Source organism: Onychomys torridus, chromosome 16, assembly GCF_903995425.1.
Source record: "Onychomys torridus chromosome 16, mOncTor1.1, whole genome shotgun sequence".
NCBI lineage: Eukaryota > Metazoa > Chordata > Mammalia > Rodentia > Cricetidae > Onychomys > Onychomys torridus.
In genome coordinates this window covers 38718215-38842461 of record NC_050458.1, presented here as the reverse complement: position 1 = coordinate 38842461, position 124247 = coordinate 38718215, and the positions used below count along the sequence as shown (strand labels likewise).

At 48.5% G+C, this 124247-nt stretch overlaps 3 protein-coding genes across 6 annotated transcripts in view; 2 read left to right on the top strand and 1 right to left on the bottom strand.

The window, feature by feature from the left end:
* Positions 1–5824: 5824 nt before the first annotated feature.
* Positions 5825–93053, top strand: Ago2 (argonaute RISC catalytic component 2). The gene is made up of 19 exons (XM_036207738.1): positions 5825–6023; positions 40903–41098; positions 48600–48720; positions 53426–53607; positions 54291–54427; positions 55819–55953; positions 56459–56546; positions 58203–58350; positions 59845–59964; positions 60118–60240; positions 67005–67138; positions 69663–69847; positions 71065–71224; positions 74259–74349; positions 76739–76933; positions 78998–79132; positions 81352–81453; positions 82750–82949; positions 83090–93053. The coding sequence occupies exons 1-19, from the start codon at positions 6002–6004 to the stop codon at positions 83196–83198; spliced, it is 2583 nt and encodes an 860-aa protein (XP_036063631.1). The 5' UTR covers positions 5825–6001; the 3' UTR covers positions 83199–93053.
* A 2375-nt stretch (positions 93054–95428) lies between these two features.
* Positions 95429–98888, bottom strand: Chrac1 (chromatin accessibility complex subunit 1). The gene is made up of 3 exons (XM_036208214.1): positions 98707–98888; positions 96857–96983; positions 95429–96285 (listed from the first exon to the last, which is right to left on the bottom strand). The coding sequence occupies exons 1-3, from the start codon at positions 98851–98853 to the stop codon at positions 96167–96169; spliced, it is 393 nt and encodes a 130-aa protein (XP_036064107.1). The 5' UTR covers positions 98854–98888; the 3' UTR covers positions 95429–96166.
* A 20572-nt stretch (positions 98889–119460) lies between these two features.
* The window catches only part of Trappc9 (trafficking protein particle complex 9), a 468984-nt gene continuing 464197 nt past the window's right edge, over positions 119461–124247 (top strand). For all 4 annotated transcript variants that reach the window (XM_036207929.1, XM_036207927.1, XM_036207928.1 and 1 more), the window contains exons 1-2: positions 119461–119558; positions 122531–123123. In XM_036207929.1, the coding sequence (XP_036063822.1) occupies positions 122540–123123 (584 nt within the window). In that variant the 5' untranslated portion in view covers positions 119461–119558; positions 122531–122539. The remainder of the gene's footprint in view (positions 119559–122530; positions 123124–124247) is intronic.

Here is a 124247-nt window from a genome sequence, read left to right as displayed (position 1 = left end):
TTTTGTTGAAACTAATGTAATACTTTAGGTGTCAATTTAATGTGTAGCAGTTTATGAATGAACTGAGTACATTCAGACCCAGACTCAGGAAGAGCCTGGAGACCAGCCAGGGGGTCTCTTGGGAGGATTGCCCCACCGAACCTCTGAGGACCTGCTGTGCTTTAGAGCAGGTAGCAGGGTTCAGAACCAGCAGTATGGCCCCTCTACCTCAGTTTCCCGCCTGCAGGATGAGGAGGCTTTTGATGAGTGTCAAGAGCAGGTAGCTGAGCTCCTAGCTCCCAAGGCCCATGAGGTGATTCTGTCACGGGCTATCCAGTTTGCTGGTCAAGAAACAGAGCAGGGCTCTTCTGATCTTTCTATTTAATTTAAGAGTCAATCTATTCTTAGTTATGGGGTCTTTTATTATCTCAGGCTAGCCTCGAACTTATTATATAGTTATAGATGACTCTGAACTCCTGATCCACGTGCCTCTACCTTTTCTGTGCTCAGATTTCAATAATGGGCCATCATGCCTGGTTCATGTGGTGTTAAGGATAGAGCCCTACCCGGGGCTTCTGTGCATGCTAGGCAAGCCCTCTCCCCACTGAGATACACTGCCAGCCCTAACCTCACTATAACAACCCACTGAAGTGTGGAAGTCCATGTTGACTTCTGTGACCGAATGCCATAGGCCATGGCTTAAAAACAACAGAAATTGGAGCTTCTGGCCATGGTGATACATGTATAGACCCACCTACTCAGGAGGCCGAGGCACCATAGTAATACAGAAAGGAGGATGGGATGGAGGAAGGAAGGGAAATGGTAAACCAGCAAGAGAGAGGAAAGAGAGCCAGGTGTGGCCATGAAGGCAGAAGCCAGAGGGTCAGAAATTCAAGGCCAGCTTCAGCTATTTCTTTGGTGAATCGAGGCCAAACTGAGCTACAGCAGACCTTGTCTCAAAACCAAAAGGCAAAGAAAGAGACCCTAGTGTCCGGTGATAACTATTTCATGGTCAGAGGTGGTACTTTATCACTGTGTCCTCATGTGGTTTAAAAGCCAAGGCAGCACTCTGGGGTCTTTGTTGAGATGGGATCTATGTAGCCCAGACTGCTTCACCCCCTATGTACTGGGATTGCAGGGGTGCACTTGTGGTCTTCTTGTATAAGGGTACCGACCCCCTTGAGGAAGGCTCCTCCCTCCCTTACCTCTGACTCACCCCCGTTGGGTGAGGACTTCAGCAGGAGTTGGAATACACAGTCAAGGGGTCTGAAGCTGTCACTTGCCCCACTAAATCACAGGGTGGGAAGCACAGGGATTGGAGATGGAACACAGCCGGGGGTGGGTCCCATAGAGTGTCTACCTACATTCCAGGTCCCTCAGCAAGAATGTCACCCCTGGCCTGTTTTGCATTCCCAACCCCAACAGTGTTCCCATCCCTCAGGCACACAGCATCAGAGCTCACAGTGGTGTGACCACGGGGGTGGGCAAGTCTCGCATACTGTCACCCTGGTAATAAACACAGGGCCCAAGCTTCTTACAGATGCTGCGACTCTTCTGTCCCCATCGGTTTCTTCTCTGAAGTGTCTCAAGTCTTCGCCAACATTCCTATTGTATTGTTACTTTTCGCTTCCTTTTTGAGACCCTCATATATTCTAGATGGTGGATTCTCTGTCATTGCAGAGATGTACATTATATATATGTAAAGGATAGATTGTTGAGCATCACATCTCTATAATATAGTACAAACATCTTCCACTCGGTGGCTTTGCTACTCCGGTTTCTTTTTTGTTTTGTTTTGTTTAGACAGGGTCCTTCTACTATGCAGCCCTGGCTGTCCTGGAACTCATTATATAGTCTAGGCCAGCAGAACTCACAGAGTGCTGGGTTTAAAGGCATTCACCACCACAGCCAGCTACAGCCAGCAACAAGCAACATTTTTTTTTTTTTTAAAGATAGGGTTTCTCTGTATAGCCCTGGCTGTCCTGTAACTCACTCTGTAGACCAGGCTGGCCTGGAACTCAGAGATCTGCCTGCCTCTGCCTCCCAAGGGCCGGGATGTACAGGCATGGGCCACCACCACCCTGACTACAAACAACACTTTTATGCTGAGAATCTTAGTATATGAAAGCTGGAGGGGGGCAGAGAAAGTTCTAGCGTGGCCCTGAGGACAAGAGGACTCTGTGAGCAAGTGTGTTGGGAACAGGCTGCATATTATCTGTTATAGCCCAGGTCTGGGTTCTCTCCATGTTGAGTGGATTCTGGGGCTGTATTCCACAACCCTGAGTTAAACCAACCTCCGGATCTTCCTGAATTACCCAGGCTATTGTGTTCAGTTATAGCACAGAAACTGGACTAAGGCACAATTCCTGTTTCTCTCCTAGAGGCAGGGTGCTTCACACATGCTGAAGACTCTGAGAAGGTCTGCAGTCAGAAAACATTAGGATTTGACTCATTACTTCCCAAATTGACTTTCTTCCCTTTTTCTTCCTAATATATATTAAAATGTTTTAATATAAAATACATATATTGAAACAAGGCCTTACTATGTAGCTCTGGCTGGCTTGGAACTCACTATGTAGACCAGGTTGGTCTTAAACACATATAGATCCACCTGCCGCTGCCTTCCAAGTGGTGGGATTAGAGGCATTCGCCACCACACCTGGTCTTGAGACGGTCTATCTGGCAACCCCCCTGCTTTAGTCTTAGTGCTAGGATTACAAATATGCATCACCTTGAGGGAACTCAGAGCCCCTAAGGTTGAATCATCAGGCCCAAGGCATTGGAGCATGTTTTGTGCAATTTTTCAGGCTCTCTTTTTCTCTTCCCTGGGGGTTATTAATCAAAACTGGGAGTGCACAGTGTGCTGAGCTATAGACTGGCCTGCTTCACTCTCTCAGCCTGTGTCTGAGCCTATGACTACATATGGCACCAGGAGTACCAACACAAGAGTGGGAATTGCATTGGGGGGTGGGGGGTGGGGGCGTGCGGGCACAGAAGGCAAGAGAGGCCTCCAGTGTTACATGCCTGGCCAGCCTGGGAACTTGAGAAAGTTCTAGGCATGAGTGGAGACGACACCATTGTAAATTGAGTCCTAGTTTGCAGAAAGGAGGCCCCGGGTGGAGAGGAAGAGAGCATTCCCAGCTTCGCTGGTCCCGTGGGGGAACAGGTGGCTTGGGGATTAAAAACGTCAGAGGGAGAGACGGTGGCCTTGGCGTGGGCTGTGGGTCGGCAGAGCTTTGGATGGTGCAACAGCAGAGGAGAGGGTTGCAGTACCCTGGAAAAGGGCACCCTGTACTGTAGTTGCTGGGTGGCTGGAAGTGAGCCCTGGATTTACCGGGGCACTGAGAGACAGGAAGCAATGGCGTCCTTCCACCAGCAGAGGGCAGTGTTGGGTCTCGGTAGAGACACAATCCAGCATTCCTGAGATTAAATCCTGCCTGGAAACAAAGTTCCCCAGCCTCCATCCTACTGCCGAGCCTGCAGCAATTTTTTTTTCCCTCCAGGCCCTAGTTGTGCAGTCAAGGTGGAGCTGTGGGCCTCCTAGTGAAACGTGGCTGCCTTCTGAAGGGCTTGCTGGAACCACAGGTACCCCAGGGCCCTGCTGCACACCAGCCCTGCTACCACCATCTTGCTGTCCTGAGGATAGTGGCCACTTACAAAGGCGTCTCTCTGGACTATAATTTTGCCTGTTTTGGACCTTTCCCTTCCTCCCTCCTCCCTTTTCCCTTCCCCCTCCCTTCCTTTCTTTTCCTTAGAGGCAGGGCCCCCTACATTGCCTCAGCCCCGGGAGGCACACCTGGATGCTTAGGAACTCTTACAAATGAAGTCAGGCTGGCTTGCTGGCTGACAGCCAGCCACACTGCTGTACTTAGCTGCATTGACTGGATCCCATCCACAGACACACTGGGCTCCATTCTCACGCCACTCTGGAGGGAGTGCCCATGGAGTCCATCTTCCCTGTAATGAGCAGCAATGCCCACTGCTACCCAGACTTCCTGGTGCTCAGAAACACAGCTCACTTTTTTTTTTTTTTTTTTTTTGAGACAGGTCTCACGTATAACCAGGCTGGCCTTGATCCCTATCTCCACCTCCTGAGTTCTGGGATTCTAAGCATGTGTAATCATGTCCAGTCTTTTTTTTTTTAATTTTAATATTTTTATTTTTGTGTGCATTGTTCTTTTGCTTGCATGTATGTTTGTGTGAGGATGCCTGATCCCTTGGACCTGAAGTCACAGACAGTTGTAAACAGCTGCCATATGGGTGTTGAGAATTGAACTCGGGTCCTCTGGAAGGGCAGCCAGTGATCTTAACGGCTGAGCTATCTCTCCAGCTCCTCAAGTCCAGTTTTTGTGGTGTTGAGGATCGAACCTGGAGTTTTTCTTTCTTCCTTTTTTTAAAAAAAATTTTTATTTTATTTTTTATTTTTATTTTTTGAGATAGGGTTTGTGTAACAGCCTTGGCTGTCCAGGAACTCACCTTATAGACCAGGCTGACCTCAAACTCACAGAGATCCATCTGCCTTTGCCTTGAGCGCTGGGAGTGTGTGCCACCGGGGTTTCTTGATGCTTGGAAAGCACTCTATCAACTGAGCTACTGTATGCCCCCCCCCCCCAACACTGGGAGGGAACACAAGGTCTTGAGTAGGTGTGTAATGCTCCACTGAGTCCCCAGCTCCCTTCCACTCAACCCCTCCCTCTCCTCTCCCCTCCCCCAGCCCCCATCAGTTCTGTGTTGCTGGGGCTGAGCAACAGTCTCTCCTGAGTTCAGGAAATCCTGTCTCCATCCCCAAAGCAGTGGTAACCACAGGGTCAGGGTTGTGTCAATCATTTGCAGGCTTTAAGCTCGCCATCCTCCTGCCTCAGCCTTCTGGGTAGCGCGGGGGGGGGGGGGGGGGGCAGCCCTGCAGTACCTCCTATTTCTCTCCTTCTCCTTTCGATGTGTATTGGAAGGAGAGCTGCTTTTCTCACTCCTGGGACTGACTTTGAGCACTGCACAGGACAAGGAACCTCCCCGATGCCTGGATCCTTGCGGTAGAACCATGTGCTCTTTGGCCTGGGCCCTCAGCATGGGCTTTGAAGACGCTGCACGTGTGCAGGGTGAGGCAGGACCTGACACTGCCGCTTCCACAGAAAAGGCTCCAGAGACAGTTGCACTGGGCCAGGAGCGCGTGCCAGCAACAAGTGGGGAAACATGTGCTCAGAGCATCGTGGTCCGGGAGGCCTCGGAGCAAAGCCTGGGGGCTCTGACCCCTGGAATGGGGGAGACCCGACTACATCTGCTCCCTGACAGCTGATAAAATTAATCTTGAACTGGCTGTGCTTCCTTGGTGCTTTATTAGGATTATCTAGGTTGTCGAGCCGCGCCGGGAGGTGGCGGTGTGGTCACGCGCACGGGCCTGGCCGCGTCCAAGTTCAAGCTCTGGGTGGGGAGCCAGCTTCCCGTCGCCGTTTCGTTAATAACTTAAAGAGCCAGGCCGAGGTGCAGGGGCGGGTGCGCGGCGGGACGCAGCCCGGGCTCTAGGCGCTCGGCGCGGGAGGACCCCGACTGGGTCGCAGTGCTGGGCTAGCCGCGCCCGGAAGCCAGACGTCGCCGCGCTCGGCTGCAGGAAAGGTCTCGGCCGGTGTGCCCTGGGTCGCCTCTGAGGTCCCGCGCTCGAGGGGCCGCCACCGCTCTCCCACCCCTCACCCATCCAGCTGCCCCGCGTGCGCGGGCCGCCTCCAGCCTCCTCCCCTGCCCCCTCCCCGCCTGCCACCTTCCCCCCTCCTTCTCTTTCCCCCCACCTCCCAGCCGTCCCCTCCCTCGTCGTCCCTCTCGCCCCTCCTCCTCCCCTCCCTCCTCCCGCTCCCCTCCCCCTTCTGCTCCCGCCGCCTCCGCCCGCCGCCCCGGCCGCGTCGGGTAAACCTGTTCTGCTAGGCAGCCGCGCCGGGGCGGATCGAGCGGCCCGCTGCTCCTGGCGGCTCGAGGCGTCGGGGCCCGTGGAGCGCGCGGCCGGCCCTCGGCCGCGGCCCTCGGCACCGCCACCATGTACTCGGGAGCCGGCCCCGGTGAGTCCGCGAGGCGCCCGGCGCTTGTGCCGCGGCGGTTAGCGGGGGGCGGGCGGGGCGGGCGGGGACGACGGGGCCTGTGGGGCCACGACGTGGCCTCGGGGTGGCCGGACAGGGCCTCGGGGAGGCCCGGCGCGCCCGAGCGGCGCAGCCGGGACGCGTGTGGGGGCCCAGGCCCGGCCTGCAGCGGGTCGTCGTCCTCCCTGCAGCGCTCCTCCCGCCGTGCCCGAGCGCATAGCAGCGGGGTCCAGCCCGCCGGCCCTGGGGCGGGGAGCTGGACGGGTCGGGAACCGAACCCCGGGGCCCCAGGACCGCGATCGGCTGCTCCGGCGCAGTTCCACGCCGGGCAGCCGCCCTCCCCATTCAAGTGCTAATCGCCCTGCGATTTCCTAGCGGAGCGGGTGGCCGCCGTGGCACCGCTTCCCACCAGCGTGCCCGTTTCCCTGGAAAAGTTCCAGAAAACTTAAAAACACGAACGCGTTTTCCCACACCCCGCTTCCCGAGCAGAGTGGAGGGCCGTTTACTCGCGGGGCTGAGAAAACAGTCAAGTGTTGGAACGCTTTTTCGCCTTCTCCCGCCAGGCACGTGGCTCCATTTCCCGGCTGCCCCGCCGCTTGCTCGGGCTCAGCCTGCCCCCCTTTGTCCGCCAGGCTGTACTTGGCGCCCGCGGGCCCTCCCTGCTGCCCACCTGACCTAGTGGTTCGGCCCCGGGGCCTCCCCAGATCTTCCCCACGGTGGGGTCTGGAAGCTTCCTAGATCTTCCCGGGTCCCCTGTGGTGCCTGCTCCGAGCCTCGTGCGCCTCCTCTCCTGATGTCATAGGGCTCCTCGAATGCCCACTGACCAACTTGTAAATGCATTTTAGGGCTTCCAGCAAATTGGAGACCCGTTTAACCTTGCGCCTGGGAGGTGGCCGGGTCCTGGGGGCAGATGTTGGGGGTCTGGAGGCTGCCTTCGAAGTGGCCAGGGCAGCCTCCTGCCAGAGTGTGGGAATCCCCCAGCTCAGCGCTGTGGAGGAACCCAGAAAACCTTAGCTCTGAGGCTGTACGGTTTTCCAGAGTGTCAGTTTCTAGTGACTTCCTTGGGTACGAGGCCAGGCTTTCCTCTGTTTTGTGTGTGATTCTTTCAGCCTGTCACAGTGGGTCTTCATTCTGAATAGAGGCAGAGGAGGCTCAGAGACGTTGAGGGCCCTGTTAACATCCGGGAGCCAGCAGGCATTAGGGCAACCTGTTTGAACACTCCTATAGAAGTGGCTCCCCAGTCTCTTTGACCTTGACCCACCGTTGGAACTACCTGTTTGGTGCGGATTAGACCAGTGGGCTCCCAGATAGGGTGGAAATAAGAACCTACTGTGTGTTCTGTGGAAAAGAATGCGGTAGCCCTCTGGATCAACCCGTTCGTTTTTGGTCACTGGCAGCTTTGAAGATGGCTGCTGCTGCGTGGGCCTCTGCATTGTGGCCTGAGGGAGAGACAGTCCCCTCCAACCAGAAAGCCTTGGGCGAGAAAAGAGATGCCTGTAGGATAATTCTTGGCTAATGGCAGGCTGGGAAGGAACCCAGGTTGCAGGTGGGGCCAGTGTGCTGTAATTGCAAGGCTGGAGTGCAGCTCCATTTTATTGTACATACCAAGGTTTTTAATTTTGCTTAAAAGGACCCCCCCCCCAATCTCTTCAATGAGACTCAACCATATTTACACATTTAGGAGAATGGAAGGCCATTGGATTTGAATTCTAGAAAACGTACGGAGTTTTGCTGCTCCTCAGCTTGATGGGAAGTAAATACTTATTAAATTAACTTTAAAAATACAATTCACCGTGGGTTTTTACCCCGCCTGTTACAAACAAATACTGTTACATGTGTGAAGTTCATAGCGTCAGGGGCCAAGGTTCAGAACTTGATAGGTTTGGGTTTTTTTTTGTTTGTTTGTTTTGTTTTTGTTTTTCTTCCTGAAGGATTAGTGGTTTAGGGTATGTAATTTCTCTACCCTCCCTACATCGTGGGTTGTAGGTGAGATTCCCCACCAAAGGTTCTTCAATTGCCTGGCGGGAGCTTCGCCTCCTGCTTTATAGCCCAGGAGAATCTGCTACAAAATAACCTCCGTGTTGGGAAAAACTGGGTTGGGAGTTGCCGGTGAGGACTGGGGCTTTGAGCACCGATGGTCTCCAACGCCAGCATTTGGCCCTGCTTTCCGGATTCTCCCCGACTCCCAGTTGTGTCCGAGGGTACCACTGCAGCTTGGCGGCTTCTGTGCTGTGCCGCAGGGAAAGCCAGGGAAAGTGCTGCCAACCCTGGAATGCCCAGCATGGTGCCTGAGCATTTGTGGGAAGTCTCCCCCCTCCCCCAGCCCAGTAGCCTGTGGGGGAATTTAAATAAGTGTGGGTGGGGAGGGGGCATGTAAAAGCTTTGGCTTATACATTCTTAGGAAGCAACATTTTGTAACTTTTGAGTTTCCCTGTTAACACGGTTGGGTTTATTCTTTACAGTTCAAGAGACTGAACTGCCAGTCTGATAAAAATGTTTCTTTTTCCTTTTTTTAACTTTATGAATTGTTATTGTAGAAAATGTAACACATGATTTTTAGAAAGTTTCTACTGTGAAGTAATTTTACAAACATGAATGCAGGGTGTCTAAAGATTGGGTCTCTGCCTATCCCCTCCCTCCCCAGCAGATGTCTGTGTTCCAGCCATGGTTTATCAGCTGCCTCTTCTCCCATTAACATCCTAAAGCAGATTCCAGTCCTGCCGTTTCACGCTGCCATGTTTGTGTGTACAGAGTACAGGGATTTCTTTTTCCTTCTCTTTCAGAGACAGGGTGGGCTGTGTAGCCTAGGGCTGTCTCAGACTTGTCCTCCTGCCTCCGCTTCCAGAGTCCCGGGATTGCAGCCTTATGTCACCACGAAGAGCTGGCACAGGTACATGTGGACGTGGTCCACTGCCATCGTTACACCGGGTGCTGCCACTTCTCTTGGCTTCAGAAACATGATTACAATTAGCTTGCTTTTTAAAAATTATTTTCCTCTATATGTATTAATGTTTGCCTGCTTGTGTGTATGTGTATCACATGTGTGCCTGGTGGCTCCAGAGGCCGGAAGAGGGCATCACAGAACTGGAATCGCAGACGGTTGTGAGCCTCCACGTGGATGCTGGAAACAGAACCTGGGTCCTGCAAGAGCAGCCGGTGCTCTTAACCGTTGAACCATCTCTCCAGCCCCTACAATTTGATAGTAGAATATGGAGTTAATGGAAGAACATGTAAATTTGGGTGTCTGTCTTCTAAATCTTTCTTGGTCGTATTTTGTTTTTTTTTGGAAACAGGGTCTTATTTTGTAGCCCAGGCTGGCTTTGAACTGGTTTATGGTCCCTTGTGAGAGCTCCTCAGATGTGTGCCACCATATCAGCTTTTTAGCAAAGCCTTGAAAACTGGGCCTCTACCCCCTTTGTCTGCATGTTCGACTTCTTTTTGACACTGAAGGTCTTACAAATCTCCAAGTAGGCGTGTCCCTTGCAGCCTGCCTCCCTTGGATCGGTACTTAAAACTATCTGCCTGGCCTTCAGAGTCCACCTGCCTGCTTTCCTGTTCTACGAGGGCTGAAGGAGACCCACCTGCTTGTGTCCACCGTGACTCCCTCATCCTGAGAGTGTTTTTGCACGGGTCACTTTGAGTTGCAAGGAGGGGGCGGGGCTCTTTCTCTACGGCCCACTTTCAACTCAGGTGATCCAGGCGTAGAGAATCAGGATGGCCTTTGTATAGCTCAGATCTTATAGCCTGGCCTGAGGTGGATTTCCCCTCCCCAGGTTTGGGCTCAGGTGTGGGGTGAGGAGTTACGCTCTGTCTTCTGCAACCCCTTATCTGCTCCAGTTATCCTGCGCACCCTGCGGCTTCACCCCTCCAGCGTCACCATCTCCTGGCAGTGAGGCTGTGCTGGCCCAGCCCTAGCCTGAGGCCTGTGTCATTCTTTTCACTGTGGCCATTGTGGTGGTGAAAAAGCATCCAAGCTCCTACTAATTTCCCACTTTCACCCCTAAAGCCAAAGAGCCTGAAATCCCTATTTATTTATTTATTTATTTATTTATTTATTTATTTTCTCTTTGAGACCAAACTGTGCCCTCCCGTGAGTTTTTCAGTAGAGCTGTGCAGGGTTCATTATCTAAACTGGGAGCTTTCTCCCGTCAAGTGAGGTATGGGGACATGGGGCAGACCTGGTGGGCCATAGCTAGGTCAGGAGCGTCAGACCCGTGTGTGTGCCCTTGCTTCACACCCAGCGCATCTGGAGTCCTCATGGTGTCCGAAGGTACACATGTGGTACCAAAATGTGCCGCTGTAGCCCCAAGCAGGGGCCCCACCAGGCTGTCTGCCAAGAACACAGTGCCTCTGGCTCTTGGATACTGGACCAACATCTGGGAAGTGTCAGCAGGTGCCGTGGACAGATGAACATGCTCGCCCACTTCAGTCCTGTTCTCCTAGTTTGACATCTGAGTGGGTCTTGGTTTCCATGTGAGATGTTACCCAGGTTGCTCACACCCTCTGGACCTTGTGACCTGGATTCTTTTTCTGCTGAAGGGGAGCCATGTGTATGTGTCCCCAGTCATCTTGAGAACATTCTGGTGGGATGATTGGTGGTTACCCAAGGTAGGCAGACAGGGTCCACCAGTGGGCAGAAACTGCTTCCCGATCACAGTGGTGCCAGGTGGTCAAACTCGTTCTAGAAAAACATCCAATAGCTCTTCATGTGTGTGTTTGAACAGAGCTGGAAGCTGTGTTAGGATGGGAGTGAAAAGAAAAAGTGAAGGTGGTTGGTTGGTTGGTTGGTCAGGGCCCAAGGTAAGACAGCTCTCTTCTGTGGAGGATGCTTTGGATGGAGTGACCCTTGCTTGGATCTCCTTTTTACACTTGTGGGATTATCAGACTTGGTGCTCTGTGGGGGAGGTGACAACCCCTGACAGCCCTGTCAGCCCTCCAGGCCTCCATTACCTCCTTTACCTGGGAGAAGGAGGTGGTGATGGGTTGTAGTAGATTCTTTTCCTTTGCTGCGATAATAAAGCACCATGACCAAGGCAACTTATAGGAGGAAGTTTATTTGGTGCTTTAGGTTCCAGGGGGTCAGAGTCCATCCTGGTGAGGAGGCGTGGCTACAGGAACAGGAAGCTGAGAGCTCACATTTTCAGACATTTACAAGCATGAAGCAGAGCAAAATGGAAATGACAAGAGTCTTTAAGCCTTCAAAGCCCACCTCTAGTGATGTGCTTCCTCCAAGGCCATACCTCCTAAACCAATTAGGGATCGACTGTTCAAATGCCCCAAACTAGGGGCATATCTCACTCAAACCACTACAGGGGTAAATGGAGTTGAGCCAGCACCTCATTTTCCTGGTGGGCTGTGAGTCTCTCAGGGAGACTGATCTGTGCACTTCATGAAATTTGAGTGTGAATGATCCAACTTGACAGGCATTGAGTCTGGCTGTACCTTCAGCCTGACACCCACTGTTCATGAAACATTGGGTAAGTAGTTTCATGGCCATGGCAGGAAGAGAGGCCAGATGTCACCGTGCTTTAGGGCTATTAGGTTTGGGCTGCTGAAGGGAGCAATCTGAAACAGGTGGGTGCCGGAGGTGGGCCTGGAAGAGCCAGATGAAGTGGGTAAGGCTTTGGGCCTGAGCAGTCTGGCATCCTCAGTTCACGCTCAGTCAGCCCTCTAGCCCTGAACTGGATGGGCCTGGAGGAGAGCCAGAATCACCTGCAGGCCTTGCCCCACCTTCCCCACAGGTGATTGCTGTTCCAAGGGGTATGGGACTCCCAGGTGCTTCCAGTAGGGCCTCTGAGAAGGGAGAAAACATTCCCAAGAAGGCCATGTCGGGCAAGATGGCAGGACAGGCAGGAAGCCGAGTCAGGAGTGGGGCTGGGCCAGAAACCTGGCTGGGATGGGCCTGAGAGAACTATCTCTGTCTTGGGCAATCTAGAGAATGGAAAATCAACCGACGACTTCCCAAGTGCACCCAAACAGTTAAGTTTATCTGCTTCTTGACTGTCTGCTTACCCCTCTTTTCTAAAAAAGCTTAAAGGTGTAATCCAGGACTGCCATGCCGGGGTGCTAGGATTATGGCTTGTCTGCTCCATCCTTGAGCCTTGGGGTGAAGTTACCATTAAGGAGTTCCAGAAATGCCATGGCAACTGTGCTCTGCATTTTTAAGCATCCGAAGCCACAAGGCTTGGGAACAGCTAGACAGAGGCTCCTGTACAGTAACAGGGGTCCTCGCTGGGGGTGTGACCTGGGGGGCTGAGCGTCTGTGGGTCTGGGAGTCCTCCAGCAGGAGAGTCTGGTTTTCCTGTGTCCTGCTGTGTGGTCACCATTCCTAAGGATGAAACTCCAGGGTTGAACGCCATGAAAAGACTTGGCGGTTGGCTGTTGGAAAACCGAGTACTGAAGTAAGCGGAGGACTCGCCGAGGAGTGTGTAACACATGTGTTACATGTGTGTGCATGGTGTCAAGCAAAGAGCAGAACGCTGTTGGCCTCTGAAGGGATTTGAATTTCATTCTGTTGGGTCACCCCTCCCGTAGAGAATCCTGGTTGCCTGGGGTAGCAAGGAGTTGTCTCAGTGCTCACAGGAGACTGAGCCCAGGGCCTGGCTTCTCAAGAGAGTGCCAGGACACTTATCATCGGCTGCCACAGGGCGGGTGGAGTGGTGATGCTGGGCCCCTGGGTGTGCAAGACACAGCCCTCCTAAGCTCATGGAGGTACCAAGTATCACGCCAGGGAACACTCATTTGAAATGTGGGTTTTGTTTGAATTTTTGCACATTTTTATTGAAACATGTTCAGATTCATATTGCAGAATGACTCGTGTGAAGAATCTTGCCAAGCTGGGTGTGGTGGCGCATGCCTTTAACCCCAGCACCGGGGAGGCAGAGGCAGGCGGATCTCTGTGAGTTCGAGGCCAGCCTGGTCTACGGAGTTCCAGAACAGGCTCCAAAGCTACATAGAGAAACCCTATCTCAAACCCCTCCCCCCCCAAAAAAAAGAATCTTGCCAAGTCATCCTTCCTGTGATCAAACCGTAGACGCTGCTGCAGGTGGCTCCTCCTTTCCTGCCACTCCAGCCCTGGCCTCTGGGATGGCACCTGGGGCTTCCACTGGCCCTATGGCGCCTCCTTCCTGGCCTCTACCCAGAGTCTGATCAGCAGGACTCTGCAGTGTGTATTGCTCTCATTATCTAGTCCAAGTGGGTCTGCTTTGTCAACAGAGGGGAAGAAAAATGATTGGCGTTTCAGAGCAGGGAAGGTCTTTCAAAATGTCAGCCTTTGAAAAAAAAAAAACACAAAAAACCAGCCAAGTTTACGTAACAGAAATTTAACCGTTTAAGAGGCCGGGGAGATGACTCAGTAGTTAAGAGCACAGGCTGCTCTTGCAGAGAACCTGAGTTCCATTCCCAGCACCCACACTGCCTGTATCCAGCTCCTAGGGATCTGATTGTCTGCCATCCACGCTCCTGTGCACACACATACAATTAAAATAATAGAAATCTTTAAAGAATTCAAAATGAACAGTCGAAGAGCTGGTGAGATGGCTTAGTGGTTCAGGGCGCTTGCTGTGCAAGCGTGAGCGGTGGCACGGTGAGCGGTGGCACGGTGAGCGGTGGCACGGTGGCGTTTGGATCCTTGCACAGAGGGGGGTGGAGGCAGGAGAATGGAGGGGACGTGCTGGGAGGGAAAAAACAAAACAGGACTTCCCAGGTTCAGGGAGAGGGAGAGGCAGAGGTGACAGAGGACGCCTGACACCCTCGTCTGGTCCTTTGTTAGTCTTTACACACACCTTCATCCATCAGTCACATTTCCAGTCTTTAGTGCAGTCACAGTACCAATGTCAGTACCTAGTTCTAACCCCCAACCCTGCCCAACTGACGTGCTATTGAATTGCCTATTTGGGACATTTCTTAGGGACAGAATCATGCAATGCCACCATGGCCTTTTGTGTCTGGGTGTTTTGCTTAGCAGTCTGTTCTCAAGATTTTTTTTTTTTTTTGAGATAGTATTTCTCGGTGTAGCCGTGGTTGGCCTACTCCAAGACCAGGCTGGCCTCAAATTCACACAGATTCACCTGCCTCTGCCTCCCAAGTGCTGAGATTATAAAGGCATATGCCATCACCACCACCACCTGGCTTTTCATTTTCTTTGTTGTTACCACCTAATCTATCTTATGAATATACCACCACTGTCCATCTCTCTGGGGTCCTGCCTTTCAGCTGTGGATAATATGCTCTTCTGAACATTTATGTCTAGGTTTTTGTGTGTTCACTGTGTTTTCATCGATATCATGCATGAGAGTTGATACACTGGAGAACTAGCTGTCTGAGGACCTGGTTTCTTCACTGCCACCCACAGTCACTGTCAGAGACACCACTGAGCACCTTGCCAGGATCACTGGCATTTCAGAGTTTTAGAAAGTGAAGTGGGTTTTTTGTTTGTTTGTTTGTTTGTTTTTGTTTCTCCAGAGCTGAGGACCAAACCCAGGGCCTTGGGCTTGCTAGGCAAGCGCTCTACCACTGAGCTAAATCCCCAACCCCTTGTTTTTTTAAGTGGGGAGGGGAGTTGAGACAGGTTCTTGTCTGAAGATGGCTTTTGAACTTGATATGTAGCAAGGCAGACTGAATCTTGATCCTCCCAAGAGCAGATGTGGAGCACCAGGCCAGGCTTAGAAAGTCAAGTTTTTGTTTTGTTTTTGTTTTTGTTTTTTGTTTTGTTTTTGAGCTGAGGATCGAACCCAGGGCCTTGCGCTTGCTAGGCAAGCACTCTACCACTGAGCTAAATCCCCAACCAGAAAGTAAAGTTCTTTGGTAATACTTTTCTATCATATTTTATTAGCCATCAACTTGATGGGAGAATGTGAAGTCTACATACTTTTTCCCAGTTGTACCTAAGAGATCTAAGATCTGTTTATCTTGTTAGAACACATTGGAGTTTGCAGCCCAGACACTGAGTAAATGGCGGAACCCTAGGAGTCCAGGATCCCTATCAGTCCTGGGGTCTGCGTATTAAGCTGCCAGCCTGGGCTGCCGAAGCAGGGAACACAAGCTCGGCCCTGCTCTGCCAGCTTAAAGCCAGGGGCACAAATGGGAACCAAGGGTCACTCCCACATGCATGGAAGCGGCCCTCACAGAGGGGATAAAATAGGTGGGAAACCAGGTACAGTTTTTTGGCTGAGGGGGAGACTGAGAGGGTCACAGGGAGGCCAGGCAGAACACAGGTTGCTGTGGGCTTGGCCCACTCCATCCAGAAGGATGGGGAGCCATCGCAAGATGTGTAGGTTCATGGGTGTGGTCACAGCAGGACCAGGAGGCTGCCCTGTGCCTAGAGATCGGTTATGTTGTTTATAGACTTGGAAAAACGTGGCTTCTAGTTGTGGGACATAATTCAAATATACAGAAAAGTAGAGGAGAAAATCGAAAGCCTGCCCATGCCTGATGTCCTGCTTCAGGCATGGACCAGCCCCTCTGGTCCCAGATCTGCATCCAAGAACATCCTTTTGTTCTTTCCTTTCCCTCCTGCTGGGAATGGAAACCAGCGTCTGGCTCATGCTAAGCACAGGCTCCTGCATCTCGGGAGTGACTGCAGCCTTCCAGAAGACAGGAGATGAGAGTCGTCTGTCAGCACCTGGGTTGTGCCCCTGGCAATCACAGGACCCGTTTTAGAAGCCAGGAAGTTCATGGGTGCGTTCTGTAGCCCCTTCCGGCATGCTCCCCATGCCGGGCTGTGGTGGTTCCCATCTGTCTTGACTCTTGTGACCCTGCCTGATAACTGTCGGCTCTCCCCCTGCCTGAGCCCATTTCTTCAGTGGAGTGAGGTTAGAAGCCATAAGCAGGGTGCTCACTGCTGCTGGGGTGTCCCGCAGTGGACATAGCCAGAAAACACTGTATTGATAGATTCACCCACACTCACCCTCCTATGTTAGTGGTAGAAGCCAGGAGTTCGGGACTGACTCCAGCCTCCCCCTGCTTCACTGTAGCTAGTCAGTGGGTGAAGTGCCTGGCCCTCATTACCCAGCATATTTGTTGATGTTGTATGCACACAAACGCTTGTGGCCAAGTGTGTCCTGTGACATCTCTTGCTCTCAGCCTGCCCTGGGTCTGGTTCTCCCCATCTCTGGCCCTGCAGTCCACTTTATTGCCCAGGCCTTCATCTTTCTCTGTCCCGTTAGGGCTGACACACACAGTCCTAGATGCTCTCTCTCATGGTTCATGGCTTTCACCTTTGCCGTCTTGGTGCCTCTTCAGTTTTCCCCCTCCAGCTGTCACTGGACTGTGCTTTGTATACTTACCTGTGCCCTGGGCCCCTGTGATCTCATGTCTCCCCTTGTGCAAGGCCCTCTCTGCACTGGGCTGAGAGCTCTGACTCAGGCAGTCCACCTTGGTGTTGCCCTCAGAGTATCAATTGCCACCAAGTTCATGCCCAAGCTGTGGTTGGCAACTTGGCAGCAGTGGCTGTTGAGGCCAGGGATGGCCACCTGCCACATGTCATTGCGCAGCTTGGCATGTGCTCCCCTGCTCTCTGTGTGGCCCTGATGAGGCCCATCAGCCAGCAGCAGCATCTTAAGAGGTGGCGCTTTGTCCCTTGGCCTCCTTGTTGAACTTGTCACAGTCTGAGTGTGTACAGTCACCACAACCATATGGCCTTCAATTTTGTTGTTTTTTCGGTTCTTCATGATCAAGGGGTATGTGTCCCCATTTCAGAGAACTTGGGAGATGAAGCTGGTGTCAGCTGCAGGGCCGAGGGAAGCTCTGTGAATCCTCTCTTCCCGGTGCTCCATCTCCCCAGTAGTGAGACCACAGAGGTCCTTTCCTGAGAGCTGAAGAGGCTCTCACATATCCATAGTGATGCGACAGTGACTTGTCTGGAGGGTGACTCACTGTTGCCGCCCTGGCTGCCGGCACAGTTACTACTGCAAGAAGAGCATCAGTGACTTGGGAGATCATTACGTATGGAGAGAAGCAGATTCCTCCCCGAAAACACAGGGCGCTTGAGCACAAAGACTCCACCTAAGACACATCTGCACCTTTTAAAGCGACTGCCTTCTGGGTGGGAATTGCGTCCAAGGTAATGTGGGGCAGATGCTTGGAGAGGGTCTGTGGAAATGCTTAGTGTCCATGGCTCACTCCCTGCTCCTTGGGTTTCTTCCTTGTCTGTGAAGTGGGAGTGGTAATCATGCTGTTACTCTTACTTTAAGGAGTTGCTGTGTGTTCATATGCAATTGCTTCCAGCATCAGAATAATTAGCACTATGCATCGTACTTTGTGGTGTTTAGTAATGTGTAGTTGTCAAGTCGTGGACCCATTGTTCTTACCATTGTGTTGGTCACGGGTCATGGTTAGTAAGTGTCCCAGTGTGTAAATGACTTTGTAGGGTCCTGTGTGGAGGTGTGCTGTGTGGTACCCATTTTTTTTTTTTCATTTTTATTTATTTTTATTTCACATACATTGGTGTTTTGCCATGGGTGTTGGGTCTCAGGAACTGGAATTACAGACAGTTGTGAACTGCCATGTGGGTGCTGGGAATTGAACCAGAGTCCTCTGGAAGAGTAGTCAGTGCTCTTAACCACTACACCATCTCTCCAGCTCCGCCCATTCTTAATTGTGATTCTGAGTTTAGAGTGGGAAGGGGTGCTGCGGCTGCTCTGAGGAGTGCCAGTGTGCTCTGGGTGCTGGTGAGGTAATGGCTGACTGGGCTATGGGGCATAGGAGCTAAAGGTGACTGTGTGAACCTTACCTTGTCCTCCCAAGAAAACCTGCTGAGCTTCTGTGTGGCGGGGCACCGTCAATCCCTAGCATTTTTCCCTCATGTCCTAAAAAAGGCTCAAAATTGCAGATTAAGGATTACCAGCTGGGGGACAGTGCCTGAGCCTCCCTCCCAAAACCTCCTTTGTGAATGGGAACAGGCATCTTTTGTTCTCACACGTGAGTTTCTAGGCCTGTAGTTGGACATTGTAGAATTGTTTCTAAACAAAACCCCGAGAGACAGCATAGGGAACTCTAATTCAATCCAGGTCTAGGACAGAGCCAACCTCAGGAGCAGCCTGGTTTCTCTTAGCACTGTGGAGAACACTTGAGCTAGACATACAGAAAGGTTGGCCTGGCTTAAAACCCAAGGTCTCCTGCAGGGAAGAGTACTTCTGGGCGGTCAGGGCCCACAGCACTGGACCCTAATTGGGAACTAGGCTAGGACCTTTGATTAAAGAGCAAATGGATATCTATCTATCTATCTTTTATTTTATTTTATTTTATTTTTTTATGCCTGTATGTGTGTCTGTGTGAGGGTGTCAATTCCTGGAGTGACAGACAGTTGTGAGCTGCCATGTGGGTGCTGGGAATTGAACCCGGGTCCTCTGGAAGAGCAATCGGTGTTCTTAACCACTGAGCTATCTCCAGCCCCCTATCATTTATTTTTAAACATTCTTACTGTGTAGCCCTAGCTGGCCTGGAACTCACTCTGTAGGCCAAGCTGACCCGGAACTCACAGACATCTGCCTGCCTCTGCCTCCCCCATGCTGGAATTAAAGGCGTGTGCCACCATGCACTTTGATGTTTTTTATTTTTTAAGGTTGGTGTTTTGAATTCTGAATGCTGACCTGGCTTGGTGGTGGTGGGCCTGTGGCCCCGTGAGTGCAGTAAGAACATTTTTTTGGTTTTTGTTTTTTTGTTTTTTGTCTGGATCCATTGGCTTGTTGCTACCTCCAAGCTCACCTTCACATTCTCTTGTGAAGGGTGAAAGCCCCTGGTGCTCAGTCATTTCCTGCCTTTCTGTCAGAAGAGAGGTGCTCATGGATTGGATGGGCCAGGAGCCATGCTTGAAGCATGTGTTTACTGGTTTGTTTGGGGGACTCCTGGCCCTGCTGTTGTGGGTCACTTGGGTCACTTTGGAGCATTCCTGACTTATACCCTTAGATGGTAGGATGGTGGCCCATGGGGCCATTGGCATCGAGTCCCTTTGTGTTCCTGGCCTCTGGGGCTCCACAGAGCTAGAGCAGGAAGATGCCAGTGTCTCCCCAGTTGGGACCCAAGTATAATCTCACACAAGCGGGGTAAGTGCTCTGCTACTAAGTAAGCTTCACACCCATCCTTGTTTTGTTTTACAAAATTAAACTGAAGGCCCATCCCCACCCCGAAAAGAAGGGAAGCAGTGGGTAACCTTGCTATGAGCAGTGGCTGCAGCCCTCAGCTCCCCTACTTTGCAGGTCCCGAGGCCAGGTGAGGTGATAGACCGTCCTTTAACCCTGGAGCTTGGCTGCCAGGCGGGGAGTGCTGTTTGCCCGTTCTGAGGGCAGAGGCACCCCTGTTTGCTCAGCGGCTTTTCCCTGGTGCAATTTTATGTATTTTGAAGTGAACAATGTTTACTGTCTCTTAAGCTGGGCACTCAATAAATAGCTGTTTAAACTGAAATAACCAGATAACTGTGGAGGACACAGCAATTTGCCAAGCTTCAGAAACCAAGGGCAGGTATGTGTCTGGCTTCTTAGATTTGGGGGTTCTGGAAATCCAGAGCTGGCACAGATGCCATGTGGGCCAAACTCCCTGCCCCCAATCCTGGATTGGCTTCCGCGGAAGATGGCTGGCTGAGTCTGAGAACAGTGCAAGTGCACCCGTGAAAGCCCCTGGGGCTGTGGCAATTGCTGACAATTACCATGACCTTCGGTTTCAGGTGGTGGCTGCCCCTCCCCCCGGACCTGGTGCAGTGTGCCACATTCTCACTTTCTAAGACCCAGCCCTTTGCCCCACACACTGGGTAGTCGGTTCGTTCAGCTCTGAGCCATCGGATTTCCATGGGTGGACAGAAGACAAGCTGGTGCCCACTGGCTGGGCTTGAGCTCCTGTGACCGGCTGGTGGCCAGCGCCCTTGAGAGGCCTCCGAGTGTGTCAGAGATCCCTTCCTCAGAGACATCTGAGGTGGGGCTGTGGGTGCTCTTGTGGTTTGTTGGTTTTTGAGATAAGGTCTCATCATGTCTCCCTAGCTGGCCTCCAAGTCAGATCCTCCTGCCTCTGCCTCTCTTAGGGCATGCAGCACCACACTCAGCCTGTGGCCTTGGTGCTTTGAGAAAACAAGCGGAGATGGCCATTCATATTCACATAATGACATTCCGAAGATGCCTGAAGTAGAGCACAGGGCTTTCATCTCTATTGTTGAGGATTCGGAATGCCTTTCTGCTGGGGGCGTTATAGATCATTCAGTGCTGTGTTAGCGCCATAGCCGAGGACTTAAAATGGTCGGGTGGTTTGTAGAGTGCCTGGCATGAAGCCCTGGCTTCGGTCCCCAGCACTCATCTGCTGGATGTATGTCCATGATCTCAGCACTTGGGAGGCTGAAGCAGGAAGAGCTCAATATAAACATTATATTTTTATGAAAGACAGTTTTTCTAAAGAAAAATATGTGCATTATTGTGTACCTTTTCTTTGGTGGGGAGGAGGGGGGCAGTGACCTCTTAAGGACTGGCTCCAGAGGGAGCTGTGGTTGACATTCATTCTGGAGGACACATAGAAAGAAGGAAGCAGCCTACCTCTCCCAGCCCTGCGGCCTTTGCAGACTGCAGATGATCTATTGCTAATGCGGAGACCAGAACCTGCAGCTTTCAACTCAGACCTTAGATGCCAGTGGAGAGAAATGCACACGTGACCTTGTAATAGGGCACAGGAAGATTCATCTGAGCAAAAAGTACTGAATATAAATGTTTTTTTTTTTTTGTTTGTTTTTTTTTTTGTTTGTTTTTTGTTTTTTGCATTTTGACCCCAAGATGGCTCCTTACATAGCCACAGATTTTTGAAAGTTGGAAACACTTCCCAGTTGGATAAGGGGTACTCAAGCTATAGCAATTTCCATCTTGCCCTGCCCTGCCCTCCCCAAACCAGCCCTGACCTACCCTTTCCCTCCCAAGGGTATGTGGTGTATGTGTGTTGGTTTCTTTTTGAGACAGGATCAGAGGCTGACCGTGAACTCCATCTCCCCAGTACAAGAATTACAGGCATGCATCACAGTGCTTATAAGGCCTTTGTGTGTGTTTGAGACACTGTCTGATTATGCCCAATTATTGATGCTCCTGCCTCAGCCTCCCCAGTTCTGAGAGGCCCTGCTTCCACACTGATTTCTTTTTTTTAAAAAAAGATTTATTTTTATTCTCATTTATTTATGCCTGTCTTTGTGAGTATATATGTGTGTGGGAGGTCAGAAAAGGCTGTCAATATCCCGGAATTATGGTTGGAATTACAGTTGTGAGCCTCCAGATGTTGGTGCTGGGAACTAGACTCACATCCTCGGCAAGAGTTGCAGACACTCTTTACTGATACATCATCTCTCTCCAACTCCACAGTGGCTTCTCAAAAGTTGATCACAGTGTAGAGAAAGCATGTATAGTTGTAGGTCGGCAGAGTCCTGTAGTTGGGTGTGATTTTTATAAGTCTTTTAATCATCCATTTTGGAACATAACTTCCTGAGTTCCTGGACCTTCCCAACATTGACAAATTTGATTCCATGAGATCTAAATATCCTATTCATGACCATCACTGCTGTCCCAGGAGCCTGAGCTTTGGAAGCCTGGAGCTCGTGGTGCAAATGGAGACTTCCTGATTTTCAAATTTTCGTTGTAATTTTTGTATTAAAGCTGGAATTTCATACTTGCCCTTTTCTCTGAAGTGGCCAGCCATTGATTGGCTCATCATTTTAAAGAAAATGTCAGCATGACTCGGTGATCTCAGCTGTGAACCGTGCTAACCACAACAGCGAGCCTAGCAAGATCTGCTCACTGGTGCAAAAGTGGGTACAAAAGTTATGGGAGTCACCAGTCACTTTCTGACTGGACCCTCCATAGATGGAGTCAATACTTGGCACTATTAAAAGGGATCAGTAGCCTCTTCTGGCCTTCCCACACATGGCACAAACTCACAAAGACACATGCACATCAATAAAAATAAATAGTCTTGTTTTGTTTTGTTTTTGAGACAGGGTTTCTCTTTGTAACAGCTCTGGTTGTCCTGGAACTCTATTTGTAGACAAATTGGCCTCAAACTCACAGAGATCCATCTGCCCCTCACCCCCAACCTGATGCTGGGATTAAGGGTGGGTACAACCACTGCCTGACTAAAAATAAATCTTTAAAAAAAATTAAGGTAAGAAAGGGGGGAAATCAGTATGGAAGCAGGGCCTCTCAGATCTGGAGACGCTGAGGCAGGAGCATCAATAATTATAGGGCATAATGAGAAGCAGCAATCAAACGCCAGAAGGTCCTTCCTATAGCAAAGAGCTGTGGTGGGCTCAATGCTCAAGGCTTGGTGCTTCCCTTGGGTCAGAGCAGCTGTTGTTTGGGGATTTGCACATTGCCCATCTTCTCAACGAATGTAGTAGACAAGTGAATGCCTTTGCTGCAGAGCATTTTTCTTGCAGTATTTTGTGTTAATTCTTTGAGAATTTCATACAATGTATTTTGAGCATATTCCCTCCACCTGACTCCACCACGTTTTCACTCCCCACCTCTTCCCACCTAGCTTTGAGGTTTCCTTTCTGTCCATCAAGTCCATGGGTTGCCTAGTTGACATGAGCGTGTTTAGCCTATCAGGGTCGAACCATTAAAGAAACCTCCCAGCCACCATCAAATTTCAATAGCTAGATTGAGGGTGGGGCTTAGTACCCGCCCTGCCCCCTTCCCTGCTGGGATTTTTGTCTGGCAGGAGTTTGTGCAGGTACTGTGTGTGCCATCTCAGTTCATATGAGCCCTGTCGTGTCCTGAGTCTGACTGTTGTGACGTCATACAGCATCTCTGGCTCTTAGGAGCTTTCTGCCCTCTCTGCCACAAAGATCCCTAAACCTTTCGGGGAGGAGGTTGTGATATGAATGATTGGTCTCTGCATATCAACCGTTTGTAGTTCTCTCTGTAAATTGCCATCTGATGAGGACCTTTGACCTAGCCGTTATCTAACCGTGGCCTCTTTATAGTACCACGATAGGTTCCATCTCGTGGAGTGGGCCTCTGCTCTAATAAGAAAATGGTTGGTAATTCCTGTGGCCTTGAGGTGGTTCCCCACGTCATGTTTATAAATATCTATCTGCATGTGTGTGCCGAGAGGCAGAATCTTTCTGAAAGTGGAACCCCAGTGAGTGCCGTGACCGTTGACGGGTCAGCAATTGCACACTGTATCCTTGAGAGTGCCTTTTACTCGGCTTGTTTAAATCAGTATTTGTACACACAATAAGCTGTTCAAGCCCCTCCCCTGCTGTTCCTAGGCATTTTGCCAATGTGATTTTAGGTTTCTCTTTTTTTTAATGTGTGGGGGTGTGGGTGGGTGCCCATGGCTGTCAGAAGAGGCCATCTGATCCCCCGAAGCTGGAGTTACAGGCAGGTGTGAACCATACGCGCTGGGAACGGAGCTCAGGTCCTCTGGAAAAGCAGCAAGTGTTCATAAGTGCTGAGTCATCTCTGCAGCCACTGTTTTCAAGTTCTTAGAGATGCCTTCCCGCTGGGAGAGAGCCTGCCCGAGAAGGCACCACTCTGCCTAAGAATGTGCCGTTTTTTCCAGTGTACCATCGCCATGGCGTAAAGCCGCATTCTCCACAGTGCCTGTGTTACTCAGGCATCTGGGCAGTAGCCAGCCAAGCGACTGGGCCACTTCAGTCCTCTCTCTGCCCCGTGCCTCAGCCCCAACAGTGGATGGAGTCAGTGCTCACCCTCCTTGAAGATGGGGTCCTAAGACAGTGGCCTGCAGCAGGCAAGCGCTTTCTTTCATGGGTCCCTAAGGGATGGGGAGCGATGGCCCTGTGCACCTCCCATTGGCCGAGGGAAGTCACTGGCAGAGCCTGAGTTTAGAAGGGGTGATGTCCAGAGGTGATGGCTCCCAAGTTTGAAGCCCCAGCATAGATGTACCATGGGTGGGGTCTCAAGTGTAGACTTAAGTGCCGTTGGAAACGGCACACCTGTGTGGTTCCCCTTACTGCAAGTGGCCAGGGCAGGCAGAGCCATGGCATAGAGTGGATGGAGAGGGATGGAATAGGGAGCAATGTAGACTACCCAGCGGGCCGTGAATGTGTCTGGAATTAAGGAGGTAAATGATTTACATGCAATAGTCTGAAGGTGTTAGCCACACACCGCACACACTCCAGTGGTTCAGGTGGTAAATTCTATGAATAGTGGGGAGAAGGCTGCCCTGACCACCCTGCCTACGGATCTATCAGCCCCGCCTCCGAATAGCCCTTCTCTGGTCTGGAGGGCACCAGGCTCTTGACTGAGAGGTGGCTTTGTAGCCAGCAGGCTCCTTGGTGACTTTTGGGTTCTGCCTTATGCTATAATACAGCCACCTGAGCATCAGTTACTCTCAGCTGGTCCAGGCCTGGGCGGAAGACCTTAGCCACCACTTCACAGACTGGCATTAGTAGATAGAAACTGTCAGTGTGGATAGGGAGAGAGCTCTCACAAGGCCACCATGAGATGAAGAACTATAAGCAACTCATGACTGCTGAGAGAGTCAGTCTTCAGAGACAGTCCCCACCTAGGGTATCCAAACCCAAGCTGTCGTTGCCCTAAACACATGTACATATAAGCACCGCTAAATGGGCTGGGGAGGTGTGTGTGATAATTGAAGAAGTAGTGAATTTTAGGAGTGGGGATGCAGGAATGGGGAGAGGGTGGCATAGAAATGATGTAAATACAGTACGCATGTATGAAATTGTGAAAATAAATACTTTTTTTAAAGGTGTGTCTCTGCTGGAGCCTATTGGGGACAACTCCATAATGGGGTCGTTTAAAAGACTGCAATCATGCCCTGCCTCTGGCGCAGCCCCGAACTGAAGCCGCCTGCATCTAGGACTGCTGTTCTTCAGTATTCTGAAGAATGAGGGAACAGTTTTAATTTATTTTAAATTGCAAGCCTGTCTATCCTCAGGAAGGAATCGATTGAAGGGGCCAAACAGCCCTGTGGATTGTATCTGCTTGATTTCAACAATTTACTCCCTAATTAATTATTCTGACTAGGGGAAAATTTTCCCCTCTATGGGATGCCAGTATTTAGAAGTGACATTTCAAATAGCTGGTAGGACAAATTGGAGACATTTTCTGGTTTCTGTCACTTGTTAAATTTGCTTTTAAGAAGCCCCTCTGGGAGCTATATTGGGTCCGAGCTGAGGAATTAAAATGAAGTTTGAGTTCTGTGGCACCCATGGAGGAGCTACAGGTGCCAGTGGGGTCCCGTGAGGGAAGTTTCAGTCCCCAGAACAAAGCTGAGGCTGATGTGACTTGGGACCTTCAATTTTTATTTCTTCATCTATTTTTGATAGGAAGAACATCCTGGGTGTTGTCTGGAAGGACCCTCATGGATTCTTGTCTTACTGTTCCGGGTGTACCCCCTCTTACGAGTGTGAAGGTGACATTTTTTGTTTGTTAGACTTGAGGACAGATGTGAGAATTTCTTGCAGTTAAGGAGCTCCTGAACCAAGACAGCGGGCGTGTAAGCGTTTCACTCACTGAGGGGGGTTTCCTCTCTGTACTGTGGCAGCCAGCCTGGCTCATAGGATCCTGGATGGTCCTGCTTGGGGCCCTGGTATGTGACAGGGGCCTCTTGTCACAAGCAGGAGCAGAGGCAGCACATTCTCTATACAATTCCAGCCTCAATTTTCCTCTAAGCAAAGATGCTGGAGGAGTCTCCTGTGTCCATGTCCTGATAGTAGCTAAGAAGGATGTACAGTACAGGCCAGGGTAGATGAAGCCACCACAACACAGACCAGCTGAGATGGCTGTGGTAGTCCACGCACAGCCTGTGGAGTCTCCTCTTGTTCTCTTTCAATCCTGGGGCTCGAACCCAGGGCCTTGTTTGTACATGTTAGGCAAGTGTTCTACTGACTGAGCTCCATCCTCCAGCCTCGGGCTGATTTCTCCTGCATGAAACGTGAAGGCTCCAGTGCTCTGCTCCTGCAGCTGCCCACAGATTTGACTGCAGCATCTGCAACCTGGAGGGGAAGCATTTGTGTGCGTCCATCCTGTCGCTCTGCACAGCTGGCCTCTGCCTACCTTGTTCTTAGCCACTAAGAGGGACTTGAATACATTCAACACATTCTAGACTCAGTTTGGTATAAATTGTGGTGGACAAAATGGAAGAGCCAGCGAAGATGCTCACATTTTGGCCTGAGTAGTGGCCCTATGACAGGTACGTGGTGGCTCAGGGATACAGATTCAGAGTCATGAAGCCTTGCTTGTTTGGAGAGGGGGTAGTGGGACTTGGAGCTAGGCAGTGTAGATGCCACTCAGACTTTGCCTAGGCACCTCAGAGGGAGCACAGAGCAGATCACTGAGAGATTGGAGGGACACCAGTCCAGAGTGGTCAGAATATGGGAAGGAACATGGGAGAAACCATGTGGCCAGACAAGGTCTCAGATATACTGGGGCAGAGCTCCCTGGTGGGACACAGCCCTGCAGATTCTGGGTTACAGGGATGGAGGCAGGAGAAGAAGCTGAATGGGACAGTGGGTCCTGGCTGTATCTTGAGGGGTAGGGGTTATACTGTGCAGGGCCATGCTGCAGGAGCAGCTGTTTTCGTCAGGGGTTGGGGAGGCAGGAGTGGAGGAGGAGACAGGGAGGCATGGACAGTGATGAACAGATAGATGGTTGAAACGAGATGAAATTCAAGGTTGTGTTCTTGGAGTGAATGTCTAGTGGCGGACCTACCTGCTGTTTAACTGAGACATCTTTTTCTTTCTTTTTGTTTTATGAGACAGGGTTTCTCTATGTAACAGTCCTGAACTTGCTCTGTAGCCCAGGCTGGCCTGAAATCACAGAGATCTGCCTGTCTCTGCCTCCCGAGTGCTGGGATTAAAGGGATGCGCCACCACGCCCGAGACATCTTAGGGAAAGTTCTGAGTGTATAACCAGGGGCCGAGCATTCTCTTCTCCTTGCTCTTGGACATATTTTGACTCTAGGGCAAGGCCATTCTCCTTGGGTGGCTAGCCCTGCTTTCCTAGTTGTTGGTCAGTGTCTGTTTCTCATGAACTGGTCTTGTTCACTTGAAGGGACAGCTTCAGCGTCTTTGTGTGCTGTTGAGAGTGACCCGGGCTTTTCTATCCTGGCACAAGCCTCCTGTCAGCGAGGGGGGACTTGGTAGTTGTTACTGTCAGTGGCTTATTGGACGTAGGGGTCACTCACACACACACACACACACACACACACACACCGCTGCCAGGTTCCACTCCTCCTCACCTCACCCTTCTGTGTGAGATCATATAGTGTGATGAGCTCTGAGGCGAACAGGTGACCCGAGGACAGTGAGCCCGGCAGTCTGGGCACTGGCTGGCGCTGCTGTCTGCCAAGAGGTCCCCATTAGAAGGGCCATTTGCCAGTTCTCCTGGGTGGCAGGTGATACCTTGGCTTGAGAAGGGACCTGTGTTTAGTAGGTTAGTAGAAGATGTTCATAGGTTCTGCTGCCTCAATGGAAAATCCGACATTCATTCTTTCCAAGACAGGCAGAGGGCCAAGGCTTGCTCGTAGTTCCATGGGGTGGAACTGAAATGTGGGGGAGGGGCCACCTTTGCTTTCTCCTTTTCTGAGCCTCCCACATGAGCTGCCCTAGGGTGCCCTGCCCTGGCCCCACATCTTCCCATTCCTGGTGTAACGTTTTCTTCCCGACTCTTTTTCTCTTAAAATGCATCTGGTCTCACAAACTGTAAGGATAACCTAGGCTTAAGCAGACTCCAGTTAGCGGATCTGCGAGATGATTTATTCATAGCCTGTTCGAGATTCAAGCTTAAGGTCCTGGTCTCCCCCCTCAGCTAAGGCTGGGAAGCTAGTGGTGACAGAGACCCTGGTCCAGGCCTAGCTGGCTACCCTGGTGTTGCACACACTTGTTCCAGAAAAAGAATTAGAGCAGAGGCACCAGGCCTGGCCTTGATGAACCGCCACATTATTGGTTGCTGTTGATGCTGGCATGTGTGCAGAAAGAGCACCCAAGTTGACAGGGCAGTACTCTCCTTAATGATGAAAATTGACATGGTGACACTTTTCTTAGCAGGAGGGATGTGGAAGCAAGATCACACTGCTGTTGCCCCTGTGGACTCTGTAATTGACGAGCCTGAGCGGTGCTGAGGAGACGGCCTCTCCCGCTATCTGATGAGTGTCAAAATGGGGCTGTTTTCTCCCGTCCTCACTGAGTGAGCACTGTGCAGATGGGGAGAAGCATGGGGGGAATCTTCCTATATGGGCGCTATGTGGAGGAGCTTGGGTGGACAGTGGACTCCTGGCTGGGCGGTCAGCATTGGTCAGAGCTGTATGGACATCACCGAAACTGATGGTTATTTTCAGTTGTGCAGGTCCATTGTGAACGCCCCTAACCATGATGTGAGCCCAGATCAGGGACTTAGACCTCTTTTGAATGGCAGGGACTGCTGGCTGTGGGGCAGAGAGCAGGACCCCTCGCTGGATGAGGTCTCAGGGTCCCCCAGGGCTGTGCCTCCACATGGGAATGTGCAGTTGGTCCAGGCCTCGAGTTGGGCAATATTTCTAGGTATGTCTGTTAAAGGGGGCAGTGGCTGCTCACAGTAGCTTTGACTGTCCAACTTTTGGAGCCACGAATCATTATCCTGGGTCTGCTCACGTTTGCTTTAGTGGATTTTTTTTTGTTTTTGTTTTCTTTCTCATGGTTTGTTGAGAATGAGGCTTGCTGGGTAGCCGAGGGTGACTTGCCCTTCCTGCCTCCACTTCTCAGGTGCTGGGGTTTCAGGGATGCGCCCCTCACCCAGCCTGCGCAGCCCCTTCCTGTAATTACAGCTTTCGTGTTGGGTCATTTTTTGTCAGCTGCCAAGGATGAGGACCCTTCTTTGTGTAGGGTGTTGTCTGCAGGTCTGCTCTGGGTATCCTTCATGACAGACAATCTGTGGAGGCTGTGCTCCTGGAAGTGGCCATATTTATTTGCTCTTAGCCACTTTTTATGTTTTAAAACATTAGCAGTTTATAGTTTTGTGGCCGGTCTGGGATTTTATTTATATTTAGATGTTCGTAATTGAAATAGGATGACGTCACTCCCTCCCCTCGCTCTCCTCCCTCCCCTTCCTCTGAGCTACCCCTCCTCGAATCCCTCCCGTGTCCCCCTCAAGTTGATGGCCTCTTTTATTATTGTTACATATGTGCATGAATGTGTGTGCGCACGTGCGCAAATACATATAAATACAAACTTCCAAGTCTGTTTTGGTGGTGTGTTTCTGGTTTCAAGGCTGACCCCTCTGGATTGGACAACCAATAAGGGTGCTCTTCTCAGGGAGAGAGGCTAATTCTCACTCTCCCAGCTGTCATTAGTTGCCTGCCTGTAGTTCTTTGTCTATAGGGTGAGTTTATTTTATGATAAGGGAAGGGGGTACATCTGGTTCCCTGCCTCAGTACTCAGTGGTCCCCATCCTGTTCTTTCTGGACTGAAGAGCCGCTTTGGCCCAGCTTGGTTCTGCTGACCATCAACGGGCTCCATCTGGAGGGGTTTGTACACTTGTTTTTGTCTGTCTCTTAAGGATGGATTTCTGGGAGCTGGCGCCTGCTGTGTTTCTGGAGCTGAAGGCTCTAGTCCCTGCAGCTGCCCTGTGTTTTCAAGGCTACCTGGGTGACTGGCTGAGGACAGACACATCCTTACAGAGCTCATTCATTCCATCGTGTTTTCTCAAAGTTCCAAACACACCTGCTTGCTCTGAAGGGTGCAAAGCCATAGGGCCTGTGCTGGCTATTAGTGTCTGGAAGTCCTTCCTGTCTGCCAGTGAGTTTACATCATCAAGATGATATGCAGCCAGATGTGGCACCTGGCATGGTAGAGGTAGCTTGACTTCTTAAGCGACTGGAGCTTAAAATTGGAAGGAAGGGTATGGTGGTAGTAGTGGTGGTGGGTGGTGGTGGTGGTGGTGGTGGTGGTGGTGGTGGTGGTGGTGGTGGGTGTGTATTCAATTGGAATATAGTTTCAGCATCTCAGATGTACCAGTTAAAGGAATCGATTCTTACTCCCCTTTATGCTTTGGGAGGAAAAAGATCTCGGGGAAAAGGAAGGAGGGATCTTCTGAGGCAGCTGATAACGGACACAGCTGACACACAGGAAGTTGGACAGCAGAGTCCTTGGTCTGTGCTCTGCTACTGGGAGTGGGTCTGGCACCTGGTCCAAGTGTCCTGGCCCCTCTCCCCCATGCCATTAGGCCTGTATAGGTGCAAGGGATGAATTTGAAAGTCGGTGTAGACATGCTGACACCTTGAACCTGCTGATAGGTGTCTGGTGTCCCTTGCCTGGGAAGATGCTGACTGTCTCTCAAGGGAGCTTGGGATTTCCCCTAAAGATAGGCAACATGGAATTATAAATGAGTAAAGCAATTTTACTGGTATGGCCATTGATAGCAGATACTCTTTCATTTACCTGTGCATTCAGCCAGACCACAGTTGAACATGAAGAAACCCAGCCGGCTCCTGTGGTCAGTATGCTTACATTCTAGCAAGAGGCCCCAGGACCATGAAGCGTGGGGAGGTTAGCTCCAAGAGACTCAGGGGACTGAGGGGGAGCCAGAGGAAGGCTTTGTGCTTAGCTTCCTAAGCTATGTCAAGGCATATATACTGTGGGTCATATATACTGTGGGGTTTTAAACAGGTGCTCAGAGCAGCTGGGCCACCTTGTGGAAGACCGGGTGCAGCCTTGGGAAGCAGGCTCCATAGCCAGATTTCTTGAGTAGTTCCTTGTGTTTAACGTGGTGTTTTGAATGTCGCAGGGGGAAGAGTTGCTGGACCTGAGGGTGTGCCTTTAACTTGAGGGAACACTCCAGAACTTACTGGACAGAAAAGATTTTTGAGATGGGTTCGTGGGCCATTTCTCAAAGGATGTCATGGTTGGAGTTTCACATTGAACCACAAAAAAAATCCATTAAAAACCCCACTGTCGATAAGCTGTTTCAGTTCGAGATGAAAGTGGGCGGTTGGACCTACGCATGGGGTGTTTCTGTCACAGTTCACCCTAAGCTGCTGAGGGCGTCCTGCACTCACATAGCACATTATATCACTTGCCAAAATAAGGTAAAACAGTTTTAGCAGATTACTCATTAAAGGGCCACACGAGAGACTGTAGTACTGCTTCCTGTGGGCCTGCTCAGGGAAGCCTTCATCTTCCTCGCCCAGCCCCTTCATGCCCCTGGAGTGTCTACCCCTTTTGTGTTTGCCATCCAGAGCCCCTTGCATCTTGTCTCACCAAACTACCTATGACCGGGGAAGATTTCCAGGGGGATTTGAATCAGGGTTATCAAATCAAAAGACTTGCAGGTACCATGGCAGCCTTCAGAGATGACAAGTCTCCAGAGAGCAGTCCACGCCTTCCTTCTTGTGGCAGAGGACTATCTTCCGGTCCTCACTACAAAGGAGTGACCTCACTGAAGTGCCTGGCGATGATCGGGACATTAGGTGATGGCCAACATTCCTGGTAATGTGTCTCTAAGCCTTGGGTACTCTGGGACATTTAAATTCTCTAGTGGCCCCAGACAACTCAGGCGATCGAGGCACACCCGTAACCTAATTCCCACTAAGTGTTGGTCAGTGTTCACTTCCTGTGCTGTTCAAGCCCAGGTTAGCACCGTTGGGGTGGTCACCCTTTCTGCTTGGGAGTTCCGTGTGCCCCCTTCCATCCACATTGCAGCAGTGACCCGGAAGGGCAAAGGCTCCTTCCCTTCCTGCGCGGGTTATGCTGTAGCTCCCTTGTGTCCTTGCACATTTGCTCAGCTTACAGTAGAGCCTGCCAAGCTCTGGGAGTCAGAGCCGGGGTGGGAGGTTTCTGACCACAGGCATCGTTCCCATCCAAGCTGTACTTGGCCGTGACTCTTGAGCCAGATGCGAGGAAGACGTGAGCGTGAGTGTTCCTGTGTTGGAAACCGCTCCTCCAAAGTACAGGCAGGGTTTGAGTTTGTGTTCTTTGTTGACAGTTGGTTAGTGGTTACTGGGGTCTGGCTTGACAGTGGTTTTGCACAGGTTTTGCTGAGAGTGCACAGTAGTTGTGTTCTCTCCCCAGCCATGGAGCAGACGGCCCAGACACCACTCTTGGTACACATGCAAGGCTTCCCTTTTTTGTCCAAAAAGACCCTATTTAATGCAGCTCTGTCAGCCTGGGTGGCATGTAGGTCACCTGCATGATAGCATCATGATGCCTCTGCCTCCCAATGCATGGATGTCAAACATGCATCCTAGTCTCCCGAAAGCACCAGTTTCCTAGGACCTGCTGTCAGTCTGCGCTTCCTGCAGGCTGTCATGTCCCGCCCTGTGCTGGGGCCTGCAGTGCTCAGCTCAGGCCTGGCCACCATCTCGCCAAGAAACCTGTCAAATCACTCAACCCTGAAGCGTCAGATGTTTCCCCTGCAGAGCTGACTGAGAGGCAGAGAGGCACCGGTGTCTATGCCTGGCATGGCCTGGGTGTGGCACGGGAGCTCAGGGTCCCTGGCTGTTTTTGTCACATTCTTTTCCTTGGTAATTTCTGGCCAGTGTTCAGCACAGCGCAGAGTTCTAGAAGCAAGATGAGGGATGTGTCTTCCACCATACTTGCTCTGAAGCCTTGGAAAGAACTCTGCAGTCACTGGGTCACTCGAGTGGCAGGGTTTGAAGTGTTCCCATCTCCCTCCACAGATGCCAGGGGCTACGCCTGTATTCTAGAGGAAGAGTTCTGGGCTCTGCTGTAGCCCTGTGAATGGAGTTCACCCTGGAGGTTGCTTGTCCTCAGAGCCAGGCCTTTAGTTTTTATCTTTTGCTGTGTTTGTTTGTTTGAGGCAGACTTGGGGTTTTTTGTTGTTGTTATGGCTTTTGGTTTTTCAAGACAGGGTTTCTTTGTGTTTCAGCTCTGGCTGTCCTAGAACTCACTCTGTAGACCAGGCAGGCCTCACCAAGATCCTCCTGCCTCTGCTTCCCAGGTGCTGGGATTCAGGGTGTGCACCACCACCCCCTGGCCGAGGTAGACTTACTCTTAATCTAGAATGGAACTTACTGTGGTACAGGTCACGCCATACAGCCATCCACCTGCTTCAGCTTTCTGAGTGTGGGTGTGCTTGTGTGGCGTGTGTATGTACATGTTGAGACCAGAGGCAGTTGCTCTCTGCCATAGATATACCTTTTTTTTCTGACAGTGCCCCTCTCTGGATCTGGAGCTTACCAGTTGGCTAGACTGGCAGAGCAGCCTAGGGGTCCTCCTCTCTTGGCCCGCCAAGTGGCTGTGCGCTCAGGTCCCCATGCTCTTATGGTAAGCGCTTCGCTGGCAGCCCCCCACCCCCTTTGTGAGGAACATTTAAGTCACCCAGGAGTGAAGTCATGCAACCTTTGTTCTGTTTAAAGGTCGTATAACTCATACTTAGATGTCACGGCAGGAATGCTTTTGGCAGGTGGGTGGTGACAGGAAGCAGCAGCCAGTCACCGCCCTTCTGGGAAGGCTGGTTATGGGTCGTGTCCTCCCCCCCCCCCCCCCCCCGTTCTTTTTCGCCCACTCACTGAGCCCCTCAGATCCTCCAGTGTGGTAGCCCCTTATGTCTTTGTAAACACAGAAATGGCTGATGATTCAGCAGGCTGCACAAGCAAGGGGTAGGAGAGTCTCCTCGTGGTTTCCAAGGTGACTTCCTGTTCCACGGTCTGTGACGTGTCACATGACCTGCGGTCAAGGACATGGTCTTTAGCTCATGTAGGCGAACCGTGGCACCACTGTGTGTGTTTGCTACACAGTAGGTCCCCAGTGAAAGCCTGGCCATGTGGGGTTGGGGTGCAGGACTTGTCTTCTGCATAACTGCACAGGTTGAATGTTAAAAGGTTTATTTTTATTCACACCTGTGTGTGCGTGCCGCTGAGTGCAGGTGCCCCTGGAGGCCAGAAGAAAGCATCAGATCCCCTGGAATTGGAACTACAGGTGGTTGTGAGCACCCATGTTGGTGCTGAGACTTGAACCTGGGTCCTCTGGAAGATCAAGATCAGCTATTGCTCTTAGCCACTAGGCTATCATGTCAGCCCCCGAAAAGTAGATTTTTTTGTTTGTTTGTTTTCCTAGTTACTTTCTATTTATTTGATTGTTGAGACAGTGTCTTCATGTGTAGCACAGGCTGGCCTCTTAACTCATAATCATCCTACCTAAGTCCCCTATGTGCTGGGATCGTGAGTATGCAGCCCCATTCCTATGGTTAATTCTATGGAAAAATCTCTGGACAGTCATACCCATCTGCTTGCACATTTCCCAGAGTGCTTTCCACGTGGACCCATAGTGCTTATATGTGGGGGCATTTTGTAACCCCCTTGCCCTGGATTGCCTAGTGTCAGGCCCCAGGGCTACATGCTGGCCCTGTGTGGAAATGCCAGGATGCACTGTGGAGGCACAGCTGTCCAGCCTCCTCAGGGCACCAGTCTCCTGATTTCGGACTTGATCCCACCCATGCTAGCAGCCTGCTTGATGAGCAGACGCAGGAGAGGCCCGTTGCCATGGCAGCGGTAAATGGTGAACTGACGCACATTATTGCAGCCATGGAGACAGCAGAGCCCTACCATGTCTGCAGGGTGCTGGCCTGACCTCCCAGCCGCTCCTGCCTCAGGAGGGTGGGTGCCACAGTTCCTGAATGGCCCCCAGAGAGGAACACTTGCCCTTCCCATCCCCCATAGACAGTGTAAGGGCAGGTTTGATGATTTCAGGAGCTCGGCACCAGCTTCTGCATTCAGAGATGAGGCCACTGGCCCCTGGGAAAGCTGGTTCTTACACGTTGAGGTCACGAGTTCCCTTGTCAGCCTGGTGACGCTTGTGTGGGAAAATTTTCTAGAATAATGGTTTTCATGGATGAAACAAAATATATAGGTTGATAGATCAAATTAGTCATACTGAATAAAAGCCATCAAAATGCCAGATCTGATATGTGATACAAAATGAGGACTTACTTCTTCATCACATGCAAGTGCAAAGACCCTTGGGTAATGGGAAGCACATTGCAGAGCCAGGGTGACTAAACATCCTCTCTGGCCTCAGTCAGCTAGGCCTCTTGCCACTGGGACAGACAGGGCTAAACTTTCCTGAGATGACTTGAGGTACCAGGTTTTAGATGTAGCATTCAACCCGAGGGAAAGATGACCAGAATCCAATGTCTTCTCAAAGGAGCAAGGAGATCAGAAGAATCCTGGGCTGGGATAGAACTCAGTTGGTAGCGTTGGTTTGTCATATAGAAGGCCCTGGGTTAAACCCCAGCACTGCATAAATGTAGTGGCATACACCTATAAGCTAGCACTGGAGAGATGGGGACAGAAGATCAGGAGTTCAAGGCCATCCCTTACACAGCAAGTTTGAGGCTAACCTGGGCTACATGAGACCACCTTGGGGAGGGGGGTGCGGCTCAGAATCTTGATATGGAGCTGCAGTGTAGAAATCTACAAGCTGGGTGTGGTGTGCATGCCTTTAATCCCAGCACTCAGGAGGCAGAGGTAGTTTCAGGATAGCCAGGGCTATACAGAGAAACCCTGTCAAGAAAAAAGAAAAAAAAAAAAAAAACCCACAACAAAAACGAAAGTGATGTGCTGGGGTGAGGGTGGGCTGAAGGGGACCCACGGAGTGCATGTAACCTCTGGCTCCTGTCAGGTCCTTGTGTCCATGGTACACTCTGGGTACCAGGAAGTGTCATCCATCCAGGAATGGTGGGCTTCTAAGCTGTGAGGTGCCAGGGCCACAGACAAGCTCAGTGAGGTGTCTTCCTTGGGGCTGAGAAGCTGTAGACTAGAGGCTATAGTCTGAAGAGGACACAGGTATGTCTGGAAGGCCAGCACTGAGGGAGGCTGCTGTGTGAGCCCCTGCTGTGGGTCTTAGCTCCTGTCCCAGGATAGAGATGGAGGCGTGTTCTCTCAGGGCATTGGCCCAGTCTCTGGGTGGTCTAGAGGCACTTTGGAAAGCACTGGGGTAGTTCAGAGACTGGGCTGTGGGCCTAGTGTGATGTTAAATGAAGGAAGAGGATGGAAAAATCATGTCAGGTCTAGCTGGTGTGTGCATCCCTAGAAGGCTCTTAACAGGGATTGTCTTATGTGGGGCCATTCTCTGCAGTTTCATTTTTATGTCTTTCTCTATCTTCTGTAACTTCTGATTATCAAGGTTGAAGAGAATAAAGTATATGATAGCAGTGACTCTGTTCCATCTCCACACGGGTAAAGAAACAAGGCCCTTTCACTCAGCCCCCCCACATGAAGAGTAGTGTGCAGGGTGGCCAGGTCCTCCTCTTCCTAGGCCTGTAAGGAGAGGGAGCATAGGTTTTTCCAGAAGGTACCATGACCTTCCTTGGTAGTGGTTTGTGGCCAGGCATAGCTCACCATCCTGCAGCAGGGCTCCCTGGGTAGGGACAGTGTGTCTCCAACCCACTTCCTGACTGCCCTGGGAGGAGTGGGCTGGGCATTCCACCCAGGGCTGCCCTACACCACACCCCTCAGGAAGCGAGTTCACCCAGGAACTGTTTACTAAACAGTGCTGCTCTGGGTTGTAGATGATGTTCCAGCAACATCCAGTGCCCCCGTCCCACTGCATGGAGTGGACGGTGTGGTGGTAATCTAGGCTGTCAGCACTAGGTAACCTGCTGGAGAGCAGGCAGGAAGATGGAACCAGCCTCTTCTGCTGATGCCACTCACTTGCTGTACACCCTGGGAATGGGGTCTGGACCTACTCCCCTTTGCTCTCCCCTTGTACCATCTGCTCAGCTTTTGCTATTGGTCAGTCATAATGTGGGAAACTGAGGCCCTTCTAGCACTGATGGCTTGGGCCAGATTTGTGCCAGGGACCCAGGGCATTCCAAGCCTCATGTAAGAGTCCTACAGGCTGCTTGCTGGACCCTCCTGTGACCTTGTATTCTCCAGCCCCCTAGTGTCCCAGTCCCCATCTGGGGTTGGTGTTTGTGCTTGAACTGAGCACACAGGCATAGCAATCACTACCAGACTGCAGTGCTGTCCCTTAGAGGAAGGCTGGGGATATGCATACCTATGCCCAGGGGGGTACTGTTGGCAGGTGTGTGTGTGTGTGTGTGTGTGTGTGTGTGTGTGTGTGTTAGCCTGGGGGCAGGAGTACCAGCATCCTCTGCCTTCCTGCGCAAAGCCTATGCTAGTGCAGATTCCCCGATTCTCTCGGGACTTTTGAGGCCAGCCTGTACTGCGGCAGGCTTGCTCACAGGCGCCTCTTTTGGCATCTGTCACAGACACCGAATCTCTTGGTCTTCTGGACCTGGTTGCTCATGCAGGAAGTGGATTACTCATGCTCTGTGTTTCCCTTTCGCTGTTTGTGATGTGGCTCTAAAATTGGAGCTCTAAAACAAATGTGCTAAGTGACCAGCGAGTCAGCAAACACTGGTGCCTGCCTGTCCCTGGTACCATGCTGTCTCCCTGCTGGGGAACCCGGTCCATTGAGCATTGTCTAACATGAGGGTATATCACTGAAGTGCTGAAGGGTGACGCTGCTCCTCCCTGGGTCCACCCAGGTCCCTTGTAACCATTGAGGATCCACAGACTCCTGGTGTAAGATGGAATTTTTCTTCCGGGTCCCAAGCATTTTCTGAGAGGACAGAACTGGAAACACATGTAGAGCAAGTCTAGGAGAATGACTGCCAGAATGGTGTGTGTGTGTGTGTGTGTGTGTGTGTGTGAGAGAGAGAGAGAGAGAGAGAGAGAGAGAGAGAGAGAGAGAGAGAGACAGACACCAGGGTTTGAAAGGAAGGGCAGCAGGTATCTGGGGACTGTGCCTGGAGGCTGGAGAGAGGGCAGGGCCAGGACAGCTGGGAGTCTTTGGTGCTCTCCCTTGCTTATCCTGAGATATCTCCTCAGGTTGTCAGTGTCAGACAATCGGTGAGGGTGTGTGGGTGTGCCTCCTTTTCGCCTCTTCCATCTTGGCTCATTACCTGTCAGGTCCAGCCCACAAGCTCAGCCATCCCCCTCCTGCTCTGCTCCTTTGCTCTGCTCCTTTCTCACGGGAGTTCTATGTTCTTGCAGACCCAGCTCCTCTCCAGAGCTTTGGGCCTGATTCTCCTGCTTGTTTGGCAGTGTGCACTTGGGACTCCCCAGGAGTGATAAAAATAGGCCTCTGGTGTCTCCCAGGGACCAGAGTCTCCGAAGAGGGATCCCAGTACTTGGGAAGACATCTAGGCCAGAGAACGTGTAAGGCCCAAATGTGATTTTTATATTCTGCATGCCTTTTCTATGAAATGGCTGCATTTTCGTTCTTTCCAGAAGTAATGGAAAAGTATCTTGTGGAATCATACTTTCTGTTTTTCCATTCCTTTGATTAAAATTCTGCCTGGAGCCCCAGCTGGTTGATGGTGCTCCTTGAGTTCCCATGGTGGTGTAATGGGAGGGACTTTCAGGTGATCTAAGAAGTAGACCTCTGTAAATATGCACTTTGATGAGGACGGACGCATCTGCTGTGACAGGGTGTGCCCTGGGCTCTTTGCTCCCAAGAACCTCCTTAGATTGCCTTTGTAAGCTGGGGTCTGCCCAACCAAGACTCCCTTGTAGTGAGTGTGTCTGAGCTTCCTGACTGGTTTAACTGATCCTGTGTCCTAAGCTCCCTCTGGACCAGTGGAGACCATCTGAATGCAGGGACCACACATCTGTTGACCGTTTTCGTTCAGTCCTTTGACCTGAAAGGAAGGGACAGGTTTGTTGAGCTCATCTGGATATTCTGTGTCCTGGTTAAGGTCTGCGGTAGGAAAGATGGTAGTGGGAAGGATGGCCGGGTCCTGCTGAGCTAATGAAAGCAAACTGACTTCCTCCTGCTGGGTGACGCTCTTCCAGAACAGCCCAGAGCAGTTTTTCTTGTGCCCCTGGTCCTCAGCCTGGCCCCAACATGTCAGGGCCATGAGGGGGCTGGTGGAGAGAGGTGCCTGTTTTCAAAGCTGTAAATATGCCACCTCTGAAGTCTCAGTAGTGTAGAGACCTGGCTGCTTCCAGATGGCACAGCTCAGCGGCACTTTAGCTTTCCTAAAACAAACAGAAAGAGAGCAGGCCCTGAGACAGTAAGAAAGGCTTGCTGCACTGTTTTTGGTGGTGTGTGTATTCCGTCGGTAGGAATTGGAGTTTTAAAAACATAGGCGGCTTATCTCTAGAAATAGGACATGGAATGAAAAAAAAAAGTAATCTTTTATAAGACAAATAATATAGTTGTATTTTTCCTAAATTTGTGATTTGACCTCTCCTGGGGTTAGAGTTGGTTTGACGTTTTGCCACGGCTACATCCAGAGTAGTTAGCTGTGTCCCAGTACATGTCTGTAACTGGCTAGTGTACTCTGGGGACAAAAGCAGAGCTGTGGGTTAGAGGCCAGCCTCTGCCATCTAGAACGTTCCAGGCCAGTCAGGACTGCACAGCAAGACCTGTCTTCAGAATCCAAAGCAGAGTAGACCAACGGATTTGAACAGCAGTGGGGACTCCTTTGCCTTGACAATTCTGACTTGTGTCACAGATAAGTCTTATCTGGTGGGTCTTGCATTCCTCACTGGTAATTCATTCTGCTCCATCTCTCCAGTTCCCCATAGGCAGCACAGAGAAATCTGAGTCACCGAAGCACACCTGATCCCACCCCACCTCCACTCACTGCACATCATCGGCCAGTAGTTAGACCGGGGCTCGCCCCTGCACACTCTAAGTTGGGGTTTGGGTTGGTGTTAAGACACCACCTCTGGGGGCTGGAGAGATGACTGGGCAGTTAAGAGCACTTCCAGAGGACCAGAGTTCAATTCCCAGCACCCACATGGCCACTCACAACTGCCTGTAACCCCAGTTTCAGGGGATCTAACACCCTCACACAGACATACATGCAGACAAAACACCAATACACATTAAAAAGCAAAAACAAGCAAGCAAGCAAACAAACAAACAAACCAAAAAAACCCACCACTTTTGGAAAAGTCGCGTGGTCCATTGCCGGAATGAGGTTCTAGTGGTTTCCAGGGCCAGAGAGAGCTAGTCCTTGAGTGCCTGTGTGAGTCGGTGCAGCCCATGGAAGTCAGAAAATGTCACAGGTGCTGTGAATGCTGATGGGACAGTTGGGCGTGGTGGCACGCACGTGCAGTGTGCGCTTGTGTGAGCCCCAGCTTCCTTGCGAGGGGCAGAGAGTCCATCAGGAGTATATGTGGGCTTCTGCTGTACCTCTCAGGCCATGGGATGGCAGCACAGCCTGCTGGCGTGGGAATGAAAGGAAGTGGAGTTTCAGGAGAGAGGGTGTTGGGTACCGTCCCCCTAGGTGATGGTTCCTGACCATTACGTGGGCTAGGTAGGACTGAAGTGTGAAAGGTCAAATTCTGGGGCACTGATACACACCTGGGCACACGGACTAGATGCTGGAGAGCCACAGAGGTGTTTGAGAGGAAGGGAACAGAGGAAGGTTATGTATGCTATGACGTTCAGGCCAGGTGTCTGGGAGAACGCCTGGAAACTAGGATGGGATGCCGCCCCAATCCCACCCAAGGCCCCTATGCTGGGACTGTGCATGATCAGCTGGGGAACACAGTAAGACGCACTGTGTAGCCTCTTGGCAGGGCTGGGTCCCAGGCACACCGATGGAATGGGAGCTTGCCGAAGGGAGTCTAGCTGTGGCCACAGTGTGAACTCTCTGAGCTTTGGGGGGAGATGGAAGTCCCCAGCAGAGAAAACCTGTCTTAGTGATTTGGAAGAACAAGGAGAGACCATGGTGGGGAAGGGTTTGGCACGGCCAATGACCAGCAAGCTGCCAGTGGCAGACACACTGCTGTGTCCCCTGCCCTGGTAGGTAGGGGCCTCTGGGATGAGGTGGGAAATCAAGATGGAGCATGTGGAGAGGTGTGGGCCTCAGGCGCCAAAGGTGTGGGAAGGTTAGGCTGTGCACTGTTATCCTGATGAACAAGTCCAAGTCGGCCATCCCTGATGTCTCCTTACTGTTTCCAGTTCTTGCTTCTCCTGCTCCGTCGACATCACCCATCCCAGGCTATGCCTTCAAGCCTCCACCTCGGCCGGACTTCGGCACCTCCGGGAGAACAATCAAACTACAGGCCAACTTCTTTGAAATGGACATCCCCAAAATTGACATCTATCACTATGAATTGGACATCAAACCAGAGAAATGCCCGCGGAGAGTGAACAGGTAATCCTGCCCATCTGTTTACCTGATTGACTTACACATGCTTGTCAGTCTTCAGTGTGTCTTGTGACGCTTTCCCATGAAGCTGCTATGATGCTTTTGGCATTGAGATGTAATTTGAGTACAATGAAGCCCCTGCATTGTTAATGTCCTGCTCCAGAAGTCTGAACAGGTGTTAACCTATCACCTTCTTCTAGTTAGTTTGCCTACCCTGCCCACAGAGGCCGTGCAACAAGGTATCTTACCCATTGGTCCTCACGTCTGTGGTCCAGCATTTTCTTGAGATTCACTCATGTTGTTCTGTTCATTATAGTAGTTATTTTTAGCATTAAGGAATATAGCATTGAATTGTGTCTGCGTGTGTGGGGGGCAGGTACATGTCCGTGTGTGTATACATATGTATGTGGATGCCTGAGGTTGACGTTGAACGGCTTCCTTGATCACTCTCCACCTTACTCAGGGAGCCAAGGAGTCATTTAAATCCAGAGCTCTCTGTTACAGCTAGTCTAACTTGTCCTGGAACCCCCATTTCTCCACCAGTGGCTGCCATGACTAGCGTTTGCATGGGTTTTAGAGACCTGAACTATAGTCCTCATGCTTGTGTGGCAAACAGTTTATCCACTGAGCCACCTCCTATCCCATGTTGAATATTTGATAATTTACCCCTTTGTCTTCCTGCAAATGCTTGAGTAGTTTAGGCTTAGACTGTTAAGAATGAAGCTCCCATGAAGGAGAGCCCTCTTCTTCCCTGTCTTCCTGTTGTGAATGGATATGAGCTTTCCTTCCTCACAATTGCCAGGGCGGGTCTGGGTTTCACTACCTGGTGTCTGCCAGGCTTGTCCTAGGCAGGTGCAATGTTCTGTTTCCATCAGCAAGTCAAGGAGAGCGGCCTGGCTTATGCACACCTTGTGAGCATTTGGGCCATTCCTGATTCTCTCCTGGATGTCCTGGCTGCTCCCATGTGTGGCTTTACCTCCCCGCACCCCACAGTCGATGAACATCTTTCTTTCCTCATGAGGAGTGTTGACACCTTCTGCCCTGATGGCTTGATTCATAGGGTGTCCTTTTGCCTCTGCATGATCTTGGGTCTCAGCTGGAAATATTCTCCTCCAGTCTGAAATCTGCTTTCTTTTCGTATTAGCTTTTCGTATTTGTTTTTTAAGATAGTGCCTTTTAATGAGTAAAACTTCCAAGTTGAAGTCCAGTTTATAAGCTTTCAGAAATGACAGGTGTCCTCTCTACAAAGTTTGTGTCAACAGAGGTCATAAAGATCCTGTTTTCTTTGGAAGAATTACAGTTTGGGCTTTTGTGTTCAGATCTATGCTTCATCCTGAACTGGTTTTGTGTGCAGCCTGAGGTGAGGTATTGAAGAGGCTTTTCTGTTCCTGTCTATTTATCACAGTGCCTTTGAAAGGGAGGGCCAGTCAGCCGTGCATACAATGGTTTCGGTACCTGCTTTGGTCTCTCTTTAGGCCAATAATTCATCAGCTTGTCTTGTTTACGGTGCACATGCTAGGCCAGCGCTCAGCCTAGGCTGGAATCTCACGCTGCTGACTCCTCTGAGTTTGTTTTTCCAAATCTAGATCTTTGCTTCAAACAACAAACAAAAACCCAAGAGAATAATAAGCAAAGGGAAGAAAAAAGCCAATTGATTTTTACCAGAAAGCCCTTTGGAATTCTAAATCACTACCATTTTGAATCTAAACTGTTCTATTCTTTGCTTTTGTAACTAGCATCTTAAAATGTCATTTTCCAGATGCAGAGTGACAGCCAAGGAGAACAGAGGCTTATTTGGGGATGATGGACATGCATCACACTTAAATGGTGGGATGAATGTCCAAATTCCAACTCACTGAATCATTGAATTTACACTTTTAGTGGTAAATTTTATGCGAATGTGAATGTTAATCATTTAACAATTTGTATGTATTTGTTTTGCCTACATGTATTTTATATGTACCATGTGCATGTGGTGCCCGTGAAGACCATAAGATCCCCTGGCACTTGAGTAATAGGTAGTTGGGAGTCATCATGTAGATGCTGAGAACCAAGCCTGGTCGGTCCTCTACAAGAACAAGTGTTCTTAACCACTGAGCATCTCTCCAGCCCCAGCTTTAACAATGCATCTTATTTCTTATAATGCGTCTTACTGCATCCTTAATGCAGTGTGAGGAAAGCTGGCTGGATATTGAGTGTGGGCAATACAGAGACCATCCTTGTTCTGTCTCTGATTTTAATTGAGAAACAGCTCTTCATCTTGAGGATGTGATATTAGATGTAGGATTTCACAGTGAGAGCTCTTATCATCGTCTGAGACTAGTCTCCAGCAATCAGCTGAATTTTCTCACTGCTGACTTGGTTGTTGGTTCTATCTTGTCATTTTTTCATGCTAACATGTGGTTTCTTAAATGAGCCGTGCATCTCTAAGAATCCTGGTGTATTCTTTCTATATAGGACTGGTTTGAATTCGTTTCTGTGGGTCGCAGATCTATGATTGTCTTTTGTTCTATTTCTTTTTTTTTTTCCTTTTGTTTTTGTTTTTTGTTTTTCGAGACAGGGTTTCTCTGTAGCTTTGGAGCCTGTCCTGGACTAGCTCTGTAGACCAGGCTGGCCTTGAACTCACAGAGATCCACCTGCCTCTGCCTCCTGAGTGCTGGGATTACAGGCATGTGCCACCACCGCCCAGCTCTTTTGTTCTATTTCTATGCCAGGGTTGTGTAGCATGTAATTGAGAAAGCTGCAAAAGGTTCCTTCTCTATACACTGTAAGAGCAAAGTGTAAGACTAAGGGATGGGGAGATGGATGGGTGAGGAGAGCGCTTGTTGAGCAGGGATAAGGGTTTGAGTTTGAAGCCCAGAGCCCCCGTGAAGCTGGACAGGTAGCTTGTGGCTGTAATCCCAGTGCTCCTAAGATGAGACGGGAGGAGGAGGAGACAGGAGAGGCTAGCCTGGCAAGCCTGTCTTAAGGTAGAAGGTGCCCTCTGACTCCATACACAACCTCATTCACATATAGACTAGGAGAAAAAAAATGTAAGATTTCTACCATTAAATACCTCCATTGCAATGGGCTAGTTTGGGCTAGTAACTGTGTTTGTAGGGATTGTTTCATATAGCTTGATTTTTTTTTTTTTTTTCCCCTTCAGCTATCAGGATACTCCCTTTTTTCTGTTTTATTTTGTATATACTTGGGTAGTTTGTGTTTTCAAAGAGTCTACAAATGTCATCAGAGTTACTGGGTTTTCCTGCAGAGAGATGTTCATAATATGAAGTGGTGGGTGGGTGGGTGGGTGGGTGGGGTATGTGTGTATGTAGTGTTTGTATATATATATATTTGTGCATACTTTTTTTTTTTCTTTTTAAACAGCCTCTTGTATAGGCAAGGCTGGCCTCAAACTCACACAGATCTGCCTGCCTCTGCCTCCCGAGTGCTGGGATCTCGAAGGCGTGCGTCACTGTGCCAGGTCCCATCTCATTCTTCAGTGTCTGTGGGCCCTGTATGGAGCCCCTTTCAGGCTGAGTATTTTCCACTTCTGCGTTTTCTTCTAACCAGGGGTTGCAGTTACTTCAGTTCTTTGCCCAGAACAAGCATTTTGCTTTGGTGACCACCCCACTTCAGTTTTCCTGATCCCCATTCTTCCTCTGCTCGCAGGGTCAGAGTTAACTGTTTGCTTCTGCAACTCTTTGCAGAGAGCCTTTTCCTCGAGTCGGCCTCACTTGTGATTTTCCTGTAGTTAGAGGAGTGCTGGTTCAAAGGCGTGCAGCCCAGCCATCTTGAGAAACATTCCCCGTGCTGGGGGCAGTGTGCTCTGGTCCTGGGCAGAGGTGCCTGACAGTTTTAGTCCAGTCCTTTACAGTCCTTTTTTTCTCATACAAATGTGATGTGGGCTTGCTTCTCTGCCAGTGGTCTTTTCGGCTTATGCTTCATGTATTCTGAAGCCCTGTTAATAGGTACTGTCTATAATTGTTGCACCTTTTTTGTGTGTGTGTGTGTGTGTGTGTGTGTGTGTGTGTGTGTGTCAGAGATCACCCTTGTGTGTCTTTCCTCATGTGTTGCCCTTGTTTTTGAGTCAGGGTCTGTCCCTTGGACCTGAAGCTTACAGATTAGACAGGGATGGCCAGCCTGTGAGCTCCCAGAATGCAGCTGTCTGCTTCTCCCAGCATAGGCAAACATGTCTCTGAAGGAGCCATCTCCCTGGCCCCTTGAAGATTGCTTTTGGTCTGTTGTGACAACCGAAAGCATTGCATTTGTGCTTATGGACTCCCGCTCACTCATCGTTGAGTTTCCTTTCCTTGAGATTTTGTTGTAGGATTTCTCTTACGCTGTACGCCATCTTTGTTGCTGAATTCCATACCCAGGATGTAATTTTGGCCCACTTACAGGATGCAGTATACACTGTGTTGAGGGAATCAATCCAGTTGTTACCTTTTCTGGCTTAGAAATCTCCACCTCTTCAGCTCTGGATTCTACCAATCTCCTTGGCTGTGGTTTAGAAACTGCTCCAGAGCCAGGATGCCCAAATGAATGAGAAGCCTACCTTACTTAGCCCACTCCCGTCCTTCAGTCACCCTAATCCTCAAACAGCTGCTTCCTGCCTCCTGTGCACATTTTAAGGCAAGAGACTAAATCCAAAGCCAAGTGCATCGTGAGAGAGCTGTAATCTGAGTTACTGACTGGTGTCCCTGGGGGTGCTGGTACCTTGTGAAGAAAGTACCCTTTGCTGGTGCACCTTCTCCTGTCACAGCTGTTGGGGAGAATGATTGTCTTAGGACTGTTATCTGACCTGCTGAACAATGTGCCTAGAATATGTTGAATATCAGATGAGATCCTGTTAATGTGCTCCTGTGGCAAGTATCTTTCTGCATAAAAGCCACAAGCCCAGCTGGGCTGAGCAGCTGTCAGTGCTGAGGGTCTTTCCAGGTCTTTTATTTTGTCTCAGTGAAGATTGATAAGTGGGTGTGTGGGCTTGCTTGCTAGCTTCTTGGGACAGAAACCTCTGGGTCTCAGTGCTGTAGCGTACACGCGCCAGCCTGAAATGCGAGTGGGAAAGGCAGTCGTGTTGTCTGGGCTTTGTGGTTCCCGCGAGGCTTCTGTCATGCCGTCCACAGCATGCAGGAAACCCTTTCTGAAAGGAGGCGTGGCTCAGGCTTGCACCAGGCACTGGCGTGTGGCTAGCGGTGGTCACGTGACCTGTCAGCGTCCTGGCTGGAAGAAGCCGAGGTTGCCATGGTTTGAACTGCGTCAGCTCGGTTGCTGAGCAACTGAGGGGGCTGGGAACGGCAGACTGAGGCCAGGGCCAGCCCACCAGGCTTGCAAATTATTGGGAGAGCTTCTGGCTGGTTAAATCTGGTTAAATATGCAAACCTGTAATGTTTTCCATTTTTGCTGTTAATTGTGGTATTCCTTAAATGGGTCCTGTCTCAAGATTATGATGGTCAAAGTGGTGTGATATTGGAAATAGTGTTTTGCCCAATTGTGGGATCTCCCCAGTATTTTGTGCTTGCCATGGTGATCCTGTGTCCCTAGGATGCTACTCCCATCCCTAGTGGAGAAGAGCGCAGCAGGACAGCTTGGCAGTGGACTCAGCAGGCAGGCAGCTGGGTGCTGATTTCACGCTTTTCCCATGACCTGGGCATACCTTTCCCTTGCTGCCCCCGCCCTGCCCCTGTCTCCACCCCTTTCTCACTGTTGGATGCACAGTGGTCTGTGTGAAAGCCAAGGTGGGCCCAGTTTTGAGGCTCTGTGTTGGCTCAAGGTATGTCACTGTTAGTGCTGCGACACCATGATGAGTCCTGTGCGCCTCAGTCTCCAGCAGTGCCATATGTCCCTCCAGCCCAGTACTATCTACCCTAATAAGAGTCCCATACGGCCAGCCCTCGGGAAAGAGCTAGGCCCCATGTTGTTGCATGAGGACAAGGCTAGACTAGCCCCAAATATAGTTACTTCAGGGGAGTATATACCTGCTGATCCATGTCCCTTTCCTCCTGTGGTATAGACTGCTTTCGAGGTTTTTAGAAGGTGGGCCATTGGGTACACATACTAAGGTAAAAACATCATATGCCTCCTGGCCTGGTATTTTAGTTTTAAGTGATTATCTCAAAGGGATAGAGAGTGCCAACCTTAACAGACACGGGGAGTGTGATCAGTGGCTCACCCACGTGTTATGGCTGGATGATATCTACATTAATAGGTGATGTGGTTTTGTTGGACATAGTAATAAGGACACATAATAAGGACATATTTCTTAAGGCACGTAGTAAGACAACCTCAGGCCCCAGATATCTAAGTGTGAAAACACAATGAGCGTGGGAGGCTACAGCAGGAGGATCGGTGAATTTCCCAACACCCACATCAAGTAACTGACAGCCACCTGTAGCTCCAGCCCCAGGGAATTCTCTGGCCTCTGTGGGCGCTGCACTTCCATGCACACACCCACACACAATACATGTAATTCAAAATAAAACAAAAATCTTTCTATCAAAAAACAAGATAAAATACAAGAACAATTTTCAAAATGTTGGTGGGTCTGTGTTTATGTAAAAGCTTGGATTGTTCATAGCCAGGCTCCTCCTGGGAAGGCTGGGCCAGGCAGCAGGCTGAGCAGACTTAGCTGTCACAGTGAGGATGCAGTCACATAAAACCTGCATAGTTAGAAATTAGCCAAAGTATGCGGGTTTGTGTTGGTTTGTTTGCTTGTTTTTGTAAAGAAACTTCTAGAGCTGTAACAAAAGTCAACAGCCAGCATGGTTACTGCCCAGCAGATCCTAGGGTTTAGGAAGTAGGATGCAGGGGAGAAAGGTCATCGTGGCCCTTACCACTGCCCCTTGCTCTCTGTGACTCTGTGCCTCGGTGTCCCTGCATATAAAACACCAATGGTAGTGTGACCTGTAGGTTCTCAAGAGGTGGAGTGAGTTCTTCCCCATCCGCAAGGAGAAGGCCCAGTAGCTGGCTGCTGGTATCCTTGTGTTCACTTTAACATCTTGGTGAGGTCAGGAACCTAGTGCGTGCCTGGTGTTCAGCCCAGGGTTTCCTCCTAGATGTCTCTGCTTGACTTGGGGAAGGGTAAGTGAGGGGTTTCATTTGGTAAGATGTTGGGTTGTCCTTAATGCCAGTGACTGCTGCAAGTGTGGTGCCTTGTTGTGTACCAGAAAATGTGGTCTATGGACTATGGGGAACACTCAGCCTCACAACAGAGGTATGGGTGTCCAGTCTACAACTTAAGGACAGAAATTCCAATGGCTACCCTTCAGTGTACCTGGTACTTTGAGGTTACAGTAACATCCACATCTGTCCTGTGTAACTCACTTGTGTGACCAGGAAGATGAGATAAACCCACTTCAGGTTCTTGGCTGATCCCCCACTACTCCCTGTCCCCTCCTCCCACAGGATGGAGAGCCACATGGAAGCAGAAACCCTAGTCTCCTAAAGTGGCTTCAAGCTAGTTTGTGTCAGGCAGATGCCAGCCCTGTGCCGCCGGCATTGACATTTATTGAATTCTCTGTTTCAGGGAAATAGTGGAGCACATGGTCCAGCACTTTAAGACCCAGATCTTCGGGGACCGGAAGCCAGTGTTTGATGGAAGGAAGAATCTGTACACTGCCATGCCCCTTCCAATCGGCAGGGACAAGGTGAGGCCACAAGCTAGTGCAGTGAGGTTCAGACATGTTCCAAGGGTACTTAGTTCTCTGAAGATGTACAAAATCTCTTTATCTGGGAGGCAAGGGCAGCGGCTGGCTGGGGGGCTTGGTCATGAGGTGTATGGTGTGTGCTGAGGTTTGCAGTGAGGCTGGTTAAATGCAAAACATACCCCCAAGTGCAACCCACAGACCACTAGACACATAGACACAGCCCCTCCGTGTGTGTGTGTGTGTGTGTGTGTGTGTGTGTGTGTGTGTGTGTGTCTTACTGGCAACATAACAAGGCAATGTACTATAGCAGCCTCCTCTGCAGTGAGGAGGAGGAGGAGGAGGGGGGTGAGTCAAGCTGGTGAGGTGGCCATAGAAAATGGTTACCTTCCCTTATTATTTTTATCTTTATCTTGGCTTTATTTAAAAAGTAATAAAGCTTCTACCCAGACTCTGATACGTCTGAGAATGAAGGAACAGGCACATTTTCTGTGGGGCTGAAAACAGTTGTGTTGCTAAGTGACCAAGTTCCTTGGCTCTTCTGTGCCTGTCTGCATCCCCAGTGGGGCCAGGCAGTCTCCGTACCTGGTGGCTCTGCTCCATGTCACCACACCGACAGGAACGTACTATGTGAGGGCAGGGAGAGGGCCAATGACTACACAGCTCTGTGTGTGTCATGTTCTGATCTTGCTTTTCCCAGTCACCAGTGGTACGTGGGTTGTCGCTGCCACTCCAGGGTAGGATGATGGGCGTAGGGTTCTGAGTTGGAGGGAATCCCAGGACTGAGTGTGAATGAGCTGAGCGGGCTCTCCCTGGCAAATTAACATGCTGTGAATTTGAGATTTATTGATCTTAAGGTTTTTGTGTTTAATTTGCACATTTGTTTTTGTTGAACGCTCTATAAGAAAGAAAAGCATAAGGAGTTTATTCACAGTTTTGTTGGTACAAATTTATAATTAGATGCTAGGAGGAGCATGAGGAGAGCCCTCCTGAAGGAGGGGTGTGGCGTCTCCGCTGCTCAGATGTAGACGCACAGTCACGGGAGTTAACAGCCCAGGCTGGGGTGGAAATTGGTGTGGGTATGCCTTTCTTAGTAATAGGACGTGACACAGGCCGCTTCCCCTTGCCAAGCCAACTACCTCTCCGGTGCAGATTGGTGCATCTTGGGGTCTCAGATGCAGTGTGGGTTTCATTACGGGTCTGTGGGCTTGGTGTGCTCCTCTAGTCCCACCACAGTGTAGTGTAAGGAGCAAGATTTGAAGAGCTCCAGCCCACTGCCCAAGACATGAGCACTGGGCAGGGATGGTAGATGCAGTTATTGTCTGTTTGCACTAGCTTGCTCAGAGAGCATCTGGAGTCCCAGAGAGCTTGGGAGCCTTTCAGCTAGCACAGGGGTTTCCCTTCTGTCTGAGCCAATGAAAACTAGTTTTTCTCTCTTTTCCTACCAGCAAAGCTTTGCCTTTGTGGCCTTTTTCTTTTTTGTCATCTGTAGGAAGAAAGGACTCTCTCCTTGAGTCCATTAGCTCAGCATCCACCTAGTGGCTCAGTGGGGACTGTAATACCTGGTGTGGGTACATACCAGTGTCTACATCACATCACCTACCTGATGAGCAGTCCTCTCCAGATCTCTTCTCACTCCTCTATTGATGTTCACCTCATGACAGCAACTCCTCAGGGCTGAGAAGACTTGTGTCCACCAAGCCCGAGGCCTCACTTTGAGATGGGACAAAACTGGGAGGTTACGTACCAGTTGCTCTAACTTTGGGACTGAAGTCCTCATTTCTGTTTACTTTGGTGCTGTGTCCAGCCAATGACTTCTTTTGCCAGCTGCCTTCATGTGTATAGCTTCTGAGTGCTACCTCCTAGGCCAGGGCGAGTTTAGTGTCCCCTTCCTAGATGGAAGTTATAGCTGAGATCCAGCTTGTGAGAGCCCCTCTCTGTGGCTGCTAAGCTGACCTGAAGGTGTCCAGTAGCCAGGAGCCTCTGGAGAGGGGAGGCACAGGAGACATCCCTAGGGACCCTGTGGTGTTTGGACTTGGGACATGCTGCTAAGAACTCAGTTAAGTCTGCGTATGGCCACTCTTGTCACCTGCCGGGGTGCGTCTGTGTCCCCAGCATCCTTCACATGTGTGCTGGGGACGCGGGTGTACAGGTGTTTGGAGGACCACTGTTCTGGTTGACTTTCTGTTGCTGCTGATAAACACCATGACCAAAAAAACTTGGAGGGGAAGGGTTTACTTGGCTCACGTGTCCTGATCATAACCCATCACCAGGAAAGGCAGGGGAAGAATGAAAGGCAGGAACAAAGACACAAACTGAAGCAGAGACCATGGAAAAATCATGTTTACTGACTTGCTCCCCATGGCTCGCTCAACTTACTTACTTTTTCGGTTTTCCAATATCGGGTTTCTCTGTGTAACAGTCCTGGCTGTCCTCTAGCTTTGTAGACCAGGCTGGCCTCTAACTCACTGAGATCTGCCTGCTTCTGCCTCCCGAGTGCTGGGATAAAAAGCATATGCTGCCGCCACCACTGCCTGACAGCTTATTTTCTTATACAACCCATGACTACCTACTTAATTGTGACACTGTCCACAGTATGCTGAACCCTCCCTTATCAATCATTAATCAAGAAAATCTCCCTACTAAGCACAGCTGGTTCTTCAGCTCCAGCAGACTAGCATCAGTTGTTTCGATGAAGCATAAAAAGTTTCACTGACACAGATTCTTAATTCAAACATGTCACACCGATGGCTCTGATAGTCTTTGTTTCTCCCTGAAACTTCCCAAGACAGGCTTCCCTTGTCTGCACTACTCTCAACATCCTTAGCCTCCAAGCTCCCATAACAAGAGCTCACTAGGCTCTGAGCACTTCCAACCACCTTCCAGAAGAACAACGTGGTCAGGTCTGTCACAGCAACACCCCACTTCTGATACCAGTTTCTTTCTTTTTTTTCTTTTTTTTTTTTTTTTGGTTTTTTGAGGCAGGCTTTCTCTGTATAGCCTTGGCTGTCCTGGAACTTGCTCTATAGACCAGGATGACCTCAACCTCACAGAGATCTGCCTAACTCTGTCTCCAAAGTGCTGGGATTAAAGGCATTCACTGCCACCGCCTGGCCTGACACCAGTTTCTATTCTTGTTCAATTTCTGTTGCTGGGATAAAAACAAAAGCAACCTGGGGGAGGGAGGTACTTGCCTTAAAGTTGAAATATCATTGAGAGAAGCCAAGGCAGGGGCCTTGTCTCTCAAACATTGTTGAGAATAGCCAAGTCAGGGGCTTGGAAGCAGAGACTGAAGTTGACACCACAAGAGAATGAATATGAATCACTGGCGTGCTCAGCTTGTTTTTTTTTTTTTTTTTATACAACCCAGGACGACATGCCCAGGGGCAGCACCACTCAAAGTGGGCGGGGCCCTCCTACATTAAGAAAATACTTACAGGACAATCTGTTAAAGGCAATTCCTCAACTGAGGTTCCCTATTCCCAAGTGATTCCGTTTGTGTCAAAATGACCAAAAACAAGACCAAAAAAACCTACCCAGCACAGGCTTTCCCAGAAAGCCTTTAGGCGGCAGCTCCCTGGGCACATCGAAACAGGATATGACCTGCACGTCCCCGTCAGGAAAGGATGCATGGCACCAAGCCCTGCAGCTGTCCCTCCAGCCTGGCCAGCACAGTGGTTGTGACACCAGACACCTGCTGGTGCTGTCACTCCTTCTGTGGGGATGGGGGTAGGTGGCCCCTGCAGCTGAGGACAGGGAAACCTTAAGACACAGCTGCTTCTGTGTGTTCACAACCTCCCCAAACACTACTTCTTTGTGTCAGGGTGCAGCTCTCTCCCCTCTTTGTTTCTTAGTGGTGTGCTATATCAAAATACACTTCTTTTTGTTCTCAATTGACTCCTCCTTGCAAGGATGTCCAAACAAGAGCTGCATGCATCAGTCAAAACCAGTGTTTTCAGAGGATGGGTCTATAACCAGCTCACCAGTCTTCCCTACCCAGGTTGGTACCATGTGATGTGCCAGCCATTCTTCTGAACACACATCTGGGTTGTGTTTCCCTCTGAGTAGTGGCAGCAGGCCAACCCAAAGCCCAGTCCCCTCTCTGCCCTTTCCTGGCCCCGGGGCCTTGGGCTGTTGGCCAGCCCAGTGTCTGGTGATGCATAGAAGATGTGTGAACCAGTCTCCTTGCTGGAAGTGTTGGGTACTAAAGGATAAATAAAGCATTCCAAGAACACAGGACATGTCAACAATAGATAACAAAGCCACTTTGCTCATGCCCCCAAGTTGTGGACCACTGTCACGATGCACTGCTGTAGGTATGGACCACACAGTGGTGGTCCAACAGTGGACATTAAGTTCCGGGTAGATTGAACAAGTGTTAGAGGAGAAAAGTGGCCATGTTGGGGATGTCATGAGTGTCCTGTGTGCTGAGAGGATTGATCTGAATGCGTTTTTGACCACTGTCCAGTATGCTGGCCACCAGCCTCACTCAGCTGTGTGATTGCACATTTGTTAAAAAGTGAATAAAATTGAGGCTGGGGAGGTAGCTCAGTTGGTAAAAAATGGAAAGTAGTCGAGGAAGACACCTAGTGTAGACCTCTGGCCGCCTCCACACATGCACATCCCTGCACCTACCCAAAAAAAATTTTAAAAATTTAACTTCTTGTGCGTTTTGGGAGGAAATGACCTTTGTGCTTTGGTCTGGCAGGTGGAACTGGAGGTCACACTGCCAGGAGAAGGCAAAGATCGTATCTTCAAGGTTTCCATCAAGTGGGTGTCATGCGTGAGCTTGCAGGCATTACACGATGCACTTTCGGGGCGGCTGCCCAGCGTCCCTTTTGAGACGATCCAGGCCCTGGACGTTGTCATGAGGCACTTGCCATCCATGAGGTGAGGACATCAGCTGGGAGGGGAGAAAGGGCCATGAGCTGAAGCTGAGTGTTCTCAGAAAGATTGAGATCTTGACCAAGCAAGGGAGGAGCCAGTGGAGCCAATGGTGATGGCCAGACATGCCATCTCTGGGGCACACAGTCTGAGATGGGAGAGGGTAGTGTTAGAAAGCTGCTCCTGACTCAACTTCCCTGGACTAGGAAGACTTGAAAGGGTCTGCCCAGCTATGTGCAGTGTAAGATGAAAATGAGGAGGAAAGAGCATGGAAATACCAGCTAGAGCCTGCATTCTGCATGAGTCTTAAGGCCGCAGCTGTAGGCAGAGCCTGTTCCCAGATTAGCTCTTGTCCCTTGGAGAGATTCATAAGGAAGGTACGTACCCTCGAAGTGTGGAACAGTGAGTCTGAGCTAGAACCACAGTGGGTCTTGTCTCACACTGACACTGAGCCTTGAGAGGGGTCCCCTTGCACCTCCATCAGCTAATGTGTTTAAACATCCGACGGTCTAAGTCTACAGGGCTACTGCTTACTCTGAGTAAACGCAGACTGCAACTCTGTCAACTGAGCACGAATGGTCTCAGAGTATAGGTGTGCCTGCAGGGATGACTGAAGGAGAGGCAGAGAGTCAGCCTGGCACTGCCTGCCTGACTCCATCTGATGAGGAGAGGGCTTGTCTCACTGGCAGGTACACCCCTGTTGGCCGTTCCTTCTTCACTGCGTCTGAAGGCTGTTCTAACCCCCTGGGTGGGGGCCGAGAAGTGTGGTTTGGCTTCCACCAGTCCGTCCGACCTTCTCTTTGGAAAATGATGCTGAATATTGATGGTAAGCCCAGAGCTTCACTGCAGGGTAAATGGGAGCCATGCAGCCTCCATTTCGTGGGGTGGAGACTTGAAAACATGCAGAGGAGGCCAGACCTTAGGAAGGATTCTCATAGCTACCTTTAGCCTCTGGTGGAGCCAGAGATGTGGTGTGTTACCAGCCTGTGTCAGTCATCTCTGATGTCTGAGGTGGTTCATAGTTGGGTATCAGAGCCTTCAGAGTATTCCATTCCCAGGGACTCTTGAGCCAGCCTGGAGAGCTGCCCCTGCCAGGCCCTTTGTACTACTAGAACACCCCAGGTGTGGGGGTGGGGCTATGCCCCTCACTTTCTCTCCATGTTTCCTGATTACTCAAGTTGTTGTTTACACTGAGAAGGGTACCATTAGGTGCTGATGGATGGCCACTGTCGATTGGTCCTCCAGCTTTGGCATTGTATTAGAACTGTCACCGCTGTGACAGGTACCTAGAAGAAACCATTTAAAGCAGTAAAGATTGGCTCAAGGTTTCAGAGGACTCAGTTCACAGTATGCTGGTGTTGCCCTTCTGAAGCTGACCACCATCGCAGAGAGTGTGACACAGCATAGCTGTTCATCTGTCTCATCTCACGGTGGCTGGGAAGGAGGTGGATAGAAAAGGGCCAGGGATAACTGCATTCCTGAAGGCACACCCCAGCGGTCTACTTCTCCAGTCAGGACCTCCATCTGAGATTTACAGCCTCCCAGAAATGCCATCTGATTGTGAGTCCATTAGTCCATTGGTTGGTTCAGAGCCCCCACGATCCAGTTAGCTTTCAGTGATGGGCTCCACCAGAGCCTTTTGGGGACATTGTAGCTCCCGTGCTTCCCCCCTTGCTTCAGGAGAGTCTGGGTCATGCTTTGTGCTTGACCCGCTTCTGTCTGCCAGAGACCTACAATCAGGAGGAATGCCACCTCCTCGCGTAGGAGATAAGTTCTGGCAGTAGCTCCAGGAAGGCCCCAGGTCACATCTTGCTCAGGTGCACACTGATGTCAAATGAATTGCATGAATGGAAAACCTCAGAAATGCCTCTTGCAGAAGGCAGAAGGAGGCCAGAAAAGCCTACTGGCTGTCCTCTGTCAGGCTAGACTTGTTCAAGACCACAGTAATTCTTTGGATGACTTCTTCAGACTCAGCCAATCTCTTCCCATTGCCTGTGGCTAGAGACAAGCATGGAATCTCCTTGGTCAGTCCCTACCTTGGGGTGTGGAGCTCTGAGCATAGTGGACATTGGTTTTCTCATCACAAAGGGCCAAGGGGAGCCCCAGAGAGGAGAAACTAAGACCAGTCCTCATGAGCTGCAACTAATTAGACATGTGTGTTATTCTAGATGCCTCCATCAAACGTTCTTGTCTGTCTCTTGCTTTTCCTGCACACAGTATCAGCAACAGCATTTTACAAGGCACAGCCAGTGATCGAATTTGTTTGTGAAGTTTTGGATTTTAAAAGTATTGAAGAACAACAAAAACCTCTGACAGATTCCCAAAGGGTAAAGTTTACCAAAGAAATTAAAGGTAAGGAACCACCCAGCAGACTGGCTCGGGGTGAGGGCCCCCTTGAGGTCCCTTCCCATGCATGGATGGTGTTCTTATTGTACTCTGACGAGGGAGGTGGGAGCTGTGGGAAGAGGGAGCCACAAGGCACACTGACTCTGAGATAGATAGTTGGAACTCATGCACAGAGGGGTCCATGACTCGAATGAGCACAACCACGCGGGTGGGAACAGTTAGGATGTCTGTCTGAGCCACAAATGTTTGGACTAGAATCACCCTTAAAGAGGGGTAGGGGTGACACCCAAGTCTTACTGTGCTGAATTTTGCTGGCAGAAGGCATCTCTGGACAAGATGGATCCAGCCATGGCATCCTGAGGATAGCCTGCATTTCTTACTCCTGAGCTCTAGAACCCCAAGGCTTCAGATGTAGCCAGAGCTGCCCTGTGTGGAAACTGATTCCGAGTGGGGCTTGCCCTGTAGGTGCATGACAAGAGCAGCTCTGACTCCTGCTGCTGTCTGTCACCAGGTCTAAAGGTGGAGATAACGCACTGTGGTCAGATGAAGAGGAAGTACCGTGTCTGCAATGTGACCCGTCGGCCTGCCAGTCACCAAACGTAAGGCAGCTAAAACAGCCGTCCCTCCTTCCAAACCCAGGCCTGGAAGTCATAGGACTGTCCTGCAAGGATTTTTCTGTGCTCCTAAGATGCTAGTAGCTACTTTTGTGGCTCATTTACTTACTCTCCACTCTACAGAGAGAACCCCAGGGGCTAGATGAATGCCTCAGTAGTTAAGAGCATGTCTTGCTCTTGCAGAGAACCCCAGTTCAGTTCGCAGCACCCATGCTGGGCAGCCCACAACCTCCTGTAGTTCCAGCTGCAGAGCCCTCTGGTACTGCCCTGGTACCGACATCCACACATGCACAAATCCACACACACACACACACACACACACACACACACACACACACACACACACACGATTTAAAATATAATAAGTTGGGATCTTTTGTTTTTAAATTTATATCTTCATTTTTATTGTATGGATGTTTTGCCTGCATGTATGTCTGTGCACCATGTGTGTACCTGGTCCCCGGTGCATACACCAGGCTGGCTTGGAGCCACTCGCCAAGATGACTCTGCTTACCGGGTGCTAGGATTTAAGGCATGTGCCACATGGCCAGCAAAACAATTTAGGAGAAAAAAAGGGGAGTGGGGGGAGACCATAGAGGGATGGATCAGTGGTTAAGAATACTGGCTGTTCTTCCAGCGGTCCTGGGTTCAATTCCTAACGCCATGTGGCAGCTCACAATCATCTATAATTGTAGTCCCATGGGAGCGCATACCTGATTCTGGTATGCAGACATATACATAAAAATGGATAAATAAGTCTTTTCAAAACAAGCATATGCATTCCAACATAGAAATCTTACATGTGCAGGGGAGTGGAGGATGTGACCTTAGGTCTTGGAGGAGCAGGGACACCTGTGGGCACCCATGGCACAGCTGTCTAGCTCTGCTGGCTGAGGCAGTTGTAAGGGCTAACACAGTGTCTCTCAACTAATGTCCAGTCATGCTGTCATTTGCCTAGTGGCATGCATACAACTGACTGTGTTTAGGAGACAAGTGACAAGTTTAGACACTGTACCCTGCTCTGGGTCTGTTGCTCCTAGTGAGAACTTGTTGGTCTTTTTCATTCCCAGAAAACAGACGGTTGCTAGGGTACCTGGTCCTCATGGAACAGCAGGGTCTGATGGACTAGATCTGTGTCCTGTCACCCGCCCATTGAACAAGAGGTGACAGATTACCTGGCAGTCTCCATGGAAGAGTCAGCTTAGGAAGGCCAGGCCACATGGCCTGTCCCACCTGGGAGCTGTTATCCCCCAGCATGTGACACATAGCTCACCTCCCCTATTTATGTCTTGGTCACCTCCTTTTGCCTCAGTCCTACAGGGAGGCCCTAGATCTGAGACCAGTGTTCTCTTATCATGGAAGGCTCCAATTTCTTCTAGCCATTGGGAACTATAGGGTGTAGGAGTTCCTTAGAGTCACCACGGTCTGCTGGGAAAGAGACTTTCTGGATTCATCTTCCTGTGTCCTGAACTGTTTAGTGGAAACTGTGATTGGTGTGTTTCTTAGCTGTGTGGCTGGTTGCTGTTTCCCAACAGGCATGGGCAGCCTGAGAGTTGCGGGACTTGGTCCTGGGGAGGTATGTTGGAGCTCCAGTGTCCAGGGAGCCTGGGAGGTTCGTACCTGAGTAATGTCTTTCCGCAGGTTCCCGCTGCAGCAGGAGAGTGGGCAGACAGTGGAATGTACAGTGGCCCAGTACTTCAAGGACAGGCACAAGCTGGTTCTGCGCTACCCCCACCTCCCATGTTTACAAGTTGGACAAGAGCAGAAACACACCTACCTTCCCTTGGAGGCAAGTCTCTGCACTACCCCCTCAGCTGGGGAGGAGAAGCCCCAATCCAGCCCTGCCTCACTGGTGTTCTAGGACTCAGCCAATTCATGGAATTGTTGAGATTTGTCCCTTTTGTGTATCCCTCCCCCCAAAATGCCATAAGATTAGCAGCTTGGCTGGGAATCCCTGCCACCCCACTCCAACCCCCCCCTTTTTTTTTTGGTTTATTTCGAGACAGAATTTCTCTGTGGTGTCTGTCCTGAATCTGGCTCTGTTGACCAGGCTGTCCTCAAACTCACAGAGATCTGACTGGCTCTGCCTTCCAAGTGCTGGGATTAAAGGCGTGCACCACCACCACCTGCCAGCCCCCTTCTTAGGCTCCTCACTGTGTAACCCTGGCTGGCCTGGAATTCTCAATGTAGACCAGGCTAGTCCCCACCTCAGAGATCCCACATGCCTCAGCCTTGTGAGCCCTGGGATGATGGGTGTCTTCCTTAGGCTTTCAGTTGCTGTTAGGGAACACCATGACCAAGAGCAACTTGGAGAGGAAGGGGTTAATTTCACACTCTTCCACTGTTAATCACTGTTAATCAGCTAAGAAGTCAGGGCAGACACTCAATCTGGGTAAGAATCTAGAGGTAGGAGCTGAGACAGAGGCCATGGAGGTGTGCTGCTAACTGGCTTATTCCCTCTGGCTTGTTCGGACTGCTTTCTTATGGAGCCCAGGACCACCAGCCCAGGGTGATATCAACCACAATCGGCTGGACCCTCCCACATCAACCACTAATTAAGAAAATACCCCCACAACCCGATCCTTCCCCCCCCTCAATATTTTTATTGATTATTTGGGAATTTCATACCATGTACCCAGATTGCAATCATTTCTTGGTCTTCTAGATCTGCCTCTCACCCTGTGCCCCTCCCCCAGAGAAAAAGAAAAAACAAAATACAAGTCCAATTTGTGTCGCCTGTCTACTTGTGGTCCAACTCCCAGTAATCAGCCCTTAGAGAAAACTTGAGTCCTTCCCCACCTGCACCCCACCAGAAGCCCTCAGGTGTGGAGAGCTGCATTTCAGCACCCTTAGCATGATTCTTAAGAGTTCTCTTTGATGGTTTCCTGTCTAGGCCGTTACTTTTGGGGGTGGGGGGGGGTTACAGGCTACAACCCCATCTTAGGGAAGCAGTTTCTCATTGAGGTTCCCATCCATCAGATGCCTATAGCTTGTGTCAAATTGACCTCAAATTAGCCCGCATAACAGATGTGAGGCACTCTCTTTGCCCAGCTCAAATCCAGATCTCTAGATTGGTACCAGTGTCCCCAGCCTCTGTGACTGGCAGTGCCACCCAAACTGAAGGGACACAGGGCTGTCGGGCCAGGTTTACTCAGAAGTTCTGTTGTGAGTGGTAGGCTATGCAGCAGCCCTACCACTGCCAGGGCTCTGGCTTGGATACTGAGCCCCTGAAAAGTCTCCCTACCACAGCTCATGTGTTGACATGTATGGGTCTTCTTTGTAGGTCTGTAACATAGTAGCTGGGCAGAGATGTATTAAAAAGTTAACAGACAATCAGACCTCAACCATGATCAGAGCAACAGCCAGGTCGGCACCAGATCGTCAAGAGGAGATCAGCAAATTGGTGAGCACTGGGTTCTCAGCTTCCTCCAGGATGGGGCACCATGGCAAGGGCACCTCTCAACTCACATTCCTGTGCTGTGAGCAGAGATGATGGCTCCTGGAAGGAGCACACAGGCCTCCACTGACTTGTCTTCCTCTGTTTTCCTTCCTCAAGATGCGTAGTGCAAGTTTCAATACGGACCCATATGTTCGTGAATTTGGAATTATGGTCAAAGATGAGATGACAGATGTCACAGGGCGGGTTCTGCAGCCACCCTCCATCCTCTATGGGGGCAGGGTAGGTACATATGGGTGGCATGGTGCGTGTATGTGTGCGTGCGTGTGTGTGTGTGTGTGTGTGTGTGTGTGTGTGTGTGTATGTGTGTGTGTGTGCTTGTGTGTGTGTGTGCATGTGTGTGTGCATATGTGTGTGTGTGTGCGCGCGTGCGCGTGCATGCAGGCGGGTGTACAGTGCAGGCAGAATAGCCGTGAGTTTTCTCAGGTTTGTAACCACCCTTACTTGTGGGGTAAACACTGGGCACTACAGGTGGTTGCTCTGAACTGTACCCATTGATCCCATGCATGACAAAGACTCTCATTTTTTTGTGTCCTTTTAACAAGTTTGCACATTGCTTTTAGTGTTTCTAAAAGTCTGTCTTATCTCATCAAAACCCCACCTCCTTCTTAAAGTTTTTCCAGATGCTGTCTGACTCTACTCACCTCCATCTCTTCATCTAACCATCCACTCATCTGACTCCACTCAGCCTCATCCATTTATGTTGTATATTGGGTGTAGGTGTTCACATGGGTCCTGTTGTATATTGGGTGTGGGTGTTCATGCAGGCCTGTGGAAACAAGACACAGGCACCTCAAGGGTAATTCTTATAGCCTTTCCCAACTGCCGGGTGGATTCCTCTCTGGACTGAACCATAGTCATTTAGCAAAGGGCTTTTTCATTGGTATACAATTCACACCTTTAGCAAGTCAATTCAATATACCAAAACCTCTTAAGTCCCCCAAAGGGACAATGCCAAATGCAGATTCTCAGTAAAGCAATACCAGTGTTCTGGGTTGTTCTAAACTAAGTTTTCATGGGCTTTGAACCCCTAGGAAACTCTCAGATAGGACTTCAAAGAGAAGGTACAGGAGACAGGAGGTAACAATCATAGAAGGCAGGTCAAAGCTAGGTGCTAACACTCCAGAGTCAAACCAGGTGTAGCTCTGTGGGAATTCTCCCAACATATCCCCCTTTTTATATGCAACAATCAATTTTTTTGGAGATTATGTAGATTTACAGTAAATACAGCCTTTTCTCTATTTTACAATCTCATGTAAGTAAGCCAAAACACCTTTTAAAGCCAATAAGGTTACTATAGCGCAAGAGTAACACTTGCTAAAACAAGAGATCTATTGAAGTGATTGAGTCCCAGGGTTGAATGAGGGTGTAGCATCTGCAAGGCTTTCCCTAACAGCCATTCCTGTCATAACAGGTCACCGTTTTGTAAAAGTTCCCTTAATTTCTTGCTATAAATCATAAATCATTTGAAAAGAATCAGGGTGACCCATCAAATGCATTTTAACTTTTCCCAGTCATACTTGCTTTCATTAAATTTTCAAGGTGTAATACAATAAGATGTAACATTCCAACCACATTTTAATTTTATTTGCTCCTTCAGTATTTCTAACTGATCTCCCAACAATATAACAGCTCGTCTCAAATCAGCTAACTCATTAACTATCTCATTATTTTATTTTGTTCAGTCCAAAGTTCTGTAGAATGCTTATGCCAGTCTCTAACGAACTCAGCAGTTTGAATTTCTTTATGAAGCGCCACTCCGGCTGTTGCAGCAGTAGCAGTCAATGCAATAGTTCCCATAATAACTGCAATAATCAGTCCAACCATTCGACGTGTTCTTCTTAATATTCTTTCAGCGAGCTTCTGTACAAGGACCATCAGAGGTGAGTCTTGCCATGGCCTCAACAACTTACTGGTATCCAGATTGCTGGCCTTGCTCTAAGAATGTATAGACTTTCAGAGGTTAAGTTTAAAGACATTAACACAGGTATGAAGGGTGCAGCGTTCACAAATGATGCTGTAATTATTAGGGTGCCATTGTATTTAGGCCCCTTTAGTAGCAAGTATGGTAATGGTACATATGCCATGAAAGGATGGCTTTGATTTGGTCTAAAGGACAAAGTATTCTTATTCTTAATGTTTAGCTTTCCTTCCCACACTTTAAGAGGGTGGAAGGTACTTGCTAATTTCCGTAAGTTAGTCTGAATGGAATTGCCAAATTGCAGGAGAGGACTTGACATTCCAACTCCATGTCATTGAATAGGTTCATTACCAGGAGAACTAATTTTTACAGTTTCATTCAAACTATAACACTTCCATCTTAACTCTGAGTGAGAATATTTTCCTTGAGGGAAGCCTTAAGGGCTCCAATCAATGACGTCTCCATGGAAGATATTAATTAGCACTGAAGATTTCTCAGTCTTACATGGTTGCCAATGCACCCAGTCAGATTCCTTGTTGGTAGCCCACATCTCACAGAACGGTAGATTTGTGGAACTAATGGCATTAATCTCCTGTCCTTGAAAACCATATACATGAAGCGTATAAAACTTGTTATGATAATAATGGGTAGTATTGACCATGGATAGCCATACTGGAAAGGTTATATTTAGACATTGAATTCCATTTCCCATACAAATAGGAACTCCTTGTACTCCTACAGTATAATTTTTAATCTCTTTACCCTCCTCCATTGGCTGAACAGGACCTCAATTGTTATAAGGACCAGGTAGCCAAGAAGATTCATTAACCACTACTCAAATACCCGTGTCTCCCCAGCTTACTGCTAAGTTAATTGGAGGATTAGGGGGGAAAGCTTAATAATTATGATAAGTTTCTTTTACCTGCACAGTTACCACCAGTAGCATACATAGCAAGGTATAAATTTGTAGCATTCTGAAGTTTCTGAGTCATCAGAATTATCGCCTCCCCTTTGTCACAAAAATTCTTAAACTGTCCCCAGGTGGGAGGATTAGCTGTCTGCTCCAAAGGCCTTTTGTGTTTTTTTTCTTCCCAGAGGCATCTCAGCAGCCTAAGCATCTAGAAAATTTCTCTTGCTCGTGTCTTAAGTTTTATTAACTTTGTTGGTGTCCACAACTTCTCATTTCTCCTGCAGAAACAGAAACATAACCTCGACCCTAACATGACACTTTTCCCTGGACTGTTTTGATGTTGAAACGTTGTGATACGCGGGCTGATGAGTTCTTCATCAGTTCTTTCCACAATCCAGTGTCTTTCAGCAGCTATTGTTTCTGTCATCCAGCCTATTCCGGGGGGTCCTCATATCCCCCTTTTTGTTTAGCACGCATCTCCTTTAGAGTATGATTACCCTCAGTTGTTAATTGTCTTGGACTGTTTAAATCTGAGACATCCTCCAAAATTTGAAACAAATTACTTAATTCTTGAGTAGACAATTCAATGGTAGGATACAACCAATTAATCTCACCTAAAATTTTTGAAACTCATTAAGAATGTGGAACTGATCCCTCCTAATCTGTACCTTTTGTGGTTAAATTCTCTGTTTTAAATTTAAATCCTAAATAACTAAGAGAATCCCCTCTTTGTATTTTTCAGGAGAAATTTGTAATCCCCAACAGGGTAAAATTTAACCTTCCACTTTAAACATTTTTTTCCTAAGGTATCTGTATCAGAAGCATCCAATAAAATATCATCCATATATTGATAAATAATAGATTGAGGAAATTGTTTATGAACCATTTTCAGTGGTTGTTGTACAAAATATTGACATAAGGTTGGGCTATTTAACATTCCCCGGGGAAGGACATTCCAATGATACCGCCTTACTGGTTGAGCATTATTATAAGTAGGACTGTAAAAGCAAATTTTTCTCTATCTTGTTCTTGTCAAGGAATAGTAAAGAAGGGATCTTTTAAATCAATAACTATAATAGGCCAGTCTTTAGGTGATAAAGAAGGTAAAGTAATTCCAGGCTGTAAAGATCCCATAGGTTGAATTATCTTATTTATTGCTCTTAGGTCAGTTAAAATTCTCCATTTTCAAGATCTCTTTTTTTAATTGCAAACACAAGAGAATTCCAAGGACTAGTAGCTCTATGTGCTTAGCGTCTAACTGTTCTTTCACTAGTTGTTCAAGCTCCTGCAGTTTTCTCTAGTTAATGGTCATTGCTCCACCCACACAGGCGTCTTAGTTAACCATTTAAAGGCAGAGCAGTTCAGTTACTAGAAGTGGCCCCAACTCCAAATTGGGATAGCCACTTTCTCTTTTATGCTGTCATTGGACAACCCGCATAGCCTGCGATTTCCCTTGACAATTTTTCCTAATATCTTCCCCAGGAACATACCCATCATTTTATGAGCTGTTTCTCAAATTGTAGGAATATTAATATGAGTTCCCCATTGTTGTAACAAATCTCTCCCCCATAAATTCATGGCTTAACAGCTACATAAGGCTTTAACGTTCCTATTTGTCCTTCCAGGCCTTATATGTTTATTTAATCAATTCTACACTCTGTTTTACTTGAGATAAGGTTCTAATGTCTACAAATTTATACATCAGCTTTAGTGTCTAGTAGGCCTGAACTCTCAATGCCATTTATTTGTAATTCTAACTTTAGCTTCTTATTATTGATAACAGTTTGTCCAAATACTCTCTCTTCAGTAGTTACAAAACCTCCTGCCCTATAATTGGAGCTGCTTTACCTTTAAATATGGGAGGAATAACAATTGAACAACTTTACAATGAGCATTTATTTGCACAGTCCTTTTCACATAAGCCATCCATAAAAGCATTAAAAACCATCTCCATAGGATTTTAAGGGGTAACTTTAAGCAATACTATGGAATAGTTTTATAAAATTTTAAAGAAAGGATCCTTTTTATAGATCCTGTGTAACATGTTAATTTAACTTGTCAGTTATTAACATGTGGATCAAACAATTTGACTGTATTTTATTTAGTGGAAAAATAATTTTTATAGGCTCTTTATCAGTAAGAGATCATTTTTTTAATGAGCTTTTACCTTAGTAACCATATTATCTAATAAGCTAACAGCTCAATCTGTTTCAGGTGTTACATTTTTATAGAATTTAAACAAGTATTTCTAGAAAGCAGGAGTCAAATTTTCAGTAATGATAAATAGACAAGAGCATACCCAATAATACAGTTTAAAATCATGAATTTTGTTCTTTTAGTACATTTACTAATAAAATTAAACATTAAGTTAACTAGACAATCAAGTGACGAGAACATCCTTTATACAATGAATGACTAACATCTCTGGAAATTCAAGCAGCATTGACTTAGTACCTTATGCTGTGACCACAATTTTTTTTTTTTTTTTTTTTTTTTTTTTTTTTAAACTAGAAGTTATACTTGTTTAAAAGTATGTCTCTTGGGGTTGGGGATTTAACTCGGCTGTAGAGCACTTGCCCTGGGTTGGGTCCTCGGCTCTAGTTTAAAAAAAAAAAAGATAAAAGTATGTCTCTCTTCCACAAAGGGACCATTGATAATGAGTTATTTCCACTATTAGGGAAAAATAAAAAACATTTACCACGAAGGGATCTTTAATATTGAGTTATTTCTGCTCTGAGGGAAAAAGCAAGAAACATTTAAACCAAAGTTAAGCAAACAGACAACAAGAAAATTCTAAGCTCTGGGCCTGCTGTGGCGGCTGGAGCTGCTGCGTGCAGCCCACCTGCTGTCTTCCTTTGTAATCCCTCACACTGCCCTGATGGGCAGATCTGTGAAAGAGCTGTCAGGCAGAAAGGGCTCTGAGTATTTCAGCTATCCTCAATTTCTTATACTGGAAAGAGTTTTTTCTTCTTCCATTTTTACTAAGAAGAGGCCTTTTTCTTTCCTTTATTTTCTCTCTTCTTACCAGGAAAATCTTTTTTTCTTGATTGATTGAACATTTCTCCCTTTTCTATGGGGAAATTTCCTTTTATTTCCTTTCTTTCCCTTTTCTCTACTAAGAAGGGCCTATTTTCTTGATTTATTCTTTGTCCCAGAAGCCATTCTCTTTCTATCTTTAAAAATTGTGCAGTTACTGCTTTTTCTTTTAACAAGCATTTTAGTATTTTTTTGCTTCTGAGATGGGGAGTTTATTAAATTCCCCATGACCCTGCCAATCCTGGAGTCCTCTTACCCCGAGAGTGAACTTTCCTCCAATCCTTAAGATATCCAGATTCTCTGTTCTTCTTGTCTAACGTTGGGCGCCAAAATGTTGTATATCAGGTGTGGGTTCATGCAGGTCGGTGGAATCAAGACACAGAGGCACCTCAAGGATGATTCTTAGCCTTTTCCAACTACAGGGTAGATTCCTCTCTCTGGACTGAACCTCAGTCACTAAGCAAAGGGCTTTTTCATTGGTATACAATTCACGCCTTTAGCAAGTCAATTCAATATACCAAAACCTCTTAAGTCCCCCAAAGGGACAATGCCAAATGCAGATTCTCAGTAAAGCAATACCAGTGTTCTGGGTTGTTCTAAACTAAGTTTTCATGGGCTTTGAACCCCTAGGAAACTCTCAGATAGGACTTCAAAGAGAAGGTACAGGAGACAGGAGGTAACAATCATAGAAGGCAGGTCAAAGCTAGATGCTAACACTCCAGAGTCAAACCAGGTGTAGCTCTGTAGGAATTCTCCCTAAACATTTACCTATCCTTTCCTACCTCTATCCATGATTCCAGCTCTGCTCATCCCATCCTTCTATCTACTCATTTATTCATCCCTTCCATCCATTCATTTGACTCTTCACTCCAGTCCACCTACAAGTTCATCATCTGTCCGGCCAGCCAGCCATTTCTCATCTAGCTTGCCACCCTCCATCTAGAACCTGCCATGCTGTCCATGTGTGTGGGTTGTTGACAGTGCTGGGTAGGGGGTGCTAGAGAGATGGAGACAACACACCAGCCATGGCCTGGTGCACTGGGAGTCATTGTTGGTCGGGGGAACCAGCAGCAAGAGTGTTCCCGTTTGTTCCCTCACTCTAAACCACTTTATTTACAGAACAAGGCAATTGCCACCCCTGTCCAGGGTGTGTGGGACATGAGAAACAAGCAGTTTCACACAGGCATCGAGATAAAGGTGTGGGCCATCGCCTGCTTCGCACCCCAGCGCCAGTGCACGGAAGTTCATCTGAAGTAAGCCTGCTTGAGACCTCCTGGTCTTGTTTCTGTTGGTCAGAGGGTGGGGTTGTTGGGGTTCAGATGTCAGCGGTTGGAAGCCTTTCTCTAACAAAGAACACTTGCCCGAGGGTGACTTGAGATGAGAAGAGGTCAGAGCACCTGAAATACCACACACAGGTGCCTGGGCTCAGTCTCCAGTACAGAAAAATGACAAAAAGCGGGATAAAAGTCCAGGCATGGAGATGCACACCTGTAGTCACAGTCACCCGGGAGGCTGAGGGCCAGAATTTCCTTAACCTCAGCCTGGGCAATACTTGACTCCAACTCAAAAGAAATTAGTCACTAAGGAAGTAGACACTTAACTCAGGTTTCTCCTTCCTTCCTTCCTTCCTTCCTTCCTTCCTTCCTTCCTTCCTTCCCTCCCTCCCTCCCTCCCTCCCTCCCCCCCTCCTCTCTCTCTCTCTCTCTCTCTCTCTCTGTCTTTCTTTCTTTTGTTTTTGTTTTTTCGAGACAAGGTTTCTCTGTGTAACTTTGTGCCTTTCCTGGAACTCACTCTGTAGCCCAGGCTGGCCTCGAACTCACAGAGATCCGCCTGCTTCTGCCTCCCAAGTACTGGGATTAAAGGCATGCGCCACCACCGCCTGGCTCTTTCTTTTTTTAATTCATGGTCTCTCTGTGTAACTCTGGCTATCATGGAACTCACTATGTAAACCGAGGCTGGGCTTGAACTCAAATGCTGGGACTAAAGGTGTGCACCACCATGCCTAAAAATTTTACTTAGATTTATTTGTTTGTGTGGCAGGGTGGATATGTGTATAAGCCACTGCAGCATGCATGTGGGTGTCAGAGGCTAAACTGAGAAAGTTGGTTCTCTCTTCCCACCATGTGGGTCCCAGGGATTGAACTAAGGTCGTCAGGCTTTCCCCAAGCACCTTTCCCTAGTGCTGCTGTGCAACATCTGCATTAAGTGAAACGAAAAACAGGGAAATGGATGGGAAGGGATTGTAAAACAGGGCGGCAGGGGCTGTTCCCTACGCATGTGAGGGGAGGGGTCACAGCGAACCCAGGAGGCTTTGGCATATACTTTGCCATTTTTCCAGGAGCTTGGGGCAAGTGGGTACAACAGGCCGCAGAGGCCCTGCTTCTCAGCCCAGGACACTGGGAGTGTTGTTGGGCCAGTGGTAGGGGAGCCTGGGCATGACCAACCTTGACCGGTGCCAACAAGAATGTGCCCTGGGGTTGTACTTTTGTTCCAAGGTTAGAGGGAAATGAGACATTTGTTTTCTGCCTCTCTGGGGGCAGTAAAAGGAGGACCCCAAAGCCGGCAGGGTGTAACTGTCACCTGACCACCTCAGCAAGAGGCCATTCAGTGACAGTGTCCAGTGCAGGGCAGAGTACACTGGCTGGAGACTGTCTCCCGATGATTGGTGTGGCATGTGCTTCTAACAGAAGGAGCCAGAAGCCCAGAGAAAACAAAGGAGAGGAGAGGCTGGGTACTGGCCACCTCCTGCCCACCTTCCACCCGTGCTCTCTCTATCCCGAGGCACGCCCACCTGTTGGCATGATGGCAGGTGTAAACACATGGGTTCTGTATATGCAGCGTATGTGGAGGTGAATACTGACCCACTAGGTGGGAATCTTCCCTGCTGATTGGACATGTTCTTACTCTGGAGCTGAGCAGAGACGCAGTCAGTCTCAGGGTCACCTGACTTTGCTTGACTGCCACTTGCCCTACATTCTCCTCTTTCTGTGTCTGCTAGCCCAGCTTGTACCTGCATGGCTCAGAAAATCCACACTGTGTCACTAAGGGGAGACAGCAAGCATGCATTTCATATCTGCCATTTTATCCCAGCGTAGTCATCCCTGGGCCTTGCATGGGTGTGTAGGCCACTCACCCCTTCCATGGATTGATAGAGCTTTGATTTATCTGAGATTTAATTCTAGCATGGCATAGTACCTACCCCTGCCTCTGGCCCTAAGAGACCAAGGCAATGAAAAACTTACTTCTTCGTTGTTTAGACAGTCTCGTGTGTCCCAGGTTAGCCTAGAACTCAATATGTAGCCATGAATGACCTTGAACTATAGACCCTCCTGCCACTCACAAATGCTGAGATTCCAGGTATCCACCACCATCCATGCCTGGAATGTGTAGTGTTGGGGACCAAACCTTTTGCATGCTAGGCAAGTACTCTATCAACTGAGCTGCATTCCCAGCCCTGAAGAAATTTAATTCTAACCTGCATAAACATGTTTGTTTGTTTGTTTGTTCTTTTTTTTTTTCTTTTTTTTCAAGACAGTGTAGCCCTGTATAGCCCTGGCTGTCCTGGAACTCACTTTGTAGACCAGGCTAACCTTGAATTCATAACTCAGAGATACACCTGCCTCTGCCTCCTGAGTGCTAGGATCAAAGTCGTGGCCCACCAATGCTCAGCAGCATGCTCCTTCCGCCCCCACTTTGTAAACCTTATTCAGAACCCCTAGTTGATATGGCTTCCTTACCATCCACTATACATCTCACCAAGGTTGCATTTTCCCTCAGGTCCTTCACAGAGCAACTGAGGAAGATCTCAAGAGACGCTGGGATGCCTATCCAGGGTCAGCCCTGCTTCTGTAAATACGCACAGGGGGCAGACAGTGTGGAGCCCATGTTCCGGCACCTGAAGAACACCTACGCTGGTCTGCAGCTGGTGGTGGTCATCCTGCCTGGCAAAACTCCTGTGTATGGTAAATGTCAGCTATCTGTAGGCTTTAGTGAGTTGAGTGGGTTACAGTGGGTATGGGTTGCCTGGTTCCCACCCCCATCCCCTTCCTGTTGACTGAACTGAGTGGTTGCTTCTTGCCCAGTTCTAGGCCAGAGAGAGGAGAGGGGGGTCTGGTTGCTTTCATCACTGTTTGGAGTCATCCTCATTGTCTTGCATGAGGCCATAGTCCCAGGAATCTAGCAACTCTCTGTGGCCCATAATGTGACTTGAGGGTTGGTTTCATGGTCATGCTGTGGCTGTGGCACAGTGTTGGCAGGTGGAAGAGAGTCCCTAATATGCCAGTGTTCCTTCCCTGAGGAAGCCCCACTGACTCTTGATTCCCCTGGCCTCAGCATATATAACCCCTGTTACCACCCCAGTCAAGGGTGGACTTCCTTATGTTAGAGGGTAGTTGCTCATTCATCAGTGCGGAGCCCAGTAATACTGGAGACAAGGGAATGAATCAGATACAGCCTTCTGTCCAGGAGGCTCTGGGGGGGTGGGGGGGGGTGGGCAGGGAGGGTATATGGACAGGTCTGCAAGGTGAGAGCTGTTTGCTCCCACAGGCTTCCAGCCAGAAAGGTGTTGGTGTGAGATCTGGTGGTGCAGGGGCCAAGAAAAGCCGCTGTCCTCCATTTAGCTACAGGCAGATACAAACCCATGAAAGCCATGTTTCTCCCTCCAAGTTCAAAGAAGGCTTTCTTACTGTAGTGGTGTTTGGATGCCATGAGTATTGTCCCTGGAGTCCTGGTTTCTAGAACAGCCTTAGGAGCAGTGACCAGCTGCTTCGGGAAAGAATCTGAAGATGGGGGAGTGTGGATCCCCCACAGCTCTTTGATGTTGGTTCTGTTTGCCAAAGGTTTTGAGGTGGCCGGTGCCTTTATTTTATTTTTAGCTACTCAGGCATTTGCTTAACATGAGGCGTCATTCCTTCTGAGGAATTGACGAAGCTGCAGCTCTAGCTGGCTTCTGCTCACCCCACCCTGGGCCCCGGTTCACAAATGGGTGGTGTGAGATGTGCCTCCAGCTTCCCGTCCTGATGAGGGCGAGGCAGGCCCGGGTGCCTGGCAGTGCCAAAGCGGCTTCAGTCAGGAGCTCTGCCCCTCCATCTGCCAGCCTCTTCCGCAGACAGGTCCACGTGGGGGCAGGAGACAGCTGCTCCTCTTTGGGAGCTGTGACATGTGTACCTCTGCTCCACAGCTGAAGTCAAGCGTGTGGGAGACACAGTCCTGGGGATGGCCACACAGTGCGTGCAGATGAAGAATGTGCAGAGGACCACGCCACAGACCCTGTCCAATCTCTGCTTAAAAATCAATGTCAAACTGGGAGGCGTCAACAACATCCTGCTGCCACAGGGCAGGTGAGGTGGCCCCACCCTGCTGCATAGACAGCAACTGGTTTGGATGGTCAGTTGAGAGGTGTCCGCAGGTCATGTGGGATGACTTCTGGGCTCCCTAAAAGTTGGAAATTGGTGTGGGGGCCACTGCTACCCCTGCTGCCTGTGCTGGGGCCGGCAAGCTCCACTAAAGGGCTGTGAGAGTGAGGTCAGGAGGGGTTTGTTTGGAATGGCCAGGAGACGGGCTCCCACACCCGTCAGCTGCTCCCTGGAACATTGCTGCAGTATAGACTCCAGTGTTTGCCACTTCCTCACTGGTAGCTTACTGCTGGGATCAGAGGACTCTGGACTGAAAACTCCATGTAGGAGCCAGTGTTGATGGGGCCTGTGCCTGGGTCAGGAAGTCAGGCCAAGCACTGGCAGCCAGCATGCCCCATAGGGCTGAGGGTTATGGGTGTGGAGCTGTGTCTTCTTCCTCATGTGCCTCCTGAGGTTAGAAGACAAGGCCAAAGTTAATATTTGCCCTTCCTCAGACTATGGGCCCGTGGTGGAGGCAAAAGAGAGTAGCCACAGAAATAGCTTTGGTTCAGGAACTGCCTGTAAAGACCAGGGGGATGGTGGACAAGCCTGTGTTCTGGGGGACTGGCTGTGGCTCCATGTGGCATGGACTCGGGAGGCCTCTTGTTCTAGCCTGTGTCAGGATGAGTCGGGGACAGGCAGGCTGAGGAGCCCAGATTGTTTTGCAGAGAGAGACAGGTAGACTAGATTGAAGAGACTGAAGGGGGCGAGCGACAGTCTTCTCAAGCTCTTGGTCTAGTTAGTGTCAAAGACAGGGCCCTCAGGACAGAGGAGTGGCTAGGGTTGGGCAGCTGGACTCTGGCCTGTGCCAGGAGATAGGAGGAGGCTCGGTGTTAGAGCCCAGGAGTCCTCTGGTATTAAAGCCATGAGGCAGGATGAACACCCTTGAGTGAATAGCAAGGAGATCTGAGCCCTGTGCCCAGGGTGAAGTTCAGGGTAGCAGACAGAAAGAGACAGCAAAGAGGGGAGGCATCCGAGGCATGGCACTCAAGGGAAGTGTGTCTTGCATCACAAAATGCCAATGAGCCACACTGTGCGTCCTGATCATTGGACCCATTGATGTGGCAGTCACTGGAGACCTTGAAGGAGGAATCTTGTTGCCATGACAGCATGGCGTTGAGTTAGAAGGAGCCTGTGAGGCAGCGGCAGGCTGGGCTCATGGGAAGCGTTGTTTGGCTAGAGATGAGAGATGAGAGGGAGCCGAGGCAGGTGTGTCTTTGCTTATGGCAGGTGAGTCACATCCACCCACGTGTAGGAAGACAGCTGCTACCCGACTGTGTCTGCTGGGTGGCTTGGTAGTGGGGGGCAGTGATCAGCATCTGCAGTGGAGCACCTGGCTCCTGCCTTAACTGTCCACAGAGGGGAGGGAGACCAGGGGACACAGACATCTTGAGCGTGGTTAGCAGGACCACAGTGCCACAAGCCATCTGTGTCTTAGAAGTGGCAGGCAACTTCCCTAACATTTACCTTCCCCTTGCTGGAAAGGGCACATGCTTAACACTCAGGAAGTGCTTTCTGTGTTCTATGGCTATGCCCTGAGTGGGGGCTTGCGGGGGGTGGGGATGGGGGTGCTGTCCAGGAGCATTCCTGTTGTGGTCACTCTCTGGGCCTTTGCTGAGCCTGACTTGGTTGGGAGATGACGGCGTGCAATAGACACACTCACCTCTGAGTGCCCCACTCTCTGAACACGTGTGAAGTCACCTCAGATAGAGATGTGGTGCTCAGCTGGTGTCATGGACCTAGAGTCTTAAACAGAGAATACTGTCTGGAGGTGTCAATCTCTACTCTTAGGGACAAAGATGCCCTTCTGGCCACCTCAGCTCTCCCTGCTGACAGGTGTCAAATTGTCTTTGGATTTTTTGTAGTAGTCTCAGGCTACCTTTAGAAGTCTCTTGGCACTAAGGGGTGTATGTGGGGCCTGGCAGTTAACCAGATATGGAGGCATATTCTTATGGTCCTAAAATTTGAGAGGCAGAGGCAGGAGGATCCAAAGTCCAAGGCTAGTCTGGGATACATGAGACTATCTCAAAATGAAGAGGAAAAAAAAAAAAGAAAATTGTAAGAAAGCAGACAGGCTGACTGAACCCCTTTCTGATGCCTATGCTGCAAACCCTCTCCAGCCATAAGCAGCAGCCACAAGATGGCTGGTGGCAGACAGTGGGTGTTGGATGTGTGCCACTGGCCTCTGTGTTCTTGTTGCCTCTTAGAAGAACAGCCACAATGGAAATAAAGTTAGGAGCTGCTCCTAGTGGAACTGTATGACAGGCCAGGCCCCTACGATACAGGAGGCAGGGCAGGCCTGGCGGTCCTCTGGCTGATGCATGGAGAGCTAGCCATCATTGTCTTTGTCTCCCCTGCACTGGCTGTATACACACCACTCCCTCAGCTAGTGAACATTCAACCTGGAGGTCTCAGCCAGACAGAATTGGTGGCCATGAAAGGAGGTGACTAGGGTATTGGGAGTTGGGGGTACATGCTGTGGTTGGAGGCCCACGATGATACTTAAACTCCTTCTGTACTCTGGCAGCCCCAAGAGAATGAGTCATGGGGCAGGTGAGATCCTAGAGTACCCTATGGAGGGAGAAGGCCTTGAACAAGGCACTCCCAGCCTTGACGGCTGCATACTCAGCTTTTGCTCCGGTGCATTCCAGACCTCATTGTTTAACCCAGGAGGCTTTCTGTGTGTGTCTCTGAGGATAAAGATTCTGTTGGGGTTGCTGGGGGTGTCTCTCACTTGTAAAGTGCTTACATAGCATCCGTGAAGCCCTGGGTTCAAGCCTTGGCACAGCCTGAACCAGATGGGTTTGGTGGTTCGTGCTTGTCATCCAGACAGGTGGAAGCAGGAAGATCTTTTGGGAAATGTACATATTACCGGTAGGGTTGCCTCCCAGAGAGGGACGGGAATAACTTGACTTATATTGCTTATGTTGTAAGACATCTATGCATTGTCCTAAGCCAGGGCCTACCTACTTTCTTCTAGGCCTCCAGTGTTCCAGCAACCTGTCATCTTCCTGGGAGCCGATGTCACCCACCCCCCAGCTGGAGATGGGAAGAAGCCTTCGATTGCTGCAGTAAGTGTCCACACTGTCCTCTGGGCTCTCTTCTGGTGCCATGCTGCTTGGGGCACCCTTGGCCCTCAAGTGCCAGTGGTCTGTTGCAGTGGTGTGGCGAGGAGAAAGACATGGAGCTTACTCACCTGCTTGGTTGGTCAGATCATGATTTAATGGCAAATTGGTGATTGTAGGGGACACTGAGGGTGTCACAGAGGTGTGTAGGCTGCCACCTACCCTGCTGTCTGTGGTGTATTTGGTGGGCTTCCCCCATCCATCAAGGCAGCCTTGGCCGACCATTCAGCAGCCGCTCCCTGTTCTCAGAAGACCTTCCCTGTCACTCTAGTCAAGAGTCCAGGGTTCTGGAGCCAGGGTGGCTGAATGTATAGAAGGAAACTACAAGCTCTTTTGGGTCGCGTGTCTGAACCATAGGTCCTATCCCCACAAGTGCCTTCTTGCATGATCAGTTTATCCAACATCAGTGCCTCGGAGAAGTGCTCACCTGGTGTGGAATGGGATCTACAGGCCCTGTGCATGCAGATAGCCTCCGTCTGAGTGGGTCCCAGCACCCTTCACTCAGCATGGCAGTAGCAACCTCACAGCCAGCTGAGCCTCAGCCTCAAGCCACACTCCTCTGTTTCTCTTCTTCAACTGAGCCTAATCTTTCTGGGCTTCTCACATGTACTGCTGTACATGTACTGTATTTAGGATTATGAAATGATATGTGAAGTACTTGCTCCATGCCCAGCACACAGCAGGTACTAAACAGACTTAATGCCGTTGTTTGGTCTGTCTTAAAGGCTGGGGTATGGGATGCCGTATAGGACGAGACCTCATTCCAGCTTCCAGACTGGAAGGAGCCCCCATTTACATCATGTGTACTGTGCACAGTTCTCAGGTTTGGATTGCAGGTGGCATCTAGAGCTGGGATCCCAGGTCTTTGGCCACATTAGGGCTCTACCTGGTCACCATTAACTTTCGTTTTTTTTTCTGGAACACACACACACACACACACACACACACACACACACACACACACACACGATTTATTGGATGGTGTCGAGGATGTAATCTTACAATGGAAAGGCCAAGAATAATCAGTACTTACTTGTTCGGTCCATAAGGCTGGATGTCTGTGCAGTCCTAGCTGCTGGTTTTCAGTCTAAGTTGGAATCTTCCTGCAGCAACAGGCTGAACAACTTGCCAACAAGAGTTTGGACAAGCAGGCAAAATGCAAAAGGCTGCCACTAGAAGGTGCGACTCAGATTTAGGGCGGGTCTTCCCACCTCTGATGATGCAATCAAGAAAAGCCCTCACAGGCATGCCTAGCTGCTTGGGTTTAAGTTGATTTCAGAAGTAGGTGAGTTGACAAACAAGATTAGGCATCAGAGCCAGGCTTATCAAATTCTCAGGAGCAGAAATCTATGTGTTTATCCCCGGTGCCCACAGTTCTCAATCAATAGGAACAGGTTTCCACTCATGTTGGCTTATTTCTCTTTATACCAGCTTGAAATATCTCTGGGTCTATTTTCCCAAGGTATAAGAGGGAAATTGTAGGTTTGAGAGAAAAACTGTAACCCCAAGCGGGGTCCAGAGCAAGGAATTCTGGGAGGGCATAGAAAGAGACATTGCTCTGTAAAGCTTCTCAGAGGGGTAGCAGGTCACCTGCTTCCAGGGACACAGAGCCCTTGTATTAGTGCTTTCAAGGTACAGGGAAGGGCTTCCCCCACTCGGAAGTGGGCAGGCCCTAGCTGTAGCTGGTCAGTTTACCCTTGGTCCCCTGATCTCAGAACCCTGGAAGCCCCGTGGTTGGCACTCTGGCTCTCTGGGTAGCTCCTTCAGATGACTCCTTGAATAGCCAGCTTGCTCCAAGGGCCTGTTCCCTTCCTAGGGACCAAAGTCTGGAGATAAGAAGTCTTTGACATGCATATGGCTTTTTGGAAAAGCGTTTACTCTAGAAAATCTAGAGGCTCCCTAGTTGCTTTTTTGCACAGATAATTCAACCACCTCCTCTGACCTTACACACGGTGAGGCTCAGTTTTGCCTTTTTTTTTTTTTTTTTTTCAAGTTTTCTTTTGGTTTTTTGGTTTTTCGGTTTTTCAAGACTAGGTTTCTCTGTAACAGCACTGGCTGTCCTGGAACTCTCTACACCAGGCTGGCCTAGAACTCACAGAGATCCACCTACCCATGCCTCCTGAGTGCTAGAATTAAAGGTATGCACCACCACCACCCAGCCAGTTTTGCCTTTTCTTATGTACCTTGAGGCAAATGTCCCATCATTAGAAGGTACTTAGCAGCACCTTCTGCTGTGAGGGACATTGTGGGGAGATGCTTCTTCACAGGCTGTCCAGCAGGACCCTAAAAGAGGTCCCCTGAAGCCCCCGCCACCTGCTAACTGTGTGTCCCATAGGTCGTGGGCAGCATGGACGCACACCCCAACCGCTACTGCGCCACCGTGCGTGTCCAGCAGCACCGGCAGGAGATCATCCAGGACCTGGCTGCCATGGTCCGGGAACTGCTCATCCAATTCTACAAATCGACACGCTTCAAGCCCACCCGCATCATCTTCTACAGAGATGGCGTCTCTGAGGGCCAGTTCCAGCAGGTGGGCTGCACTGAGCTGTCTTCCTGGCCTTTGTTGATTGTCCGGTCACAGCGTGGAAGGCAGATTATGGGTTCAAGCTAAGCCATATGAGATTCTGGGGCCCATGATGAGGGAAGACAGGAGTACAGTTGCAGATATAACTCTGGCTTATATAGGTGAGGGTGGAACCAAGCCAAGGAATATAAGAATTGTGTTTAGGGTCCAATGACGGCTTGGAGCTCTTTGAAGATCGTGTTCAGGGACCAATACAGTGGGATTGGAGAGCTCTAGGCCTCCTAAGTGCCCAGGACAGTGAGCTCTGAGGGGCCTTGCAAATACTCCAGCCTAACTTTAGTAGCAGTATGAGCCCGTGTGTCCTGGAACTCAAGGAGCTGCTGCCCTGGGGTTCCCCTGCTGGTCAGGGCTACTACTTTCTCCACCTCACCCTAGTCTAAGGTCTGAAGTGCTTGAGAATCTGCTTGCCTTGATCACAGGCTGATGACATACAACAGAGGACATGTGTGTTTGTCTTCCTGTCCGGGGTGCAAGCTTCAGCTCTTCCTTTTCAGAACAGATACTCGGGGCTCCTGGGAAGGAGTACACTGTCAGCCTTGGCCCTTCCTGGCCAAGCCTCCAGAGTTGTGTTCTGTAAGAGCCTTGGTGACAACTTCCACAGTGTACGCCGTGATCCAGAGCCCCGCTGCCTCTACGTAGAGCTTTCTGTACTCACAGGCTTCCAAGTCCTCCTCTCTGTAGAGAGGTTGGACCTGCCTTTCTCAGCTCTACCCCTCAGAGAATCCCAGATTCCCCACAGCTGAACTGTCTGCACTAGAGTTCTAGACATACTTTTGAAGCATTGTAAACAGTGTTTGATTGAGACCGTTAAATCTGAGGTGGCCAGGCATGGTGGCACACACCTTTAATCCCAGCACTCAGGAGGCAGAGGCAGGCGGATCTCTGTGAGTTCCAGTCCAGCCAGGGCAGTGCAGTAAGACGTTGTCTCAGAAAGAAAGCAGGGAGAGGAGAGAGACAGAGACAGAGCACTGAAGAGCAGCTTGGCCGTGTGTATCTGCAGTCCCAGCCATTCTGGAATCTTGGGTGGGAAGATTGCTTGAGCCAAGACCTTGAGGCTAAGCTGAGCAGCATAGGGAGACACTCTCTCAACCAAAGTCCCAGTACCCATCTATGTACTGCCATTCTGTCCCAGGACACCTTCAGTTTCGGGGTTGACAGGTGGACGGAATGGCTGTGGCTGAGTGCCGCTTGCTGGCTAGCCAAGGAGCTCAGGTCTGACTCAAGACAGTGTTTGCTCCATGTGTCTTTGCTGTCCTCTCAGCAAGCAAGTGACAAATGGCTCCGTTGTCCATGTTCACAAGTCCTCACAGTGCTGTTTACTGAGCACTGTGAGAATATAATGAACATTGTGGATCCTGTGCCAAGCAGCTTTGTGCACTTTCTAGTTTTAACCATAAAACCTGGGTGCCCTCAGTCTCCATGTAGATAAAAGTTGGGCCATAATTTTTATTATCAAATCTATATAAATGAGAGTTGTCTGGGAAAGGGGAATCTCAAGAAGTTATCTCAATTAGCTCAGCCTGTCGGCATCATATCTGTGGGACATTTTCATATTGCTACTTGATATAGGCGGGCACAGTCTACTGTGGGTGATACCATCCCCAGACCAGTGGGCCTGGGTTGTATGAGGAAGCTAGCTGAGCTGAGTATACTGGTGCATGCTTTTAATCCCAGCACTGGGGAGGCAGAGGAGGTAGAGCTCTGTGAATTCAAGGCTATCTTTGTCTACATAGTGAGTTACAGGCTAATTAGAATAAACAGAAATGAGAGACAGAACACAAACCAGTGAGTAGCCCTTACTTCACTCAGTGATGGCCTGTGGTCTGGAAGTATAAGCTAGATGTTAGTTACACCCTCTTCTCACCCACATTGGCCTTTGGAGTCTTTTCTATCACAGCAGCAGAATGAAACCAGGCAAGCTGGCTGGCAGAAGGCAGAGGGGTGCCCCTGGCCCAGCGCTGGCTAAGCTGCCTACAGAGCAAGGTACCTAATGGCTGCCCTCTCCTGCAGGTCCTCCATCATGAGCTGCTGGCCATCCGAGAGGCCTGCATCAAGCTGGAGAAGGACTATCAGCCAGGGATCACGTTCATCGTGGTGCAGAAGCGCCACCACACACGCCTCTTCTGCACAGACAAGAATGAGCGGGTGAGTCATAGCCATTTGGCTGTCATAGTCTGGGAAGACTGTCCTGAGAGGCAGGGCTTCCTGAGGATCCAGGCTCAGGTGTCTAGCAAGAACCCCCTGGCTTGGGTGAGGAAAGTCCATGCCTGAAATGTCATGTGTCTGATAAATGATCTAGAGCTGTTTCAGAGACAAGGGTGTCAGAACTCATGACAGTTCTAGTGATTAAACCCGGGTCCCTGTGCTTGCGTGGCATGCACTGTACTGACTAAGCCATCTCCCTGGACCCAGAAAAGTGTTCTCTGTGCTTCACCCAGAAGGGCAGGACTTTGGGGTGTCTACCAGACCCTGAAGCCAGCACTGTGAGTCCAGACGCATCGGCTAGGATCACGACACTGTTGCATGGTGGTCATTGCAATTCAGCTCTGCCCCATGGCCTCCAGGGTGGCCCAAGGTTTGTCCGTGGGGAGACGGAGGTGTGCCTGGCCACGGTGAAAGGAACCACTCACAATAGAGACTATAGCTGTGGTCCCCAATGTCTCCAGTGCTCTCTCCTAAAATGACAGAAAGAAAAAAGACCAACAAAAACTTACAGAACCTGGAGGGGAAATTGATGAGTGCAGTGTCACACAGGTGGAGAGTTGCGACACACCTCTGTCAGAGCCTGAAACGGGCGCGTGTGGGTGGGAGCAGGGCCTGGAGATGGTGAGAGAGCAGCAGGTGGCAGATTCACATGGGAGGACCAGGAAGCCTCGGGGGGTTTCTAAACCTTAATCTCGTAGAAACCATATGTTTTGATCATTATGCAAATGAAGTTTAAGAAAGCTTGACACTTTCACTTGGCTGCCCGTAGCTCATGCATTACAGATAGAACAAAGAGAAACTACAGAGCACTCAAATGGTTTCATACCAAATCAGCTCAGCCCGCAGACTTGAGTGCACCGATTATAAAATGAGAAATGGCCCTCCGGACCATGAAAGGAGGCTGTGGAGCTTCCAGCCCCGTGTCTCTGTTGCTGGAGGTATTAGTACTTGGAGACAGCTTCCCTCCCCCAGGATGGGCAATAATAAGAAAGTAGTGAGGATGGTGTGTACAGGAGGGAGAGGATCCCCTCCCTGGAAGCAGAGGAGACAGGGGATGGCAGTTCCTACAGACAGTGACACACTTAGCCGGAGAATTTGGAAATGTGTCGCAGATGCTTATGGAGTTATGTATATTTACAAAAATCATCTCGGGAGCTAAAACCCACAATTTTTTTTTTTTTTAAGTCACCCGTGCTGGAAGTCTTAGGGCCCAGAAAGCTTGACAGGCAGATTTCCTACACAGATCTCGCCTGTGGATCCTCAAAAACGTGGCAGAGGACAGTAAAGGAGTAAGAACAAACATTTTAAAAACAACCAACAAAGCTTGTGCCGTTGTAGAAAGGAGGGGTTATTTACCACGTCATAACACTGAGTGTGGACAGGCATGGCCAGTGACTGAGATACAGGTCAGAGGCTCCAAGCCAGCATGTCCACTCCAGCCATGAGGTGTTGTGTCTCCTCCTGTTTCCCTGGTCCTGCCTCCAAGGATAAGGCTGTTGGAGGACTGACCAGAGGACATGGCACCCAGTCCATTTCAAGAGGAAATACCCATGCTGCTGATGGGTGTACAAGATTCTGACAGTTTCTGTGTCCATCCTGTCAAAACAAGAAATTAGCTGAGTGTTCAAGGAGATTGTTTATAGGAATTGTTTAGCTGAGCATAGTAACAACGCCTGTCACCCAGCAGTCAGGAGGCTGAAGTAGGAGGGTTGGCATGAGTTGAGTCCAGTATACAATACTCCGTGAGTTCTAGTCCAGCCTGGGGTACAACATGAGACCCTGTCTATAAATAAACAATAGAGGGATTTTATGGCATTATTGTTTGTGCTAGCAAGAAAAGCACAGAAGTAACCACACCCAGCAGAATCTCTGTGTGTTTTGTATGTATAATTGAAATATTTTTAGCTGAGCACAGTGGTGCACAGTGCAGTTCTAGCACTTGGGAGGTGGAGGTGGGGACATCAGGAGTTGGTCTCATGCTTAGCCACAGAGAATTGGAGCATAGCCTGTTTTATTGGAGCCTATTCAATGCAGATCCTTCAGTAAACAGACTGCTTGATGGTAGCATCTGGATGCAATGTGAACAATAACCACAGCCCCCAAGTTAAGCTCTGCCCACCCACCCTGCCACACCTGGTGAGCTCTCTGTGGTATTGCAGGTTGGGAAGAGCGGGAACATTCCAGCAGGCACAACCGTAGACACGAAAATCACCCATCCAACTGAGTTTGATTTCTACCTGTGCAGCCATGCCGGCATCCAGGTAAGAAGGGCGGCTCCGTTTGACAATCAGGGATGTCTGGGATGTCGTCATACGTTTGGGGTGTGTTGTGAGTATGCCAATGGGGCTCCAGGTCCTGCTGTGGCCAGGAGAGGTGGGTTCTTGCCCAGGCACCAGAAGACTGGGTCAGACACTGGGAAAGAAGAAGTAGGAAGGAACCCATGTGGAAATGGGTGTGGTAAGACCAAGGCGGAAGAGACAGTGATGGTCAAGGCCAAGGGGTGTGGAGTGTTCTATTCTGGTAGCTAGTGAGCTAGAAGGCGAGGCTGCAGGAAGCCACTGTGACTGGGGCCTGGGGAGCGCATGTCCAGCTGCATGCTACCAGTAAAATGCCAGGACGAGGGAAGTACTGGGATGCTCTGTGGCTTCTGTGGAAGGCAGCATTCTGTCGTCTTCCTGATGCTAGAGTGGGTCTTTGAAGCCTGGCTAATAGGGGTAGGCAGAGAGGAGGCACCACCCTTTCTGCTAGGCAAGCACCACTTTTCCTTGCAGGAGACTTTGGAGGGGAAAACTGCCATCAAATATTTCCAACTCCCACTTTTTAAATGTTAATATTAAGATGTGGCTTTGATGGGAGATTTTTTTTTCTTGGTACGATAAATAAAACATTGTGGAATACCTAATGTATCCAGGGGGCATTGTCTTTCAAGCAGCCCCTTCTAAAATGTTCTTTATTTTGTATTGCTACATCAGATGAATATTTATGGGATGTTGGGGCACAGTGTGATGTTTTAACACAGGTATGCAGCCTATGGTGGTGGGATGGAGCACCCTTCACACCCATCAGTCACCTCAGACTTTGATCAGTTCTCTGTATTAGAAACATTGGAAATCTTCTCTGCTGGCTGTCTTGAGTCATGGCCACATTTACTATTACTTTATGAGCTGTGCGTAGTGATGTTTGCCTGTAATTCCAGTACCAGAGAAGCTGAGTCTCGAGACTGTTGAGTTGCAGGTCAGCTGAGATTAATGTTGCAAGGCCTGGTTGGAGGGAGGGGGAATAATGTCTTAGTTGTGATTTTCCTGTATGTAAGTAAACAAATGTATAATCTATTTTATAGTTAGTATGGGGCTTTTAAAATAGATGACTCTGAGGGTTGAAGACAGGGTGTTTTACTGAGGATGGCCTCCAATTTATATCCTCCTCCTTCAGCCTCCCAAGAGCTGGGCTCACAGGCGTGTGCCAGCATGCCCGTCTTAACAGGAATACTTAATGATTGTCATTGTTCTTAGGAAAGGTCTCATGGTGATTCTTCCTGGCCCTCTGACCTCTTCCAGGGGACAAGCCGTCCTTCTCACTACCACGTGCTTTGGGATGACAATCGATTCTCTTCGGACGAGCTGCAGATTCTGACATACCAGCTGTGTCACACCTACGTGCGCTGCACGCGCTCCGTGTCCATACCTGCGCCAGCATACTATGCTCACCTGGTGGCCTTCCGTGCCAGGTACCACCTGGTGGATAAAGAACATGACAGGTAAGTGTCGTACCTGGAAGGCGGTTGAGACAAGGCTGGTTTCTTGTAGGCGTTGAAGAATGCTTTCCATGCATGTGTCTGGTTCCTGTTATCGGATTGGTGTCCAGTAATGACTGCGTTCATTGTGTCTTCCTCTGCAGCGCTGAAGGAAGCCATACCTCTGGGCAGAGCAACGGGCGAGATCACCAAGCGCTGGCCAAAGCGGTCCAGGTCCACCAGGACACACTGCGCACCATGTACTTTGCTTGACATGTTGTAGTGTTTAGCGATTGTGTACCAAGTTGGATTCACACGAGACCAGCTACACTCAGACCAACAGATGCCCAGCCCCTTCGTGACAGCCAGCATCGAACATGAGACGTCTTTGGTTTTATTAGATCCTTCATTTTCCAGAATGCCTTCCGTCCCAGATTTCAAACTTGGATTTTGAGCTGCAGGCCTGTATTGAGACCCCATTGTAGGAAACATGGTTTGCCAAAACCTATAAGCTGCTCACTGAAAGAGTCCCATGTTTCCTAAAAACAAAATAACAACAACAAAATGTCCTAAAACCAGTCTGTGAACTCTCAGGGCTTTAAAACATTAATTTATTTGGTCATTCGATTACTTGTTTTAAACACCTGATTCTCAATGAAATCGATGGGCTCCAACTAGCTGTGAAGGCTCTGAGCATGAAAGCCACACCATCACCATTGGGGTTTTAAAGCCTGGCCCTAGGAAGTTGTCGCTAATGTTCAGTTCTGAGGGACGCCATGTGCCCTGCAGCCCCAGGGCAGATGGCTGCTAGGTATCCATGGTGTCTCTTGCCTGCCACTGCCTGCCCTCGAGGCCTGAACCAAGGCATAGTGGCAGCGGACGGTCACGTGTGTCTACAGCAGTGACAGGTCCGAGAGATTGGCAGACAAGTGCCATTTTGATAAAAATTTATTTAAAATGAGAAAAAAAGACAATATACTGACAGTCTAATCATAAGATTTGTCCTGTGGGACTGTGACATTTATTTTCCAAAGTTTCTAAAGAATACGGGTCTGTGGTGATAAATACAGTACAATCCTTTTTCACTGTTATGTCTTTAATGTAAGAGAAGAATATATATATCTGGTTTGCAGTATTAATGTGCTAGGTAGATGCTGTTTTCCTTTTGTTGACTATGGGGTGCTTCTTGGGACCTGGTTCACATATCAGGAGCTGTTTGGAGCCTGGAGACAGGCCACCTCTTGTGGCTTTTAGTGCTTAAGTAGAGGAATATGCAACTGGCTTCAAGTGACAGCGATGCACCCTTCCTTCTCCTCCCCCTCCCCAGTGTGGACTGTGTAGCCTGTACCTCTGGGAAGGACAGCGTGCTTGCCAGTAATTTGCCGTCCTCCTTGCCTCATCCATGTGTGTCGCTCAGCCCATGAAGCACAAATGGAATTTATTTATTCTTCCATTGCTGGGAACGAGTTCACGGACGAGTGCACCTCTCTCGGTGTAGTTCTGGAAGGTGGGTTTCGTAGGATCTATGCACTGAAATGGAGAGCGAGCTGCCAGCAGCGGCGGCTCTGCTGGCATGGGACTGGCAGGTAGGAATGGAACATACCCGAGAAGCCGATGGTGGATAAGGCCGGCAGGGAAGGCACAGACTGCTCTGGGTGGTATTTGCTTCTGGGCCTCAACCTGGCCTTGCCACCCCAGAGACCATTGAACTGAGAGGGACACTCCAAACGGCTCTGTCGGTGGCAGCAGCCGCTTCAGTGTGTGTGTCCCCTGGGACTTTTTGTGCTTATCCTGAAGCTGAGCGAGAATCAGGTCCGTGTTCCACATCAAAGTTCCCGGAAGGAGCTGAGCCTCCTCTCTTCTGTGCTGCTTTGTGCTCTGTGGGTTTTCTCTGCCCCTGCTGACGGTCGTTACCCTCCCCCCACCCCAGCTCTGCGTGGGATTTACCTCTGACCCTGCGGTGGAGCAAGGGTGCCCACCCCTGCCCTCCACTGTGGCTGGTACCTCATGCTTGAGGGCACAGTGCCACCTCTGCCCCATCACCCACCTGCTCTGGAGCTGGTGGGCAGGGCAGACGCAGCAACCTGGGAATTCATACCCTCAGCGGGGTGTGTATCTGTGTGTGCATGTGGGTGTCTTACTAATGACATTAGTCTCTTCTTGCTGTGTCTTTAAAAATCTTTTAAAGTGACAAACTCCAGTCTAAGACGCACTGGGGCTGCCTGCTATCCCATTGGCAAGTGGCGCTTTCTCAAACTGTTTCCAAAAGGGTATAAAAACACTCAGCCCACCAAGCGTGGTCAGGCTGAAGAACTTACTCAACTGGTAAACTTTTAGACTCTGAAATTAGATTGTTTTTGGCCATTCTTAACACCGTATGTCTCAAAGGTGTATCTTTTGCCCCTTGCCATGGGATCTCAGACATGCAAATGAGTGTGTTAGAATGCAGATTCTCAGGCCTGCTGCCAGCCTCTTGGGTCTGGCACAGCCAGCTGGGCATCTGTATTTTAGGCCACCCCTCCCCCACCCCCACCCCCGTGGCTGTGGAGGCTTTCTGAGGCAGTCCCCCATGACGCCAAGGGAGCAGGAAGGAACCCTGTCAGAGCTCACACCTAGGAGCACTTGTGAGCTGGGGAAAAAAAGAAATCTGAGCTGGGAGTTTTGTTTTGTTTTGATCGTCTTGAAGGATAAGTTTTCTTTTTGATGGGCTAAAGTACTTTCTTTGGCCCATGATTATTTGTGACACTTTTTAATACGAAAACCATCCCCAGACCAAATGTCCCCAATTGAGTTTAGATGCACATCGTCCACACGTCCGATGGTGCAGTTTATAAATGGCTGGAGTTCCAATTTCTCAGGTAAATAATTGTTTCCCCTGATTTTTTGCCCTTCCCTTATTATTAGTGTAAGTTCTGAGACAGTGTGAGACCTCAGAGTCTTCTGTGGGAGCCAGCTATCAGGCTGCACCTGTAACTGGCGACAAGGGCCATTAGCTCCTGAAGTATCTCCTGAGGACAGGATACCTGGCCAAGGTTGAGGACTGCCCACTTACTTGCTAGCTATGTTTCCAACCCCACTGTTAAGTAAGGTGTGCCTTGCTTTAAGCAAACTGAATGTGATTATGTTGTTCTGCTCTGTATCCATTTGCAAGGGAAACGAGGATGTGCCTGTCCCTTTAAGAGAGGCTACCCAATCAGACTCCCATGCTGGGACTCTTCCTAGTATGTTGTAAGATATTCACGTTTCAAAACCCAGTCGTGACTTCTGTCCCTTTACCACTGTGTACGCCATGCAGCAGCTTCTCCCCATGCTGATGAAGCAATCTAAAACTATAGGGAGACCTCAAGGCCCCGTTCTGTAGGTGAGCCCTTAGTAATACTAGCAAAACTCCTATCTTGTCACTGTGTCGCAAGCCCAGATTCTCCTAGTCCCCATCAGCCCTGAAGCTGAGCACACCTGTACTTCTAGAGAGGGGCTGTCTGGGGAAGTCCTCACATGCACACTTGAGACTACTTGGCCCACTCTGCTTTCTCCAGATTTGACCTCTTTGCCACTCCTCACACCCACCCGCTGACTGGCCTCGAGGCCACAGGGCACTGCCAGTGGGGAGGCCGCTAGCTCCATGCTATCCGCAGCTAGCCCAACAACTGTTTTCCTGATGTTTACCTGTTACTGAGGCTCGAGAGAAAGACAGCCCCTGCAGTGGGGTTGGGCAGGGTTGGTTTTTTTTTGTTGTTGTTATATGTTATTTTATTGTTTTGAAATGCAAATGTTGCTATTTATTTTTTTTTCTCCTGCTCTAGTTTGATTCACCTGAGTTGGCTATCCCAATGCATGTGGTACCTGATGGATATGGTAGAGATTATTTCCCCCAACTTTTATAAATGACCCGATGTTTACCTTCAGGCTTGCGGATGCTTTATTTTTGGAAGCCACAGATGTAGTTTTTCTGGATGAATTGTTTTTCTTATAGATGCAGCGGTATGCTTTTGCATTGATCTGCAGGGTGATTTGAATTTTATTTTTACAAGCAGTTTTTCAATCAAATTCTATATTTGATACAGTGTGTTAAGGGTAGACCAGCCCCGAGTCATGCAGCTGGGACCCCTGAGTGTCCAGGAGGCCTTAGGGCTAGGTGGCCTCTCTTGGTGGTCCCTGTGGTGGTAGCACTGACTGGTCACAGGAACCTTCAGGGTCCTTCAGCATGGCCCTGACCTCTTGGATTGTTACAAGGATTTTCATGGGCATTTTGCTACGCAGGCAGTGGACAATCCCGGTGGCCCCAGACAAGCCATAAGCAACCTTTCTGTGACCTTTCCCTGACTCATTTTTCACACCCATGAAAAAAGGAATGTCCCGTGTCCCCCGTCCCCCCCCCCCCCAGTAGAAGTTACACTCCCTTGGTGTTCATATGCCTCATTTGTGAATGCAAACATTTGTTTCTGTTTTGAGCCCTTCCCCAAAGTAACCATGCTGGCTGGCTCACAGTAGGCAGCGCAATGTACCTCTGTCATGGGTGCCCTGTTGCAGGCATGCTGACTCCTGGAAGTTGCACTGATCTTGGGACAGTTTCCTTTATCGCATCCAACTCCTTATCTGCTGTACTCCTTTGAAGGGATTGTAAACAGATTCAGTGGCAGGAGTGACGTGGATGTGGGACATTGCCTCGCTTCTGCGATCCCAACACACATTTCAGTATTATATGCTAGCGTGTGCGGACTAGCCTTGTCCTGCTTTCGGACCAGAAGTTCTCCACCTCTGGACAGGACAGCAGTGCTCTTTGAGACCTGAAGGCTTGAATGTAAACGGACTAGTTAGGAGTCTTTGTGGCACTTTTGGTCTGTTTTCTTGTGGTCTGCCAGGCCCCCAAAAGTGTGTCATTCTAGTTGCACGTGACCTTTGTCAGCTTGGACAGCATCTGAATTGCCCAGCTAGTGTTAACAGGCCACGGCTGCATTTCTTTGACCAGCCATCAACTTAAAGCTGTAAGGTCACAGCTGTGTCCAGCTGTCGTTTATGGTGCCATCCTGGATGGCAGGGATACCTGAAACCCAGTGCAGCCCTTCATGCCTTGTGACCCAGCTGGGGTTCTAAGTACAAACTCTGTTGAGCCCCACATGAACTGTCTGTGGTCAGGGTACCCAGTGTCTGAAACAAAAGGAGCTTTTACACTCAAACCGCCGTGTGTGTGTGTGTGTGTGTGTGTGTGTGTGTGTGTGTGATGTCAGTGCCATTGCAGAGCCCTCACTTTGTGTCTTTTGGATTTGTTCTGCCATTTTATTGTCTCAAGTTGAATGTATCGGCTTAGCCAAATCACTACAGAAGGTGGTTTCTAAAAACCTTTTAGACAGATGCATAAAAGCTACCTCTGACTTCTCATTAGTTTGTGTTTGCTCTGAAGCATCGCTATCCACACTGAATATAGCCAAAATGTCGCCTGAATAAACTGAGTGGGAACTCCTCTGTTCAGTTCTGGCTTGAAAACGTGTGTGCCATACTGTGATCTGGGGCGGCCCCCTCTGCTGACCAGGGACTCCTCAGTACCGCCCAGCTACGAGAGTCTAGCACCTGAGAGGCTGGCAGAAGGGCTTCTCTGCATGGGGAACATGCATCCTCCAGGCCGGTGGAAGTGACTCTGTTCAGGGCCACATGCGGCTGAGCCTGGAGACAGCCCGTTCCTACCTGTTTTGGCTTTCCTATGAAATGTAAGAAGGCATCTTTTCCCTGCTTGCTTACGAATGGGTTGAAAGTGGCTTGCTCCCCTGCTCTCTCCTTCCTTTTTATACACTATAAACTCATAAAGGTGCTTCAACACCGACTCTCGCGCAGATAATGTATTTACAGCAGTTGCATGGATTCAGATAGTGCAGGCAGGCATAGCTGACCCTGTGTGAAAGTGAAGGACTAAAAGTGCTGTCCTCTGAGCCCAGGCCTCCTTTTGGAAGGAGTCATGGGCTCTAGTGTTGGCAGTGCAGATCTGACTTCCAGAGTTGTCGTGGACACTCACCACCTCTAACCAGATCTCCTGTGTGTGATTGTCCACTTGGCTTTCCAGAAGGTCATCCTAGTACATCACGGCTCTACCTGCACCCCTTAGCCTCTCTCTTCTTAAAGTCTCCGTGGGCTAATTTTGGAAAGTCAACATAAGAGTTCCCCACTAGTTGGCTTAGGAAATCTGAGGACAGTTGGACAGGGTCCTGAAGGCAGGTGCTTGGGTATTAAGGGGGATGGGATGGCTCTGCCAAATGTTATCTTTGTGGCCCTCCGCTCTATTCTAATGATTGTTGGCTGGGGTGTCACCTTACATGCCTTTGACCTGGGCAGCTCACTACGCTTAGAAGCCCTCACACATTTCTACGTGGAGAAACAGAGGCATGGCATGTGAGTATTTATGGCACCCCGGGTTATATAGGTCCTCTGACTCGGCTGAGGGTTTGATGAGAATCCAGAGAGGCACAGGGCTCGAGACATGTTCTGCCTAGGGTCAGGCCCACCCTCAGAAGGCACCAGCACAGAGGCAGCCTTCCCTTTCGTGACTTGTGAGGGGTACCAAACAACCCCAGGCCTGGCCACTGCCGTCTTCGGCTAACACTTTTTTTTTTTTTTTTTTTTTAAACTGGTTGCTTTGAGAACTCTAGCTATGTGAAACCTTTCTGTGCTCTGGCGGGTCTAGTTCCTATGTTCCTGAGGGCTAAAAAGGCTGAAGGAGCTCCCGTTTTGTTTAAAGCTGCCTTTATTCGAGTTCATTTAAAGCTAAGGCATCAGACAGCACCTTCTTCCCTGTGGGTGTCACCAGGAGGTAGGTGTGGGGACCCTCCTCAATTGGGTTCTTTCTGCCTCTTCAAGCTCCTTAACATATGTGGGTCACAAGAGCACCTCCACCAGCCATCAGCAGAGTGAGGTGCATATGTGGGGACAGAAGCTCTTGGGATATCTACATGTTGTGTACATGGCCACTCAAGGTTGGGACAGAGCAGGCCCTCCATCCTACCCTGCAGGTGGCCCTAGCCCTGCCTCCAGGCTCTGGCTGCCCTGGCTGGACACCTAGTCCCACACCTTGCACCCTTAAAGTTTAAAGTTTTTCCTCTCTGTCCTTTCAGAACCCTACGGGGGCTAGTCTTTAGTTGACCCTGCCTAGAAAGCTCATCAGCCCTCAGCTCCTTCTTGTAAACTGTGATACCACCCTGCAGCCATAGAGACACCCTCAGTCAGTCCCATCCTGGATTCTTTGTGTCCTAACAGGCAGGCTCGCCTCTGCTGGGGTTTGAGGAGACAGATACAAGACCATTACTTGGTCTGGTGTTGACTACAACCACTGGCAAAGGCCGGTGTTGTGTTCTCTGCCCCTCAGCAAAGGTCTTGTGTTCTCTGCCCCTCAGCAACACTACCTGTGATAGTGGAAGTAGGTTTAGAGGGAATTGGAATCATGTCTTTGTGAATCTTGTGTGGCGTCCTCAGGCGTAAGGTGCTATTTGGTCCTAATGTTTTGGAATGCTTTGTCCTTGTTGTTACTCTGTTCTGTGACTCTGGGGGAGACTGCTCATTAAGATGTGCTATCACTTAAACCGAAAACATAGGACTCCAGCTTTGACATGCCTATGATGTAATTCTTATCTCTGACCTCAAGCCAGGGATGAAGCAGTTTCCTAGCCTAGTCTAATTAAAACCACCCTCCCTGTCAAGGGGTGTCTTTGTTGGTTTTATTAGGGGAAGTGATCTGTTTATTTATTTTTTTAATTGCATAGAAAAAGCCTTTGCCTGTGCAGCGCTGGCTGTGGAGGGATAATGCATTAACAATTTTGGTTGCTCTTCAAAACCAAATAGACCTATGTGATTAAACTCAGAAAGGGTACAGTTCAGCATTAAATTGAAATTTGAATCCTGTGTTTGAGAAGGAATTTCAGTGTAGTTGTTTAAGTTATGAATTCATGTTTTATAACTGTAGGGACAAATGCTCTTTTATTTAACAAAATAAAAAATGTTGTAAGAGAATAATTGTAAGTTTCTGTGCAACAGAGTGGCTACTGCCTCATAAATACAGGAAAAGAATGTAGCCCTGAATCCAGACTCTCTTACCTTTCATACACTTCAGATTACCTGCCTAATATGTATTGAGGGGTCTCAGCCCTTTTCTCAATTTTTCTAGTTTTATTTTTATTTTGTAAAATAATTGAAAAAGCACCAAAAATGAATTCAGAAGTTTCCTAGTGGCTCCTTGCCCAGTCTTCATTTTCCCCCACACTCAAGGGTTTTTAGAAGACATTTTGAATCAAGATGTATTCCATCCATTTAACGCTTGCTACTTTCTGAGGAGTGGAGCGGCTAAAAGGGTGTTTCAGGTGGTACTCTGTATGTCATGGACATGTTTGTACCTGTACAGTGGATCTATGTGACAACGTCTTGTGCTTGCGGTTTAGAAACCACGCAGTGCTGTTTTGTAAATTGACAGTTTCTGTGTAAACTATTATTTATAACCCTTGGCCCCTCTGTATAATTTTTCATTTGCTACATGGATTGTATAATTAATTATAAAATTATAGTACCTGCTAAACCCAGTTCTGAGGCTTCATGTCATTGTCTTCGGTTTGATGCCAGTCTGTGGATTGTGAGGATGCCCAGGCCTTGCCTGATACCAGTAGTGATGTCACTTTAAATTAAGCCTTAATCAGATAGTGAATTTGTGCATTTCAGAGTATGCAAAAAATAAAAATAATAAATAAAATAGGCAGCGTGAGTTTCAACTGTCCAAATCAAGATGCTCAATCGTAACTCAGCACATGTTCCCTCTGGAGTTAAAAAGGGCCGTTGCCAGGGTTACATTTCTCCTCCTCACTTGTGCTCTCCTGCGTGGCTTGATGAAAACAGATCATGTGCATTTCGGTGGCAGCCTATCTAGAGACCTTTGCAGGGACATCTTCAAACGTCTGATTTCTCTCCTCCGGTCGGAGATGAGCCTTGGCTGCTGGGAACATGATGGAGGCGTAGGTTTCACCAACCTGCTCGTAGGCTCAGCTCTCTGCAGTACTGCCACCTGCCGTTGCTTCTGCATAGATTACACCAGGTTTTTAGTTCTGTAAAAGCATCTTCGATCTTGAGATAAGATAGAGGGGACCCAGCTTTCTTTACAATGTGGATCTACCTCAGTTAAACAGTTGGGTGCTATTTACTAACTCTGTCAAATTAAATTGGAGAAAGTAACCGAACGGGTGGGACGTAACTAACTCCACATGAAACTTGAAATCATCATTTCCGTTTATTTAATATTTCTTATTTATTTTGTGCCTTTTATGTTAACCCTAATGCATTTTTGAAATTCTGAATAGTCATTTTCTCTTGCAAGTCGGGGAACCCGACTGACCATGCAAGTGTCCCATCCGACTGCTATCATTATTGGGATCCCAGCCTACCCCCTTGGGAAAATGTGTCCAAAAGCAAATGTTACACATAATATTGTACACATAACATACTCCAGCTCTTCTATGCATGTGTTCATAGCTATCACTTCATTTCTGTGCCATTGAGAGGCACCCCCCCAAAAAAAGATACCCCAAGTGTGTGTGTGTCTGCTTTTTAAGCTGTTCGTATCCCTCTCCCTCTGGCATGTTTTGTATGAGACTTTCTTTCATAAACAGCAAATGGACAGTTGTCGATTCCATCTCCTGGTTTGCATGGTGAAGGTGCTAAACACCATGGGCGGAGGAGGGGGCAAGCTCACGCTGGCTGGAGGCCAGGCTGGAGGTGGGGAAGATGTGCATTCTGCAGCAGCCTGTGGTTTCTGAAGTCAGGAACACTTTTTGATGGGTAAGAAAATAAGATTGGAGATCGATGACTTTCCACACTTTTATATTTGGCTGTTTACAGTTCTAGACTTTTCCTGCTATGGCAATCTTTTCTAACAATTCTTTGGAGGTAACACAATATTTTGGAGTCTTAATGAATTTGATTTTATACCAATAAGAAATAAAAGTTAGGGAGCTTTCCTGTAGTGTATAGTCTTACTCTCTTAAGGAGATCTCTGGATTTTAGAAGAGAACCAACTATACTTGGTGGCAAGACTCCGAAAGGTGATTTGGGAGCGCCCGCCCCCACCCTCCCCATCCCCACCCCCCACCCCCTCTGCCTTGCAGGATCTCAAAAAAGGAAAAGGAAAAGATGGTTCTAGTTAGACGTGTGTGTGTGGGTGGGTGGGTGGGTGGGTGGGGGTTCTTTTGTTTTTAAGCTTCCACCAGGTTGATACTTAAGCTATATTTTATAGAATTAATCCCCCTTTAGTATGCTGCGTATGGATATGAAGCTCAGCTGTTGCACTTTCTCTGTAATCAATGCCCTACAATTGGCTTGCCGGAAGCATTTATTTTAACCTTTACGAGTACTTTGGGCAGGTGATGAAATTTACACAGGTACCTCAAAGTCCAAGACCTGCGTGTGCTGCATTTTGGTTTGTTCTTTTGTTTTGGTTTTTGGTTTTTTGGGTTATTTTTTTAGCTTTTCTATGTAGCATTATATTTTACTTTATTTTGTTAAGATATTATATTTTTTGGACCCCAGTAGTCTGTGGAAAGGAAATCTAAACTGTTAGTATCCTTCTTTTTTCTCCCTGCAGTATGTGGTTCTAAAGGTCACCCCACGTTAGGAATCTTTCCCCAGCCCACCCGAGGAAAAGGGTACTACGCTTCTCAGCAGGCCGTGCCGCTCACATCCTTTGTGTTCATGCTGCTTCCTTCATTTCCTTCTCCACGTCACCCCAGGGTGGGGACCTCCAGTGCAAAGCTGTGGCATCCTAACTTTTACACACAGACCTCATGAGTGTCCGCTGAGTCAGTAGCATGACCCTAAAGGCGTGGCCGGCGTGCGGCCGCTGGGCAGTCTGGCCTTGGAGCGGCTGCCCACGTGTCTTTCCTTCTCAGCTTTCACCCACAGTGACCTGGTTGGGTGGTCAGCACGGACAAGACAGCTGGGGAAGAAAGCTGAACGCTGAGACGCCGCGCATCTCTTGTCGTGTTTAAGCTTAGCTGGGTCCTTTCGAGTTTGTTTTCATGGCTTACTAGGTTAAATAGTTTGCACTATTTTTGCAATAAATTCATGGGAAACCTAACAGCTACTTATGTTGTTCTTACTGTGTGTATAAACTAATATTAAAAGTTTGGTATAGTGTTTTTTCACCTCCTTATGTAGCCCCCTAACATGCACAGAATGCTGTAAATCTGATAAAATATGATGTGAATGATATTTTATAAAGTTATTTTGTATGGTGTCAATTTTGTTTTGCCGCATAGTATGTCAGCAAAAAAATAAAATAAAATTCCTCATATTTACAGCTGCCTATTCCAAAGGTGTCTCTGGTTACTGTCTCCCTTGAGAGCACTGTCAAATGCACTGGCTGAGTCCAGTGTCCCTGGTAGAGTGCACCTTTCCGAGGGGTCTGGGTCCAGTTCTACATAGTCCAGGGGCTGTGCCCAAAGGATGGACTGGCTCAGCGGAGCTCCACACCACCCAAGGATCTGCGGTGGAGTACCACAGCCAGGAGAACAGTGTTGTGTGTGAGAGAGCTGGTGTCCCCACACCAGCAGCACACAGAAATGTGAGAAGCCATTCAGTTGAGCCCATCATGAGTGAGGCTCTGAGCTCCAGACTGTGCGAGGACTGAGTCCTGATGTTTTTTGCCTGCTTGAAGCTAGGTCTGTTGCCCTGAGTGGTGTAAACATGGTGGTGCTCTCAAGTCCCTGGAGGCCTCTCTTGACCGTGTGTCTCTGAAAAGTGCAGGTGGTGCTGGGGGAAGGGGGTTGTCGGAGAAAGCTCAGGCAACTCCAAGTCCCTGGAGTGAACTGAACCTTTGTCATGGCAGAGCAAGTTCTGGCACACCTAGGACTGCAGCAACAGGCGAATGGCTCCTAGTGCTCTGCTTTGTTCTTCCAGTCTTTTTTTCAACAGACAGTGGGCAGCTCAGTGGTTGCCAGGGTAACATGGAGATGGAGATGCTGGCAAGAAATTTTTCAGAGGGTGCTAGAACTGCTCTTAATGGTGGGCTCATGATTGCATGTGACAATCTGTACACCAAAAAATGGATTTTGAAGTGGCCTATTTTAAATCAATTTTAAAAACAGATGTGGCAGGCAAAGTAGGCCAAGAGGATCTTACTGTCTTTATTCCCAGCACACAGAGGCAGAGGTGGGGAGACCTGTGAATTCAGGGCTAGCTGGGCTGGTCTACACAAGAGTTTTAGGCCAGCTGGGGCTACATAGTGAGACCTGGGAGGGGAAGAGGAAGGTAACAGTGGCCATTAGCATGTGGAGACAGATTAACTACAGGAGGCATGGGTGTGGGGATGGTGTTTTGTTTTTGTTTTTTGTGTATTTATGTGTAACTACAAATTAATAGTTAGCAGGATTGGTGTGCCCTTATAATCCCTGCTACTTGGAAGGCTGAGGCAGGATTACAAGTACCAGGCTGGCCTTGGCTACACACAGCAAGACTATCAAACAAAAATAAAACTGTTTTTGTCAAACTTTATAGACCACAAGATGGTTTTACTGGATATAAATGATAACAGAAAAATGAGAACTATGCCTAGTGTCCAGCTTGCTTAAAACACACAGAAGATTGCTTCTTCAACTCATGTGACTAATGAGCTGGGGCTCTCCTCTGGGAATGGGGCAGCTTCTGTTTGTATTGGTGCCAAGAGCATGCACCCTGGCTCACATCACCAGACAGAAATGCTACCTCTGAAATTTCACAAATTATTAGTAAATTATTGGAAAAAATGCAGAACCTAAACCCACTTCAATAAATCATATTACTGTGAAATACATACAGACCTTTATACAGACCTTTAATGGAAAAGGAAAAGCAAATTCTATACAATAAAAATGCATAGTCCATTTGTTAAAAAATACAAAAATTCAAAGGCAGCACATGAACGTGAGCTACACATGTAGCCATTTGTGAGAACAAGATGTCCTTGTGACTAGACAGCTGACATGGAGCTTTCCAGGTCTTCTGCAAGTTCAACACAAAGCTCAGAGGTATGTGCTGCTGTACCCAAAGCCACAGCAGTGCCATCTGCCCAGGGCTCTCCTGGCCTGTGTGGGAGGCTGCTCCAGTCCTGTCCACCGCAGGAGGGGATGCAGTGAGCTGTAGGTCTGAGACACTGGCACTGCAGCACTGCTGTGCCCCTACTCCACAGCTGGGAGTGTCACAGAGCTCGCTCACCTGGCGGCTCACTGAAAGCACTAGCTGCTGGCTTAAGCCAGGACTTCACTGATGTCGCTTTCTTCCTCGTCATTCTCTTCCTCTTCTTCCTCCCTCTTCTCTTTGAGCATTTTCAGGTACTTACTAGCTAAAATCTTCTTTGGTAATATATCTTTAAAAAACAGGAAACTTTCACATCAATAATTGCTTATGGTAAACTGTGAATACAGCAATGCAGGTTTCAAAATGTACTAGCTCCACCTTTAACCCTAGAACAGCTACTGAAGGACATGCAGTCCAGGTACACTTCTGGGTGAAGAATCACAGAAACTGGGATTGTTTCCTGGTGCATGCTTATAGACCTGTTCACACCCATAGCTAGTGAACATGCTTCTCTGACCTGATTATGTGAACAACCCAAGCTAGCTGAGGAAATTGGGCTGGCCCCCTGGGCTTGACTGAAGCTCTTTCTAGCCAGGGCCTGATTCATGGCTGCATGTACCAGTTGCTCTGTTGGGGTGCAGGGCAGGCAGGACAAGTAGACAGCTCTGAGTGAGTGCCTAGCTAGCCAAGCATCTTGTATGTATTGTCAACTTCTACAATACTTGGTGGCTCAAATAGAGAAGGCTGGAAAAGCCTCCCCGTGCCGGGGCAGGGTAAACTGAGGCATTACGCAGAACAGTAAAGGGACAGAAAGCTCACTACAAGTTTTTCTTAACCAGAGTGTCCCAAAGATTAAGTACCTGCAAGGAACTGAAGGGTCTCCGAGTCCTCTGCAGTGCTGGCTAGGTCACTGTAGGTCAATGCTTTCTTGGCTTTGCCACTGCCATGTCTGTAGGAACAGGTGGCTAGATACTGAACAAAGAGTTCCTAAACCAACAACAACAACACAATCAAATGAAAGGTCAACTTCGAAAACTCACCACAGACTTTATAAGCTTAAAATTCCATTAATACTTCTGATTATCTTGGTTCCTCACATTAAATGACAGGAAATCAGTTCACAGGAAAGAGAAACATGAGGTTAGAAAGGAAGCAACCCGTGTAGAGCAGGAGGCAGCAGGCATTTTTTGGCTGAGCTTAAGTGTGTACCATGGAAAGTATTTACAAGTGATTGTAAATGATGACTCTGGTTTCAGGGGAGTGCTGTGGCACAGCACTCTAGAGGTGGAGGCGCCCAGAAGATCAAGGGAGGCTACGGCTTCATAGCAAGTCTGAGGCCAGTCTGAGCTGCATGCGCTGCTATGTGAAAACAGTGATGGGTGGGGTGGACTGTCACCAGCTCTACAATAAATGGAGCAAAAGCTCATTCAAAAGTTCTATCTGGCCTGCCAAGGACTTAATTTAGCTTACAGTTTATTGAGACTAAATCTCACTCTGTAATCCAGACTAGCCTTGGATTCCTGGAGAGGCCCCTGCCTCAGTCTCCCAAGTGCCTGGATGACAGATGTGAGCTGCCACCTACCTGTCCATATCTCGGAAGCACATTTTCAGTCTACTTGAACCCCTTGTCCAAGGTTGTTCACTCACGACTATAGTAAAAACCAACAGCCTCAAGCTGAAAAGTGACATCTTCTGGGGATGGGGGACTGACAAGATCCTAAGGCTCAGAAATAAGGTCAACTGGGCCTTTCCCAAGGTCCAGTATTAGTTCAGCTAGTAAGTGATGAGAGAAGCGTTTGCATCATTTAGATCCTTGGTGCTAGAACGAATCTGAACAGAAACCTTGAGTCCCAGGACCACACAGAAACACGTAGTTCACAATGAATTTGAGCCGATTTAGAAATCTAAGATGTGTGCAGACTGCTTGAAAATAGTAGACCACTGTTTAAAAGAAGCAGCTGGAAAACGATCTACCGGTAGTTATCAAGGCCAGGTCTCCTAACAGGAATGTTCCTGGACCACCGTGTCATCAAGACCAAACTTTAAACCAGGAGCGGTGGTGAAGAATTTTTAATGCCAGCACTCAGAGGGGTGAGATAGGACTGCTGTAGAATCTCAAACGTGGCCAAAACCAATTGAGCAAGGAGGGCTTGGTGGTGCCCGCCTTTAATCCCAGCACCTGGGAGGCTGGGGCAAGCGGATCTCTTTCGAGTTTGCGGTAATCCGGGTCTACAGAGTTCCGGGATAGGGAAACACATTGAGATCTCCCTGGAAGATCTTCCTGGACACCCTGGAAGCTTCGAGAACCCTCGCATCCCTGCGCGGGAGGTCAGCGACAGAAACCAAGTCTCGGAACACGCGCGCGGCAGAAACCCCACGCCAACTCGCGCAGCCGCACACGGGACGCCGAGGGCGCGAGGCACGGCGGGAATGACGCGGTGGGCGGGGCGCGAGGCACGCCGGGAGCGAAGCGAGCACTCAGAGCGGAAGCAGCCCAAAGGACAAGCGGCGTGGGCGTGGCTGAGACCACAATGCGGGGTGGGAAAGGGGAGGGGGGGGGGGGGGGGAAATGTACGGAGCGCGCAGGCGCAGGAAAAGGAGGCCGGGGCGCGCGGCCCCCGCAGGGCAGCCGAAAGGCCGGGCGTGTGCGGAGCCCGAGGGGCGGTTAGTGCCCGCACCCGCCCCTCACGCCGCCCCGCCGGCCGCTCACCGTGGCCTTGGCCGTGAGCACCAGCGCCTCCTGGTTGATGCTGGACACCTCAGGAGAGCTCTTCATGATGACTCGGATGCGGGACAGGGGCAGCGACACGAGCCGCTGTTCCCCGCACTTATCTTTACCCACGGCCGCGTCCGCCATCTTCTGCGTCCGGGCGGCCCGTGATGCCCCGCGCGTCCGCGCCTGCGCAGACGCCGCGTCGCGCGGTGGCCCCCGAAAGCTTGGGTGACGGCGCCCAGGAAAATCCCCTCGGAAACGCCGGGGCAGCCGACCGGAAGAAGCGCCTTCGGGCCTCCTAGTGTGTTCGGGAATCCCCGAGCCGCACAGGCTGGGATTTTTCAAAAGCTAAAGACGGAGAAATGTGTTTCCCTGTGAGGCCTCGTAGTAGAGGTAGCCGGCAAGCATGTGCCACACTCTTGATAGGCAGATGGACGGTGGCCGGAGCAGAGGGGAGCAACGGTGTGGTTAGGGGAGGAGGGAGGAGAAGCGCCCTCTGCCCGGGCCCTGAGGCCCACGGGGGTGAGCCTGTTAAAGAGGTGAATGAGCTAGATGGTCCCGGAGTCTCCTGTAATCCCACCACAAAAGCCAAGAGGATCACCAAGCGTTCAAGGCCAGCCCAGCTACGCAAGCCCTGGTTGAAGAAGATGGCTCAAGTCTCAAGGAATGGGAAGCAGATTAGGTAGAAGGAAGACTGTTTAGAAACATTCAAGCAAGTAGAGTAGCAGGAAGTCGGGGGGATCAGGGTGGGTGGAACCACGGGTCCGTGGAATGCTGCCTAGGTGAGTTATGAAGTGAAAATGGGCAAGTAAAGTCGATGTGTCCCGAAGAAGACAGAACTAAATCAGCACTAAATGTAATTGGAGGAACTAAACTGGAAGAGATTGGATCATGTTAGGTTTCTCTGTTGTCTTTATCATAGTGTACCCTGGCCCAAGTAAGCACATAGAGCTGCCCCTCAGGATCTTTGTGTTAGAGTTCCTAGCCACTCCCCCAGCTACGTGACCACACGTGTGCTGTGCGATGCCTGCGTGACTATACAAGCGGGTTCCACCTATTCTCCCTCTCTTCCTGCACCATCATTCTATAGGCCTATGCACACCTCTTCTGTTCCCTTCCCTTAATAAACTCTTATAGTGGGTTTTGTTGTTCCTCGTGGGTTCTCTCATGGTAAACAGTGCTGCTTAATAAAAACACTTTGGGGGAGTGGTTCTAAGATCCCCACGCATACTGAAATTGCACATGCTTAAGTCTTTTTTTGGCCAGAGCTGAGGACCGAACCCAGGGCCTTGTGCTTGCTAGGCAAGCGCTCTACCACTGAGCTAAGTCCCCAACCCCGCTTAAGTCTTAACAAAGAAGGTAACAGTTGCACAGACCCTGGGTACATCTCCTCATATAACGCCTGTCCTCTCTTGATTCCCTTGATGAGGGCTCTGTGAATGCCATGTGAGTAGCTGCTAGACAAGGAACAACAAGGAAAGATTTCTGTATGTCCAGTCAGCAAGTGTGATTCCCCACCCCCCAACACCTTGTATTTAAGCTTGGTTGAAGTCCACAGATGTAGAACTTAGGTCCAGTGTTAGTGCCAGGCACAAGGTACAGTCAATGAGCAAGTTAACCATGTTGCCTGCTCTCAACAAGATGACATTCAGACCCAGATATACTGGAAAAGATACTATTTCCAATGGGAGGTCTCATGCCTGTGTGGTAGGCTGCCTCTGAGAAGTATCATTTGTGCTCAGATCTGAAGAAAAGGGAAGCCATACAAGAAGGCTGAGACAAGATGAGTATTGACTATCTGTTACATGCTTCCTCTCGCCACTTGAGGCAGACAAGCATAAGGAATAGTTTAGGAACCTGGGATGTCACTTGGGTTGAGCTGTGCACACTCTGAACAAATGCAGCTAACTGCCTAGGACACTTATCATCCTCACCCCCATCATGCTACACCCACACACACACCCACACACTCCACTGAACAATAAGTTTTCCTCCCCTTAATTGGCATCAAACTTACATTCTATTCGGTTGTATTCTACTAATGAAAGGAAGGAGGCCAACCTAAACTAGTTTGGAGTAATGCACAATAGGGCAAACCGTCCTTAAAGTAAACTTTTAGGAAAACCCATTTACCATCTTGTGCCTATGTGTAACTGGGTGTGCATGTAGTTAAAGTCACACATTATGGGGACCTATACAGTAGAGAAGAGATTGTAGGAATATAATCTGTCAAAATAGTGAGCCATCAAGCTACACCCTTTAGTAACTAACTCCCTTCCCTCAGACCTCAGAAGCAAGAGCAATAGCCTGCCGTCATGTGACCCCACTGTTCTTTTGACCGCACATTTCTTTTTTTTCTTTTTTCTTGTTTTTGTTTTTGTTTTTGTTTGGTTGTTTGGTTGGTTGATTGGGGTTGGTTTTTTTTTTGTTTTTGTTCATTTTTTTGTTTTGTTTTGTTTTTCGAGACAGGGTTTCTCTGTGTAGCTTTGCACCTTTCCTGGATCTTGCTCTGTAGACCAGGCTGACGTTGAACTCACAAAGATCCACCGGGCTCTGCCTCCTCCTCGAGTGCTGGGATTAAAGGCGTGCGCCACCAGCGCCCGGCTCACATTTCTAATCTATATTTTACTTTGAATAGTTTCCCTGCTATTTTACAATCTGTATGACCCCTCCCCCCTGCCCTTTCTCTTCTCTCTTTCTTTCATTTTTCGAGACAGGGTTTCTCTGTGTAACAGCTCTGGCTGTCCTGGAACTCCCCTTGTAGACCAGGCTGGCCTCACTCATAGAGATCCACTTGCCTCTGCCTCCCAAGTGCTGGGATTAAAGATGTTTGCCACCACCACCCAGCACCTTTTAATTCTTTAGGAGGCCAAGAATCTCTAAATGCCTATCCAGTAACAAACACGAGGACATGGCCAGACAAGGAACCACTCAACAGAAAACCCAAGAAATGCTATCAGATTGCCCCTTGAAGTTTTTTTTTTTTTTTTTAGTTTGTTTATCTAGCTATTTTTGTACAGCTTGTTTTGAGAATGTTTGGAAATAGGATGGGAGGAGATGAGATGAGGAAGATGTCTAGAGAGTCCAGAGAAATGAGAATCCCTAAATTGGAGGGATGAGGAGATTGAGTCATGTAGCATGAATTGTTAGAAGGTCTTATTAATAAAAACAAACCTGGGAGCCAGATATTGGGGTAATCAGAGAAACAGAATAAGCCACAGCCAACCTCACCTTGCCAATTCCTCAGCTAATCTTGTTTCCTCAAACTGAAAGCTTCTGGATCCTCACCTGAATGAATCTCAGCTGAACTGCTGCTCAAAAGCCTAAAAGATTAAAAAGCCTCTAGTTTCTGGTCTTCACACCTTATATACCTTTCTGCTTCCTGTCACCACTTCCTGAGATTAAAGGTGTGTGTCTTTCCCAAGCAAAGACAGGAGATCTCAAGTGCTGGGATTAAAGGTGTGTGCTACCACACCTGGCTCCGTTCCTAGTGTGAGCTGTAAGTGAAAGCACCACCAGAGCAAGCCTTGCCAGCATGCCTTAATATCATGTCTCTCATGTGGACTGCAGTACAGAGATGCATCTCTAAGCCACTGTCTGTGGGCTTGATCTCCAGCCCAAGAGCCCTCAGAGTGAGCATAGTCAGCAAGCCATGACCTAAACTGCATGGCAGGTTAGTCTTTGCTCATGCAGACAGAGAAGATTACAGATATGCAGTGAAAAGACAGATCTAGATAGAAAAATACCTCTAAACAGGTTACAGTGTGTTTTAAAATGTATGTAGGATGGGGTTGGGAATTTAGCTCAGTGATAGAGCGCTTGCCTAGCAAGCACAAGGCCCTGGGGTCGGACCTCAGCTCTGAAAAAAAAAATGTATATAGGCTTGGGAGAGAAAAGAGAAATAGTATAGAAAGTCATAAAAAATAGTTTAAAACAAAGTCTTTAAAGAAAGAATAGAATAATATAAAGGAAAAAAAACACACAAAGATGGAAAATAAACAGAGAGTCTGGGTCCTGTATGTTATTGTGTTGTCTTTGACTTTTCCGGTTGCTGATGAAGGAATGAGAGATCATGGAAACTGCTGGATTATACCAACCTATAGATTTTAAAATGTCTTGACTTCAAAATGGAAGTCAAAAGATGTGTTACTTTATGGAAGAGGCTATGCTTTTATTTCCATAGGAAGTGAGAGGCTGCGATTTCATTCCAGGTTAATATGGATCAGATTTGATCAGGGAAGACCCCCTGAAAATCCTGGCTTCATATATAAAGAAATAAACCTAGAAAAACTACAAAACACACAACATATATTTTACCTGCTCAAACATAAAATGAAAAATCATCTTTGGCTAACTTATGTACAATGCATAGTCTATACTTGTATTAATACAGATAAGTATATTACCTTTAAAAGTTTATGCATTTTCGACTATGGTCTTTGTTACCAATACACTTGTCTTTAAAGAATTGGAAATGAGAATGAATGCCACAGGTCAAGGCATCTTCTAACTTTTTACAACTTGAATACTGTCAGTTACCTGTTAGGTTTGGCAGCCTGTTATTAAAGTGATCAAGTAGAAGTGTTAAAACTGATAAAATGGCACACTAATCCCTGCCCTTTAAGAACCTTGTGTGCTCTACTCATTGGAGAGGCCACAGGAACAGCCAAGTTTATGCATTTTCAGAGCAAGGGACCAGACAGCAAATGAATGGCCCAGGTGATCCAGAATCTCAAAATGCCTCTGTTATAGTCTCCTCAAAACTCTGTAGCCAGACAGATTCAAGGCTACTGGTCCAACCTCAAAAACTAATCCAGTCATGACTTAACAATTATCCTGATTTTCTTAAGGTTCCCACAGAGATACCAGTGCCCACAAACAACAGGAAGTAGTCTATAGAATGACACCCACAACCTCAAGAGATGGGGTATGGGTGAGTTTTGGCTATTCAATAGATTATGGATATTTGTCATTGTTTAGGGGGGTTGTTTACAGGTTGTTATTGGTCATAGTAAAAAAAAAGAATAAATGAAATTAAATTCAAACATCTCTTTCTAAAGGAAAAAAGGGGGATATGATATAGAAATGATGAAATAAAAGGGAAGATTATTGAATCTACTTCAATTTAAAACATCTATTAATCTCAAAATATTTTACATTGGTATAGATTTTGGTTTATTGATACAAATTTAAAGTTAATTTTATTATCCTGCATGTATGTTTCTACTCTTGTTTGGGGTATTGTGCTTATGCAACTCATTTAAAAATGTAATATATAATTAAAAATATAGGGTAATAGTCATCTATAATAATCAAACTTATAGTCATATTAGGTACACTTTCAAGGCTAAACAGATATATTTATATAGACATATGATCTTCAAACACTTAAAAGACCTACAGAATATGGCACTTAAAATGTTTTAATAACAAAAAATTAAAAAATATCTTAATAACATAAAGCTTTTCTTGACTTCAAAACACATCCTGGCAACACCAATTTACTTCAAAGAAAATGATGGGCATCAAAGAAATTCCATGTGGAGTTTGCTTTCTTTATAGTAAAAGCTAGCCAATTGGGCAAAGAAACTGCTTTTGCCTCAATTGCTGACAGTATGCTATCCAAACTGGACCAGCAAGACACAAAAGAGACTGCCAAGCTTTAAGGTGGGACAGTTCTTCAAAATTCCCTGCTTCTCAAAAATATCTGTAAGATATACTAGGCCTGTAGACCCAAGATGGATGCCCCAGTGTTCCAGAAAAACTTCGAGTGACTGTCCAGGCAGCCAGCTGTCCATGTTGTTAGGTAACATTACTCCCTTCTGGGGTCTTTGATGGAGTTAAAGACTAAATAATTAGACTTAAAGTTTTCTTCAGTTATGATAAAAGGTAAATTAGATATAAAACTGTAGGCTTATAAAGATAAGATAAATAATAGAATATTTTCTCTAATGTTGCCAAATACAAATGGACTGGATATTGTAACTGTAATTCTTTTTGTTTTGTTTTGTTTTGTTTTGAGACAGGGTTTCTTTGTGTAGCTTTGGCTGTCCTGGAACTCTCTCTGTAGACCAGGCTGGCCTCAAACTCATAGAGATCCGTCTGCCTCTGCCTCCTGAGTGCTGGAATTAAAGGTGTGTGCAACTACTGCCCAGCTTGTAACTGTAATTATTTTTTTAAAGATTTATTTATTTATTATGTATACAGTGTTCTGCCTGCATGCCAGAAGAGGGTGCCAGATGTCATTACAGGTGGTTGTGAGCCACCATGTGGTTGCTGGGAATTGAACTCAGGACCTCTGGAAGAGCAGCCAGTGCTGTTAACTGCTGAGCTCATCTCTCCAGCCCTTGTAACTGTAATTCTTACTTGATAATGTTTTTGTTGTATATAATTTTACTATGCTGAAGTTAAAACTTTCCTTTTTAATTAGACAAAAAAGGGAAAATGTTGTGGAATAATCCTTCTGTATGCTCTCATTGTTAGCAGGATTTTAAGTATGTTCGAAGTAAATGAGTCTGGGACATCACATAGATGAATAGAAATGGGTTAATTTAAGTTGTAAGAGCTGGCTGGAGACAAGCCTAAGCTATCAACCAAGCATACATAAATAACAAAGAAGTCTCTGTGTGATCATTTGTAATTGGCTGAAGGGACAGAAAAGTTCACTTACAAGCTTCATTGTCTGTAGAAAGGCTGATAGAAGTCATTTAGGAACAGGGAACCTTAGCCAAGAAAATGCCCCCACCAGACTGGCCTGGGGGCAAGCTTGTGGTATATTTTCTTGATTGATAATTGATGTCAGAGGGCCCAGCTCACTATGAGCAGTGTTACCTTAGAACTGGTGGTCCTGGATGATATATATATATATATATATATATATATATATATATATAAAATAGGTTGAGCAAGCTATGAAGAGCAAGTCAGTAAGCAGCACTCCTTCATGGCTTCTATATCAGTTCCTGACTCCAGGTTCCTGCCTTTAGTTCCTTTCCTGGCTTTTTTCAATGATAGACTATGATGTAGAAATGTAAGTGAAGTAAACTAATTCCTCTCCAAGTTGCTTCTGGATTCCCTAACCTCTAACAACTAATCAAGTAGACAATAAAAATTAACCATCATGGGTCTGCAAGATGGCTCGGCAGGTACCGGTGATTGGCAACAAGCCTGAGGATCTAAGTTTGATTCCTGGACCCCACTTAGTGGAAGAAGAACTAAGCTCCACAAGTTGTCCTTTGTCCTCCACATGACTGCCCTGGCACTTGCACACCTACACACATATAAACAAAATAAATAAATGTAATAAAAACTTAAAAGGTAGCAGTGCCTTTAACTCCAGTGCTTGGGAGGCAGAGGCAGGCAGACCTCTGAACTGGAGTGAGTTTCAGGACAGCCAGAGCTACACAGAGAAACCCTGTCTCGAAAAACCAAAAACCAGCCAGCCAGCCAACCAATCAACCAACCAACCAACCAAACAAACAAACAAACAAACAAAAACCAAACAAAACAAACCCAAAATTGAGGGCTGGCAAAATGGCTCAGTGGGTAAAGGTGTTTCCATAAAGCCTGATGATCTGAGTTGGATCCCCAGGACCCACAAGGTTGAAAACACATACACACACAGAGCTTAACATAATGAGTGGCACATGCCTTTTTATCAGAGGCAAGCTGATCTGTGTTTGGTTTGAGGCCAACCTGGTCTATATATTGAGTTCCAGATCCCAGCCAAGATTACTTTCTTAGTTACTGTTCAACTGATGTGATGAGACACCATATTGAAGGCAACTCATAAAAGAAAACATTTAATTGGGGACTTGCTTATAGTTTTAGAAGATTAGTTCTTGATAATCATGGTGGGAAACAGATAGGCATGGTGACGGAGCAGTAGCTGAGGGCTTTGTATCCTGGTCCACAGGCAGCAGGCAGAGAGACACTGGGCCTGGTGTAGACCAGAGGCTGGTGTGGGCTTTTAAAACTTCAAAGCCCCACCCTTATTGACACACTTCCTCCAACAAGGCCACACCTTCTCCAGCAAGGCCACATCACCACCTAATCCTTCTAATCCTTCTCAAATAGTTCCACTCCCTGGTGACTAAGCATTCAAATACATGTGCCTCTGTGGGCCATTTTCATTCAAACCTCACAGGCTACACACAGCAAGACTTTGTCTCAGAACTGTTGCACAAATCCTAATTGTTCTTATAATAATAATAATAATTAAAAAAACAGAGCCAGATATTGGGATAAATGCTGAAAGATCAGAGGAAACAAGCCACTTTTCACCTCGCCAACTCCTCAGCCTGAAGCGCACCCAAACTCCTGTCTTCTCCTGCCTTATATTCCTCTCTCTGCCCAGCCATATCACTTCCTATCTCAACCTTCCTAGTGCTGGGATTAAAGGTGTGAGACTCCCAAGTACTGGGATTAAAGGTGTGTGCCACCACTGCCTGGCTCTGTTTCTCTTTTAGACTGTATTAATCTCATGTAGTCCAGGGTGGTTTTGAACTCACAGAGATCCAGACAGATCTCTGCCTCCCTCTGATCTTCAGGTAAATTTTATTTGTTAGAGTACAAACAAAACATCACCACACAGAACAACAGCAAAAATAAAACAGAACAATAAAGAAATAAGACAAAGCAATGAAGGTATAATATTGATCTTTGGATTCGCATAAACACACACACACACACACAAACACACACACACACACACACACACACACACACACACACACACACACACACACGTGTGTGTGGTGATATTGTGCTCCCCAATATATTATGCATCCCAAACTTATCTGGGGTCAGAGAACAGAACAGCTACTAGACATAGAGGCCAGAAAATGGTGGCACACACGCCTTTAATCCTATTACTTGGGAGGCAAAGATCCATCCGGATCTCTGTGAGTTTAAAGCCACACTGGAAACAGCCAGGCATGGTGACTCACCCTTTAATCCTAGGAAGTGAGCCTTCAATCCCAGAAAGCAGAAAGGTATATAAGGCGTGAGGACCAGGAAGTAGAGCCTGGTTAAGCTTTCAGGCTTTTGAGTAACAGTTCAGCTGAGATTCATTCTGATTGAGGACCCAGAGGCTTCCAGTCTGAGGAAACAGGATCAGGTGAGGAACTGGCAAGGTGAGGTTAGCTGTGACTTGTTCTGTGTCTCTAATCTTCCAGTGTTAACCCAATACATAGCCTCAGATTTGTTTTTATTAGTAAGTACCTTAAAGATTCATGCTACACACATGTGCACTCACACATGAACACATACACAAAACAAAAATAAATATTAATATCCACAGTGTGGGAGGTGGAGGCAGGGAGATTACATATTCTTGGTTATCCTCAGCCACAGAGTTTGAAGCCTGACTGGGCTAAATCCTCTCTGGAACATTACCACTAAAATGATGCAACTAAATGCGTCCTGTGCCCATAGGCCAGTGGTTCTCAGCCTTCCTAATGCTGCGACACTTTAATACAGTTCCTCGTGTTGTGGTGACCCCTGTCAACCATAAAATTATTTTCATTGTTACTTCATAACTGTAATTTTGCTACTGTTATGAATCCGATGATCTTAGGCGACCCTGGTGAAAGGGTCACTCAATCTCAAAGGAGTCAAAAGTCACAGGCTGAGAGCCCCTGCAATGGGCTGTAAGAATCAAAATGTTGCTTTTTGGTGGTGGTGGTTGGGGGTCTGTGGTGTCCGAGACAGTTTCTCTGTGTAGTCTTGACTCTTCTGGAACTCACTCTGTAGACCAGGCTGGTTTTAAATTCAGAGAGATCCTCCTGCCTTTACCTCTCAAGTGTGTGCACCACTACTGCATGACAAAATGGTCTTTTTAATGTATTTTTTGTTTGTTTGTTTTTTGAAGCTAGGGTCTCACTGTGTAGCTTAGGCTGACTTTGAATTCTTGGCAATCCTGCCTCAGAGTCCTTCATGCTGAGATCACAGACATAAGCCATCACACTTGGTTAAGATGCTCTTCTTCATCAATTATCATTACAGCTATTGTTGGTGTACAATAGATTGAAAAAAAACCACAAATGTGATAAATTCTGACAGGAAACTTACAAGCTGGGTGTGGTGATGCTGCTTGTAGCCCCTGATGCTCAGGAGGCTGAGGACGGATGATCACTTGAGTTCAGGAGTTCAAGACCACCTGGGTGACTTTAAGGAATCTTTCTCCAAAAAAAAATTTTACTTAAAAAAAAAGAAGGGGTGGAGAGAAAGAAAGAATAGAGGATTAAAAATAGATGGAGCTGCACTTGAATCTCTTGATACAAGTTTTATTTCTGTGGTGGTAGTGGGAATGGGGTCATGTTGTATAGCCCCACTGGCATCAAACTGGTGATTGCTGGGCAGAAGTCTTTTATGACCTTTGTTTTTCACATGCATGTTGTACCTCTGCATGGATATTTGTTCAAGGTGGCGGGTCAACATCAGCTACCACCCTTAAGGTGATACCTTACTCTTGAGACATGGTCTGAATTCAGCCTGCCTAGCTAGCTAGCAAACCCAAAGGTCTTCCTATCTCTGTTTTCCCAGTTCTGGTGTCACAGACGTCCACTGTTACACCCGCTGTTTTACATGGATTCTGAGGATTAAACCCAGGTATCATGCATGCAAGGCCAGTCCTTTCTTGTCTGAGTTAACCTTCCAATCCCAGACTAGTTTTTTGTTTTTCCCCTGGACTGATCTGGAGTTCACTATCCAGGTCTGGTGCCAAACTCACTGCAGCCCTCCTGCCCCAGGCTCCCCACTTCTGAGGTCGTAAGCATGAGTGCTCAGACTTTAACTTTTGAGTGGGAGAGTGTTGGTAGCAGTCTCACCCCTAGTTGTAGTGGCTGTAGAAGCATTGTAGGGGCATCTGTTTACAGAAGCAATTGGACAGGAGCAGAAGGCACTGTGTTCTCTATGCTTTGTTTGTAGTAGTCAAGTTCAAACTGAGGGACTTGGGGCAAGGGCTTTCTCAGGGTTATTCCCTGAATACATTACTTGTTGGTGCAGCCAAGGCTGGCCTTGAATTCAGAATCCTCAGGCTCAGCCTCTGGATGTACTACTGCCAGTCAGAACACATTGTTCTATGTAATAAAATGCACTCATTTTAAGTGTCTCGGTGATGTTGGACAAATACATACATCCATGTCAACATCACAATAAAGATGTGGACATTCTTATTACCCCCTTACCAAATCTCTATTATCTTTTCCGTGCATTTTCAACCTGGGCCCAGGGCATTCCTGAGCTGTCTGTCATTGTGGATTAAAGCTGTCTTGTCCAGAGCTTTGTATCAATGTAGTTATCCACTCTTCCATGTCAGACTGCCTTCACAGATGTCTGCAGCTTGTTCTTTTTTCTTACTATGTAGTGGTTCCATCTTCCTGTTATACATGTATTGGTGAAATTATTAAGGTCACTCCACATAGTTAAAAGGGAGGTTTATTTTGTGGGATAACTTACAAGTGAAGAGATAGGTAACAGGGTCTGGGAAAGGTGTGGCGCAGTCCGGCGGTGTTCTCTGTTCAGTTTACCTCCAGTGTACAGGGTCCAGGAACCAAGAGAGCCCCCGCATCTGGATTTCAGATCTTCAGCATCCTCTCTCAGCCCCATCTTGTAGGCGTGACTGTTACCGAAGCCTCAATGGGGGTTGGAACTTCCAGGTCAAAGCTGGAATGGCTACCCACTACATCTCCCCCTTTTGTCTAAATAAGAAGGTTCTATCCTGATACATGACTATATACAAAGGAATGGTTATCACATATTGTCCTGGAATGGCTACACACTACACACATGGTTTTTGCTCTTTTTCTTTTCTGCCATCGGTGGTCATTACGACTGAAGCCACAGTGGACATTCACACACATGTGGTTTTTTTTTTTTTTTTCTTTTAATAAACACCCAAGATGGGAATTAGTGGGTTATGTGGCTTGTATGTGTGAGGGGGATGGAAATTTTTTGCTTAGCTCTATCCTAAACTGTTTGTAGTACTTTGTGTTCCTCAGCAGTGAGCCCAAACCACAGTTCTTCCATAGCTGTGCCAACATTTGGCAAGGTCAGTATCTTCAATTTTAGTGTACCGATGAAGTTGGAGAGTTACCTAGCCGTGGATTTTATATTGTTGAAGAGCCATTCTGGATTACAGACTGGCCATCATGGCCACTCAGCATTTTACATGGCTTCTCAGGACCCTAACTCCAGTCCTCACTCTTGTGTGGCCAATACTTTAACCACGGAGTCTTCTCCCTGCCCTCACCACTTCTGAGACAGCATCTTCTTCCTCCTCCTCCTCTTCTTCTTCTTCTTCTTCTTTTTTGTTTTTGTTTTGTTGAGACAGGGTTTCTCCGTGTAGTTTTGGTGCCTGTCCTGGAGCTCACGCTGTAGCCCAGGCTGGCCTCGAACTCACAGATCGGCCTGCCTCTGCCTCCTGAGTGCTGGGATTAAAGGTGTGTGCCACCACTGCCCGGCTCTTTGTTTTTTCTGTTTTCTCAGACAGGGCCTCTCTCTGTAGCCCCAACTGTCCTCAGACTCACAAAGATCTGCTGTGTCTACTTCCTAAGTGCTGGGGTTAAAGATACCACAGATGCACCCACACAGACATATGAATAAATAAAAATTAAAAAAATAAAATTTTATTTAATGCTGTAATATTTAAGATACAGACTATACAGACCAACATTCTAGTTATAAGGCAATAGCATCACATATATACGACATGTTTCCAATTATATTATTATATAATCTGACATTTGATACACAATGTAATGAAAAGCAGTGTACTTAATGACTTGAATTCTATTTCTTTTTGTGATAAGGGACTCTCTATGTAGTCCAGACTAGCCTTGAATTTACAGAGATCTACATGCCTCTGCCTCCACAGTTCTGGGATTAAAGCATTGTACCACTGCACCCAGCATTACGTGAATTCTTAAATTACTATTCTAGAACTAAACCACTGCCGATTCATTTATAGCTCTCTCCTGAGGTCCTCCTCGGCTTGTCTACACAGGATTTGCCCAGAACTCCCTGACCCAGGATCCCCGACAAAGTGACAAAACCCTGGTTTTCAGAGGCAATTTGAGGCAATTAGATCCTAATTCAACCCAGATGTCTTGTTTTCCTAGTATGGCTGCTAGCACCATCTGACATCTGGTGGTCATATATGGAATTGCAGGTTCTCCGATAAATTCTTGATAGGATTTTTTGTTTTCTAATTCTTTTACATTCTTTTCTCTTTAGTGTAAAACTCCATCTTTATTAAATTGGATTATAAATTTGTGGACAATCTTTTTAGTTCTACAAGTGGGCACTCCGCATTGGTATGGATACTTAAGCACAAATATAATACTTAGGTCAACTAACAAGCTAACAAGTTCTTGTGTGTGAAAACGCTATTCTTTATTAGTGCAAACATTTGTTGCTTCTACATAACAGCCACACCAAGAGAATGACAGATTAGGCAAAAGGAAAAATTCTGGTGACTATGCATAAAGCCGTGAATTTTGTTGACAGTTCATTCCAATTTTCTTACAGTTGGAAAGTACACACTGTTGCCAAACTATTTCCCAAAATTAACCATCTCTTTGAGAATGAAGAACTGTTCTATTTAAATGTCCTTACCAGCATCCAATCAAGGCATGGTTTTGAAAAACAAACAAACAAACAAAACAAAACAAAACAAAACCTAAGAAGATGGTTTATTCTGAGTCAAACAGGAGCGATTGGCCGTGAACACGAAGTCATTCAAGTTACCCTGAATGAAGTGTTTCAGCATGGCTGCGTTTTAATCATAATCTGAGGCAGGGTTGACCCTGTAGCTCTGCTGGTAGGGAGCTTGGCTAAGGCTCATGATGCCCTAGGTTTGATCCTCAGCATAGTATAAACCAGGTGTGGTGGTACACGACTGTTAGCTCTCAGGAGGTAGAGACTGGAGGGTCGTCAGGAGTTCAAGACCAGCCTCAGCTTCTTGGGGAGTTCACAGCCAAAGGGCTATGTACAGAAACTATATTTCAGATTGAAATCTCACACAAACACCCATGCCAACTCCTGGGTCGCTGAGCTGGTCCAGACCGGCATCTGACTCTTTTTCCCGGCCCAGGCCGCTTTCACACGCGACTCCGAACCCATTTTTGGCCTAAATTAGGGTTCTTCCCGCGCTCGCACCTACGACTGCGCATGCGTAAAAAGAGGCCCACCCACCTATGACGCACGATTGACGCAGGCCGAGAACTCAGTTCTCAGGGCAAACAAGCGCCGACTGCCCGCCTTCCGCTGGCGCTGTGCGTCACTTCCTGTTCTCCTCCCTCTTTTCTCAACCTGATTGACGATAGGTTCCGCCTCAGGGCGCGGTGTGCGGCGGGGCGGTGCTGGGAAAAGGCGAATCTTCGGCTGTGGATAGGACCAGCTCTGGGATGGGCGGAGCTTGGCTTCTCCTGGCCAATCGCTTTCAAATTTGCCCCCCTCCGCGGGCGCCGCGGAGCATGCGCAGTCTCAGGAGGGATTCTTATCCACTACTCCGGATTTTGTGAGCCTCCGGAGGGAACTCTGACTGCGCGCGGGAGGTGTGGCCTTGGGGGCGGAGCTCTTGGCGAAGGCGTTGATTGGCCGGCTCCTGCCTGGCGTAGGGACATCGTGGTTCACAGCCTTTCATTCTTTCATTCATTCTGTTCATTCATGGAATGGGTTGAGTGACACCAGGCTTTGCGGTTTCGACCCTGTTCCCCAGGAGCCCATGCTTTGGCTGACACTTCGGTGTCGCCCTTTGTCTCCTCTCAAGTCTGGTGTGATAGTGTTTTGCAAAAGGGAGATGCAGCCTCTTTTCCTCCAGGCATGGCTACACCTCTGAATTCAGCTGTTGTACTTCCCTATACCTGAGGGGCATCCTAGCTTGCTGCTTATTTACCATCGATCCCCTTTCCTTCACTTTCCATACACCTGTGCAGTAGAGCTGTCTCGAACAGGCACTGCGAGGTTTAAAATGAGCTCAGATCACCTAACTTTGGGGTTAATTTCCAGGCTTTTTGGCTGGAGATGCAGCTCGGTTGGTAGACTGCTCGCTTAACATGCGTGTAGTCTTGGGTTTAATTCCCACATCCCTATCATCCTGAACTGGGGAGGTGGAGGCAAAAGAATCAGAAGACCAAGGTCATCCTGGTTTTAACAGTAGCCTGGATGATACGAGAGCTGCCTCAAAATCTTCTCTCTTTAGTTGTTTACTTTCTTATATGCATATCAGTATGTGAACGTTGAGTGCAGGTGCCACAGAAGTCAGAGTGGTCAGATCCTCTACAGCTGTGGCCACAGACAGTTGTGAGCCACCTGACATGAGTGTTGGGCTTGGAACTCTGGTCCTCTGCTAGAACAGTGTGTGAACCAGACCCTAAGTGTTGACTTTAAGGGAGGGTTGCTGTCTGTACTGGAGTCTGAATTATCCTAAAGGAGGAGTTAGCAAATCAAACTCAAAATTCTGGGTCCTCGACAACCAACATATTGACAACAGAGCCAACAGTGTAATACTCATTTTCTAATTCCCATATTTTATTTCTCAATGGCTCCATACCAAAGAAGGGTCACAAGGAGTATGGCTGTCCTTTTAACTAGGGTGACCTGTCTTACAGGGACAGAGTGAGTTAATGTGAGACACTTATGAGAAGCCCATTCATTACATATGATCACGTGGGAGTTCCATAAACTGTAACCACCACCACTGTATTATTTGTGTCTGTAGTACATATGTGTGAATGTGGGTTTTTTTTTTATGTGCTTGTGTATGTGGAGGTCAGAGTTCAACATTTTGCATCTTCCTCCATCACTCTCCACCTTAGTTTTTCAGATCTCTCTGTGAACCTAGAGACAGTCAGTTTGGTGAGGCAACTTGGCTCAAAAGCCCCAGGGATCCTCCTGTGTCAGCCTCCCCAGTGCTGGGGTTACAGACACACTCCACCATGCTCATGTTTGATGTGGGTGCTAGGTCTAAACTCAGGTCTTCGTGCTCATGACACAAGCATTTTGCTGACTGAATCATCTCTCCAGCTCCACCACTACAGTATTTTGAGGGGCTTCTTGGTGATGCTGAAAAAGGCAGTTAAATAGATTTTCCGCTCCCTGGCCTGTGAACTAGAAAGCCCAGATGAGAGATAGCCTAGTGGTCAAGTGGGAGATAGAAGCCCTGAGAGCTGACAGTTTTTAGCCAGCATGAAGTGGTCCTGTCACCACCCAGGATATTCTTAGCTAGGACAATCTCGGAGATTATCCTAGGCAAATAAAGACACATCGTCAATTTATTACAGCGCCATATAGGGAATATGCGACTGAATTTGCCTCACTTTGTATCCAATTGATTTCTTTTGGGGGGGGGGGTTCGAGACAGGGTTTCTCTGTGTAGCTTTGTGCCTTTCCTGGAACTCACTTGGTAGCCCAAGGCTGGCCTCGAACTCACAGAGATCCTCCTGGCTCTGCCTCCGGAGTGCTGGGATTAAAGGCGTGCGCCGCCACCACCCGGCCTAATTGATTTCTTATGTTAATCCCAATTACAGCCCTTTGGAGAAATCGTCCCATTTAATAGATAGGGACATTGAAAGCATGTAGTTCAGGAGTGATGGTTGGGGGCATAAATCTCTGTCCTTTATAGTTTACCAGTGCTTGGCTGTTTTGCCAGCACAGCAGCTAATGCACTGATAGGACACTCCTCTGGGTTCCAGCCTGCAGTTTTAATTATGGCTATGATGATTGTCAATCCTACCCAGCCTTTTTGGTCCTATTCTTTGAGTTCCTGTTACTGGGTATTTCAGGGAAGCAGATTCTCTCTCTTTCTTTTTTTTTTTTTTTTTTTCTTTTTCTTTTTGGAGACAGAGTTTCACTGTGTAGCCCTGGCTGTTCTGGAACTAACTCCGTAGACCAGACTGGCCTCAAATTCAAGAGCTCCTCCTGCCTCTGCCTCCAGAGTGCTGGGATTAAAGTCATGGGCCACCACCACCTGGTATATTCTACCTCTTTCTACTGGACAATTTTCTCTCTTTTCTTTGTGTCAGTTGGTTTATTATTGTGTGTGTAAGGTGTGAAGGTTTGAGTGTGGACACACTCACATGTTTCAAAGCATGTTTGGAGATCAGAGGAGAGCTTCTGGGAGTCGGTTTTTCCCTTCTGTGGGTTCTGGGGATAGAACTCAGGCCATCAGGCCCAGTGGCAAGTGTCTTTGCAAGCTGAGCCATCTGGCTGCCTCTTTTCTTGTTTCTTTCCTTCATTCTTTGACACACTTGTGTCCTCTTCAGATAAGGTCTAAGATTGCTCCACTGAGCTCCATTCCCAGGTTACTGAAGAATTTTCTAATAAGGCTTGTTATGGCCTGAAGGGGTTCTTCCCAAATTCCTATGTTGAAACTAATTCCCTATGTGACAGTTTAGGAGGTCTGGTCTTAGGGAGGTTGATGAGGTCAGGAGGATTTTTAGTGTGATTAGTGTCCTTCAAAGAGGCCAGAGGCTAGCTGAATGGATCTACCATGAAGACACAGGAAGTTAGCAGGCTGGAACCCAGAGGAGCGTCCCATCAGTGCATTAACTGCTGCGCTGGCAAACTATAAAGGACAGAGGTTTATTTGTCTTATGTACGGTGGAGCAAAAGTAAAGTGGCTCCATCTGGTGATGGCTTTGCTGGCCCAAGTCCCCCCGTGGCTCGGAGCAGCACACCAGACCGGGAGTGTGCTTGTTTCTGTGTCTGTTCGTCTATCTTCTAGCCCTCTTCTTACTGAGTGACCAGTATTTAATCCTAATCATACCAATGATCTTAATCCTAATCTCCTAACGAGCCACCTCTAGTCACCAAGGTCAGATGACATTTCCACACCCCTCAGTCCCTCATCACAAGGAGTAAACTTCCACATATGGGTCTTTGGGGGCACACTTCTTTTTTCTTGTGTACGGTATTAGTGTGGACAAAGAATTTAATATTACTTACTACAATGTATTAAACTTTTAAGGTCTTTTCCCAGAGAAAATAGTTGCACACACGTGTTTCTTCATAAAGCACAATAAAAAATTAATGAGGATTGGTTTTTGTAGGTCTTAGTAATAAATCCTATCTTATTTATGCATATTTTTATTTATGCATATTAGAAATGATATTCTTATGCAGGATTGAGTTAAGGCCCAGTAGTTCTTAAATAATGCTATCAAATTGCCATATAAATTCCACATGTAGCAAAGGTGAACAATCTTTGTAGTCAGGGCACACTTCAACCATGGCAAGGGACTCATGAAAGTCTCACTTTGCTGGTGGGCCTCATACTTCTAGCCTCCAGAACTGACCAGTAAACACCCCTGTTTAAGCCACCCAGCCTACCATCATGTTACAGAAAGCCCCAGTTAAAAGAAGTAGGTGCCATCAAAGCCTCCACCCCCTCTAAGCACTCCATTGGGACCTGGTGTGACCCTGAGGGTGAAAGCGCTGTAAATAAATTAGGACGGTCCACTTTCAAGATAAAAAGTCCCCTCGTGAGGCCAAAGCTTAATGACAGAGGCAGCTGGTGCCTGCTTGTCGGAACTTTCAGGTTGCTGCCCCTCCTCCCAAGCAGAAGTTTAGCTCAGGGTGGAAAAATCACAGGCAGCCAGTGTACGTGACTAAGTCCACGCATCTGGAGGGCCCCTAAGTAACAGGATACTGGGGTGGGAAAAGCCAGAGAGTCTTTGTTGTGAGACGAGAACATAAAAGAATATAAGAAAGTAATGAGGAACAGGTGTGGTGTTGCATGCCTTTAATCCCAGCACTGGGAAGGCAGAGGTTAAGAGGAACTCTGTGAGTTCAACGCCAGCTTGGTCTCCATCGAAAACTGGCTACATAGTGAGATTCTGTCTTTAAAACAAAAACAAAATGAAACCTAGGTGACATCTGGTTAGGACTGTGCACCCCAGAATGCTATCACTCAGTCAATGAGGAGCTGGAGGATGGATGTGTGTGATGGGGGAGATTGTTTTTGGTAATGAACCTGTATATGTCTGCTTTCCAGGTATGGCAAGACCGAGAGTAAAGTTAGGTTTTTGTGGCACTCTGTTTCTCCAAATCCAGCTTGAGTTTGGGCAAGGGCATTTGTTTCTCATAGAACTGATTATTTTAAAAGTCTTTCCCAACTTTAACCATCCACAAATGTCCTACATGTAGTCTTTGTGTATCTTTGAATTTCCAGCCTTCTGAGGAGACACTAGGGAAATGTTACAGATAGTAAAAGTCAGCTCTGGGCCTGTCCTGGACACCCCAGTTTGGTGGCCTGAGGATGTGGGCAAGCTAAAAGCTAATTCCTATTTACTATCCCTCTTCTGTTTGGTAAGGTGCTCCCACCCCCAAATAGGTGCCAGGGCAGTGAACTAATACAGTGGGCCCATTTTCAACAGGGGGGTGATGAACAAAGATAAGCCATCTTCCCATCCTGCTTTCCAACTTGCTTATGTTATCTATTTATAGAGAATTAGAACAGATAAGAACCATGAAAGAGTCGGACATGCCCTGGATTGAAATCCTGAAATAGCACCAGCCACTTACATGTTCCTAGCCAAGGGGTGCATCTTTTCCGTACCCCAGTGCACAGCATAGCTCTGCTTTGAGGATCTGTGATGAGTAAGTGCTAAGCATGTGCCAGGAGCCAGAGCTCCAGCTCTCTCTCTCTCTCTCTCTCTCTCTCTCTCTCTCTCTCTCTCTCACACACACACACACACACACACACACACACAACCTGAACACAGACCCAAACCAAATATACTAATTGGTTTCCCACTGGCCAGGACAAGGATGAAGATGAGAGTATTATTAAAAGTGTGAATTATAAAATAAGTTACAAAACAGCACAGATAGATAGCAGAGTAAATAAATGCTTGCTAGCTTAAAACAAGTGTTGGCTCAGACCACTTTTCCCTTGTGCTCACTGAGGGGTCCACTCTGGGTCTCTATTACTATTTTTTAATTGAAAAGAAATGCACGTGTACGGTAGAAAAACTTCAAACAGAACACTATAAGCACACAAGCGCGGGCGGGAGAAAGACTCCCCTCCTCTGCTTTTTGTTTTTCCTGGAACCACTGTTATGTACTCATGCACATTCGAATCGCCAGTATCTTCTCTCCTTTTTTTTTAAAAAACATAGGGGCTTACAACCCACGCTTCTTGGCAAGCTGGCTTCCAAGGGGCTCAGGAACCGTTAGGGGATGGATTTACTGCTGGGGCCCATGTCAGGAGCCTGATTTGACTGCAAAGGTAGCTAGTCCGAATCAGGCTTAAGCATGACCTCATTCTTCAGAGAAAGCATCCCCTAGGCATTCTTTCATCACACATACCTACTTTCCCAACCTGTAAGGGGGGTTGTGGGGCGTGGTTGGGGCGCCAAGTCCCCTGAGGGCCACATAGCCTGGCTTAGTTGGGAGTGATCACGGTGATACTAGGGGTCTCACCTGGGTGCCACCAGGGAAGTGCAAATCCAGCCCGGAGTAGGGGGACTGGCGGTTCCCACCATAGGCACCTCCCCTAGTACAAAGGTTTCGCGCCCTTCGCTCCTCCTCTGGCTCCTCCCATCTCCCTTCCCTTCTTGCTCCCTCCCCGGTCCTCCACTTCCTTCTCCATCCGCCGGTCCTTTCCTTCCAGTCCGAAGTCTTACAGTACCACTCTCTCCTCCTCCCTCTTGTCCCTCCTCCCTTCTCTCCGCCTTCTTCTCAGGCTCCAGGTCTCCTGGAAAACCCGGGGCAGATTTTTAGCCCCGAACACGACTTGCGCATGCGCAGTAGCCGCGCCGGCCGGGCTGGTGGTTTGGAGGTTCCTGGCTGCTCTGTCCGGCTTCCCTCCAGGCCTCGGCTCCTGCTTGGGGCCGCTGGGCTGTGTAAGTGTCCCGCTGGGGTCCCGCGTTGGGGTTCCGGGCCGAAGGGGCTGGCTGGGGGATTAGCCCTGTTTGCACTTGCCTGGGTCCCCTGCCTGCCCAGGTCTCCTGCTTGCCGGGTCCACTGCTCGTCCAGGTCCCCTTGTCAGCCCAGGTCCCCTGCCCAGCTGGGGACAGCCTGCTACCTGGTGGCCAGTCATCTGGCGCCCAGCCTGCACGACACCTGAAGGATCTGCGTACACTTGTCCGGGATGGGCTGCACCTGCAGCCTCCAGGCGGGCCAGGCTGTCTTTGCCTCTCAGTCTCTCCTCTTTTCTGTTCCTGGAGCCTGAACCGGGGCTGCACTGTGCGCCACGCCCCTCGGCCACAGTGCTGCACTGGGAACCGGGTGCACCATCCCTAGCAGCCCAGTGTAGCGGCCCAGCGCCTCAAACCCAGTCCGACTGGGCAGTTTCCCTGGAATGAAATCTTGCTCTGCAAACTCCAGTTTCCTCCAGTGACAGCTTGGGAGGAGAAAGTGTTCCGTTAATCGTGCCTTTCTGTTGTAGCTTCGCTTCCTTGTTACATTGTTAAGCAGAGCTTTCTGGTGTTAGGTCGGGTGAGTGTGGCCTTTAACGGAGCTGCAGTCAGGCTCCATTGAATTCCGGGAAAAGTATGAGGCCGACACACCCCCTTTAAAGACAGTGACTTTGCAGAGTTATGGAGTTACAGCTGTTTCCTTATCTGCCTTGCCTGTTATTGCCAAACAGTAGCACCAGTTGCATGACGTTGGAAACCTAGGAATATTCTAGAAGATTTCCTGATGAGGTTTGGTGTTCTTTAAAAATTGTTTTAGATAGTAGACTAGTGGGGGAGGGGAGGAGAAGATATTGTCAAGAAACTTAATCTTAAAAAAAAAAAAAGTGGTGTTTGCCTATAACCCTAGTGCTGGGGCAGGGGTTTGCCAGTTCAAGACCAGCCTGGGCAACTTAGTGAGACCCAGGGTAAACAGAGGGAAGGAGTAAGGGCTCATCAGGAGAGATTTTCCTAACACGTGCAAGGTCTTGTGGGATTCCTAGCTCCACATGCAGTCTGGAATTTTCACAGTTGTGTGATTATCACCAGAACATTTTTCCATCACTCAGAAAGAAAACCCTTACCTTTTAGAGAGTCCCTCTTCATCCCTGACCCTTGGAAATCCTAGCCTCGTAGACACACTTCCTTTGTTTATGGATTTGCAGCGTCTGGGCATTTCATGTTAGTGGAAACACCTGTTGTCCATCTTTGGCTGCTTCTAGCCTACTGCTTTCCAGATTCGTGTGTGTGTGTGTGTGTGTGTGTGTGTGTGCATGTGTGCATGTGTGCATGTGTGTGTGTTGAGAGAGAAAGATAGAGGGGAGGGATAGTTAGTTGTTAGTACATACAGAGTTTCAGAGCTATAAGATGGAAAGTTCTGGAAATGGATGATGGTGTCAGTGTACAATGAATACTCTGCATGCTTTCAGAACTGTATGCTTAAAAATGGCACATCTTATGTTCATTTATTGATTTGTTTGTTTTTGTTTTTTGAGACAGGGTTTCTCTGTAGCTTTGGAGCCTGTCCTGGACTAGCTCTGTAGACCAGGCTGGCCTTGAACTCACAGAGATCCACCTGCCTCTGCCTCCCGAGTGCTGGGATTATAGGTGTGTGTCACCACCGCCCAGCTTTGTTTATGTATTTTTAAAAGATCTATTTATTTATTTTTCAGGAAGGGTCTTTTACATAGCCCTAGCTTTCCTGGAACTCACTATATAGACCTCTACCTGCCTCTGCCTCCTGAGTGCTGGGACTAAAGTGTGGGCTACCATGCTCAGCTCTTATTATTTGCTTGCTTAATGTAGTTCATGTCCTGCTCCCCAGCTCTCCAGCTGAAGTGTATCTATCAGCCTGTGCTTTCCAGGTTGCAATTCTGTCACCAGTCAAATTCAGGACATGTTTGTCAGTGTGTGTGTGTGTGTGTGTGTGTGTGTGTGTGTGTGTGTGTGAATTGCACTTAACTGCAGTGCCCTTAGAGGCTGGGGGAGGGTGATAAATCCACTGGAGCTGGGTTTACAGGTAGTTGTGAACAGCCCATATGGATGCTGGGGACTGAACTCTGGAACCCCAGAAGGATGGTATGTACTCTTAACTGCTAATCTCTCCATCTCCTTTGCCATTCTTTACTTTTTATGTATCTTCCTTTGAGATGGGGGTGGGGTCTCACTATGCAGCTCTGGCTGGCTTGGAACTTACTAGGTGTACTAGGCTGGCTTGGAACTCACAGAGATCTGCCCTCCTAAGTGGCTGAAATTAAAAACATCTTTCTTTCTTTTTCTTTTTTTTTTTAAAGGGAAGATATGACTGTATGGTCCAGGCTGACCAGGAACTCACAATCTGATCCTGGCCTCTTGAGTGCCAGGATGGTGCGCATGAGCCACCATGTGTGGGTCATTTTTGTCGTTCTGCACAAAGAGCACATCCTCACTAGCCGTTCTACCGGGTCCTGCTTTCCTGAGGAATACATAGCCCCTCCGTGGTGACGTGTCAGGAGTCTTAGCTACCCTTGCTCGTTAATATGCTTGTCTCACCGTCAGAGTATGTGTCGGAATTCTAACCAGAAGTGTATTGAGTTCACATACTAACCTGAGGGGTCTGACAGAGTTGATAGTGATACTCTTGTCCATGAAGAGATTCCTATTTCTTCAAATCTAGACACTGGGCAAGTTCACTAGTACTGGTGTATTTGGTCCATGGTTAGTTTCAACTTCTATTTCTCACAGAAGAGACAAGTAGCCTTGTGGGGTACTGTGTGAAATCACTAGGGCTACTCAGAGTGGTAGCCAGGGTTGCCCCTGGGGCTTAACGGGGCTAGCCCTGGTGTGTGGTGCTGAAGTCTCTGCCCACCAGGGCTAATGGCGTCAGTGAGATTTCCGCACCGCAGAGATGCCTGTCATAGCTACTTTTTCCCTTTGGACAGGCCCTCAGGATGAGTGTCCCCGACTACATGCAGTGTGCAGAGGACCACCAGACCCTCCTGGTGGTCGTACAGGCCGTGGGCATCGTGTCCGAGGAAAACTTCTTCAGGATCTACAAGCGGATCTGCTCGGTGAGCCAGCTCAGTGTGCGTGACTCGCAGCGCGCGCTCTTCATCCGCTACCGACACCACTACCCACCCGAGAACAATGAGTGGGGCGATTTCCAGACGCACCGCAAGGTGGTGGGCCTCATCACCATCACCGACTGCTTCTCGGCCAAGGACTGGCCACAGACCTTCGAGAAGTTCCACGTGCAGAAGGAGATCTACGGCTCCACGCTCTACGACTCCCGCCTCTTCGTGTTCGGGCTGCAGGGTGACGTGGCTGAGCAGCCGCGCCCCGACGTGGCTTTCTACCCCAACTACGATGACTGTGATTCGGTGGAGAAGCGCATCGAAGACTTCATCGAGTCTCTCTTCATTGTTCTGGAGTCCAAACGCCTGGACAGAGCCACGGACAAGTCCGGGGACAAGATCCCTCTTCTCTGTGTCCCCTTCGAGAAAAAGGACTTCGTGGGGCTGGACACGGATAGTAGGTAAGTTTATGTAGGAATAGTTGACCTAGAAACCCAGGGCTTGGTGCCTCTCCTTACATAGGAGATATAAGAGCTTGGTTGCAGCAAGAATAGCTAAAATGTGGTCCATTGGTCACTAAATAGGAGGAGTTCCTTAGGAGTCAGCACATACATTCCTGGGTGTCCTGAGTCCCCTGGTGGGACTCCTGCAGTCATCACTGCCTGTGGCTTCTGAGCACGAGGAGCCAGGCTATCGTGAGCTGGGGTGAGCACATGCTGAAGAAAGAACATAAAAATAGATCATGAATATTTTTTTGTATTGATAAATATTAGGTTAAAAAAAACCCCGAAGTTAACATTCATTTCAACTGTTTTATTTTTGAGGCAGGGTCTCATGTAGCCCAGGTTGGCCTCAAACTCTTGTTGTCGCTGAGAGTGACCTTGAACTTCTGTTCCTCCTGCCTTCGCCTCCCAAGTGCTGGCCGCATTATAGGCGAGCACCGCTATATCCCACCTGTCTTAATGCTAGGCTGGAAATCAGTACCAGGGCTTGCCGTGTGCCAGAGAACCACCTCGACCCACTGAGCCACATCCATAGCCCTGTTTTTACTTTTTAACTGGTGGCAACGAAAGCAGGGCATGGTGGGTCACACCTGTAATCCCAGCCCTCAGGTGGCTGAGGCAGGTGGATCTCTCTCGGAGTTCGAGGCCAGCCTGGTCTCCAGAGTAAGTTCCAGGACAGCCAGGGCTACACAGAGAAACCTGTCTTAAAACAAAAGAAAACACAAACTGTATGGCAACTAGTCACTTGAATTAGCCTCCCTGGCGGATGCTTTCTTTATCTGTTAGTACTGCTCTAGAGCGCAGATGAAATTCTGAAGGGTTGAGCCCTGGAGTGCAGCCTAGGTCTCTGACTCCCAGACCAGGCACTCTGCAGGTGTGGTCATACCAGTTCATTTCCTCATCCCCCGGAGCTGCAGGAGATCAGAAACATCGCCCAGGTGCCCCTGAAGAGCCATCTGTATAACACGGAAGTGTCTATATGCTCTGCATTCCAGGATGGAGCAGGACAGAGTCTGTGGGCTTTGTTCCTCACCCTGTTCCCTGCACTTCCCTTGGATCACAATTACAGACTTAACTCTTCA

What these genes read in the sequence shown, in the direction of transcription:
- Chrac1 (XM_036208214.1), bottom strand. Translation starts at nt 98,853, where the DNA reads ATGGCGGACGCGGCCGTGGGTAAAGATAAGTGCGGGGAACAGCGGCTC. An exon ending in TGCTCACGGCCAAGGCCACG is followed by an intron (nt 96,984 to 98,706) that starts GTGAGCGGCCGG and finishes TTGTTGGTTTAG; the next exon opens with GAACTCTTTGTTCAGTATCT. An exon ending in GACCCTTCAGTTCCTTGCAG is followed by an intron (nt 96,286 to 96,856) that starts GTACTTAATCTT and finishes TGTTTTTTAAAG; the next exon opens with ATATATTACCAAAGAAGATT.
- Ago2 (XM_036207738.1), top strand. Translation starts at nt 6,002, where the DNA reads ATGTACTCGGGAGCCGGCCCCG. An exon ending in TTCCAATCGGCAGGGACAAG is followed by an intron (nt 48,721 to 53,425) that starts GTGAGGCCACAA and finishes TTGGTCTGGCAG; the next exon opens with GTGGAACTGGAGGTCACACT. An exon ending in GCAGCCATGCCGGCATCCAG is followed by an intron (nt 81,454 to 82,749) that starts GTAAGAAGGGCG and finishes GACCTCTTCCAG; the next exon opens with GGGACAAGCCGTCCTTCTCA.